Here is a 130,106-nt window from a genome sequence, read left to right as displayed (position 1 = left end):
GAGCCGCATCAAAAGCTATTTGATGTCACAGTTTATAAAGTTTGATATAACGGTGAAGAATGAACTGTTCCTACTGTATCAGATTGCCCTCAGTGCGAAGGTGTTTACTACCACTGCTCGCTACTTGGCAATGCAAAGTGGATTTAAAATTCCACTCAAGAACATTGCATGGTGCCAGATCACACTGCAGCAGTGTTAGAATACGAAAGATTTTAATTTCAATTCCAAGAAATCATGGGATGTAACGTCAGTAAAGAGCAAGGTCATGTTTACCGGCCCCACCTTTTTAGAAGTTCAGCGTTCTCTGGATGTGTGTTTGTCAGAGTGGTTCGAGACCACTGAATAGTGACCGTATACCTGACAGGAAAATTACATTTTAATTTTGACTGTAATTACATACAAATGTTGGCCTCCTTTTTTCCCCTGGTGTAATGTGGGGACATTTGGCCTACGGTCTCACAGGGCAGCAATAAACTGTCCAAAATCAGACCTTATTCACCACCTGATGCCACATGGAAATAGTGAATGAGTAAACAAGGATCTATTTCTATACATACATACACACATATATATATATATATATATATATATATATATATATATATATATATATATATATATATATATATATATATATATATATATATATATATATATATATATATATATATATATGTATATGAAATGGTACATATGCAAAAACAGCCAGGTCAGATGAGATTGGCGGGGAATATCCTGTAAGAGCATAAACCAGAGCAAATGTACAGTGCAGAAACAAACGAATACAATAAGTGCAACAAACGAATACAATAAGTGCCAAGTGGAAGGCTCAGGGTAGGCCTTCTTGAAGAGGTGAGTTTTCAACTTGCGCTGAAAGATGGGCAGCGACTCCGCTGTCCTGACGTCAGTGGGGAGTTCATTCCACCACTGTGGGGCCAGGACAGAAAACAGCCGTGACCGGGTCGATCGGCCGCAGGGATCTCTGAACGACGGGGTAACCAATCGCCCCGAGGCAGCAGAGCGAAGTGGTCGGGCGGGGGTGTAGGGCTTGACCATGGCCTGGAGATAGGAAGGAGCTGTACCTTTCACTGCCCTGTAGACTAGCACCAGAGTCTAACCTGGATGCGAGCTCTTACAGGTAGCCAGTGTAGAGAACGGAGAAGGGAAGTTGTGTGGGAGAACTTGGGGCGATTGAACACCAGGCGAGCTGCAGCTTTCTGGACAAGCTCCAGCGGTCTGATGGCCGACGCCGGGGCTCCGGCAAGTAGAGAGTTGCAGTAGTCAAGGTGGGAGATGACAAGAGTCTGGATCAGCACGTGCGCCGTCTCCTCAGTGAGGAAAGGACGAATCCTCCTGATGTTGTAGAGCAGGAATCTGCAGGAAGTGTGTAACCGATGAGATGTTTGGTGAGAATGACAGTTGGTCATCCAGGGTCACGCCCAGGTTCCTCGCAGTCCGAGTTGGCATCACCACGGTATCGTCAATTGTGATGGTGACAGGTCACGGTGCGTATTTATAACTATATATCCATTTCTCAGACATGTGCTTCATGTCCCTCACTCCTGTAACTGTCCGTGCTGGATCTGTCCCCGTTGTTTTAAAAAGCTTAATAAGTTATTAGCCAAACCTGTCTGGTGTAGCCTACAGCTAGTAGAGAAGCTTCACATGTTCTGCTTCCCTTTCCCGATAGTCTGCTGTCTGATTGAGGTCAGGTTGATCTAATATCAGCTCTTTCACCTGCAGTTTCTCCTCTCAAACGGGTTTTGGAGGAGCAGTGCTCGCGCTGGCACTCGCGCTCCCCTGTAGAAACTAGTCCGGACGGGAACGCGCAGCTTGAAGCTGAATCTATTCGAGGACGCCGATTGGCTCAATTGTATGTCACTCATTTCAATCTTTAATCAGCATTAAAGCATCATTGGCTAAACTGCTTCATAGACCCGCCTCTTTGGGGCAGTTTCTCCGGCGCCCCAGCCAGCTGAGACACGCACACGCAGAGAGGACGTGCAGGAAAAGCATATATTTACCGCAGATATCATATTTTACACATATTACTGGGTGGAATATGTGTAAAATATGATATATAGAATTGGTATGATATATAGAATATAAATATATATATGATATTTCAAAAACACCAATATTGACAATTTGTATAGTTTATCTTTTTTATTTGTTTTATTTGTAGCTCAAGGGGGCCCGAGCGCCCTCTATTGACCAGCCGCCACTGCATGTGGGGTATGTTGTACATGTTTTGCAGTATAATTTTCCATCCAACTCAAAGATGTTGGAATACTTTCCCTCCTAAGAATTTGTTTGTCATGTTGACGGATTAGAAAAACGTTTCACCCCACAGTCAAAAGATATTATTTGCGGCAACCTCCGGTTCTGCCGAGTGAAGCCAATTCAGAAGTGTCTTAATTAAAATGTGCATTCTCTCTACTGGCTATCAGGGGGCGTCTCCTCTGGTTGTATAGAAGTCTATGAGAAAATGACTCTACTTCTCTTGATTTATTACCTCAGTAAACATTGTAAACATGAGTTTATGGTCTCAATCTCTAGTTTCAAGTCTTCTTCAATCCAGCATGATGTTCATTTAGTAAATTATGGTCCATTTAGAGTCAAACAGACCATAAAGCAGAGTATGCTTTAGGGCGGGACTACACAGTGATTGACAGGTCTCTACCAGAGAGGTATACGGTGTCTCTGTACGTCACTCCTTCTCATTCCAAATATGGTCACTTCCTGTTCACTGGTTGCAAAAGAAAAATGGCTTCAAAACCAGATATGTCCCATTTTTATCAACTGGTATCTGGCACCTAGCCACCGGCTACATGTTGTAAAGACAATATGTTCCGTATTGAGCACCTTTGAGGAAGTGCATTGGATTTCCTCAAAGAAAAATCGACAGATGTTTTCTACTAGATGGTAATTAGTCTGAAGAGAGAGCATTTTTTCCATGGGCACCTTGAGCCAAAAGTTCAAACTTAGATGGAAAACACATGTGCTTAGATTTATGGTACACAGAAGATACATTAACACATTCATTTTGAGGTGACATGATTCTGCAGCCAGAACAGTCACAATAATTCCATCCACACACACTTGTTTATTTTTGAACTTTGTTTACATTTGCAGACAGCTTGTGGGCGGAGCCTGAACTAGAAAGCCTTCCAGAACTTTAAAGCCACGGAATGCGATGATGTCATCAAAGGATCAGAACTTCAAAGGCACAGATCGTAGGGATGTCTGTCTGTGTCATTACATTTTCACACATATCGACACAATGGCAGAATCCGCTCCAAAAGACCTTTCCACACATCGAATCGACACAATGGCAAAATTTGATCGAAAAGACATTTCCACATATGGAATCGACGCAATGATAGACTTTGATCACAAAAACGTTTATACACATCGAATGCACAAAATTCCAGCGGATTTGACCAAAATTGAAAAGGAAATAGATGAACGGGTCAGAAATGGCAACGACATCAAGTTACAGCTAAAAGTAAGAACTCAGAAGGCTGAAATCCGGGACCTCAAGGAACAGTTGAGAGTGGCCAATGAGGAGAACGTGGAATTAATCAAAAAATCCAAAATCCTCCAAGACGACAACAATGGCAAGGAGGCTCAGATTAACAGTTTCTGGAAAGTAAAACTAGATATGGATAAAAGGCTACTCATGATGTGTCCGACAACAGAGATGGCAAATCAGGTTCAGAAATATGAGAAAATGCAGAAAAAAAACGTTGCTCGCCTAACACGAAATGAAACTAAAGTGTTAGAGATCACAGCTGACTTCGATCAGAGAATTGAAGTGATGAAGCGGAGCCACCGAAAGCAGATAAAAGAGATAGTTTCCACTCACAAAGATGAAATACAACAACATGTGACTAAACTGCACGCTGTAGAGGTGGACAACAAAAAGAACACTTTAGAACTACAGCAGACGATGAGGTTAGAAGAAGTCAAATTCAAAACTGTCATCAGGGATTTCGCGGATCGTTACAAAATGTTGCTAAACGACTACCATGAACTGGAAGTTAAGTATGATCTCATGAGTGAGAAAATTAGCGACCTGATTGAGATGGAAGCTCTCAAAGAGGCGAATAAGAATCTACACCTTTCTAACGCAAGAAAAGAGATATCTATTCGTGCTAAAAAGAAAGAGTTGTCGGATTTAAAAAAGGCTCACCAAAAAGTCCAATTCTGTCTTCAGGAGGAGAAAAATGCGTACACCATTTTAAAAACAAAACTCGAAATAGACCACGATCAGGACAAACTTCAAGAGCAAAAATTGAAACGGGCAATAGACGACTTAGGAAAAACGAAACGCATCGTGAGTGACACACTAAAAGAAAAAAGTGATCTGATGATAACCATCAACAATCTGAGGGAGAGACTGAAGAATACTGAGCCAGCGAAGAGAGACTTAATGGAGCAGTGCAAAAGATACCAGACCCATCAGCTGCGCTTCAAAGAGGGTCTGCAAAATTGCTTTGATAACATTGGCGACAAAAAGGAATTCAAAAAACGATTCTTAGCGCTTAAAAGACGCTTCGTGGACAAAGAATCTGCGGAGGCGCTAGAGTTATACATTGAAACAAATCAAGAGGAAGAGGCCGACTCATCAAAATTCATGGGAAAGGCGAAAAAAGTTGTGAAAGGTCTGTACAGTTGGAAAAATGGCCTCAAAGACAGCTTGATATCCAAGGAAATAAACTATACAAAGCAGGTGATTGCAGCCCAATCAACACAGTCTGGGTACATCAACATATCGAACAATCAGACAATGCAAATAAAGAAACTGAGAGATGAACTGAACGATGAACGGACAGCTAGGCTGGAAATGGCGCAAAACAATGGAGAAATCCAAGATGCAGAATCCAACATAATGAACGATCAGACATTATCGTTGGAAATGGAAATGGCGCCAAATGCAAAATCCGGGATGAAGGAAGGTATCTTGAGGATTCCCAAAGTGGATGCAGCCCTTAAATCAGCTGACGTGCATTCTCCTTGTTCAGAACAATACCCGTCGACATCAAGGCAGCCACCCAAGCCATGCAAGGATGCCATCACCATACATGTGAAGCCGTACATCCCACCACCCTAACCCTCAACACCACCCCCCCCAAACCTCTCCCTTAACGCTGTAAAATCTTCCTTGACAGCTGTCGATGACGGCCGAGTGCGGTGATCGCACTCGGCCGTCATCGACGGACACTCAGTGCGGTGATCGCCTGAGCGTCGATGACGGCTGAGTGCGGTGATCGCACTCAGCCGTCATCGACGGACACTCAGTGCGGTGATCGCCTGAGCGTCGATGACGGCTGAGCGCGGTGATCGCACTCAGCTGTCATCGACGGACACTCAGTGCGGTGATGGCACGATACCCGTCGACATCAAGGCAGCCACCCAAGCCATGCAAGGATGCCATCACCATACATGTGAAGCCGTACATCCCACCACCCTAACCCTCAACACCACCCCCCCCAAACCTCTCCCTTAACGCTGTAAAATCTTCCTTGACAGCTGTCGATGACGGCCGAGTGCGGTGATCGCACTCGGCCGTCATCGACGGACACTCAGTGCGTTGATCGCCTGAGCGTCGATGACGGCTGAGTGCGGTGATCGCACTCAGCCGTCATCGACGGACACTCAGTGCGGTGATCGCCTGAGCGTCGATGACGGCTGAGCGCGGTGATCGCACTCAGCCGTCATCGACGGACACTCAGTGCGGTGATGGCACGATACCCGTCGACATCAAGGCAGCCACCCAAGCCATGCAAGAGCACCATCACCATACATGTGAAGCCGTACATCCCACCACCCTAACCCTCAACACCACCCCCCCCAAACCTCTCCCTTATTAACGCTGTAACATCTTCCTTGACAGCTGTCGATGACGGCCGAGTGCAGTGATCGCACTCAGCCGTCATCGACGGACACAGTGCGGTGATGGCACGATACCCGTCGACATCAAGGCAGCCACCCAAGCCATGCAAGAGCACCATCACCATACATGTGAAGCCGTACATCCCACCACCCTAACCCTCAACACCACCCCCCCCCAAACCTCTCCCTTATTAACGCTGTAACATCTTCCTTGACAGCTGTCGATGACGGCCGAGTGCAGTGACCGCACTCAGCCGTCATCGACGGACACTCAGTGCGGTGATCGCCTAGCATCGATGACAGCTGAGCGCGGTGATCGCACTCAGCTGTCATCGACGGACACTCCTGTGGGAGAATGTCCTGATGTCTGTCTGTGTCATTACATTTTCACACATATCGACACAATGGCAGAATCCGCTCCAAAAGACCTTTCCACACATCGAATCGACACAATGGCAAAATTTGATCGAAAAGACATTTCCACATATGGAATCGACGCAATGATAGACTTTGATCACGAAAACGTTTATACACATCGAATGCACAAAATTCCAGCGGATTTGACCAAAATTGAAAAGGAAATAGATGAACGGGTCAGAAATGGCAACGACATCAAGTTACAGCTAAAAGTAAGAACTCAGAAGGCTGAAATCCGGGACCTCAAGGAACAGTTGAGAGTGGCCAATGAGGAGAACGTGGAATTAATCAAAAAATCCAAAATCCTCCAAGACGACAACAATGGCAAGGAGGCTCAGATTAACAGTTTCTGGAAAGTAAAACTAGATATGGATAAAAGGCTACTCATGATGTGTCCGGCAACAGAGATGGCAAATCAGGTTCAGAAATATGAGAAAATGCAGAAAAAAAACATTGCTCAACAAACACGAAATAAAACTAATGTGTTAGAAATCACAGCTGACTTCAATCAGAGAATTGAAGTGATGAAGCGGAGCCACCGAAATCACCGTGCGTGATTGTGAGTGAAGGTGAACAGCGGCAATCACAAATTACAAAATAAATTTTAAAAAACATCTATGTCGTGCGTGCAATACAACTGTGCTGCTTTTATTTTGAAAAGTGTTATTTATGGACGTATGTCCGTGCGTAACCTGTGAGTGAAGGTGCACAGCGACAAGTGATCCCGGGTTACCCCCGAGATGTCCGCTCACGCTAAAAAAAGAAAAGATAATGACGAATGCCGTGTTTTCAACAAGACATGGACTGCCAAGTATTTCTTTACAGAAATGAAAGGTAAAGCCGTGTGCTTAATTTGTGGTACACAGGTTGCTGTGTTTAAAGATTATAATTTGAATCGCCACTACACAACGAAGCACGAGGATAAATACCGGAATCTGTCTGATGAAGAGCACGCAAGGGAGGCTGATGCGTTGATGGTAAAACTGCAAACCCAACAAGGACTTTTTACCAAACTTCACACCCCCAGAGATAAAATAATATTAAAAATAAATTAATATTAATATTAATAAAAAAATAAAAATAAATTGCAGTGATTCAATGATTGTTTTTGTTTTCTTATTTCAATTTCACATAGCCTAATATAAATATTTAAGGATTAAGAGTTTAAATAAAACCATCAAAAGCAATCTGCTTTTGTATAAAGTCAAGTTAGGTTAAATGAAATTATTATTACGGTATATCAAAAATAATATTGAGCAAAATTTAATTTAAATATTATCGATGTGGCCCTCCAGCAGTGCTCGGGTTGCTCATGCGGCCCCCGGTAAAAATTAATTGCCCACCCCTGCTCTACCCCTACCCCACATCCCTTCAACCCTCTACCTCTTCCGCTTCCTCATCCAACAATCATTCCGTTATGCAATAAACCTCTCGAAACTCATACAGTTATGTGCGTGGTCCTTGTTAGTGAAATAGTAATTTAATAAAAAGATAGCAGATACAACTGCAACCACGAAGGTAAACAATGCAAACTGATGCACTCAATTGCAACCTAATGTTTTACAAATGCAATCTGAAATACACCATGCATGGTAATGTTCTCGAGATCAGAGTCTACGTGCAATTTCACTCACAGATCCGACCTGGCCGGGTTGCTGAAAAACGAATATTGCCATGAACTGAAGCTTTCTCTCTAAAACATTCTTTTTATGTTCTTTGATGGTCGGAAAGCGTCCGAAACCTGTCGCAAAACATAAAGGCCGTCACCCGGGGTCAGTGATTGGTTTCCGATTGATCTGACCCCTCCTTCATCGATCCGCTGCTCATCTCAGTGGCTGGGCTCCTTGTGACATCACCTCTGACATCACCTCTGACCTGCGACCGCATGGTCCTACCCAGGAGTCCTCTCCTGTTGTCTTACGGCAGTCTGCTTCGCATCAGTTGTCTCAGCTTCTCCTCCCCTGTCTCTGAAAAGCCTCGCCTTGAATTCCCTAACTTTCCCTGATGGCTATTCTTTACAGTGTTTAAATCCTCCAGTGATTATGCTTTCATGATTTCAATACATTCAATGTGTCAATATACTGTAACCTATAATATCCTTCATGTAAACATATTACAAACATATAATTCATTCTTCAGTAAATATTTTGTGACTCTTACATATTTTATATTTACATCTGATGTATCCTTCGCGGCCCAGCACATCCCGAGATGCATTGCGTGCCGGTGAAGATTTTATTTGAACAAACATGGCGGCGACTGATGCGAGAGCTGGAGACGCGGCAGTATTCACTTTTAAATGTAAGTATTGGGTTTCAACTCACTCGAATGTCACCGATACTAATGTTGAAGCAAAATAAGAGATCGTATAACATCACATGTGTGTTAAAATGTTCCGTTAAGTTACGTGACGTTGGTAACTGACAAGCTAACTAACGTTAGCCGCTGCGCTATTACCGGCAGCTCGGCTGCCTGCATCCGACCGTAGTTAAGCCTTAAAGTAACTTTTAATAACTTTACTTTCAAACCTCAGAGGTTGAATAATATCTTACTGAGGTTGTGATGATTTTACAGATGATTCATACTTCATATCATGAACATAAACGGACCAACGTGAGCTCAGGTAGATAGGTAGTGAACCTGAAATATCACCTTAAGTCCGGTAACGTTAAGATTAATTACACGAATACACTGAAGTTGAGTATTTAGTTGATTCTGTTCTTGTTGTGTTACAGAGAGCAGGAGCTGAGGGGAGAACAATGGACAAACATTCAGCAACCGTAGCTTTGAATTAAGACATTAGTCCATTTGTAATATCTGCATTTGACCATCCTGTACTTCAGGTTACAGTTACATTAGCTCATCATTATAAAGCTTCACTAATAACACAACCAGTAGATCCTCCTCATGTGTTCATGTTGCTGTCACAGAGATGGCAGTTGTGATGTCACCTTTTTATTTTATTAATTGAAATTGAAATAAGACATCCATATAAAGGATTTCTGTGTGAATGTGTGTATATTCTGCTGTGTAAATTATAAAAAGTATGTGTTACTGCAAGTTAATAAACATGTTTGCTGACATTTGTTTTGCTGCTGTTAATGTTAACTGTCTTGATTGATTTCCTCTGCCTTAGGATTGCTATGTATGTGTGAATGAAATGAAATGAAATAAAGTAACAGATAAATACATTTAATTACAAGAACTATAACTGATTGAAAATAAGTTATTTAACATAGTAACTGATTTCATTAACTGATTAATTTAGAAAAACAATATTATGAAAAAGATCTATGAATTAATTATTGAATAACTGATTAAACACTAAACTAAAACCTTGGAGGCTGCATATATACTGAAAAGGTGTTTAGTTTAATGTATATATATTTATAATCCTGCTGAGCAGGGATTATATATAGATATATATATACACACACTATAAATGTATATATACTATAAATATATACACACACTATAAATGTGTATATATATACTATAAATATATATATAATCCTGTTGAGCAGGGATTTTAGGCGACAGGAGCAGCAAGAGGGGGCGGGAACAGCTGTTGACGCAAACAGGAAGTCCTCTGTAGCGTAGGCCGTCTCATTTCGTAGACTGCACGGTCTAGCCTACGCGGTCCTCAAAGGACGCAGCCCACGTGGACCGCGAAGGCTGGGTCCTCGAAGGATGCAGCCCCTGAATTGGGACATAGCTACAGTCTGGGTACATCAACATAGCGAACAATCAGACAATGCAAATAAAGCAACTGAGAGATGAACTGAACGATGAACGGACAGCTAGGCTGGAAATGGCACCAAACAATGGAGAAATCCAAAATGCAGAATCCAACATAATGAACGATTAGACAATGCAAATAAAAGAACTGAGAGATGAACTGAAAGCTAGGCTGGAAATGGCGCCAAATGCAAAATCCGGGATGAAGGAAGGTATCTTGAGGATTCCCAAAGTGGATGCAGCCCTTAAACCAGCTGACGTGCATTCTCCTTGCCGCATCTCCTTGTGATGCGGCAAAGTGATTGAAACCTTGCTTCCTGGTGGTTTGTGGCTCCAGTTTGAACGATAAATCTGTAACAACTATTCTCCATTCACACATGAAACAAGACATCCCAAAGCTACAAGTGAGTACTTGTTACGGACCAGCAGAGGGAGACACAGTTCAACACTGATGCATCAAGAGAAAGCACATTTGACTCATTGTGTTTTAACTCTTTGGTTTATTGGTTTAATGAACAAAAAGAAAACATGATAATACAAAGACAAAAAGTATTGTTTACAGATTATATATAACACTAAGAGGAAGGATAAACATATCTGGATCACACTGGTGGGTCAGACGGAAACATGGAATCACACCCAGATGGTCGGGGGGAACAAGCAGGCCTATCCATTGACATGCCCCCCCCCCCCCTCAAAGCTGGTAAATGTTGTCAAGGCTCCACAATGTGCTGCGTAGGCAGTGGGCAGGTACGATCGCTCTGATCAGTGTGATTGACTCTGCAGCTGTGGCGGGCAAGCGACCCTTTCACAACAACTGAAACCTACGCTGTGCGACTTGAGATGAATCACGTCGACACCGAGAATCTCAAGTGTCGCCAATGGATTCGCGAGCTTCAGTGAATGAGCTGCCCAGCCAGTGCAGTGGCTCAGATCCTTTTGGTTGCAGCAGCCTGCAAAGGCCTTCAGTACTTTTCCATGGGGGTGGGCGAGAGGGTAGATTATTCATGTTGGTGTGTGTGTCTCGGTCGGAGCATATGCTGCCAATCATTGTACACACAGCGTAAGACAAAAATGTAATATACTGTAAATGTCACATTTGAATAATGGTCTTATTAAAGATCCTTCTGTCAAATTCAACAGTTGACAGAAGGCCTAGCGTGGGTGTCAAGAAATGTTTACACATTTTTCTAATCTGGCTGCAGATATACAGGCTATGAATTTGATGAAGTACTTTTAAAAGGTATGGTCTGACAAATACTCTCATCTATATATATATATATATATATATACACACACACACACACATTCTGCACAGCTTAGTTTGTAATATTCAGTATAGTATAGTAGTATATTGACCATTGATTCTCCATAGACAGACCTTATACTCATGCTATGGGCCCCCGATGCCAACTCGTGTTGCTGACCCACATTTGCACAGCAGAGAGAAGGGGTCAAGCGAGGTTGGGTACATGTGACGCTGAGTAAATGATCACTGGTGCTTTGTCCCTTCACAATGACGGCGATGCATCTTGCACAAGGTCATGTGCTTCTGCCATTAACCTAGAGTAACCACGGGGCCCAGTTCAATTGTTTGTGCGTGAATGACGCGACCGTATAACTGGTAAAACCTTTATGCAAATCAACATGTTGTACACCATTACTGGTCTCAAATCATGCACTAGGAGCACAAATGTCCCACACAAGTGCCACAATCTTCAGTTCCTCAGAATCTCATTTGTACTGCTGACAAACGGGAGGCTCTCACAAAACCCACCATGGAGACGCCTCCGTTGAAGACAGCGAGAGAAATGCCACACAAACTCTGCAGGTTCGCACCACAAGCAGATGAAGTGCTTATATAAACAGTTACGGCAGAGGCTGTGCACAAACCGCTACCTATATGCATTCTTACCTGACTGTTTCGAAACAGCCCTGTAGGAACAGATGGGGATCAATAAAATATGAAAACTTAAATTATACAAAAAAATAATGCCAAGAGCAGAAATTGAATCGGACTCAGCTGGAAATGTGGAAGTGATTGCCAAAGTGAGTTTGTTTGCTTAACTAATTCATAGAAAATAACACGACGGCTATAAAGTTGTTCTACAGTGAACGTTTGTGGCTTCTGTGATGTCAAGCTGAAGATTCTTTTGTCATACTAGCCACGAGGACGCATGACAAACGCATTGTTTTGCAGATCTATTTGTCCCAGTTTAGAAAGCCCGCATTGTGCCACTGTTGCCTGCCCACTCCTGGCTTGGTCACGGCTCCAGAATACACACAGCAACGTTCTGTGACTGAACTAAACCAGTCTGACTTTGAGCAAATTGCACTCAAGTCTTCAAATGTAAAATATGGTTAAGGTTTTTATTGTCTAATAGACAAGACAGTTTCCTTCAACAGGAGGTTCAAGTGGTATTTCATAAAAACCTCAAATTATAAGCTGGACCTCCGGTAATTTCTTTGCACATCCAAGTCAACAAGTTCCATAAAAATCAAACAAGCCTTTACATTTGTGTGAACCATCTTTTTAATATTGTATAAAGGCTCTCCATTGAAAGTAAGTCTCAGGGGAGGGGGTATAAAAATACAATAAAACATTTACATTCATACACACAGCTCCGAGTGAAAAGAAAAGAACATTTCTATGACATTTAAGGCATCCACATTCCCCTACAGTGTGAGGAGCATACACCACGACAGCAGCAAATACAGCATTACACAACAAGCTACATATGCCCCCCCCCCCCAAAAAAAAGATTTCCGTCTCGTATTCAAGCCCAGGTGCGTTTCCTGCTGCTGAACACATTCAATGCATCTGTAACGCACAGACGCATCAACAAAGTGGCTAGTGTCGTTAACTAAAGTGTACCCACATGTATGTCCCTCTCAAACGCGTCGATGTGCACATGGTTTTACATTCATCTACAAAATGTACAATTTAAAAATGGGGTGTGAGCAACAAACGCTCTGGTTAGAAAACCAAAAACCATCCAGAATATTACAATTGTGCCAATAAAAAATAAAAAAAAAATAGGACTTAGAAACACTGAAGCCAGACCCAGAACTAGCAGGCAGTATGCATATACGTTTTTTTTGTTGTTGTTTTTTTTAACTTTACATTCCAAGTTCCCAACTGGCTACTTGTAGTTAATCCGACAAATATGTATTGTACAAAAAAAAAAAAAACACTGTAGAAAATATGACACCGCCAGAGTGTCATTTACATTTGGGCAGAGGTGCGTTTCCCTACAGGAAACCTGATCCCCCCCCTCTCTCCCTCTCTCCCTCTCTCTCTCCCCCCCTCCCATAGTTCAGCACTCCTCTACCACGGTACCAGCCGAGGAAGAGTACAGTTTTTTCTTGACCAGCCGGAAGCCCGGACTCAGTTTAAGTGCGTGCCTGAAAGTCGGGGCAAAGCAGGTCCCCATAAACAGGAAGTCCCGTAGGCTGGGCCAGGCGGTGCCGTCCTGCTTGAACACAAGAGTCAGCTCAAACGTGGGCACCACGGTGGCATCGTACACGATGCGCTCCAGCCGCTTGCAGCCCTTGTCCAGCTCCAGGTCCACGTAGAGGACACAGCCGCGCAGGCCGCAGGGCTCGCCGGACGCCAGCCGCAGCACCTCGCGGGCTATCCTCCGCGTGAGCTTCTCCGGTACCAGCACAGAGGAGCAGTGGAGCGTCGTCTTCTTGGCCCGAGACAGGCAGTTTTCAAACATCTTGGCCAGCTGCTGACAGCTCCGGTCTTCGGTGACATCGGCATTCCTCTGGGGTTCAGCCAAGCAGTGGTCCCAGAAATCCAGCTCTGGGAAAACAATGCAAGCTTAACATTTGGGGACCAATGCAGCATTTAAAAACGTACCAAGAGCCTGTCAAAAAAGGGCCCTTTCACGATGCCAACATGCATAAATCACATAAGGTTTTTATTTAAAATCCTAAAATACAAATAAGTGATGGGGGATGAGGGATTTGATCTGCTTTTACATCCCCTCTGGTTGCAGTGTGTGGATTCTGAGTCAGCACAAGAGGAAAAAGAAGGATCTACATCACAGAGGGAGTGCTAAACAGTCTGAAACCTGAAGATATGAATCAAACCAATCCCAATGAGAGTTTCACAACACAATAAATCAGCTTTGGACAGAAATAAATGAGTTTAGACTGGCTATTACACACAGGTTGCTGTTGTGAAACTGGCTGAAGGGATGACTTCATCCTGTGTTGACTTCCCTCCCTCCCTCTCCCCTCTCCCTCTCCCTCTCCCCCCTCCCCTCCACTCCACTCCACTGCTGCAGCCATGCACCACACAGGGATAAACAACAACTGGAAGTATCCAGAAACTACCATGCTATTTATACAGACAAAAACAAACACAGAAAAAGCTCGCGCGCCTACCTTTCTCAATGCAAGCCTGGTCATATCTTCGGTCGACCAGCTCGGAAATGCATTCGCCGCTTTTGGTCTTTAACGTGCTGGTGGCGACCATGCTGACAGTCTTGGCGTCTCCAGGAGCGGGCTGTTGTCCTGTGGTTTGAGCAAAAGCAGCCTGAAAAAGCGACGTAAAAAAGGAGCAGCGTCAGTGCGACAGTCGAAGCAGGTTGTTTTTACTTCATTAAGATGTGAACATAGCCACGAAGAAGACAACGTAACCGCCCCCCCCCACTAAACAAACGTAACTATTTTAGCAGTCCATTTCAAGCTAGCAGCCATTTGTTCCGAATACTAAATGACTTACCTTAAATATTATTTAGTGCAACGATAATTTAGTTTAGACGTTTTCTCATAAATAAATTCATACACTGTTTTTCTCCCACACAGACACACACACACACACACTCAGACACACAAACACTGCATCTGACAAAAGTTCTGAGCAATATTTATACCTTGCTCAACTCAGCTGAGCCGAGGGTTTGACCAATCAGAGAGCGCCTCTCTAGCCCTTCCCTGATTGGCCGCGAAAGAGCGCTTGAAATAAATAATTGACCGATACTTGGGGGGAATATTTGTGTTGCTACGTGGACGAGGTAACGTTACAGATGAAGGTTGGTCAGTGAAGTTTTGTATTTGCTTTGAAATCCGGATTTCTCTGAGTTGCCTCAACCCTGCTTTTTATTTCCAAACAGCTTTTGGATTTTTAATACTGACACAATAAAAAGTGACTGAAACTTTCATACTTTCATACTGAACTACAGAATGACAACCAATCTCTTTGTGATTGTATCACATAGGTTTGAATGAAAAGTCTTTGTGTCAGTATTCCTTGTCAATATTCAACATGGTGCATTTAGACACAAGTGACATCACCTTAGACTTTATTTCAGCCACAATTAACCTACATATTTTGGGGATTTTGTGGAATGATGGCCAAAGAAACATTTGAATCTTGTGTTGTTGGTTTGAGTAAAGTTTGGAAGTACAACCATGCAGACATAATAATACAGATGCACAAACAAGAATTCACATTCTTTGAACACAAGAATAATAAAATAGTGGTGTTGTCAAATGTCAAAAAAGGAAATAATACATTTTGTTAAAAAGATGAGTTATTTCTTACTACCAAGTATTGTAGTAGATACTTATTGTGTTTTATCATAGACAGAACAAAAATCTACAGCATTATTTAGCATTACGGCACATTCAAATACGGTTCTGGTGTTGAAATAAGAGGCCGAAGCATAAACATGGAGTTTGACCTCAAGCTTAGAAACCCTCACACTCCAATCCAAAAGGGGCCGGCAGCAAGCTGAAGCATTATTAGTGGTTGCCATGTGAAAAACTACCCCAAAAGTAGAGAAGCCCAGACACTGAAATCTACACTTTGCTTTCACATCAGACAGGCACGTAATTATGTGCAAAATAAGCAAAAAAATTTTCCCAAATGAATGTCTGAAAACAAATCAGGACGGCTATGTAGCCTGTTTCACATAAGGAAGGAGGAAGCAGCTGCTTGACCAGCTTCACTTACTGTATGTGTATGTGTATGCGTTGGTACATTTGGCAGGTAAACACCGAGCGCAGTTGTTCACCTCGTCAGCAGATTACCCCTCATCACACACTGTCTCAACAGACGTTTTTCTCCCAGTAACTGGATCTGCCCCTCTCACCCCCAGCAGCTCTGCTGGCCAAAGGGTAATGGAATCCAGTGGACGAGGGAGAGAGAGAGCGAGAGAGAGAGAAAGAGAGAGTGCTTTCCTCCAGTCACATGGTGGAGAACTAGATATGCTTCAGAGAAAAGAGTCACATGCTTTAGCTAGTGTTACTGCCTTTGTGGATGCAGGCGTATACTGTGTAAAGGGGCTGGTTGAGCAAGGCTTTTGTTTAAGTTATGTGCAAAAGGCTTTGATATTAGTTTGACACATTTTATATTGGAGTGGGAATCTGATCAATGTATTTCTTTATCTTAACAGTTTATTTGGGACAAAGGTTTAAAATATGAAATGTGAGAAAGGTTTGTTGAGGTATACTGGAAGATGTTGTTATTAGACTGTGTTGAAATATGTGTTCATACTAAAATATAGTGAAACGCTGAAAGAATCAATGAAACAATATTGGCTACTTGATTATCCATCAGCCGCAAGAAAGGACATGCTCCTGAATCAGGCGTTGAGACCAAAGTTCAAAAGTGCAGAGCACCAGCTCTCAGTATCACGTGGTTTTAATGAGGTTTTGACCTAAATTCACGCTGAACGTAGAAGGTCACTACAGTTGCTGAGAGCGGCTATCACTCGGGCCCAGTAGCCCACATTTTGCACTGTACCATAACAAGCAGAAACAGACTTGTTCACTGTTGAAGATAACATGTATTCAGGTCAGTGAACTAAAAATAATACCAGATTCAATATTTTCCATGTCCTGTAAAATCCAGAATCTTGAGAGGGAGCTTCACTGAAACATTTAAGAAGAGGAAAATACTTCAGACTTCCGACCTGTCTCTATAGTGTCCAACACGTATCTGCAGATGCTCCCATAACTTGCAACAATGTGGGTTAACTGAATGAAAATATAGTCCTGCATTAACTACAGCAATGTCTGCAGCAGATGCATATCAATTATACATAAAGCAGTAAATTCAGGGCAACGAAAATGTTCATATTTAGAGCAACTTTACTCCCCAATGTGAAGAAGTGAAAGACTGCAGCAGATTCACGCAACAGGAAAATCATTTGGGAGCAGCGGGTCAACACGATATCTCGAGCATACGGCGATCAAAGCCATAAGTGTGCAGTAGTGCGAGAAAGATATAGAGTTCAGATAGAACGCAGCTCAGTGAAGTCTGAGGTCCCAAATGTGCGAGTGAAAGTGAGCCTCAGTGATCTCTGAACTGTGCACCTAAAAGCTCAGGAGACCTGCGGCGTTAACAGCAACTGTCGCCTCTCTGGAAGATCAATCCATTTGTTGTTGCCAGCGCTTAAGACGTTTCCCATTCCTCTGTATTACATTCTGCCTCGATTCTAACTTTGCTTTTTCCACGTGCACCCTGTGCTCCAGTCACACCTGGCAAAGAACGCGTGGCCTCAGTTGGATTTCAATTGTTAATAAAAGTGCAATAAATCGTTAACACGGCGATACAATATAGTGTAAAAGAGCAAAGGCCAGGCCAGGCGAGGTAACGTGAAGCACCTCTGCTTTTGACCTTCACTCCCGCATTGTTCAGGCGAGTCAGCCGAAATCTGCTCGTGAATTTCTTCCACGTGCCAACTCCAGTTTCCCCTGTTGAGGCAGAAGATAAAAGGTGTTGTGTTTCAGGTTTACGAATCCATCCGTGAACCTTCTGTCAGCCCCCATCAAGAGCGCCCCGGCATGCCCGGTCTGACACCACTCCCTGCTCAGTGAAACGTGCTCCTTGCTGCGTCCTCCTCCCTGGCCCATGAAATTTAACAACAGGGGCCTTTTTTGCCGAGTTGCACTTCTCGACCACAGAGCTGGTTGCCCGTGCAGGAGTATTCTCTGTGCATATCATCATTTTTCATAATGCAAGTTAAATTGTGGAAGAGGAGCATCTGCTGCTACTTGATTGTGCATCGATGTCCTCAAAGCCCCTGCTAGTGTTAACGGTTTGCTTTCACAGTTAATTTGTTGAAGCAGCTGGTTTTAATGGAGTGTTGGTGTAATGATATCTTGGAATCATTTGATTTAGACATTCCTACATGTCACTACTAGTTGAGAAAGCTGTTTAGTTTTGGCACAAATGAGCAGCCAGCATAAATCAGAATAAACCCAAGGCCATCTGAAGCCAATAGATATTTTCTCTGCTATGCATCAGCAACACCAACATATACAGTGTAAGCCTTCATTTGGTCCTATTGTTGTGTCTCTTCTGAATATAAAGATAAACCGAGGATAATCCAGAGAAACACTCTTAATGTTCTCATCTGTAATGTTCGCCGTGCTGCAAGTATTGCAGATCAAGAGATTGAATATGTGGAAATTAATTCTCCAGAGCATACAGTTTGAAATCAATAAGATTGCTGCCTCACAAAGGCAATATCCAGCAGTGAAGGCACTCGATTGGAAGGATTTCAAACATTGATTTTTCATTGTCAGACACTTTAGAGATCCACTTTAAGATTGAAAGAGAAAATGAAGATGTTATCGGGCCTAAACAGGGAGACTGGCCTGGCAGTCCTGAATGTAACTCAGTCCATGCCACAGCTGGCATTATAGTTGTGTGTGGTGTGGTGTGTGTGTGTGTGGTGGGCCTTCTGCCCATCTGCTCACTGTCTCTTTGAGGGAAATGTGCCCACAGTCGAAGCCGTTGCCCAGTCTCATCTTACAAGGGCCGCGGATAGAGCCGGCGCTTATAACCCTGGTGTGAATCCAATTAAAAAATGGAGGTCATGACTACAAAAGCCGCCTGAATTGATAAGCTACTATGACATTTAATCAGTTCCATGGAAATCACGACGTAAAGAGCTTGGTGGTGATGAGCGTATCCGTGCTGCACTGTATGAGCGCCCTGTGTTATGAAGATCAAGCGGAGTGTGATTTTTACACCGGTTGCCTATGTCTCACTTCTCTGTCAACAGCCTCGTGAAATCTCTCCGCAGTAAACACCAGTTTATGAACTGGGGCAGAACCGCAGTCGCTTTCTTCGTGTTGTGTTGACCGTCTGCTCCCTCTAGTGGCAAATCACTGAACCGACACTGTTGGTGGTTGAGTATCAGAATCAGAATGAGCTTTATTGGCCATGTATGCCACTCCGCTCTCAATGTACATAGACTGTTTTACAAGAAACAAGAAAAAAATATATAAAGAATAAAAAAGGGCAGCAAGAAAGTAGAACATATGTAGGTATAAACATTTATATAAATATATATCACAAAATGTGTGTATATATATATATATATATATATACACTACCGTTCAAAAGTTTGGGGTCACTTAGAAATGTCCTTATTTCTCAAAGAAAAGCACTGTTTCTTTCAATGAAGATAACATTAAATTAATCAGAAATACACTCTATACATGGTTAATGTGGTTAATGACTATTCTAGGTGGAAACGTCTGGTTTTTAATGAAATATCTACATAGGTGTATAGAGGCCCATTTCCAGCAACTATCACTCCAGTGTTCTCATGGTACATTGTGTTTGCTAATCGCCTTAGTAGACTAATGGATGATTAGAAAACCCTTGAAAACAGTTATGCTGGTGAGAGAAGCTATAAAACTGGCCTTCCTTTGAGCTAGTTGAGTATCTGGAGCATCACATTTGTGGGTTGGATTATACTCTCAACATGGCCAGAAAAAGAGAACTTTCATGTGAAACTCGCCAGTCTATTCTTGTTCTTAGAAATGAAAGCTATTCCATGCGAGAAATTGCGAAGAAACAAAAAATTGACACGAAATTGTCTGGGTGACCCCAAACTTTTGAACGGTAGTGTACATAATTTTCCTGACTCTAGAGGTGTACAAGTCCAGGCTGGAACCAACGATCCTCTCTGCAGACCTGACAATCCGTTGTAGTCTGTTCCTGTCCTGTTTGGTGGCCGATCCAAACCACACAGTGATCGAGGAGCAGAGAACAGACTGGATGACGGCCGAGTAAAACAGGATCAGCAGCTCCTGAGGCAGGTTGTACTTCCTGAGCTGGCGCAGGAAGTACAACCTCTGCTGGGCCTTTTTCCTGATGGTGTTGATGTTGGGGGCCCACTTCAGGTCCTGGGAGATTGTGGATCCCAGAAACTTGAAGGTCTCCACAGCGGACACAGTGTTGTTGAGTCACCGTACTGTCATAGTACGTTAAACCTCATTTACAAGCAGAACAGATAACATCACTCAGTCTAATCTGGCAGAATTACTGAATTCAATAAATTCCCATAAGAAAAGCTATTAATTATTTTAGAAATATAAGGCTGAAAATTACTTTTGATGATTCTGAAGAGCAAGGGTGAAGCAATGCTTTCAAACATGTCATTTAACATAATGTGATATTAAACCAAATAACCGAAAGTAAGTTCAAGAGCTGATTTAAAGAACTGAATCTGCACAACCCAACTGTTTCCTCGTGATTTATTGAGAAAGAATTGAGCTTAAGAGCAACAAAATCCAGCCATAAAGCAGTTACAGAGTCTTTAAATACAATCCAGTGCATCTGCTTCACTTATTTCTTGCGCTTGAACATTTACTGGGGGAAAACAAATGGTGAATGTACAGCACTGACTTGCAAAGAAAGGTTGTCGGCTTGAAACACGTTTGCAGTGGAGAAGCATGGTAGAATATTTAACAACTTATTAAGAAATACTTCACTGAGACACATGAAAAGTAAAAATTAGCACACCTCAAAAGAGCCAGTTCCAATGCCATCCTTTGGGGAAATTAAATGACACATAAAAAAAAAAAACCAACAACCCCAAAAACATCACAATCTGCACAACAGTTCAAGGCACAAACATGATGAAACAACACAAGCAAAAGACAATTATAAAACGATGATTCATTACATCAAACATGTGATAGATCTGAGGTCAGTGCACTATGCAGAAGATATGTTTTGTGGTCCATCATGTAGACAGAAATAAGTTGTATTTAGGTTTGTCTTTGTCAACAGAATACTGATACAAAGGGTGCAGATTAAGTGAATTTACTCAATTCCATAAAGTCTTGAGCCTGTACTTTCAATTCTAAGACATATTGTGGTTGAAACTAAATTCACTTACTCTGACATCTATTATCACAGTCACAAACAGAACTGCTCTCAACACACAGAATCATGCATACTTCTAAACGGTTCCTCCATCAGTGTGTGGGCGACAGGTGTGACTCATCAACTGGCCGATCTTGATGTTGCTGCCCTTCTTTTTTGTTCTTCTTTTTTTTTTTTTATCTCGCAGAAGCTGAAACATACACAACAACAGAGGAAAGTGATAAAATCACACAGGAATGAAACCACATCTGTGTGATCAAATAGTGAGAGCTTCATCCAATCCGAAAAACGGTAACAAATGAAGCTCTTAATTGTGTTTCGAGAAGACCATTTGTGCCTTTTAGTCAAGGCAACGCAAGACGGCAGTGCTGCACTGACTACAGTACAGGACATTATGTCACCAGGGTTAGGAAGTGGTGCCTACATTTTCAAAAAGTTGATCTGGAAGCAGTTTTACATTTTTTACTGAAGACTCACTGCCTGTACATTCATTAAATCATTATCCTACATTGAATTTAGGACTGTTAGGGACGGGGGGCTTTTTTATGGTGATGCCTGCTGGAAAAAGTTAATTTAAGTAGTGATTATAGTAAAGGTCAATGAAATAATTTGCTATAAATTATATAATTATGGAATCACACAGTCTCATTTGAGCCACTAAAACTAACAAAAATCTAGATTTATTAGGACTAAGACAGTCGTTTAAAACCATAACTTGAAAATGTGTTTTAGAAAGTATTTAGGTTGAACGGTTTCCAAGAAGAATACAAAGAGTTTCAACAGCATTTAAGAGTTCAAATGGCAGCAAGCGTTATGCTTAATTGGTACTGGGATGAAGAGGGGATCCTTGGAATTCTTTCTCCAAGAGGTCCCAGGCCTACAAAAAGGGTGAGAAGTCATGTGTAGGATTTGGCGACCTCTAGCGGCGAGGTTGCAGATTGCAACCAACTGAAACTTCTGTGTGCCAAGCGTGTAGGAGAACTACGGAGGCTGACGCGAAAACGTGAAAAACAGGAATGGCCCAATCTAGAGCATGTGTTTGGTTTGTCCAGTCTCCGTATGTAGATACACAAAACTCCTTCTAAGTTAATGAAAACTCACTAATTCTTATTTTCAGGTGATTATACACGAAAGAAAACATACTTACTAATATTATATTCCATCTCTGCCAATAAATCCCCCCTAAATGCAACACACTGACCCTTAAAGCAAGTCAAAAACAGGTTTTGTTATTGAGATTTGAGCGTGGGATTAAAAGGTTTAATGTGCGGTATGTTGCAGTCAGATAAGAATTAATAACGCGACAATCCAAAGACGTGACAACATAAACACGTTCTTCCTCAGCGAAAATTCCTGAAGCATGACTCCGTTTCCCCTCTGAAGCTCGCGGCCAAGTCGTGTAGGGCGGATTGTGTTCGGGAAGGAAGGTAGGACATTCAGTGCCGCCCATAATTCTTATTTTTTTTTTTTGGTCATGGGTGGGGTGAAGGGGTACTGAGTCCGTGTACAAGCCCCATATGACACAGGCTCCCCCCCCGTAAGTGTGCACGTGCATTCACCCCCACCAACAAACGTGCACACGCCTGTCAGCATCTGGGCCGCACTGACATTTACTGAGCACACAATAGCTCCTGTCCAAAATAATCTGTGTTTATGTTAGGAAGTCCCTATCTTTCTAGCCCTGCTGCTTGTTGGAGGGGGGGGGGGGGGGGCAAAATCACAGGAAACACCTTCTGTTGAGCAGCAAAGCCCCAAAAGCCCGTACAGTACAATGAGATATTAAAAGCCTGTAACTTCCCTGGAATCACTGCGAGTCTGTGTCTGGAGAAACAGCTCTACCGAGTGATGGAAGAATGAAGAAACAGAACGCACTCGGGAGCAACTCTCGCAGGGAACAGACAGAAGGAAGCTCACCGTTTTCTTCTCCGACCGATGACTTCACCCCGAGGAGCATGACTCCATCTTTGGTGCTCTCGGGCCTGCTCTGGAAAGATGCGCTGCAGAGAGAGAGAGAGAGAGAGAGAGAGAGAGAGAGAAAGAGAGAGAGAGAGACAAAGGAATGGATGATTAAGTGGTTTGCACGCTTTTCAAATTACAGTCCATGACGACAAAAGCTCAAACTTACTTCTCAGTTCCAGTATCAATGGTTTCTGTCGAAGGGAGGACAAGAGACAACTCATTCAATGTCAAAAATCAAACTATACTCCACCTCAGAGTTGACAGTATAGATGCACTGTTATGGTACACGTGAGTACATTGCGCAGCCTACTTTTACACGTACCCGAGTGGTCGTGGATCTTCTTGCATTTGAATTTGAGGACAATGGCGGCGGCAGCTCCAACCAGGAGGACGGGCAGCACAATCCACCACAGCCTTTTGTCTGAAGGGGGGGACATTTTGACAGACGAGCATCTCCATGAATCTACTCTGACTGGCCTTCTGAAAGATTAACGTCCAACCAAATGTCGGACGACTGTTGATGTAGCAGCTACAGCACCTCAAAGGTCACCTTAAATGGCCATTGCACAATCAAGTCAAATGACTGTGAAAAGTCCATATTGTAGTGCCAAAACCATCCCTATATGAAAAGTTGTCAATAGCGTGCTTTAAATCACCAAGAAGTGTTTGTGGGGCACGAGTTTACCTGATTTGGAGGGTACTTTTTCATTGCCAGTATGGGAACCTTTCAAAACAAAGTGTTTTATGATTAAAAATGGTTATGATTTCATTTAATCATGACTTCATATGCGGACTAACCAAATTCATGATGGTGGTGCAGTGTGACTTACCTGGATCTTTCTCTATATCCTTTTTCGGGTGTCGTGGCGTCGCTGGAGGTGCACCGGTTTGATGTGCTGCTACGATATTGAAGTTAATGAATTACTTAATGAATTTAATTGTAAATCTGACGTTTTTACTATCCAACGACTATCCACACAGATATTTAAACCATATTTAAACCACACTTTAAATGTACATTTTCATGGAAGTGTGAAGCTGTTTGACTGAAAGTATCCACCTCACAGACAGTGTATCAGCTAAAGAGAATATGTACGTCATATTATGTTGGCATTACATTTTTATTTATGAATGTAAATAAAGAAATATAAAGAATATAATAAGAAGAAAGAAAAGTGCTTGTTCTGTACATGGCAACGCATGTAAAACACGATATACAGTACCTGGGGCAGGAGAAGCTGTACCTGCAGAAAATAAAGATATTTGGAGTCAAACTTGGAGTACTATTTACATTTCATTTCTCAAAAACAACTTTTTGAATGACTCGACTTGGTTTAGATATGGCTTTAAATACATCAGAAAAATACATCATGTATCAAGTTTTACAAACTGTAATCATCTGTAATGATGAAAAGAAGCTGATGATGCACTACCTGCACCAAATCTCTTCTTACCTCGAGTCTCAGTTTTCCCGACCTCAGAGTGGTTTCCTGGGTGAGGAAAAAATAAATCTCATGTAAATACAACAAATCTCATTAGTTTTTTGTTGTAATTTTGGACAGTATTATATGACATAATATCTATTATTCAATCTATTCTCTGGGTATAAGTCGCAATTCTTATATGTAACAGATGTTGGATGAACACATTTCCCAAACGTGGACCCAGTGGTGCAACAAAGCACCACCATCAGGCCAACCTAAAGTTGAGTTCATCCAATTGTTCTGCCCCTTTTCATAGTCCTTGAGTCTCTTGGCAGCTGTTTTGCATCTTTTTGTAGTCTTTTTTGTGTGTCTTTGTAGTCATTTTACGTTTCTTCGCAGTCATTTTCAGTCTCTTCCGGGTTGTTAGTATCTTTTTGAGTGAAATGTTGTAGGTGAAGGCTGTGTATCATCCCCAAACCAACACATTCAAAAGAAAATCTAACTTTTATTGTCTGCCTGGGCAACAACGTCAGCTGTAGCCGCCACAGTCTTGTGGTCCACAGATGCGGTGGTGGGTGAAGTCGCAGCCGTCTTAGGTTCTTTAGTTCCCGCCTCAGTTTCTAGAAATAAAAGGGAAATAAAAACTTTTTTCAGGAACATGGCCAAACAGGCTTACAAGGAGCATCATATCTATCTATCTTCAGTCTCACTGTTCTCAGGAGTTTTGCTGGTGGCAACACGAGGAGCAGTGGGAGATGCAGGGGGTGGTGTTGCCGCTGCTGTTGTTGGGCTTCCTTTTGGGGTTGCTTTTTGGGTTGCTTTTGTTGCTGCTGTTGGTGTCATTGCAGTTGAGTTTGTTGCTGGTGTTTCCGCTGCTGTAGAAACACAAAAATGCGAGAAATTGACATATAAATGGTTTCTTAAGATCTGTAGCCAAGCCAGCTGTCCCCCTTGTTTCCAGACCTTGTGCTAAGCTAAGTGGCTAAGCTAAGTGGCTGCTGACTGTAGCCTTACACTCGCATATGAGAGTGGTGTTGATCTTCTCATCTTGCTCTCCACCAGAGAGCAAATAAATGTATTTCCCAAATGTAACTATTGCATTCATGCTATACTTGCTTTTTGGTGTCGTTTTTGCTGGTGATGCTGTTGACGTTTGTTGTTGCGTTTGTTGTTGCGTCGTTGTTGTGACGTTACCAGTCACCGATTCATCTGATGAAACTGTAAAGCAGAAACACAACCATTTTATTTTTGCGACAAGTGAAATCACTATCCAGAAGTTATTGTCCAGTAATCAGTAAACCACCATGCTGGCTCTTCTGCTTTATACCATCACTGTCTGAGGTCAGAATGCCTCCATTGCAAAAACACCAGACGCAGTTTGTCTGTGTAAAACATTTTCTCAGACAGATTCTCTATTTTAGGTTCTCACATGCATAATTGCATCGTTCCTGTTTGGCACGGCTTTAAAGCCCAGCAACCCGAGACAAAGGAGTGCCCCCGGCTCGAAGTGTCAGACGAGGGATGAGAAGTCAAGATAGTGGTGGAGGTCGCGGCGTGTTGAGGTGGATATCCTCCGCTTGAAGCGCTTCAGCAGTGTGAAGCTGCATCCTGCCCACAGACACACTATTGTTGTCCCTTTGACCTTAGCAAGCCAAGCGTCCTGTCTTCCATCGCCTTCAGTTAGGATTTCATTCAACATATTTCCCACCAGACCGGTCGCTGAAGCACCGGCGGCATGCTGCTCTGTCTGGGTTCACGAGTCTCATCGGGAAAGGCCGCTCTTCTCGCCAAAGCCGTTTTCTCAGACTTGTGTGCGCAAGTCCGAGTCAAGTCTCGAGTATTTTGGAGCGGGGTCGAAAGTCAAGTCGAAAGTCCTTAAACCTCACTGTTATTCCAGTGTTTTGTCCAAGTTCATCTGAAGTCCTTTGAGTCATTCAAATCAAGGCTGGTTTCACGTAGAGAAGCCTCGAGTCAGGTCTCAAGTACTTTCATACATTTTGAGACAAATCCACATCAAACCTCAAGTAGGCCTATTTTGGATTGTGTGTTAAATAAAGTCTGGGGTCCTAAGTCATTGCAGACAAGTTAAGACCAAGTCCTTAATATGACAGATCAAGTCTCAATTCCTTTAAGTCATTCGAGACCAACTCCAAGTCAGGTCTCCGGTACTTTGGTTCAGATCTTGAGACAAGTCTTCAAGCCAAGCCTCAAGTATTTCGGAACAAGTCACAAGTCAAGTCCTTTAAGAGATTTCATGGTGAAGCCTTAAAGCAAGTCTCAAGTCAGTAACAGGTCCTATGAGTCATTTGAGAAAAGTTCAAGTTAACATGCGTAAATAAAAGTCTTACGTTCTTTAAGTAAAGCCTCGAGTCATGTCTGCTATCCTTTGGGGCAAGTCAACGTTAAGTCGTATGTTTTTCAAGTCAATTTCAAGTCAGTGTTGAAAGGTCAGAAGTCGTTCATTTTCTTTACGTGCTGTGGAAAGAGAAGCTCACAAGGTTGAGTAATGCCTCTGCCGGGTGAGCAGTAGCCGGGCCGAGGGTGTTTCCTCCAGATGTTTACTCTTAAACGCTGGAAGTAGATTGGTGGCCAGTTGGGACATTTTGGTCTCAGGACAAAGATCTGTTGCATCTGTGAGAGAGGGGGCAGTTTGGTTCCCACTGGCTATCTGCTGTGCGATCACCTATCTGCACAGCGCAGAACAGATACAAGTCCGTTGGGCTCCGCACAAGGAAAACAAACAAATCGAGAGCCACCCCCTTTTTTTTTTCTTTCTTTCCTTCAACCAAGAGCCACTCATTTTTTTTTTTTTTTTTTTTTTTTTATTCTTGAGGTTTTGATTTGTGCTTGGTATTTGAAGCTCATATAAAAATATATTCTACCTTCATTTTGACTTAATATGCCAAATAACAAACTACTTTTTGTACCAAGGACAACCAAAAGGCACGCATACGGACACGCACACACACACACACACGCACAGCTTATCTCTGCTTCAATTAACGGAAATACGCTCTTTGAGTGGATGTCTCAAGAGGTACCGTTCAAAGTGTGAGTGTCTTTTGAAGAACACTGTGATCTTTTATCTTTGCACGTACCAAAACAAAATGACATCACGATATAACACGAGTAAAACATTTTCCATCAGAACAACTGCTGCTGCACGACGCGACAAAATACACGTTCTTAAGTTCTCACAATGGGGCCAATCGACTCGATAGGAAACCCTGACTGTGGAAATGTTTTGACACAACTTTAAATTTGTTTCACACATCAGCCAAAAAAGGCTATTTTCTTTATCATCCCCACACGGACAATGCACAGAAACGAGCCTGAAACGAACTCCTCTTGGTTAATAAAGAGAGCTGAAGATGTTTAAGGGTCCCCTCAACCCCTGATTCTGAGAAAATCCAATGCATGTATATCAGCAGAAAGCAGTTTGATTGGTTCCCTTACCTGGTGTGAAGACATGGACGGACCCTAGCAGGAAGAGGACAAGAACACTGGTGGTCTTCATGGTGATTCTGCGGCCGTGAACTCGTCCGACTTCTTCCTCGGACACCAACTCAGTGGACAGTGGGGAAGGTGCTCGGGCGCTCCGCTGCCGATGCTTATTTTGGCACTTCCTTTAGATAAAGAAGGGGAGGAAATACACTGGCTTCCCTTCCTGACGTAAAAGTGGGTGGTTGTGGAGACCAGAACAAGGCGGTCAGTGGGTGCAGACCTACAGTATGTCCGTTCAACAGGAGTCTCAGTTTTGAGTAATGCGTTTGAATGCATCGCCGACTCCCATCACTTGTTTTTGTATTTATTTCCCCTGCTCTGACAGCACTTGACCAGTTGGGAGGACACAGGGACTTATTGGGAGTAAAAACTATTTAATTTGCGTCACATCACTCAGGTAAAGGATGTCGACCAAGTGTGAAATAAACAACCTGGTATCCAAGAACTGTACGTGATATAATTATATATATATGAGAAGAAAAACAAAGGACTTTGGGACCACTTGTACACACACTGACGAACATTTCAGATACAAACAAATACAGACACAAACAAAATAAAACTGTTCTAAAATGGCAATTTGTTTTTGATAAATGATTGAAAAGCACGACAAAGAGGCAAGTCTCCTGGGGAGCTGCTCAAATACCAGCCGTGACGTCTTTACTATTCTTCATTGTTTATGTAACGGTGCCTCCAGAATCATGGCGATGACCTCAGATGGGTCACGATAAAGACTATTGCTCTGACCATTCGGAAAATCTCGTCTCTCCCAGTGAGATGAGCGGATAGTTAAGACTCCCAGACATTAGCCGTCCACTACCAATCTTACGTTACCGTCATTTCCCCTTTGACAACTTCTACGTCTTGTTGGTTTTCAGATTGTCCCCCCCCCGAAGGCCACAAATTCCGGCTCCTGTGTTTTGGCCCTCCCGAAAAAAACAGGATGCCAGAGTTTACTTCCTTTCAATTGAGCATTGTGTTTGATTTCAGCTGAAGAGACCAAAGAGAGACACTTGGGAAACCAAGGACAAACAATATTTAGGCTGCTTGGCTAAATTGAGCTGGTTTACGTTGGAGTATTTTATACATTGAGACAACTGCGTAAGAAAAATAGGTTGGATTTTTCTGGTAGCTTGATTGATCTTTAAGTGTTCTCATGTGCCTGAGGGTTGGAGGTTTAGTTTCTAACATACCATTGCTATGAGGCAGAGATGCCCTGAAATAAAAAACAAATATGGCTGAGGAGGAAGCCTGCAGATCTCTGTTTCCTGTGTACACAGGTACGCTCGAGCAATCTTGGCTTCGTCTTCGCAGCTTAATCAAAGAAGTCACCGAGGTGGACGAGGAGGAAACGCGGATCTACAGAATCTTGAAAATCACCGGAACCAGCAGAGCAAAAACCTCAAACACTATTTTACAGACACTCAACTTGCAGCAGCGTTAAGACGATGGCTCCATGTGGAATAGAGCATGTGTAGCGTGTGTGTGTGTGTGTGTGTTTTCCTTGCAGGTTTGAATTATTCCCGTAATCTCGCATCCAGCTTCATTCACTTGCGATGCAAAGAACGCCCGCAGGACTATGTGTCTTCTGTATCTTTATTTTTATTTTACACGGTTGCATATTCATTGGTGGAGAACCGACAGCCGGAGTCAGTCACACACGCACGCACACACACACACACGCACACGCACACGCACACACACACGCACGCACACACACACGCACACACACAGGAGAGGCGGTTTCGTTTCAAGTTGAAATTCATGCACATTTTTATTGAACAGTTATATAAAATACTTTTCATAGTTGCAAGTGCATGCCTCATCTGCCAAACAGTTTTGAAGTTAAATTACAAAAGCAAGGCTTCATGTCGTGTAGTGAATTACTTGGGCACTTAAGCAGTTCTTAAAAAAGATCGAAGTTATTTTTTTTTCCGTTTCATCTTAAAGTATTGAGCAGTATCAAACCTGTAACTGATATACAAAGCAGAGTTCCAAATAATAATAAGAATAGTAATAATAATAATAATCAAATTACACTTTCTGTGGCACATTTACAAAACAGAACAAAACCGATTTTACCTGTTATATGACACAAACAGCTAATCATGCATTTTTGAGTTACACATGTAACCACACACCTCACAAGAATTGTCAAACATGCTTAATTGGACTGTGTGCACTTACACGCGCAGGTTAAAAATATGATTTCTCATCCATCTTAGATAATGAAATGCTTCAATTACAAAAGAAGTTGAAGGCATAGAGCATCATGGTGTTAATTGAAAGTATGCAGGTATATACGTTTCCAGTATATGTTCACTAAAGCGCAGTATATTTCAAAACAGGCCTCCGCAGCCACGGTATTCAGATTTTCTATTTCCTTTGTTTGATTTTTATAAAACATGCATAGGCAGACACTTTTAAGTTTATTGTATTCTTTTTTTTTACACAATATAGGTTCTCTATTTTTACTTTGTTCGCAATACTTAAAAAGAGAAAAATGAACACTCAATTCCAGCAAGCCACAATAAATCTACCCCCCAACCCCTTCCAAAAGAGACAAAAAATAGACATATTTGCAAATGATAGATAGGTAAATGTAAATTCCAGTTATGAAACTCAAGAAAATAGGTATTCATTACAGAGTTATTTAGCCATTATACAGAAAAATCAGGTCAGAGCACACACCAAAAGAACCTGAGGTAAGCATAATATGTACAAAACCATAAAACGTTCCATTATTTGGCATTTCGACAACATTGCAACATTCTTTTTAAGACTGCCTAATTAATTTCAGAGCTATTTTATAAGAGTAGCAAAAAAAAAATTTATCAATAAATAGTCCTTATTTAGTTTGTACACCCTTATATGTTAAAAACATGATCTCATGTCCTGTCCTTTTTAGTGCTGTATTTTTGTAAACGTACAATAGTTAGTAAGAAGTTACACGACTTTCCATTTTCGGTGTAAATGAGCGAGGGTCTTTCAAGACATAAAAGAAAAGAAAAATCACCTTTAAGATCTCTCCGTCCCTCCTTCTCGCTGACATATGGCGGAGAATCAAGCACAACAGAGGCCCGACCGGTCAGAAATGTGATTCGGCAATAACTTAGCAGATTTGACTATGAACTAATATTTTGAAGGCATATCCAAAGACTAGAAAGTGAGATGTCCCCCCCCCCCCCCCGCCCCGAGCTTGAGTCATAGATGCCTCCCCCCCCCCCCTCCTTTCTACACCTTCACCCGTTGCCCCTTTTCTGCGGTGGCGGGCGGTGATGACAGGGCAGCCCCGTCGGCCAAGGTGGCGCCTGCCGCCGGCCTTCACTGGATGTTGTCTCCGCTGCTGGTGCTGCCTTTGGCGTCCGTGCCGTTGGTCTCCGAGGACAGGGCCTTGTTGAGGGAGTTGAGGCTGGCGTCGGAGGGCAAGCCGTCTCGCCGCGGCGGCATCCTCTCGTTGATGCGATCCAGACCCTTCGCCTCGGCGAAGCTGTTGATCTTGTGCTGGGGCGAGAAGCCCTTGATGGCTGTTGGGGGGGGATGCAAGAAAAAGGAAAAGAGGGGGGGGGGGGGGAGAGATCAGGAGCGATTTTAGGGGGGAGGGATTCAATGATGAAGAGAATGGGGGTGTCACTTGCTCGCATTCACTCACACATCACCAGATTTGGCTTATCTTTGGTTTGGTCTTGGACCATGGGATTGTTGTAACAAAAAAAAAGACGTGTTGAACTGAGAAGACGACAACATACAGACGGCATCTGAGGAGCTGTTGGCTAATAAGTGCCAGTCAACCATGAAAAATGAGTAACTGATGTGAATAAGCACATTTTCCCAAAACGTACACCTATTCCTATATGTTCTATATAGTGCTATATGTGTGATGCAACACAAGTCTATTCATAAGGCTGAAGTAACATTGTACAGCATCTTTACTTATTCATCGTTTAGAGTGTTTAGTAGTTTTAATAACAGAACAATTAATATAAAAAGGGTATAACTCATTTTCATGAAATGACAACACATTAACACCATTTATCAGAGTTTGAAAAATGATATAACTGCACAGACAAAAAAGGATTAAACAATCCTTCTAAATCTATAGAGGGCACTCCTGGAATCAGGGTCAACAGGTTTTCACTGTGCCATCAATCCACGCTTTTATAATCAGTATCTGTGAAAAGACTCCGACAGTAACCGGACCATCTAATGACCATCTTGTACATGCCGTTTTTGGAAATCTTAAAACATTGCTAAAATATGGCATATATAATTGGGCACATTCCAGAACACCTGAGGACCCCAAACATCCAGATTGCCCCGTCACGTCACAGATTAAAAAAAAAAAAAAACGACAAAAAAAGGGAAGAAGGAGAATGATCCAAAAAAAAAAAAAAAAAAGAACGAGGGGAGGACAATAATAATAAAAAAAACACTAGAGTGGAGCCCACTGAGACATTCACTTCCACAAAATAGAACCACGTTGAGACGGAGCTCACGTACAAAGACACTACAGAGGTACTCGGGGTGCTAACGACTTGTTACGTCTGCTTGGAGCATGCAGCAATTTAAGGGTTCACTGGAGGTTACGAGGGGTGGAGGTCACAATAGCGTTTAGACTGGAGGTCAATGACAAAACAAGATTCAATTGAACTGAATAATGGGGAGAGAATAGCAGCTGGTTTATAAAAGTACCACTGCGTTGAATAAACCCAGTCCGACACAGATGCATCATGACATTTGTCAACTCAAAATAGTTTTATTCAATGGAATGGGATTGTAAGTATTGCCTTATTAGTCCATTATTCAGCTTGATCAAGTTTCATTTCAGCCCATCTTAACGCCAAAAAGTTTTAATTGTGTTACTTCCACCTCTCATAAAGGCCGGGGGCGGGGGGGGGGGGGGGGTCTTAATAGTAAATTATAATTGCAAAGACCCTTTATCAGAATGAGGAAGGGAAGGGGGCATCATTTTAGACAACAAATTGGGGAGCGTGGAGCAGGGCATGATGGGTAGTGTGGTTGTGTTGCTGCATAGCACAGGTCAGACACAGGTTATTAGCAGCTCACAGGAAAGAACACGACACAGCAGGGCCACAGAGGATCCACGTGGAGAGAGAGAAGCAGAGGAGTGTCTCCACACCACAGTGGACTGTCCTCTGTGGGGCTAAAGAGGAAGTACTGGACAACGCCAACGTAAATAGCAGCTGGCAAACTGCTATTTAGCCCGCAGTTGAGGTTGCTCTTGCGCCAGAGGCGATGTGAATAAAAATGTTTTTTTTCGGGAGAATCCAATTTGGATTTCAAAAGCCTCCTGTGGAGCGTTTTAACTCGATTAAAATCAGATTGAGCTCGAAAGAAGACTGCGGTATTATTATATTAAACTCAACAGCAACAACAATGCACAACTGCTTCAGTCGTTTCAAAGGGGAAATAATATTAGAAAGCTTTCATAGCAAGATTTAACTGTATTGCGTGAGGGCAGAGCAGTTGGTACGCCATCTAGCACGGTGCTATTACCATGCTATTACCATGCTATTACCACGCTGAGTGATTTAAATCTCCAGAACTTTAACAGCTTTAGATAAAGAAAACAAGACTTTATTAACATAGTTTACACAAATTCTGTCTGTGTAAGCATTCTACACAGGATCAAAAATATGTTGAGAAAAGATCTACAAAGCACTGTATGGGTTGAGGTGCTAGTGCTCTAGCGCTACTGGATACAGTATGGTAGCCAGCCGGTGCCTCTGCTATCTGGTAAAAGCTCCTTAGGAATGCCAGAGGACCTGATGATGCCCATTTATTTACACCTCCCACGTTATGCGAGTGTGAACGTGCATTTCCTTAAAAAAAGGCAACCTCTATCCTGAACCTGGATGGTCCGATACTCGTCAGTGAAAGATTACATAAACGGTGATATTTTAACTTCTGAAATGAAAAGCAAAGTATTGCTATGATGGTGTTATAGCACGTTTAGAACTTACTTAGTACTTGCTTTGCACTCACTCAAAATCAGTGTGACTTTGAAAACTATGAAATCCATTCCCCTTTAAAACATCGTGTGACCACAGGATTCCCTAAACGACTTACTTCTTTTTCCTCTGTTAATACTAGGACACATTTTGTTAGCCCAAACACCCAACACACTCTATTCAAGCACCAGCGAGATGAATGAAAACCCGGCGGAGCCCCCCGTCTTATTGCCGTGAAAAGCAACAGAAGAGGGCGGCCAGACCCATTTACCTTCGTCAGCCTCAATAGCTTCAATAGTAGCTGAAGAGAAGAAGAGGGGGGTTGCAAAACGAATGAGAGAAGTGAGCAGAGGAGTTCATTTGGTCCTAGGTACAAGTCAATGAGCAGCAAAGACAGCCAATGCCGACAACAAAAGGTTAACGTCATCTCCACATTTCTTTTCTTTTTTGGTTTTATGACAAAAAAGGACACATGGATGTTAGCAGAGAGGAGAGAGGAAGAGGGATGAGCCTTAGCTTTAAGATGAGTTCCAGATCTGTAAAAAGGGAAGGTGACACATGTGACCCCGTGGAGAGGATTTTGAGGTACTTTGAAAAGTCTGACAAGGTCGGACAAAACGAATCAATGCGGTGACGGGAAAAAGGAAAAATGAATACGGCAGGGACGAACATTGATAGCGAATACGACAGGTTAAAGCAGGAAATAGATTAGTTCTTAACCATTGCGCAAATCAGGCCATACATTGTGAAAGGAGTGTTGAAATAGGACGAATGGAAAACAAGAACAAGGGTTTTTTTTAAGTGCATGTGTGACTGTGGGGGGGGGGGGGGGCATGGCTGTGGCTTGGTCGTCAATGTGAAATCGAAGCGCCGTAGACACATGGAGGCAGCGTTACTTGTGGTGTTGTGCGCGACATGAAGCAGCATCTGCAACTGCAGGATTAGCATCTTTTGATATGAAATATCAAAAATGCTGGCTTACTGTTGTGAGGTGTGATGGGGGGGGGGGGGGGGGGGGGGGGGGGGGGGCAGGTGGGCGGGGGGGAGGAGAGAAAACCTTTTGGCGTTTTAACCACTTACCAATTCCTTACGGTCGTCCTTGAGATTATAAATTTACATACAGTACAACGTTGTGAATCAGCTTCACACAAAGACAGGGATGAAGGCAAGAAGGTGAAAGTAACTTAACGGCTATACAGTACTGACGACTACGGGACATACTACCATGAGGATGAGGTTACAGAAAGGGCGCGAGAGGCCACAGAGTGTCAACGGAATGGCTGATGGAGTCAACATTACAGTAGAAGCACACTGGCGTCTGCTTAAAAAGGAGGGGAGCAATGTGATTCTACCAATGTTGCAACAGGAATCTCTGAACATCACTCTACCTTCACTGGGGTTCTCTTTAGTGTCAGCTGCTTCACAAATACTCTCAAACTTCCATAATCGTATGTTAAATCCTTAGGACCGCCACTGTTAAAACAGGTCATCAGCGGAAAACACAATCTCTCGAGATGCGAGTGTGTTTAGTGGTTTCAAAGTTCTGATGAAACTCTAAAATAAAACAGGTCATATTGGGTTAAAAGCCATCTATTAGAGACGCTGTTTGTGTACACAGTGGCATAGGATATGTTCCATTACTATGAATTTAGAGCTTTGTTTATGACTTAAATCGACATCCGTAGAGGAGAGCATCCCGTCCTCCCTAATTGAGATACGCAGGATTGCCAATTTTGTCCGGATGTTATGTCAAATTTGATCACTTCTCCTCCCACAGAAGGTCACAATGCAATTCGAAGCGGGCCCAGCTCAGAATCTATGCTCCGTGTGTACTTTGTGTTCCGTGATTTGTGGAAACAACAAGAACTTCTTCTGCTGTTTGCAGCCAAGAATTCCCCATCAATCTATCTGCTACGTGCATCTTCCAAACTGTTAATCTGAGTGCTAATGTTCTTTAATTAAAGCGAAACTATGGAACTTTAGATGTAAAAAATAAAAGACACATTCTTTCAAAAGCGATAAAACAAACCTAACTTGGTTTTCTAGTGTACACCCTGCTGTAGTGCTAGCTGATGTGTGAGAACCTGTGAGAGGAGAGGGAAGTTGTCTGGATTTCTGCTTCGTTTTTTGTAAAGGAAAGGCAGACAGCGGTTATCCCCCTTTCATTCACAGTCGCTTGTGTCAATTCCAATTCATCCTTTGGATCACAGAGAGTCCCGTGTCTATCCCGACGGAGCCCTGCTGGGATCCACAACTATAGCGCTCAAATTTGGGCAATAAAGTGACCATTTCTGTCAGGAGTTCCAAGTAAATTTGGAGTGTTTGTAAAGGCGTTTCCAGAAAGGCCTTTACTTCCTTTGCTGCAGCAGCTTGTCAAACTCATTTAGGGAGTGTTTGGAATTCAACATAAGAGGGTGGACTGAACTCTAAACTTGTCTCACAAAAGAAATAAAAAAATTAAAAAAAAAAGCGAAAAGAAAAACAACACAACAGAATACTTGCACAACCGATTATACCTGCGGTTTCTAGAAAGAAAGGAGAAAGAAAAAGATACAGGTAATATTTGAGATAAAACCAGTGGAATATAGAAAGAGACGGGGAGACAGGGTATTAATGCGAGACACACTAGAGAAGACAAAGGGGACAAAGAAAGTCTGCTGAACGTATGTGGCCCTGAAGAGGAGCCTATCGACAGGAAATGTAACTTGATAGGCTATCGTCATTTATACATCAAAGCTTCATAGAGCAGCCGTTATCGCTTAGAAGTATTTAACTAAAACATGCAGTATAGAAAGGATGCTACCGAGTCAAGCTGCCAGAAACATTTGACTTAATTTACTTGGGGGGGGGGGGGGGGGGGGAAGGGAAGGAGTCTATATACACAGTATTCCCTAAACACTGAGCTAGCACTTTATTCAGGGCATTGCTGCGTAAGGGGAATTCATGTGTGAGAGAGAATCCTTTCTGGGGGGGGCCGAAGCTGGGGGTCTCGGGGTACTTGGTGACAGTCTTACCATTCTGCAGCTTCTCTTTGCCACCGGACAACACTCCGCTTGGTAGCATGCCTGTCGGGGTCAGTCCCTTCAGCGTCAGCACGCTCTCACTCTCCTCTCTGAAATAGCAACACAGAAATGCACACATTTACTCCAGTACGTACTACTTCCTGTAGGATATTTTTTTTAATATATATAAATAACAAAAGTGGGTTTATCTGAGCCTGAGAGCATTCAGTAAAGTTGGGGCTGAAAAACCAAAACAATGAGCTGAAAGACACTGAAACCATCCGTGGAGCTGAGGTGCAACTACAACGGTAGAACGTACAGGACACAAGGGAGTTCTTTTTAAAGTTTGCATACCTGAGCACAGAAAATACCCTGGCCATCTTGCCAATGGCACGAATCTTGTTGCGGATGACCTCTTTACGGGCAGAAGCTGTGGCACCTGGAGGGGTCAGAGGTCAGACACAGTCACACAAGCTGTGACTCATGCATACTAAAACCACGTCCTGTGGAAGTGTAACACAGACTTCCCTGTCTGATGTTCTGTGTGTCGTTTACGTTTAGTAAATGTGGTCGGACGCAGCGAGTATTTTGGACTATTAATTTGATCCAGAAGTGCGTCAGACGGACACGATGCACACATGTAGGTTACTGAAGTTCAGCTGATACCAAATACGTTTAGATCCACCCACACATCACGACAACTGAGTGATTCTCAGCATTCAGTGCACTCATGCCACCTGTCTGTACTGTACCATCAGTGGTGTTCAGTTGAAGTCCCTTTCACTCCTACACACTATTTTGGCCAGGCAGTACTTGGTACCACTGAACATGGTTAAAACATCTGTACATGGCCTTTGGTCCTTGTCCAAACATGTCTTATCAGCACTTTTAGATGAGCACACTCTATATATGAATTTTCCTGTGCTGTGTTTTGGTTGCGGAGACTCAAACAGGAATTTTCCTGGACTGGAAAACAAAACTTTGTTTAAAGAGACCGCTTTTTTTTTTTTTTTTTCTTTCTTTACAGAATAACAGTTTGTCAAGGCCCCAGGGAGCCAGCTTGGAAAATGCGTGAAGTATGAAGGATGGAAATGAAGCCGATGTGTGGTGAAAGGCTGGTTAAAGGAAAGAGCTGCCCGGCTCATGTTAATCTCATCCACTGTTGAATAAACCATGACTACTTTGAAATATCGCCACAGGATCGATCGCCTGTAGTAACACTGCTTACTTCAATGTGTAAAGCAAATATATTACTTCAGCTAATGCGAATTAGCTTCCTGTAAATGTTTTTACTTGGCTTTACCCCGAAGCAGGAGCCTGTAACTGTGACTTTACCGACACGTCTTTGTGGTAAACAATTAAAGAGAGATCAATAGAAAGACTCTGTAGTAGAGTTAGTAGGTGTTTTAAACAGTGCTGTTAGTTGACAGCAGAGAGCAAGCACTGGACAAAAGTCTATCTATCTACCTCGGCACACACCGCTACGGCTAATGTTTGTACCTTTTTTGGGGGGATATATTAGCTGTCCTTCTCATGAAACACCCCCAGAAGAGAAGACAAGAGAAAGGACAGAGAGATCAGTGGATGGCCGTAGAATGAAAGATGAGGTGGTGGAGAGGGCGCAGGCGGCGAAATAAAATAAAAAAGAGGCAAGAAAGCACAACAAGTGTAAAGTCAAGCGCTGCCTTGAACATAAAAACTCTGGAAAACATAGAAAAGAGAGATTAGATGAGGTAAAACAAAGTAGTGACAACATCACAGCATGAGACAGAGAAAGGAGGAGAATGCAAAGAAAATGTGTGATAAAGTAGAGAGGTTGGAAGTATCAACATGGAGGCAACTGGAAACCATGGAAACAATAGTAGATAGAGAGCAGTGCGGGCACAGAAAACAAGATCATGAGTGAAAAGACAAAAAGGAAAGAACGATGGTGAACAATATACAAGAGATCTGAAAAAAGAAATGAGCTGAAGACGAAACAGAAAGGTGAAAGTGAGGGCAGAGTGGATCAACTCGAAAGCTCCGAGTGAATACGATTAGACGTTCAACGGCGGCTAATTGTTTGTTGTGCCGCAGTCCAAACCCACGGGAGCGTATTGCTGCCATGCCAGAGAAAGAAAAATGGATCAGCATCAACCTTACAATGTGAAAAGTGACGTCGTAATCGCGTGAGAAACAACGTTTTCATGCTCCAAATGCGATGCGGATCTTTTTCTGGCGTGGCGGCGCACCACGCTGTGTGCAAATATTAACATAGATTTGAGTTGAACTCTTTTCATTATGCTACCCAGTTATATAGTCCACGATTATTTGTGAGCTTTGATCATATGAGCTTAGCTTCAAATCAGCTGAAGGAACCGGCAGCATTTGCGTTTTCAAAAGTCTAATACGCTGCACCCCTGGGTGCTGTTTACAGAGTCATACTGTGTGCATCAGTAAACACAAAGAGAGAGAGAGAGAGAGAGGGAGGGAGAGGGAGGTGGTGGGAGGACTGGTGAGATCATTTCCTGTTTGGCAGTAAGGGGTGGGGCAGGCAGAGGGCAGCTCATTGTAGATAAGCTGTGACCAAACAGATTTCCAGAACTTGCCACTATTATGTGATTATAAAAAGCACGATTACTGTATGACTAACTGTGCCGTTTGAACCCAAGAGGACTTGCACCGCAGAGTTATGTAGCAGAACAAAACACCTCCAACAACTCTATTTAAGGCATAGCCACACTTTCAAGGCCTTACATTTGGATTTTTTTTTTTCTATTCAGACTTTCTAAGGATTCGCTGGGTAGTTAAACGAAGCATGTTCAAGGCAACACCAGAACGGTTTATTGATTCGACTGTGTCATGTGTCAATCAGAGACGGTCACTCTGTTGGTGAGATGTGGAAGAACGTTGTGGAGAGTCAATATATTTAAACTGAATGCTCTGAGAAGCAGCCATGGTATGCGTAAAAAAAAACTGTGTGATTGTGCATTCGTATGAAGTTTTGAGTGTGTGTCTGGTGCTCCTGTTGGCAGAGAACTCCCTCTAGTGGAGCTAAGGCAAACTGAAGAGGGGGGGGGGGAGAACTGTTGAGGTCGCCATTTTTCTGCCGTGCTTACCGTCCAGCTCCTCGTCAGTCGTCAGCTCATCATTGGAGCAGATGCTCAATACGTTCACAAGCATCTCAGTCACTGTAAAGAAATCAGAAAAGATATTTTACAACATGAATCCTATTTCTTTTTTTTTTTTTAAACACACCACCTCATACGTCAAATTTGTGCATGATTTCCACCTGGTAAGTGTGTGTGAAGGAAGGTTTTCCAGCCAAGCGGCGCTAGATACACGGACAAAGACTCACCCCTCCACACACACACACACACACACACACACACGGCGAGCAGTGTCCATCGGTGACCTTGCACACATTGCTAGGAATGGCCCTGTGCGGAAGGGTCGCACCCAAAATAGGCTTCCTGGGGTGAGCGAGTCAGTCATAGTTACGTGTGATCCGCTGACACAGACGTGTCACAGATCTGACAGGGGGGGGGGGGGGCGCTCTAAAAACCAAACGCCTGGAACAATCTTCAAGGCCGTGAGAGAACTCAACCGCTCCGCTCGTGTTTAAAGCCATTTCTAAACTTTCACTGACTTCTTGCTGATTTGCAGGATTTCGCTTTGTGCGTTTCTGGTTCATAAATCATGCGAATAAGTATTGTATTTATGAACTATAAAGTGTCTGAGCTACATTCCTTGAAGTCGGCCCATTTTCAAGTACCGACTCAATGTGCAATGCAACTCAATGACGCATTTGGTCGAAACTGCTTGTACTCAATGTCCTCATTTGATTGTGTATTACACCAAAGGGCGTACTCAGAATGTGTGCGTGCTCACCTTTCTCCCCGACGAAGGGCAGGGACCAGGTGAAGACGTCCATGAAGTTGGGCAGCCAGTAAGGGTGAGGTGAGCAGTTGAACTGTCGGATGTTCATTACGTTGTTCTCGTACTTCAGCACTGCCGCTGGGGGAGGGGGAGAAAAGACGGGGGAAGGTAGATGTTAACATACGCCCAAATGTGTAATAATCACAAAACCTAGGATGTGTCCGTCAACATCCACATGGCCCACGGTCTGATTATTTTAACACGTGCGCCGTGCGCGTGTTGAAGCTTACGCCATCGCCCTTTCCTGCTTCTATAGTCCTCGATAGTGCACAGCGGTCTGAAATCCATACTTGACTCCATACTTCAACAAAACCAAGAGAAAGCATCAGATCGGATTAAGGTCCAGGTCCATTACCGGCCGCCATCCTGCTCCCAACCACCACTTAGAAGCAGTGTGTGGTCTCGGCAGCTTCACATATCGAGGTACGGACCGCCCAACATGTTATTAGCCAGGAGAGAGTTACCCACAAAGCACTCTGCTTTAAAGTGCCAAGGAACAAGATGGCTGTTGGAAAATATCAGCATCTGAGGAGCTAACAGGATGGACATCAAAACGTATCCACAGCATGGTTCGATGGATTGTTTTGGACATCAAATTTGAACAAAAAGAAGACCAAAATATTCTCTACTTGTAAATATTATTTTTAACTGTAATTTTTGTGGCCTATTAAGCCAATCCCCGAGGGGACTCAAGCATTTCTTCTTTAATCATTAAAAAAAAAACAATGCCACAAAAACTTCACTTTAGGAATACTTTGAGTTTGAATGTGAAAGGTTCTTGGCTGTTTTTGTTAGTCATTTGGGACTAAAGACAATCTTCGCTACAGAGCTCCAATTGGCTACAAAACAATGGAGAAATAGTGTAAAGTGGCCAAAACGCTGTCATCAACACCACAACACCAAGCCTGGATGTAACTCAAGATGCTGTCAGATGCTGTCAGTCAAACCTCTGGGTGATGACAGTGAATAAAAGGATCCGGTATCAAACTACCTACACACAAAGACATTGTAAGGTGATTTATTAACGCTCGCGTTTGTCAGTCTCTCGCTTTGACAGAAGAGCTGATACATCTGCATAATTGAAGACTGAGATGTGAAAACTGCACAAGCATCAAGATGAAGGTAACCAGGGTTTGGGGGGGAATCAATCCCCGTTTTTCCCCGCTTTGGAACATTTCCTCTGTGTATTGATTACCGCCCCCAGTTGGTGAAGCGTGTCTGTCATTCCCAGGATTGGATGCGTGAATAACATCCCAGAAACACACGGCTCAGCATTTAGGCTCTGTAGGCTGAGCACTTTTCATTAGTTAACAGAAAACCATCAATTCCTGGTCGAGGAAGAAGGAGGGAGGGGGGGGGGGGGATAGCCAGAGGCAGCAGGGATAATAGTTATGGACACTGTAAGGTAAATTTTCCAGATTATCTGACATTGACATGAAACCACGAGATGCTAAACTGCTTACTTCCACCCACCTGCTTCTGCCATGAAAGTGTTCCTTTGTACGCTGCTAAAATACATCAAAGTCTATGTGCTGCATCGTTTCAAGAATTTATATGACTAAGTGTGCTTTGAGGAATTAGTCCAACAGCTGGGAAATGCGCTTATTTGCTTTATTGTCGAGAATTCTTTTTTTTCCTTTTCTACAAGCTAAAATGGATCCCATCAGAACAATTAAAATACTACAATCATAAAAACTAAAAAAATGATATACACATAGTGGCTTTAAATTATTCAAGCAGTTATATTGATCACGTCTCAGTGGGTGTGGTTGGGTTGTTCGGGTTAGCGGAATAAAAGCAGCAAAAGCTTAAATTTGCCTGCTGACTTTAAATGAGACGGGACGCATACTGAGTATTTCTCTGTGTGCCGTATTCAGTGTATATTTAGAGAAAGCCTTATCATAATCACATGGTCTCTGTGCCCCGCTGACATAGAAACCACCTCCCAAACACTGACCACAGAACGCCCCGTGTGACCTCACCCATGATTAAGGCCCGGTGTGAACGTGGGTGCTGAGGAAAAAACATGAGAGCCGCCCGTCACAAATATATCGGCGCTGAATATATATATATATATATATATATATAGAAGCCCCAGCCTCTTGCATACACAAGGCCAGTCTGGTGGCCCAGATCTGGGGAAAGCGGACACCATGGCTGGGTCACCGTGGGGGACTTTCCTGCCTCGGTCTCTCCCTCCCTCCCTCCCTCCCTCTCTCTCTCCGGTCGGGAATAGCTCATCCAACCTGGCATCCCAAGCAGCTAGAACCTCGGTCGTAACACAAATGGGGTCAGAAAACATCCTGCTAGGCTGAAGTTTGCCCCAGTGTGTGTGTGTGTGTGCGCGCGTGCGTGCGCGTGTGGAATCAATGAGGCATGGTAATGCATATAGTGCAGTAACTATGCAATCAAAGTGGTCCCTTAAGTATTGCAAAGCATTTACATTCCACTGCAGTCACCTCTTTATCCCAGGCTGCACAGATGAACATGAACACACACACACACACACACACACACCTCCTGCACGGGAACATCCAAGTACTGTATAATTATTCTACCATTATCATCGATAGCGGCAAAACCCGACAACTCAGTCCAATCAGAAAAGCATTGCATTACCGTGACACACACACAGACGCACACACACACACACACACACGGGGGGGGGCAGTGGGTGCGTGTGCGTCGGCGTGCATGACAGCAGTTGCGCGCGTGGGCAGGCCTTGCATAAACATCACATACTCCATAAACATGGTCGAAGCACTTGATTGAATGCAGCCACGAAAAAAGAAAGAGAAAAAAGGCAGAGCGGGGGAGAAGGTCAGCTCCCCCGCCGTCCCTCCTATCGAATCGGATTCCCTTTAAAAAAGGAACAAGACACACCCGACAACCTCCCCCGTGCAAAACAAACATCTTGGTCGAGCTCCGGGTGAGAGCAGGTCAAGGCCCACGTTTGTTTCTTTTCTTTTGAGATTCCGTTTAACGCGCAGATATAATGGCGACAAAAACAACACGTCGCCGCGTCCCCATTATCCACACATGCTGCACAACAAATGCTTAGGAGTTATTTCCCAGGCAGCAGGAGGGCACTGCCTTTGTGGCGAACCAGCCGGGGAGCTCCGTGTTCAACACTGCACGTCGGCCACTAGATGTCTCTGCTGCTCCGGCGGCGGGGCTGAAAGCCCGGGTGGCTGAGGCCAAGCCTGCTGCCACGGTAACACAGATATTGCGAGCCGGCGCCCCGCTCATTACTTATTCAAAAGGGAGTGCCTCGAGCCGGTTTCCCCGGGTAACGAGGACTGTTAAGTCTGCTTTGAGAAGAGGGGGAGATTCCCGCCGTCCTGCCCCCCGACGCTTTAATGCTGACTGCATAGCTGTCTCTAAGGCCTCTTGTATCAAGTTCCACTGGATTAGTATCGCAGGCCAGCCGCTTCAGACCTTCTTGGTCCATTACATTCGGCGGCTCTCCTCCATTTCATGTCAGACACATGGGATGGCAGGGACTGAATGTAGTCTGTGTACAGTTGAACAATGCATGAATGCTTTCTAATTCATAAATCAATGAAACAAGTTGTAGTAGAGAGTAGAGTAGAGTAGAGAGTAGTATTGGGTTGGGACAAGACACCTCGTCGTGTTTGACAAATGACAACAGGTGGATGATGATTTCAGAATCTCATGGTCTTTCCTCCAGTTTGCTCAGTTGTCGTGGATTTACCATACTTACTCAAAAATATGACGATAACGGGAACAATGAGTCGAGCAAATAAGCTCAATTTGAATCAGAAGTGATGAAACTGCAACAATACCCAGAACTACACGCTACACTCACCAATGACCCATAACTGGGCATACATGACACGGTAATGACTTTAAGATCCCGCTTTGTGTGGACCGAGTAGCACCTGTCCGGCATTACGTCGTTATTATTTCTTGGTTGATGCCGCATGTTTACAGGAAACTGAAGGGAAGCCCAGTAATGACCAGAGTGATAACAGATGGGCGGTTCATCTGTGCCAGGGATACTCTTCTCGCTGGCACCCGTGACGAGGGGGGGGGGGGGGGGGGGGGGGGGGGGAGTGAATTCCCTGCTGCGCTGGCGTCAGCACTGCCATAGCTTTCCATCCTGCCGTTCATTCCAGTGGCAGGGCCAGGAGCCAATCACGCCACTCCATTTCCTTCCTCTTCAAATCACCCGTCCCCCAGTCAACCTGCCAATCGGCACCTGACCCGCAGCGCCTCCTCATCAAACAACGGCACAAGGGAGGAGCAAGACATTTCATTGGGTTCTATATGGTTCAACAGGTGCGGGATGAATCCAACCCAACCAATCCTTCCGTGTCTCAGGAGTGAGATTTAATACAAATTAGCGTCAACGGCGTTGCCAACATCTCGGTCATTTAGCTTTTATTCCATCAAAGCACCATAGCCATTAGGACTCAGTAGTTGGCTTTCGGGGGCCAGTCAATAATGATGCAGCAGAAAACATTCCATTAATACAAAACCGCAAGCAATCTCCAAAGTGTGCAACTGCCAACTACACCCCACCCACCACCCCCCCTTCCTCCTCCTCTTCCTCCTCCTCCTCCTCCTCCTCCTCCTCCTCCTCCTCTCCCTCCACTGCAGTCCCTTCAGAACTCGAAGCTCAAACAGTGAAAACTGCTAAATCACTGCTGCTGTGTTTTCATTTAACACAGCTCCCCCCGCCAGCGCTGGAGTGCAGGGGTGCGGTGTGCGGGGGTCAGCGCTGCGATGGACAGCCGGTCAGCGGCCTGACACTTACTGCAAAGCCAACAGTTTGACTCAAACGACAAAAGGATTGATGGGTGGCATCCCTGAAGCAGGACTTCATATCTTTACAGAGTCACATCCTGAGCATCATTCACGCGCTGATCGATCCGACTCAGCCACACAAGTCCGCTTTACGTCTTGTGGAAGAGTTGTTGTCCGTTTGTGGTGCCTCACAGATATCCTCCGCCGAGGAGGAGGAGGAGGAGGCGACACCGCACTTCGTGGAGACGTCTCATTGGTTAATCTGGCCAACTCCCTGCACTGTATTGATGGGACCCGCTGGTGCCTCCTCCCTCCCCCCTTTTTTAGGAGTTATGTGCCCACTCGATTGGTCATCAATCACGGTACATGCTCAGTGGGCTTCCAGCTCTGCCGAGAAGCTAAGAGTCGACCAATTCATTACAGAGGCTTTGGTTCTACCAGTGAACCCCGCCCACATGACTGATTAGAAGAGCATCAACAGGACTGATAGGACTGTATTGGCTAGCTGTGCCTGTTCCGTGGTCCTGTATACATCAAGCAGATGGTTATTAAAGTGGATTGGGAACCAAGTAATTACATAACCGCAACTTGTTGACGTTTTAAGAGCTTTGACATGAAATCTCTGACTAGACATTTAGCTTAAGGGATGTTTATTTGCTCTTGCTCCTGTGTTTGCCTTTTTAAGCCAAAAGACCTCGCCACTTTACGACGGCAGATTCAGCCGAAGAGCAAAAGAGCGACTCGTATTCACGCAGACGGTGAACGACGAGGGAAACGAAGAACCCGTAGCGCTGCCGCTGAGGATGCGGCCGCGTGCCTGATTGAAGTCAGTCCTAAAATCAAAACGGAGAGTAATCTTTTTCTTTCCGATAACCACTCTTGCTCCGGCAGGCATTTTATCAAGCGAAGGTCAGCCAGTCGCAGCTCAGAACAGGGTGCAGACCAAATCATTTTCCATGTAGCATATTGAGCTCGAGAGGCGTAAATGATTTGCCCGGCAATTGGCTGCCAAAACTAAAAACAACATGCGCTTGAGATCGCTTTGTTTTTGTTTGTTCGTATCGCGTTGACCATGAGCCCCCTCCGGAAGATTAGTTGGCATGGTACGAATGGGGTCCTAATAATAAACAACAATACAGGCAGGCAAACTGCGGTTGTTTCACTATCCTTGTTGTGCAGTGAGGAGGCACAGAGGCACCTCATGGGGGGAAAAAGCAGACAAATGTGACCTAATCTTCGATCAACCAAATGCACCTGCAAATGGGGCAAAAGAAAATAGAAAAGGCCAGCCCTCACTCCCCGCCTGTGATGTATTCAAACCAAAAGGCGCTGCATTATAAAGCTCCGTTATGGCATTTCATCACGAGAGGCATTGCAAAAAACAGCGTGCACCAGCACCATCACTCTTTCCTTCCCATTTCCATTTCCTGTGGTTCGCCCATCCAAACATGCCCCCACAGCCAAAGCAATATACTGTCTGTTCTCTGGGGGGAAAAGTGCTGACTCACAGCGCAGAGGCAAGCCTGGTCTTGCTGCGTCGGCACCGTAGCACAGCGCAGGGCGCCACCAGGTGCCAAGTCAACCGGCACCGGGCCATTCCATTTCTCGCCGGCTCTGTCCCTGAACTGACCTGATCAAAATCGGCGGCGCAGAGATTATTGTCATTGGACAAGTGCAATATTGTCATCAAAATGTTGTGTACGACAGGGTGTAAAATGCATGCACTGGAGAAGTGAAACTTTAGATTCATGAAGACCTTTTTGATGCCGTATCAGGGTAATTGGAAATATGGCGTTTTTCAAAGTTTCTCAAAGGACAGCAAAAGACGATATCATTTATTTTCTACCTAACTGTAAATGTGCCAGTGTTAGGCTAATTTTCAACTGTTTGGACCGACAGTAAAACAAGATTCTCCTATAATCTAAGAAGGTTGTTAGTACCAATCCCACTCAGAATGAACACAGTCTGCAGCTCTGTGCAGCTCGTGGTCGAGTCCCAGAATGCACCTAAACATAAAAGCCTGGTTAACGATTCCAAAATACTCATTTGTGTGCTGCTTGCCCATTGCAAAATGGTGAAGAGACAAAGCATACGAGTGAAGACGGTGTAAACCGAGCAAGAAAAAAAAGGAAAGCCAGACACACTTTTCTCAGGAGTAAGACGACTAAACCAGAGATGAAACTTGCTTGTGAGCCTCAGTAAGCAATGTCAGCTGGCATGTTCTTAATTAGCCACTGAAGATTGACAAAGATATAAGCCGTACCTTTGTTGTTGTAGACATCTAGGTAGTTGGGTGCAGAGAAGATGGTGATAAGGGATGGGAAGCCAGTGGTCTGACTCTTTCTGTACATGCGGTATCTGGTGAAACATCCAAAAAGGAGAGGTAAGCATTAGTAAACATTACAACCGTGTACTCCTGGATTAATCATTGGTGTTCAACCCTCGGGATATGATTAGCGGCGACAGCTTTCGTGGCCTCTTGTTTTCTCCGCGGCTGCGTGTTTGTCTTGTACGCTGACGCGTCAGCAATGGGGGGGGGGGGGGGCCAAACATCGGCGGAGCCTTACGAGAGTAAATCCCCCGGGTTACAGGTTAAACATGCCCTTAAGTAGTCATCATCACGCTTCAACCAGCTCAGCATTCAAACCCACCTACTCGGATCTCCCAGGAACGTCTGTGCTGCGTTTGGTGGTTTCGGATACTTGGAACAGAATCAAGCTTTAGGTAAACAGAGCGCTAACTCAGAGGATATGTTTGCTGCACCACACCTCGCAGCAACTATTTACGGAGATCAAAAAAAAGAAAAAAAAAAGAAAGAAGGTGCAAACAAAACATGTATGGAACTCAATAACATTACGACATGTGTGGTTTGAATTGGCTTGGGGCTGCAGCCTCATCGGAGACGCGTCCAGGCGTCCCGTGTGACCACGCTGCGGGAGGGAATGGTAAACAACAGTGTGCTGTGAATCCCACCGCCTTAACCTCGCTTAAAAAAAAAAAGGGAGATCAGCTCGACACATCCACCCACCTGCCCGTTTGAAAATCCTCCCAGGCTTTCCAGTGCGTTGTTAGAAATGTGTGTTTTTGACTAGGTCTGCATGAATCACAGTGGTCCCATCACATCTGGCCGACTTAACTCCTCCTGCTGCTGGAGTCATTTTCATTTCTTGGATTAACACGACTTCTCTCAAAGTTCAGACTGTGCACCGAAACCGGCTCTCTCCAGACGGGCTCGAGTAAGACCACCCCCCCCCCCCCCCCCCCAGAGCACCGGGGTAGCTTTTCACTTAATACCCTGGTCTGACTCACTCTGACAGTGTGAGGGGAGACGACGAAATGCCACAACACTCACCCAGCATCCTGCGCTTCATGGGCCCGGATGACAGATAATAAGTTATTGTGTTGTAGAAAGTCACAGACTGCAGGGTAGCTGTTGAATAAAAGAGACACACATTTGGTTTAGTCATACATCAAGACAAATCCCAGTAAGATCAAGAAGAACAATCAATAGAAATAATGAAATAAGTCCGAGGTATTATTGATTGTGCTCAGAGAAACTGTGGATATAATACAACTCTGAGTTCAAGCTGAATTTCTTCTAAAGCCATGTGGCTTATAAAGTGCTATATTGCCTTGAAAGGTTGCCTGTAAGTGACGGCTTTTATATCAGTTTTTAAGTTTGCCTTGAATTCAAAACAAGCCCTTTAAATGTGTCTAAAACACGTTTGCCAGCAAAAGGTATCATGATCTACATAATAACCCGTAATATGCTTTAATTTTAAACACGCTTTCACACTGTAAGCGGAGTAGGTGTGATCTTTTTTTGGGTCACATGTCGCATGATTCGCAGCAGACTTCGGTTTCTTCGAGAAAAAAAAGAGTTGATCGCTTGGGAGTGTTAAAGCATGTTTCATGCTCCCGCTGATCGATTCAGCCTGTGAGCAGGGAGACCGAAAAAAGCCGTACTGCCAACTATCAGACTACAGTGTGGTTTCTGGGTTTTCCATGCTACAACCTTTCGTTTCTCAGCACCAGCTTCCACTGGAAATTTCCTATGCTCGCAATGGGAAAGGCAGAAGACAAGTCACTGGCAGAGAGCATTTGTTATGTAATATCTCTTGACCTGAAAATAGGTTAAAGAGTTATGTTAAGTTAAGTAAAGCTGCACTGCCACGATACTTTTTGTGCGTCGCTTCTAGCAAACATGGTTAAAACAACAGTGGACGCCAGGATGCGTGAATTCGTGGGATGCTGTGAGTGACAGCTCACAGTGAATGAGTGACACCTTCACGTTATATCAGAACCACTATACAATAATAGGGGCTAAATTAAAGTTGTTTTTTTGTGGTTTTATCTCTAGAATTTTTGGCTGATTGTTACAAAAGTCACTTCACAGCATTTCTGGCAACCGGGGTGGAATTTTAGAGCGTCTCCATTACAATGTGTGATGTGAAACTTTTGTGATTACTTGGATCAGTAGTAATTCTAATGCATAAAAAACACTGGAAATAAACAAACAGTTCATAAACAATCTCAAAAACACCCCATCCTTTGTTGTTCAGTGAAGAAGTATATTGTGTTTGTTCATAAACAGGTTATGACTTTGTATTAAGTTCTGTAATCCTAGCTCAACGCCCCTGCAGAATCACAGCACAGCAATGAACAACGCCCACATAAAGTAATCAAAACCAAACTATACATTTTGGCTTCCGACCTCTCGAGAAAAGTACCAAGAGATCTTTTTCTTTTTCTTTAGCAAATGCTGCACAACAAATGGAGTTTTAGTCGAGTTTGACTGACAGACTAATACTATTATGGCAGCTTTATTGCATCTCTTAATGTAAAGTCCTTTGAGGCAGGGTTGTAAAAAAGTGTTCTATAAGTAAATTAACTTTAATTTGGGTGGCTTGGTTTTCATTTCATTGCATGCTTGGTGCAGAGGTAAAATATTCTAAATTTAAAATTGTGCGAAAACACCATTATGGGAGACTGAAATTGAAGGAGTTCGGAAAGGTTCACGAACAATCTTGGTTCATGTAGACGTGAGAACGCATGCATTCCTGACACTCACAACAAACATCTGCTGGGGGGGGATGTGAAAAGGAGGGAGCAGTTGCCGAAAGGGAATTAAAAAACGTAATGAGTTTTGCGGGGAGGGGGGGGTGGGGGAGAAATTAGGAATAAATGTTTTATTTCTCACTCGATTTCCTGCATCAGATGTAGATACATGCCATATGGAGCCGTTCAGACAAGATACATTTTAGCCTAGTGTTTCTTTTTTTTTGCTTTTTGAGTTCCGAGCGTCTCCCATCTGTCCAACAACAGGGCACAGATGTTAATGAGCTCCTTGGACAACATGAGGAGCTGTGCAAGAACTTCACCGCGTGCAATATTAGTATCGCTTTGCATGTTCGCGACGTTCAAATTAAAGCTTTTATATTTGGTTTTAAGGCTGATACATTTGTGCTGCTGAGTGGCGGCTAAAATGAAAGCGGCCGCATTCAAAACATGTGCAATTTCATGCCTGAATTGCAATTGTAAAAGGAGTTACGAGCGTGCCTACGGGGGGGGGGGGGGGGATTATTGGTCACTGCAAGACAGAAGCAACAAAGAAGCTCAATGTTTTTCTGTGGAGGGGTGCTGAGGAATGGCTCCCTCTCAGTCTGGCTTAAACTGTCTCATAAATCCTGAATGCCAGCGTGATGCCAATTAGCGAGCGTGCCCTGGGCAGATGACGTGAGGGACACTGATGAAAACAAGACCGCAGAGGAATTTTCGACCGAAAGGCAGCGGGCTGACAAGGGTGCTGGTAAAACACACACACAAAAAAAAGGCCATACACCTAACATTACATCACGTTTCTGTCGGGTCTCTCTTCAGTAAAGCGAGGACATTAGCGGGCAAAAGGACCTGTTGTGGATCTGCAGTGTAATGGCTCACATAAAGATGGTCGGACCATCAGGCAAAACGTGTCCTCACAAATCCACAACAAGACCAGCACTGGGACATTAAAATACTATTAAGTCAGTGGTTATGAAACACCTGTTATTAAGAAAGAGAAAAATGCAAATCAGGAGCCTGAGGACATTTCAGAGTACTTCTGCCAGCTTCGCCCCAGGCTCGCCGGGGCCAAGCAAGCATTGCGGAGGCAATAATGAGTGGAACAGCACTGTGCCTTGCGGTAATGCGCTAGTTCATTACATCTTGTGACAGTGGGAGCTGCCCTGCTCCGTGCATTTCCTCGGTTTGTTCAGTCGCTCTGCTCATTTGAAGGTAATGCGAGTTACATAAACACCGGCGACTGTCTGAGGAGGAGACTTTGGGACTTCTCTGATGCACGCCACGTTCTGACCAATGGCGGTCTCCCACGCCACGGTTGAGGAATAGCAGGGCGGAGAAAACGAGCGGATGAGAAATGGAAATTTGGAAGCCGGGTGTCTTTTTTTCCCCCCATTTTTGTTTTAAAACATTTGTTTAAGACGACTAGAGTCCTTCAGCAACTTCCGTACTTGTCTTTAAGTTCAAGTACTCTGTCTTGGAACATTTTTATTGTATTGTCTTTGGCAGTACGGTATTTACAGATAGCACAGCCAAAACTAATGAGTAGATGATTTATTTTTCCTAAAATTAGTCAGAACACACACACAAAAAAAAAGAAGCTTTTTGATTACGGTTACTGAGATCATGTTTTTAATTCCACCGTCCAATATAAAACAAAGTGTTGGCTTAATAAGAGTCCTATTGACTGAACATTGCGGACGCTATTTAATGCTAGTAGAGAATCAAAGCTGCTATCTATCCGGCTGTTGGCTGGAATCCTTTATCCTTTAATTTTCCAATGTAGTAAAAAAAAAAAGAAAAAAAGACCCAACACAGAAATGTTATAAAATGACTCTCTTGCTGTAAGAGACAGAACACTCACCTGTAGAAGTAGGAACAGCCTCGCACTGTGTTGTGTGTGAAATGCTCTTGGCTCTTCTCATTCCCAAAGTCCTCCAGGGGGTCGGACCACAGCAGATCGCACATTGGTCCGTATGCTGGGGGCTCTTTGAATCTGTCTAACTGTGGAAGAAAAATTGGGACTCGTGTCAGCCGTGTTTGACTGCAAAGATGCACATGGAGTGTGCGTTCTGCTGCAGAGAAGAAGAAAAATACTTTTGCCGTCTCTGCTGCCGTGATTATGATTCAATCGTGACTCTGACTGACGCGTTTGCTGAAGTGATTTTCACATTCTATTCAGGGTAGAAAGGAGTGGAATATTTCGGATATACGGTGCGGGTGACGTATTCAAAAGACAGCGCTCACCTCTTAGCACCTAGAAGGCTTTTCTTTTGTTTTTTTTGGAAATAAATGAAAAAAAACTCGATGGCAGCCATTCTTTTGGTGCAATGAACATAAATGACTTTGCTTTCAGCCAAGGATAGCTCTTTCTCGAACAAAAAGCTTGTGGATTACTGGATGGGTAGCATGATGGACACTTCAATAGTGCAATTTCTATTATGCATGCCCTCTGATTGCAGCCATAAAATCCATTTGGAATTATTGAATTAGTTTGAAAGCAGGATCCGACTCTTCAACATTTTTTGTTTTTTTTGTTTTGAAATCCGACTTTACATTCCCTCGTGTCTCAAGTCCTGAGCAGTACTTGAGACACATCTGAGTGAATCACTTCATGCATTGCAACTACGGTTGTTATTTTCACAGCCCATCGTGCTAAAACAAATACAGTTATCTCCTCATTAACTTTGAATGAATGCAGAAAGCACATGAGGCGTACAGGAAGCGTCCAATTGTATTTTTAAAGCCATTAACAGACACCTGCTGTTAAAAACACACACACACACACACTCGCGCGCACACACGCACACACTGTAGCTTTATGAAATGATCGAGAAAATGGCCTCGAATCAGACACATACTTTCCTGATGTCGTCAAGATTTGTGATTTCTGGAGACAGTCCTCCGTGTACACACAGGAACTGCTGGTTCATAAGGGCAGCCAGGGGAAGGCAGTCGAAGGCGTCCATACATGCGTCATACACCCTCTCTGAATACTTAATTCTACCTGTCATGGGGGGGAGGGGAGGGGGGAGGAGGGGGAGACAGGGCAGGGAAAGGTAAGCATGCCAAGTCAAACAACACAGCTCTCATACACTGGGGCTCACAGTGTGCTAGACTGGGACGGAAAGGCTCTCCAAAGTGCCATAAAACACATTTTTAAAAACCGCACAATTTCACAGCTCTTTTGTATTTTACTACTTTTTTTTCTTCTTCCCCCCCCCCCCCCCCCCCCCCCCCGTTCTCTGTCAGAGTCCAACAGAAATAGTTCTGACTTGTGTAAATAACGAGAAGGGCAACATATCGGAGCGAATCCTGCACCATCTAGAGGGCACTTTTAAGTGAGCGTTTGAGGTCGATGGATGCATGATAAACAGCTTCTTAGAAAGAATAACTCAGGCCTCCTTCCACTCTGTACAGAGAGTCACAGACCAGACTAAACTCAATCTAGATCAAAAAAGGTAGACAAAAAAATAAATAGAAGTGTCAAAGCATTACTTACATTCCTGCTTAAATGTGAAATACTCTGTTAAATGTCTACATTCATGATTCCCACGCAGCAAAAACAGTGTTTTTGGGTAAAGGATCTTTAAGGCCCACAAGTACAGCACACACTGAAACAAAGAAGCACAGAAGAAAGGGTTGGGGAACAGTTAGCGTGTCATCTTTAAATAACACTGGAAACATGAACCGTCAAGTCAGACTTTGTCACTATCACGGAGTGGCATAATACAAGCAATTCTGCTTATAATGAAACATTCATGCGGTACATTTTGTGGCAGAGTTCAGGCTCGAGGGAGGAGATGACAATCCTTCAGAGGAGCCATCAGAGGACAGGCACGGCACACTCCATTACAATATATTGTATTAATGAAAGTAGAACGTTTCAGGCGATGAGATGGCAGGAAATACAGATCTAAGTTAATTCCAATCTGCAAGTCGCAGATTAAAGACGTGCATTTTGCTTCATATTAAAAATCTCTCCCCACATAACATACGCAGTGACATTTGCTATCCGGGCTATATTTGAAGTTATTACAAAAAGGCCCACCACCGCTCCAATATCTGCAGCCTGATTTGATCCGCGCTCCAAAGAAAGCTATTAATAAACACAGCGTGTCACACTTGATTAGGCCCTCGTGAGGACAAAAACAAAAAACACACAGACTTACTTCAATACTGAAATACCCTCTGTCAACGTAGTCCCCCAGGAAAAGGTAGCGCGTGGATGCTGGTGATCCTCCGACTTCAAACAGCTTCATCAGGTCAAAGAACTGCCCGTGGATGTCTCCGCACACTGGAGTAAGGCAGAAAGAGGAACAAAGGCACATCAGGATAACTGCTATTTTTACAGCTGAGGAACAGATGAAAGCCTCTATAACACCGTGCGAGGCTATTTGCTTATTTCCATAATTTTCTGTCAGATGCGAGGAGCTCAGACCGCGTATGCCATCCCGCAGAAGACGTCCTATACGTGTAGCATCCTGGATCAACCTACTTCGGTGGCTTTTCATAGTTATAGCGACAAACATTCCATCTGGCAGTTCATTATAGCGTTTTTTTTCCCATCAGTTTGCTTTGTCAAACGATGTGAAATGTTGTTATTAACATAAACTGCTCACTTGTAACTGAAATAAGGGCATCGTTACACATGGACCACTGTCAGCTCTGCAGCCCACGCTCACTGCAGGAAATGATGCAAAGAATAAAACCAAAAAAACGACATAAAAACAATACTGGCTACTATAACGGGAGCTTTTAATGTTCATTAAAATGAGGCTTGTAATCTGAATCCATTCCATTCAGAAAAAAAAAACAAAAACATGAGCATAATTGCAAATCAGTCTGCACGAGGAATTTAGATTTGACTATCAATGGCAGCAGACGCGCGTTAGTATCGTTAGATGGTCATGAATCACATCGCGAACAAGATCCGTCAAACTTGTTGTTAAGAGTCTTATTGCCATCTTTCCTACAGGCTCCACTCTCACAAAAGAAGTCAATACTTCAGCGCACACCATCTTCATTACTGCTAGTAGCGGTCCAGTGTGGAAAGGAATCACAAGAACTGGCTGCAGTGAGCTTTTCCACCGCATCCTCTTTCGGCCTCTCGTGTAACCTTGTGGTGTTTTTAACTGGCTCGTGATTGTGAACACATCCTCGCCAAATACACTAAAAGTTCACTGGCTGAAACGACTGGAAAAGCTCGCAGTCGTCTCCATTTCTTAACGCGTATTGTTAGCCGGGGATGTGATATAGTGTGTTCAGCACCGCGGGTAACTCCGCGACATCGCCTGCGTCGCATCCTTTCCGCACAGCTACCAACGGCACGGCAGGCAGGTCGTTAAACGGCGTCAGCAGAGTGTCCTGACAAACCCGTCCGCGTCCGAAATCAGGGACAGCAAATCACTCAGCATGGATTGGTATACGCGACTCTATACTCTATTACTCTCGAGGGAGAAGAGGGGAGCAGAGGCCACAGAAAAGATTTGCTGCTTATTTGCCATTGACTGACGGGGGTGCATGTGAGGTCGTCTGATTTAAGGGCCGTAGGTCGATTTTTGAGCTCCTCTAAAAAGGTTGGTTCAACGGGGTCGTTACGCCGGAAATTATTATTTATCATCGATACATTTCATCGGTGGGCTCCACATGGTCCACAGTCCCGTTTTCGGACCGTAGGTAATAAATAAAAAAAACACAATTTGAGTATATAAGCACAGGATATAACAAAGGCTTGACGGAGCTCAAGCCTTGCATATAAAAAGCCGCAGTCATTTTCATCAAGTGGCTTTGCTCTTATTTGGCATTAGCCTTTGTTTGGGGAAACGCGAACCACCACCTGAAAGGCTCAACCGCGGATCCTGAGCAGTAGTTAACCGCACAGCAGGCCTGTAAGCTGCCAGCTGAAACCTGCAGCTGGAAAGTAGATCCAGTTAAATCACCATGAATACGCGGCGGCTTTAATGAGGCTTGTAGAAGGTGTCTTTGTTTCAGTACATAGTCTTCAGTACACAGGTACACACAGGTACACGAGAACACACGGGCGTTATGTCGGCAGGTAGTTTTTCCGGGAAATGGCAGCGGATTTTAGGCAAATTCCTGGCATTCAACCGTGCTGTCGAGGTCTTTCCCTCAGGAGAAGCTAGACACAATTGACACAGAATATAGTCAAAATCGGTTTTACTGACAGTGAACACAAAAGAAGAAGAACAAAAATGTATCGTTCAGTGAAGTACTGGGTTAAAACTGGGCTTGAAAACAACTTTTATTCTCTTTAATCATTCTCCGCTCCGTTTATCGAGCCAATTAGTCGTCACTACTATTGCAATATGCTTTCACTGCTTTGCTATTTTCTTGATGCAGCGCTTCGCATTTCATCTGAAAGGCAGTCAAGTGGCGTCCACCCGTGACCCCTGTGATGTCATGTGAAAATATTACAAGACATTTGAATCACAGATGTGAATCTATACCGGCTGGTGTGATCAAAACAGCAATTAACACGGACTTAAAGCCTGTCCGCTTCAGCCAACAAGGTGGAAAAGTCACCTTCTTCGCCTGAGAGCGGCGATAAACAAAGCGCACAAAAGGCAGCAATCAGTGATATCGAATGTGAGCAGCACGGCAGCGGCGGCAACGATACGCACGGCATCCGCGGTTTGACGGCAAAGTGCCGCAATTCATCTTTTCTTCAAGGTAGTTGAGCGATTAACAAAAGGGTGAATAGACTGAAATCTAATTTGAAAAGGACACCGGCTTTCTTTTTTTCGCGAGGCTGTTTATCGCTGTATGAACTGTATCTCGCAGGAAGAATTACAATCGGAGTCAGTGCAAAAGTCTTTCAGGAGAGATACCCAATTAGTGGGAGCTGGAGGACAACGTTGGAGAGCAATTATCTAAAGTTACGAGCCTCGTGAGACGGCTCTGAGAATCAGCTCTCCTTGACTGTATCGTAAAGCTCTGCTTAACCAGTGGTCTTTTATTAAAACCCACACTGTGTAACGGTTTAAATCCACAGTGGTGCACCGACTCTAAAAAAAAAAAAAAGGAGCCTCGTTATTTATGTCCAATTTCTGAAGATGCCCCTCTTGCAAATCAAGCCAACACTACTAAAGTGCAAACATGTAGCGCAGGTTTGTTTTTAGATCGGTTGCTCGGTTCCTGGAAGATTGAGTAACTGGAACAATAATGGCAAAAAAACAATGATTGAATGAAGGGAACTTAAATTGCTAGCTATTTTATTAATGTTTCTATTTATTTGCATTCAGGTATTTTTGTCAAAACGTGGCTTTTTCTAGCGTCTTGGGCTTCCGTTCGCACACAAACGGCGTTTCAGCTCAATGACTACGGAGCTTTTGTGAAACGTGGACGTGGCCAATTAACGCTAACAGGACGTTTTACATGTTTACACAGTGACATCAGAATGCGCTGCAGAGGTTACTGCTTCTTATCAAACACTCCCACGACACATACTCTGCCGCAACGCCACCGCTGTGTGTGTGTGTGTGTGGCCCGACCTGCTCACTGGCCTCGACAGTGCCTCAATTGTGTTTTTGCATTTTCATCTGGACGGAGATTTTTTTTTTTTAGAGAGACATTTTCTTTGATCCTGAAAAAATGTAAAAGGCACCCTTTGCAGGTATTTTTTGTCATATCTTTTTTGCATCCTGGCCACCAGTAAGGCTTCGCTTTAAGGGCTGAAGTACTACTTAACGTCGAGATGAAATAAAACGAGGCAATCAACTCGATTCATCTGGTTTTATCCAGAGAGTGTGTGATGCTATGGGTGGTTATTGCTATGGAAACGAATCCTCAAACAAATCTAAGCTGCTGCCGACCAGATAAAGGACCGCCACGAGTACCACCGATGGAAACAATGCAATCCATCCACTGTGTGGAAACACAGAGATGGATGCAACAGGCAGCCATCCCTTCTGTAAAGTCCTTGTTCTGAAAACACTCATTTCACCGTGCCCCTAGAGTACAATTCTGTCTAAAGGAATGGCCACCAAGAGAGCAATTATTGTGAAAATGTAGTGCTCACAGGGAAATTAACAATATTTTCATGTTTTCAGAAGTCAGCTCTGCAGGAGGGAGTCTGTTGGTGAGGGAATAGAGAGGCTGCAATTTCACCTGAAGCACACTGTGTGTGTGGGAGGACCGTACCTCCAGCTGACCTTTTGGAAAGCTGTCGCTTGCCAGGCGAAGAGAACAGCGGGGAGACACGGCGACGGGCGAGAGTTTAATCGCTGGCGAAAAGAGGACCAAATGTGACGGTCGCTGTGAATTGTAGTCGCCTCATCTGGGCGAGCGTGGACGAGGCTGTTCGACGAGAAAAAAAAACAAAAAAAACAAAACGCCACAATAGCTCACTCCTCCAGCTCGGGGGCCCTGCTTCATCACAGCGAACACGCAATCCATCCAATCGCTCTCCGCTCCAGTACACCTACAGACACGCTTTGCCTGCCTTCCCTCCCCGCTTGTCACACAAACGCGCACAAAAAAACCCCCCAAAAAAACGAGGTGGGAACCAGAGCCCACATAAGAAGAGCAGGTGGGAGTACATTATCTGGAGTGAGAAACAATTCGTTCTGGCCATCTCCTGCTTGTGCACTGGAGTGATCTCCCTGAGTAGCAGCAGCTACTGAGTGGGCGGCAGGCATTACACAACCTGGCTTCAGAACCTACACGGGGCCACTCCACAAGGCCGGTGAGCGAGCCGAATCCACGGCGAGGCAGACTGTGCCAGATCGTGTTTTGATTGAGACTGGATGATAACAATACCCCCCCGGTTTTTTATGATGGCACTCTGTGAGAGCGTACATCCTTCAGAGTATGCATTTATGCAAAGGGAGGGGGGGGGGGGGGGGGGGGGGGGGGGGGCGCTTTGCAGATGTGTTATGAACATCGTACTGTATGCGATTCTTAACAAGCTGCTGTCTCCAGCACAGCAGCAGCAGCGATACATGTTACAACGTCTGATTTAGAGTTGGACATTGACGAGCTCAGCGCACTTCAAATGACTGTGTTGGTGTGAACCACTGGTTCATCTTTTGAGAGGCGTGAAGAGGCAACACTTTCCTGTATTTTGCTTTAAAAAAAAAAATATTTGAGAAAAGACAAAAGATATGATTATTCTCATCTATCGTTTCATCAGGTTTGGAACCAGAGGTGTAAACCAAGGTGGGAATATACATTTTAGCCTGACGGATACTGGATTTGTAAGGCTCGATCTCAATCGATATTTGAGAGTGTAAAAAAAAAAAGAAAAGATAAGCTAAGTTTGCTTAGCAAATACAGGAAAGGTTTAACGGCCTTGAAATGCTTCACAGAGCAACACAATTCACTTTCAGCTCATAAAATGATGATGCTGATCAAGGTCTTGTGTCCAGAGGATATTTCACAACCGAGTTCTTAACATTTCCTCACTCAGAATGAATCACAATTTCATAAGAAATGTCTCTAAGAAACAGCTACTTGTAGCTCGAGTAAAACATGTTTCACAGTGTTGTAGTCGAGCACCCGCACTGCAAACAGGTGTATGAACCGTGTAAAAGCTCGCTGTCGCCTGGTGATGTGGCTGTAGGGTGGGGGGGGTCGATCGATGGGTGTGCGAAGGCCATGGGAGCAGCTTGTACTCGGTGGCCTAAGCCAGTTCAGTCGTCACACGCACCCCCCCCCCCCCACGAAAACCCCACCTGCCATCTGGCCCGACCAGGAAGTGACTGTGCGAATGTGAGAAGCGGAGCGAGGGGAAGAGATGGCCGGATAGCGTCGACGATAAATATTTACTCACTAATTTGCTGACCGCGTGTCACGTTGGGAGAGGGAGACAGAGGGGAGGGAAGCGGCCTCTGAGCAATGACACGGGGGGATAAAACATGGCAGACAAGAGGGAAACAGGAGACAAACAAAAGAAATGTTTATAGAGAGCCGTGTGTGAGTTTCGGGAGCACGCATGAGAGGGAAACACAGCGGGATCGCGAGCACGCGCAACGGAGAAATCCTTGTTGAAAAGGACTCGTGCGTGGGAGAGGGGTTGAGACAGGGGTGTCGAGTGGGAGGGAAAGAAGCGCTTCATTGCCGCGCTCGTGTACACAAGTGCACGCACACAAACACACACACACACATACAGAGAGCTCCTCAGGATCCACGGCTTGCACACAGAACAGGAGCTGTCCACCGTTTCTATGTAACACAACAAAAGGAAGGAGGTTTGCTGGCCGAAACCGTCGTCTTTTGAGCAGCTCTCAGATCTGAAAACAACACGTGTTAGCGTGCGACGGCGCTCGTAAGAATTGAAATGACAACCTCACCCGAAAGGTCAGAGTTAGAGCTCTGTTTACACATAAGAAACCAGATTGCCATCAGGTTAAGGCAGAAGATCATAACACACGCTTACATGTCGGATTAACGCCCTCGTTTTACGTCACGCCGACTGTCGGATTTCGAATCCGGCACGAACACATTTTAAGTGTATTTAAATGAACGTCTTATATAATAAACGCTGTCCCTTTAAGAGATTTCTCTATTTGCTCTGAGCCATAGTGAGAGGACAAGGCTCTGAGAAAGATCACAGCTTTGCCTTATTGTGCACACGTGTTTAAGTTGGATAAATAGCACACAGTTTCACTGTGGAAATGGATTTATTTAGTAGCGTTTACTTTAAACTGGGGAGGTCAATACAATTTGGTTCAGTGCGAGTTAGAATTGAATTTGTTGAGATACACTTTCCTTTCACCCGTCTACATTGGGTCCACGGTGGTACTTTGTCACGCACACGAATTACTCAAAAATCCAGTTACGCTTATACATGGCTAAAACAAAAATAATCTGAAATCTAGTTATGTTTAACAGGATTTCTCCTAATCCCTCGCTTGTGTGCCTGCAAATATGAAGACCGAGGCAGCAAATACGGCTTTTGTCCAAACCTGTTTGCATCTTTTTGTTAAGCTTCATTCTCTTTAACAGCCCAGACAAAATATTCTATTATTATAATGGCCTCAGTAAACATACGAGACCCACACTTTTGTTCAAAAAGGGCTGTGCATTCATGAATTTAAGTAAGCGCGATGCCTGCCAAATATGAGCACACTGGCCACTCCGGACTGTATTTTGAGAACCATCTCGTATTTGGAAATGATGATGCGTTGCCATAGATCCTTTGAGTAGGTCTGTGCCTCTGATTACAACAGCATCAAAGAAGCCTCATCAGAAAGTCTAATGGAGGGAACAGGGCACTTGACCAGGAAGAAAGACAACAATGGACGCACTGCTTCTGTGCATATGCATCAGCGAGACGGTCCTTCTACGGTACGTTCTTTTCAGCGAGGCAGGCGCCAATGAGTTGGACTTCAGCTCCGGGGCGCTTTTCAGACTGAATAAGAGCTCAACTGTGAAATAAATAAATATTGTGGGGAAAATTAGGAGCCACAAATGACAGAAAATGTTCAGCTTGTCGTGCTGCGTTTATACTTTTGCCACACTGGTTAGCAACTCTGTTAAAAACAGAGAAATAGTCATATTATCTTTTTTTTTAAATGCATCAAGCAGTCAACTGAGCGAGTGTCACCGAGCTTGTTCGTTTTGGCAAATTTGGATGAACTAAACCTGTGTCTACTAAAGTAAAAACACACTGCTATGGCTGGACACATGGCCCACACGTGGCCCGGAGACACAGTGACTCACTTAACTTTAAAAAAAAAAAACATGAAGCTTTCATGCGACTGTTAGCATGCAGTCCTCTCTTAAAATAACCCAGAGTGTGAGTTTCAAATCTAAAACGTGTCTAGTTCGCATAAAACTAACGGTTCTGGCCTGCACAAGTTATTTTAGCTTAATATAGTAAATGTATTAAATTAAACCTAAAACATAGGGCAATTTTGAATGGGATTTGGAGTCCTGTATCGTCGTCGTGGCAGACTTAATAATGACAGTGATGAAAACACAGTGACAAACAAGGCTGGATAGCAGGGAGTCGGAAAATAATTAGCTTCTTCTGCCACGTCTGCATGCAAACACTATTTTCATCTTTTAAAGTGGATCCTCACGCGCATTTGTTAAGTCATAAAAAAACAAGCACAAATGCAGGTCAAGGATTTTTTTTCCCCTCAGAGCTCTTAAGCTGTCCTGAAATTTGACAAATATTTTCATTATCTATGAAATAAAATGTTCTGTCAAGCACAAGCAGACGTCTTCGAATGTCTTGTTCTTGACCAACCGTAAATAAGTATAAAAGCAGATCATATTCAGTGTGCTAGCAGTAAATCCTCACAACGCAGAGGGCGGAACCAGTACAGAATCAGTATTCTCACTAGAAATAACGAATCAAATGAATAACTGACGATCAAAATATTTGCAGATGCATTTTAAGTCAATCGTCTAATCGATTAAATGTATAAGCTCACCTCTGGACACAATGTGCTAAAATCGGACCACTGACCTGTCACGGGGGCCTCGATGTCCAGCAGGTTCTTCTCCGCGCGCAAGATGGAGGCGCCCTCTCCGATGAGCCTCAGGGCCACCGCTTCCTCCACGCGGCCTTCCTTGGTTAGGTGGGCTTTCAGCACGTCCACTTTGGGCTTCCCATCGCTGTCAAACACCTCTTTAGCTGTCAGCCGGTGACTGGGGGGGAACGGGACAGCTGCGAGGGTAGAAGAAAAGAAAAGAATAAGCAGCATTATGGCTGCTTTCACAGCATACTTACAGTGCTTTAATATACCCGTCATTGACAAAAGGCTTATGGAGGATATGCAGCTAATTCCACATCGCTGAGCAAAAGGTGTTTACGCTGTTTGATTAGCAGGTACTCTGTACCTTCCAGGGGATCTAGTCCCTACCGGAGAGGGAGAGGGAGTCGGTGTTCACTCCCATGCTTCCAGCCCTCCCTCTGAGACAATTTACCAGATTGCTGCTATGATCTGTGAGTCATTCAATTTCCAATATTTATAACAGGCCGACACAGTTTCTAGTTTGCTTGGCAATATTCAAAGCAGAAGAAATCACATTTTGGAAATGAAGCACAGAATACAAATGTTTTTTAGCCTTTCATGCGAGTGTTGAATATGGAACCATTTCTATTTTTAAACATGCTCACTTTTGATTGGAAGAGAGACATAATCTTCATCTGACATGCATTTACTTTTTTGTCAGTTACAATTATTTAAAAAAGGGTAAAATGATGCTTATTCATGAGCGTCTTGAACACATCATGGAAATTAGACTAACCAAATCCACAACAAATCTCCGTTACCGTCAATCTAAAAGGTAAGATGAGTATTTCGGGAAAAAAACAACCCAATGTATAGATTCACACATAAAAACCCCCGTCAATCATCGTGTAGGACCCAGTAGAAGTGAGTGGCGGTGTCTGTATCTGCAGAGAACCTGTCCTCGGCCTGGATTTCCCCTTTTCTTTGCATTTCGCTGCCTTTCCAGCTCTCAATCCTCGGCCTGCCTCCCCCCCCCCCTCCACTCAATTCTCCTGTCTAAAACACAAATACTACGCCCATTAGCTCGCTGGACTGAATATCGCTAAACCGGCTGCTAACGATGCACAGATCCCAACCTGGTCAATACCGAGTACCAGTGTTTAATTATAGGATATCAGTGTTATTAAAACTAAGTATATAGTTTATAAGCATATGGTTCAATTCAATAGATTTGCCTCATACTCCCGGATACTCTATTTGAGTCAGTATCGGCCCGATACCAGTATTGGTGCATCCCCATTGGCTAGAGCGATGAGCCGGTGGAGGAGGGGCCCACTTTGAATGTTGCGTTTGCAAACCCGCAAGAGACAAATGCTCCTCGCCCTGCCTTTAATTAGTGGCTCATAAAGGATGGCTTTTCACACCGTTTCAATGCGCTCTCGCAATTTTGCATATAACAGACTCATTCAAAAGCCTGAATCCATGTTTGCATCCATTTTAATTCAGAAGTGAACCTTCCAATCTAATCACAGCACTAAAAAAAAAATAATAATACATGAAGCACAATTTCTATGCAAATAGCCCAGTGTGTCTTTAGACGGACTGTAAATGGAAAGCGTGGTCTTTTAACAAAAGAACAAGAAAAACACAATTCTTTAAAATGGACCTGACTTCAAACGGGTAAAAAGAAACTGAAGGTAATAAAACCATTATTTAAACGTGCTTTAAGTGGCCAACACAAAAGCGTAGTCTGTTAATATTTCATTTATTACAACCCCCTGATGAGGAGCGTATTACTTACTGACAGGTACAAAAAGGACAGAATGAAAGACCGCATCCTGTGAACTTTTAAACTCGAGCCGCTGAAAAATAAGACGTGCTCTTAATTAACGTCCACTTGCCGAATTTGCACACAGCATTCGGGTGTGACTAATGCACTAAGCCAGTGGCAAATACTGTTGAGTTGGTGGTTGTGTGTGTGTGTGTGTGTGTGTGTGTGTGTGTGAACATCCACCCTTCCCAAAAGTGACATCAGCGGTAATCAGACCTGCATCTTATCTGTGTCACTCTGTGCTCAGTGACAGACCATATGTGGGACCTCAACTGCAGCATTTAAAGTTGACTAACAGGTGTATGATGAAATTGCATATTTACAGGACTTGCATATTTGTACAGTGAATGTTTTCAGCATTACTATGCCTTAAACAGTCAAAATCATCAAGCTACAAGATGATAACTTTTACATTTCTCTGCATATACGCATAAAACTGGATCAACTTAAAAAACTCGCCTAAAGCCAACAAATGAAGTGAGAATCTATTTCAGAAATCTGAGAGTCTACATTGAGATGGTGAGATGCTGTTTCTCTTCTTTCCAGCAACCACCATCTGCATACTTAAGACCAAAATGTTCTGATACAGGCTCTAAAACACACACACACACATTGTTCCAGCCAAATAAATACTCAATGTGCTTCAAACAATCTCTTAAAAACGATATCAGCCCAACGTCTCCGGTAGTTATCTGGAGCATTCAGAAATAGAGAGATAGAATTACCCAATACCCCAGGTTGGCCTCCAGTGAACACCTGCCGTGCAACTCTAGCCCCAAGGCCAGGGCCTCGGGGCTTTTGGCGACACCGAAAAGATGACACCAGATCGGTCCCCGAGATGTCGGGGGACATAAAGCGTGAACATTCGCGTGAGCTGTAACGGACACGTTTGGAGGCGTTTTCTTTCCTGAAGAGAACGACATGACAAGCAAGGTCGAGAAGCTGCAACGTTATACGCGCGCAAATATCCCCCCGGAGGAATGGGAGGTCTGGTATGAACGGGATAACCGTCAAAGACAGGGGCAGAGGGTGCGAACGTTACAGTATTTTCCTGAGCCCACATTGTTAGCCAATTAAGAATTACTGCAGTGACAGGTGAACTCCCGAGGCGGTGTACCGCAACCACGCTGTTCTTGAATCTCAACTTTATGAGACGAAACCTAAACTTTATGACATGAAACCAAGTTATTTCCAGCTCTCGCTGCAAAAGAAACAAACAGCTATATTGTGCCTGGATGGAGAGGTAGCTGGTAACAACATTGAGTTTTATGAGGAAGATGCACGGGAACACCACGTATCCAATGGTTGCAGCGGTTATTTGATTTTGCTTCTCGTAAAAAATAAACTATCTCCATCACTCAAACGGTTATTAAAATATCTCCACAGCGAGACTGAAAATGCACATCTGTAAGTGATGCGACACAACGTCAGCCTCCGAGTTGAGACGAGCTGGTGCTCTCGGATACAGTTTAGCCGTTAACCATCGGAGTAGCTGTGGATGTCGACCGCATCTGAAGTGACAAAACATCCTAAAAACTCTGAAGAATAACATTATTCTTTAATAGAAATAACCCGCGTGAAAGCTGTGGTCGTTGGCGCACCTTCCACTTCCCACACTCGTGACAATGGAGCCACTGTGAACTCCCCCCCCCCCCCCCCCCCCCCCCCCCACCTCCGTGGAATTTCTAACAACCCTCTTATTACAAAAAGTAACACCCACCTCTGCCAAAACATTACACATTGTAATGGTAGGTTCTACGCTGCAAAGTGAAAGGCGTTACCCTCATGACCAAAAGCACTGAGCTAAAGAAAAGCCACTATGTGGATTAATAAATCATTCAAGCCTGACAAAAAAAAAATCAATCAATCATCAAAATAAATGGTGATGTCGAAGATGGCTTGAAAATATGGGCAGTTATTAACCATTCAAATATGAGCTATCGACGTGTCAAAACAACAGCGTCTGAACATCCCCACACAGCAATTGTTGTTTATAGCTGGGAGAGCAGAAGCTGACTGAAGTCAGTGTGAAGTGCCGGAGTATGACTCAAAAATGGTCTCCATTAGCCGGTCCCTTTTTGCCTTCATTAATTTTGCCATTTCCCTGTTCCTCTCTGTTATGCAACCGCCGAAAAGTACACTGCAGCCTCCAATCTCGAAAAGAGAGTGGAAGTGACGAGAGAGAGAGAGAGAGCGAGAGAGAGGGTCAGCGAGGATGAAAAAAACAAATCTGCAGTCTGATTTAACGTTCCCTGGTAATTTGTCTCAGATTAGCATTGTAATTTGCCAAAGATACAAATCAAAGCCGTCCATCCGCCATTAGGTTTGAAGACTACTAGACCACTAAACCTCTGAATAGCTTAACAGTGCGCTAAATAAACTTCAAAGTTCATCTAATAAAAGTATATACCATCTCGTGTTGGTCAGCAAGGTATGTAGCAACATTTAATGATTTCCCCTTTTCAGTGGATTAGGGCCGAGGCGGAGGTCTCGAACTAACAAAGCCTCAAGATCTTCACCCGCAGCAGTCGCCGTGTTCAAGCAACATCCGTGAGTAGAATAATTATCCCCGAGTACAGCAGACATTCGGGTGTGATTCTTGAGCAATCTGAATCACATCGAGACTGCTGTGAAGCAGTGGGAAAACGGCAGCTTGAAATGTTCAGGTTGGTGTAGTTCAGAGCTAATGCGATTCCCTCAGAGGAATGAAACAGCGGGAGGTGAGCAGTCATATGGTGCCGGACAGATCAGCTTAATTGGAGAAAGTGAGACAGACTGTTGCGGAGCTCAGCAAGCAGCGTCTGGCTTCTTTTAGTGAAGAACATGGAGCGCAACCGGGATTTGCCTGAGCTGGCAGCCCAGATGTCTACAATTCCTGAATATCGTCTTCCTTCCTGGTACTTGTCAGCCGTCTGAAAAAGGTGAGTGTGCGCCGCACCTTCACGTTACGAACACAGAACATAACAGTACTGTCACATTCAGTGGTTTTCAGGAGATTTCCCCAGAATTCAGAAGACAGCTACTGAGCAAAAAATGACTTCCGAAAAACAACAAAATGCCTGTAATTTGTGCATTATAGCATCAGAAAAATCTCTCGCACAATATGGTCAGTCAATCAATATCTAACTAGTGCCACTACAGGCAGCCACAGCGCCAGTTGATTTTCATCGACTGCACAGCAATACCTATGGCAAACACTGACTGTGCCCCAGACGGCCATGAAGAGCAAGCTATCTGCCTCTGTGTTAAGTCAGCATTGCCCAAGCTGTGTTGGGATTGTGGCCAATGAGTGGGCATAGATAGAACAAATGAATTCCTAACGTACAGATAGAGCAGACTGCTTGGCGAGAAAACTAACAACTTATGATACATTGTTATTCCAGGGCCAGAAACCTAAATGCTGCGATGCGCAGCATCTTTCCATCAGATGCCGAATTGCCCCCCCCCCCCCGAAGTAATTGCTGACGGTGCGTGATGCAGCGGGAGCCCTCACAGAGCGTGGGCGAGACCCGGGGTTGTCACTGCCCGCGTCAAACCAGCCGCCCCCTTCCACCAGACAAGCCACCGCACCAGCAATTTTCCTCCCCCTAAGACTCTGCGTGACCAGTGGAAATCTCAGCAGGACCAACGGGGAGCAGAACAAAGGCTCCAGAACTATGTGCGAGTGCAACAAAGGTCACTTCATACAAAGCATAGAATACCAGAAGTAATTTGACTGCGTGAAACAAACGCTATTATGCAAAAGGCGGTGCGGCGTCCGATCGAAATCGTGACGCCGATCTGTCGAACTTCACTTCCTTACTTGCACACAGTCACTATTCACCTGATCCATTTGCCTGTTTTTCGAACGACGGCGCTGTGCTCTTCCTCGTCATGCAAGAACTGCAAGAACTCTGTGTAATAGATAAAGTGGAAACTCACTCTCTGATCAAATGGTATGTAGATACCTATGCCAGGTAAGACGGATTTTCATTTCCCAGACACGTAAAGGCCCCCCACAATTCACAATTGTCCCTTTGTGGTCATTCTGTGACTCTTTGTGGTCCTTTTGAGTGTCTTTGAAGATGTTTTGTGTCCCTTTGTGGTCATTCTGTGACTCTTTGTGGTCCTTTTGAGTCTCTTTGTGGGACGTTTTGCAGGTGAAGACTAGGGGCCCCTGAGCTGGTCGTCTCTTTTAGTATTCCGTCGAGAGGTAAGACAGCACAACCACAGTGCAAAAGGCAACACACCCATCAGCACATCGACAAATGTGGGATTATGCTTTCGGAATAAGAGTATAATGGAGCTGCGCTGCATGCAATGAGATGAATCTGCTATTGACAAGAGCAGAAATGAAAGAAAAAAAATCAATCACAGATCTCAAGACTTTTTTCCAGCTGGAAGCCTTTAAGTGATGAAGCCTTCGCTGCGCGTGGTGGAGGCACAGAGAGACGACTGCCAAGTGTTGAATGGGGCAGCGAGAGCGTGCAAGTCACTCTCCGCTCATAGCCGGGAGTTCGTTAATTAAATCACGCCCCAGCATTCAATTAGAGCGAGATATGTTTAGGAGTCCAGGATGCAAAGAATGCATGAGCTTCTGTGGGCGGCAGGAAACAAAAAAAAGGACATACGGTACATCAGGAAGCGCCTCAACTTCAAATGTCATCTGGCAGCAGTGGCACCGCTTCATTAGGGCCCGAGCACCGACAACGTCGGGTCCGCGAGGTCCCTATTGTATCTGTAGGAATTATTAGGGCCCGAGCACCGACGTAGTCGGAGCGGAGGACCTATTGTAATCGTAATGTTTATTAGGGCCCGAGCACCGACGTAGTCGGAGCGGAGGACCTATTGTAATCGTAATGTTTATTATTATTATTATTATTATTATTTTTACTCTTTTGTCGCAAAAAGGAGGTGCTTGGGATTCTGGCAACATTTTGAAATTTTGCACGCAAGCCAGAATTTGTGAAAATTGCAGTCTGATTGGGGTGTCCAGCTGCGTTATGAAATATTGGCTCGCTAGCGCCCCCTATTGAGTAGCCCCAACATTGGGTTTCACCTAGCTGTATGAAATTTGGTAGGTATGTGGAACGTGATGGGGCGTACAAAAAATCCTCTTGGAATTTTCCACTAAACCAAACAGGAAGTCGGCCATTTTGAAGTGTATGACGTTTTTGGACCGTTTCAAGGCATCATACTTTAACGAACTCCTCCTAGAGATTGAACCCGATCGACTTCAGACTTGGTCAGTATGCTCTTGAGACCTTGGCAGTGAAATGTTACTCAAAGATCAAAAAGTTATCGTACTATGTATCCGTGGCGTGGCGTCAAAAAAAACACCATTCGCCATGAAAAAGGAAGTAGTTGTAACTCGGCCGTACATTGTCTAATCTGCTCCAAATCTCTCATATGTCATATCATCCCGACTCAGAACACATCTATATGAAAATTTTGAATCATAGTAAGAGCGCCACCTATTGGCAACTGGAAGTTGTACGTTTTGTACATTGACATCCTGCTCCTCACAGATTAATCAGATCCCTCTCAAATGTTGCCAGGAAAGCCTTAAGACCTTGATCATGCTTCATTGTGAAGATTGTAAGAAGTTGTCGAAGGGCGGCGACGTAGCGGCTCGGCGAATTTCGATCCTTCGCCATGAACGAATAAACTGATGTAACTCGACTCCACATCATCAGATCTTAACCAGATTTCACATGTTTGATTAGACTCCAGGCCTGAAGACATCTGCAGGCCAATTTTTAATCATAGTCATAGCGCCACCTACTGGTAACAGTAAGTTAAAGACTTTATACTTTGCCTTGTTTCTCTTAGTAGGTAAATCAGATCAACATCAAACTACTTCCACACAAATGTAAGAAGTTCATAATGCCAGTTCATGAAGCTTTTGATGTTTCGTCAAACGCCGTTGCCGTGGCGACGCAGTCTTCGCCGTGAAAAACGAAGGTCGTTTTGAGAGGCTTAAAAAGCTCGAAACATAAGCAAACTCTGCACGCAGATTACAAGCCCAAAATGTAGTTATATAATATGATTTTATTCATTCAGAGTGGCAAATCGGCTCAATAGCGCCCCCTACAACATTTCGACGAAGCAGCCCTCGCACTACGTTTCACATAGACTTACACAATTTGGTGGGCACATGTATAACATGTGGACTTAAATAAAAGTCTCTTGGGACCATGCTCTAAACCCAACCGGAAGTCACCCATTTTGAATTTATTTTGAATTTCTAGTGTCGTTTTTGTCATTTCCAGGCGCTGCACTTTAACGAACTCCTCCTAGGGAAATAATCGAATCAACTTCAAAATTGGTCAGTACAATCTAAAGACCTTTGTGATGAAAAGTTACTCAAAGCTTGTAGTTTCGTGAAAAGCTGTTGCCATGGCAACGCATTCTTCGCCATGAAAATTGAAGGTGTTTTTGAGGGGCTAAAACTGCTCAAAACATAACAAAACTTGTCAAACACATTTAAAATCATGAATGTAGTTATCTGATGTGACTTTAATGTGTCAGAGTGGCAAGTCGGCTCAATAGCGCCCCCTACAATATTTCGCCGATGCAGCCCTCGCAGTACGTCTCACCTAGATGTATACAAATTGGGAAGCAGGTGTATCTCATATAGACTTAAAAAAAGGTCTTAGGGGTCTAAGCTCTAAACCCAACCAGAAGTCAGCCATTTTGAATTTTGTATGAATTTATAGCGTCGTTTGTGCAATTTCCAGGCGCTCTACTTTAACGAACTCCTCCTAGGGAATTAATCAGATCAACTTAGAATTTGGTCGGAACAATCTCAAGACCTTAGTTATTAAAAGTTACTAAAAGCTTTAGGTTTCATCAAACGACGTGGATTTGGTGTGGCAGCCATTTTACATGGTTCACCATCATCCATCAAGCTGTTGTAACTCTACTGTACTTTGTCAAAACTGTCCCAAACTTGACATGGTTGTTGACTGTCATGACTTTAGGACTTCTGCATGCCAATATTAACTCATAGTCATAGCGCCACCTACTGATAAGCACGGACGTAAGCAGGATTCTATAATTACAGCGGACCAAACACTGAACTTATTAAAAGGGTTTGTGGGCACACCATGAGAAAAAGACTTCTCTGATCTAAATATGTGCAAACTAAGATGCTTGGAGAGCAAAAGTTAGATAACAGTGGGTTTTCAAACCATGTCAGTCGACATTAGTATAAATGATCTGTCCAGAGCTTCTACTTGAGAATCAGGTTAAATGTCACAATGAATGCTTCACAAAACAGTCTAAAGTTACAGAAGAGCTTAAAAAGAAAACGGTGTTAAATTAAAGTGTTCAAGTAAAAGCAAATGATACTACTGTTTTCTTAACTTTCATGTAAGTCCAAATAAAATCAGAACACTGCAGGGAGTTGAACCCCATCCCAGTAAACTGACAGTCTGTTATGTTACTAACCCTGAAGCGCATTCACGCACATTCATTTTCTTGATGATCTTAACAGGCTTTCATTTATGATTGTATTGGAGGTACCCTCAACACATTTGAGGCTTAAGACCTGTCAACGCGATCTTGTTACGCTGCTGGTCGACGCAGGAAATATCATCTAACTCATGCACGCAGTGTTTGATGGTCACAGAAACGCACGGCAGCGTCCTCCAGAGTCCTGCCAGTACCCTCGACGTGCGTGAATGTGCGAGGGCCCGGTCAATGCTGCTTGCAGCTTTAATTAGGGCCCGAGCACCGACAACGTCGGGTCCGCGAGGTCCCTATTGTATCTGTAGGAATTATTATTATTATTATTCTTCCCTATGATGAAAATGCGTTTAAGGGTATCTGACATGTCCCCAACCTCCCCATATTTGGCGAGCATATCAGGACTGCGGGAAATTTTGATATTTTATGGGTCCAATGCTCGAGCATGACAAAATGACTCGCTAGCGCCCCCTAGAAGTTGGAAAGGCAAGCCCCGACAGCCCGTATGTCCAAATTACTTAAGATTTTACAGACATGAGCAACTGAATGAGTTCTACAAAAAATCCTCTTGGGACCCTAAGCTCCGCCTACCAAAATCTTCCGCCATTTTGAATTTTGTAAAAAAAAAAAAAAAATCACTTCTCCTAGACCCCGTGTCTGATTGGTACCAAACTTGCTGTGAATCATTATTGGATATCTATCATCAACAGTTATGAAAAGTTTGTTGATATCTTATTGCATTAAGAATATATGGACCAATGAATTTCATGAGGAATTGGCCTTCTACAGCAATATATATAACTTCAAAACCATGTGGCTTATCACCACGAAATCTGTAGCATATGTTCACATTGTGTCCTGTAACATACCCTCAAATTTTTATTCCATACAACCTCTAGGGGGCGATGCAGTAATACTCCCATTTCTTTGCATTTTGAGGCATTTTTCATTGTTTTCAGGCATTGTACTTTAACGAACTCCTCCCACAGAATTTATACAATCAACTTCAAATTTGGTCAAGATGATCTAAAGACATTCATGATGAAAAGTTACTGAAATGGTGTACTGACATTGAACGACCTTTGTTTTATGTGGCGCCCATGTCAGGCACATTTCGTGCCGTTCGCCATGAAAGAGGAAGTTGTTGTAACTACAAGGTACTTTATTCAATCTGCCCCAAACTTGTTTTGCATGATGCTGGTCCAAGCCTGAACACATTTCCATGCCAACATTTTTACAAAGTCATAGCGCCACCTACTGGCACAAGAAAATGACAAGTTTTATACTTTGATGTACTTCGACTAGGAAGTTGCCCAAACCGCTCTCAAATATGGTAAGGTAATTTGTAAGACAATGATGATGCTTCATCATGAATATTGTGTGTTGTCGTTAAACGCTGTTGCCGTGGCAACATGTCATTTGCCATGAAAAATGAAGCTTATTTTTCTGTGGCTTAGGATGCTCAACAAGCCTTGGAACTTTGCACAGGTGTCATAGGTGATGGAAATAAATATTTCATATGGCTTTTTGGCTTGACCCTTTCAAATTGCCTCGATAGCGCCCCCTACAAATATTCAAAAATGCAGCCCCAGCGCTACGTTTGACCTACATGTATGCAATTTGGTAGCCACGTGTATCATATGAAGACTTAAAAAAAAGTGTCTTGGGACCATGCTCTAAAATTAACGGAAAGTCGGCCATTTTGATTTTTGTGTGAATTTCCCCATGCTTTCTAGTCGCTATACTTTAACAAACTCCTCCTAGGGACTTTGTCAGATCCACTTCAAATTTGGTCAGTATAATCTAAAGACTGTTGCAATTAAAAGTTACTAAAATTTTTACGTTTGCTGGAATGGCGTAGCCGTGGCATGGCGGCCATTTTAAGTGATTCGCCGTTAAACAAGCTGATGTAACTCCACTGGAATTGCTCAAATCTGTCCCAAACTTGCCATACTTGATAATAGTCATGGCCTGAGGATGTCTATGAGCCAATTTCCACTTAAAGTCATAGTGCCACCTACTGACAACAGGAAGACAGCGTTATGTGACACTGAATTGGATATACATGATGTGGTCTATATTTGATATAGAGCAACATAATGCATGTTTGCGCGTGTTCTCTAGCGCCACATAGTGGATACAGGAACTGGTGAAATATTTGCACTCCATAATTTCCAGTGTCACACAGTCCAATCATTAAAAATACGTCTAACTTGTGGGCTCGCTGTCTGATGGTCGCAGATGTTTATGGCCGCTTCTGCCGGCATTCTGCCAGTACCTCCGACGTGCGGGAGGATGCGAGGGCCCGTACATCGCTGCTTGCAGCTTTAATTAGGGCCCGAGCACCGACGTAGTCGGAGCGGAGGACCTATTGTAATCGTAATTAGGGCCCGAGCACCGACGTAGTCGGAGCGGAGGACCTATTGTAATCGTAATGTTTATTATTATTATTATTATTATTATTATTATTTTTACTCTTTTGTCGCAAAAAGGAGGTGCTTGGGATTCTGGCAACATTTTGAAATTTTGCACGCAAGCCAGAATTTGTGAAAATTGCAGTCTGATTGGGGTGTCCAGCTGCGTTATGAAATATTGGCTCGCTAGCGCCCCCTATTGAGTAGCCCCAACATTGGGTTTCACCGAGCTGTATGAAACTTGGTAGGTATGTGGAACGTGATGGGGCGTACAAAAAATCCTCTTGGAATTTTTCACTAAACCAAACAGGAAGTCGGCCATTTTGAAGTATATGAGGTTTTTGGACCGTTTCAAGGCATCATACTTTAACGAACTCCTCCTAGAGATTGAACCCGATCGACTTCAGACTTGGTCAGTATGCTCTTGAGACCTTGGCAGTGAAATGTTACTCAAAGATCAAAAAGTTATCGTACTATGTATCCGTGGCGTGGCGTTAAAAAAACACCATTCGCCATGAAAAAGGAAGTTGTTGTAACTCGGCCGTACATTGTCTAATCTGCTCCAAATCTCTCATATGTCATATCATCCTGACTCAGAGCACATCTATATGAAAATTTTGAATCATAGTAAGAGCGCCACCTATTGGCAACTGGAAGTTGTACGTTTTGTACTTTGACATCCTGCTCCTCACAGATTAATCAGATCCCTCTCAAATGTTGCCAGGAAAGCCTTAAGACCTTGATCATGCTTCACTGTGAAGATTGTAAGAAGTTGTCGAAGGGCGGCGACGTGGCGGCTCGGCGAATTTCGATCCTTCGCCATGAACGAATAAACTGATGTAACTCGAATCCACATCATCAGATCTTTACCAGGTTTCACATGTTTGATTAGACTCCAGGCCTGAAGACATCTGCAGGCCAATTTTTAATCATAGTCATAGCGCCACCTACTGGTAACAGTAAGTTAAAGTCTTTATACTTTGCCTTGTTTCTCTTAGTAGGTAAATCAGATCAACATCAAACTACTTCCACACAAATATAAGAAGTTCATAATGCCAGTTCATGAAGCTTTTGATGTTTCGTCAAACGCCGTTGCCGTGGCAACGCAGTCTTCGCCGTGAAAAACGAAGCTCATTTTGAGAGGCTAAAAAAGCTCGAAACATAAGCAAATTCTGTACGCAGATTACAAGCCCAAAATGTAGTTATATAATATGCTTTTATTCGTTCAGAGTGGCAAATCGGCTCAATAGCGCCCCCTACAACATTTCGCCGAAGCAGCCCTCGCACTACGTTTCACATAGATTTCCAAAATTTGGTGGGCACATGTGTCACATGTGGACTTAAATAAAAGTCTCTTGGGACCATGCTCTAAACCCAACCGGAAGTCACCCATTTTCAATTTATTTTGAATTTCTAGTGTCGTTTTTGTCATTTCCAGGCGCTGCACTTTAACGAACTCCTCCTAGGGAAATAATCGAATCAACTTTAAAATTGGTCAGTACAATCTAAAGACCTTTGTGATGAAAAATTACTCAAAACTTGTTGTTTCGTGAAAAGCTGTTGCCGTGGCAACGCATTCTTCGCCATGAAAAATGAAGGTGTTTTTGAGGGGCCAAAAATGCTCAAAACATAACGAAACTTGTCACACACATTTAAAAGCGTGAATGTAGTGATCTGATGTGATTTTAATGCTTCAGAGAGGCAAGTCGGCTCGATGGCGCCCCCTACAATATGTAGACGATTCAGCCCTCGCAGTACGTCACACCTAGATGTATAAAATTTGGGAAGTAGGTGTATCACATATAGACTTAAAAAAAGGTCTTAGGGGTCTAAGCTCTAAACCCAACCAGAAGTCAGCCATTTTGAATTTTGTATGAATTTATAGTGTCGTTTTTTTACAAGTTACAGAAGAGCTTAAAAAGAAAACGGTGTTAAATTAAAGTGTTCAAGTAAAAGCAAATGATACTACTGTTTTCTTAACTTTCATGTAAGTCCAAATAAAATCAGGACATTGCAGGGAGTTGAACCCCATCCCAGTAAACTGACAGTCTGTTATGTTATTAACCCTGAAGCGCATTCACGCACATTCATTTTCTTGATGATCTTAACAGGCTTTCATTTATGATTGTATTGGAGGTACCCTCAACACATTTGAGGCTTAAGACCTGTCAACGCGATCTTGTTACGCTGCTGGTCGACGCAGGAAATATCATCTAACTCATGCACGCAGTGTTTGATGGTCACAGAAACGCACGGCAGCGTCCTCCAGAGTCCTGCCAGAACCCTCGACGTGCGTGAATGTGCGAGGGCCCGGTCAATGCTGCTTGCAGCTTTAATTATTAGGGCCCGAGCACCGACGTAGTCGGAGCGGAGGACCTATTGTAATCGTAATGTTTATTATTATTATTATTATTATTATTATTATTTTTACTCTTTTGTCGCAAAAAGGAGGTGCTTGGGATTCTGGCAACATTTTGAAATTTTGCACGCAAGCCAGAATTTGTGAAAATTGCAGTCTGATTGGGGTGTCCAGCTGCGTTATGAAATATTGGCTCGCTAGCGCCCCCTATTGAGTAGCCCCAACATTGGGTTTCACCGAGCTGTATGAAACTTGGTAGGTATGTGGAACGTGATGGGGCGTACAAAAAATCCTCTTGGAATTTTTCACTAAACCAAACAGGAAGTCGGCCATTTTGAAGTATATGACGTTTTTGGACCGTTTCAAGGCATCATACTTTAACGAACTCCTCCTAGAGATTGAACCCGATCGACTTCAGACTTGGTCAGTATGCTCTTGAGACCTTGGCAGTGAAATGTTACTCAAAGATCAAAAAGTTATCGTACTATGTATCCGTGGCGTGGCGTTAAAAAAACACCATTCGCCATGAAAAAGGAAGTTGTTGTAACTCGGCCGTACATTGTCTAATCTGCTCCAAATCTCTCATATGTCATATCATCCTGACTCAGAGCACATCTATATGAAAATTTTGAATCATAGTAAGAGCGCCACCTATTGGCAACTGGAAGTTGTACGTTTTGTACTTTGACATCCTGCTCCTCACAGATTAATCAGATCCCTCTCAAATGTTGCCAGGAAAGCCTTAAGACCTTGATCATGCTTCATTGTGAAGATTGTAAGAAGTTGTCGAAGGGCGGCGACGTGGCGGCTCGGCGAATTTCGATCCTTCGCCATGAACGAATAAACTGATGTAACTCGAATCCACATCATCAGATCTTTACCAGGTTTCACATGTTTGATTAGACTCCAGGCCTGAAGACATCTGCAGGCCAATTTTTAATCATAGTCATAGCGCCACCTACTGGTAACAGTAAGTTAAAGTCTTTATACTTTGCCTTGTTTCTCTTAGTAGGTAAATCAGATCAACATCAAACTACTTCCACACAAATATAAGAAGTTCATAATGCCAGTTCATGAAGCTTTTGATGTTTCGTCAAACGCCGTTGCCGTGGCAACGCAGTCTTCGCCGTGAAAAACGAAGCTCATTTTGAGAGGCTAAAAAAGCTCGAAACATAAGGAAATTCTGTACGCAGATTACAAGCCCAAAATGTAGTTATATAATATGCTTTTATTCGTTCAGAGTGGCAAATCGGCTCAATAGCGCCCCCTACAACATTTCGCCGAAGCAGCCCTCGCACTACGTTTCACATAGATTTCCAAAATTTGGTGGGCACATGTGTCACATGTGGACTTAAATAAAAGTCTCTTGGGACCATGCTCTAAACCCAACCGGAAGTCACCCATTTTGAATTTATTTTGAATTTCTAGTGTCGTTTTTGTCATTTCCAGGCGCTGCACTTTAACGAACTCCTCCTAGGGAACTAATCGAATCAACTTCAAAATTGGTCAGTACAATCTAAAGACCTTTGTGATGAAAAATTACTCAAAACTTGTTGTTTCGTGAAAAGCTGTTGCCGTGGCAACGCATTCTTCGCCATGAAAAATTAAGGTGTTTTTGAGGGGCCAAAAATGCTCAAAACATAACAAAACTTGTCACACACATTTAAAAGCGTGAATGTAGTGATCTGATGTGATTTTAATGCTTCAGAGAGGCAAGTCGGCTCGATGGCGCCCCCTACAATATTTAGACGATTCAGCCCTCGCAGTACGTCACACCTAGATGTATAAAATTTGGGAAGTAGGTGTATCACATATAGACTTAAAAAAAGGTCTTAGGGGTCTAAGCTCTAAACCCAACCAGAAGTCAGCCATTTTGAATTTTGTATGAATTTATAGTGTCGTTTTTTTACAAGTTACAGAAGAGCTTAAAAAGAAAACGGTGTTAAATTAAAGTGTTCAAGTAAAAGCAAATGATACTACTGTTTTCTTAACTTTCATGTAAGTCCAAATAAAATCAGGACATTGCAGGGAGTTGAACCCCATCCCAGTAAACTGACAGTCTGTTATGTTATTAACCCTGAAGCGCATTCACGCACATTCATTTTCTTGATGATCTTAACAGGCTTTCATTTATGATTGTATCGGAGGTACCCTCAACACATTTGAGGCTTAAGACCTGTCAACGCGATCTTGTTACGCTGCTGGTCGACGCAGGAAATATCATCTAACTCATGCACGCAGTGTTTGATGGTCACAGAAACGCACGGCAGCGTCCTCCAGAGTCCTGCCAGTACCCTCGACGTGCGTGAATGTGCGAGGGCCCGGTCAATGCTGCTTGCAGCTTTAATTATTATTATTATTATTATTATTATTATTTTTACTCTTTTGTCGCAAAAAGCAGGTGCTTGGGATTCTGGCAACATTTTGAAATTTTGCACGCAAGCCAGAATTTGTGAAAATTGCAGTCTGATTGGGGTGTCCAGCTGCGTTATGAAATATTGGCTCGCTAGCGCCCCCTATTGAGTAGCCCCAACATTGGGTTTCACCGAGCTGTATGAAACTTGGTAGGTATGTGGAACGTGATGGGGCGTACAAAAAATCCTCTTGGAATTTTTCACTAAACCAAACAGGAAGTCGGCCATTTTGAAGTATATGACGTTTTTGGACCGTTTCAAGGCATCATACTTTAACGAACTCCTCCTAGAGATTGAACCCGATCGACTTCAGACTTGGTCAGTATGCTCTTGAGACCTTGGCAGTGAAATGTTACTCAAAGATCAAAAAGTTATCGTACTATGTATCCGTGGCGTGGCGTTAAAAAAACACCATTCGCCATGAAAAAGGAAGTTGTTGTAACTCGGCCGTACATTGTCTAATCTGCTCCAAATCTCTCATATGTCATATCATCCTGACTCAGAGCACATCTATATGAAAATGTAGAATCATAGTTAGAGCGCCACCTATTGGCAACTGGAAGTTGTACGTTTTGTACTTTGACATCCTGCTCCTCACAGATTAATCAGATCCCTCTCAAATGTTGCCAGGAAAGCCTTAAGACCTTGATCATGCTTCATTGTGAAGATTGTAAGAAGTTGTCGAAGGGCGGCGACGTAGCGGCTCGGCGAATTTCGATCCTTCGCCATGAACGAATAAACTGATGTAACTCGACTCCACATCATCAGATCTTTACCAGATTTCACATGTTTGATTAGACTCCAGGCCTGAAGACATCTGCAGGCCAATTTGTAATCATAGTCATAGCGCCACCTACTGGTAACAGTAAGTTAAAGACTTTATACTTTGCCTTGTTTCTCTTAGTAGGTAAATCAGATCAACATCAAACTACTTCCACACAAATGTAAGAAGTTCATAATGCCAGTTCATGAAGCTTTTGATGTTTCGTCAAACGCCGTTGCCGTGGCGACGCAGTCTTCGCCGTGAAAAACGAAGGTCGTTTTGAGAGGCTTAAAAAGCTCGAAACATAAGCAAACTCTGCACGCAGATTACAAGCCCATAATGTAGTTATATAATATGATTTTATTCATTCAGAGTGGCAAATCGGCTCAATAGCGCCCCCTACAACATTTCGACGAAGCAGCCCTCGCACTACGTTTCACATAGACTTACAAAATTTGGTGGGCACATGTATAACATGTGGACTTAAATAAAAGTCTCTTGGGACCATGCTCTAAACCCAACCGGAAGTCACCCATTTTGAATTTATTTTGAATTTCTAGTGTCGTTTTTGTCATTTCCAGGCGCTGCACTTTAACGAACTCCTCCTAGGGAAATAATCGAATCAACTTCAAAATTGGTCAGAACAATCTAAAGACCTTTGTGATGAAAAGTTACTCAAAGCTTGTTGTTTCGTGAAAAGCTGTTGCCGTGGCGACGCATTCTTCGCCATGAAAAATGAAGGTGTTTTTGAGGGGCTAAAAATGCTCAAAACATAACAAAACTTGTCAAACACATTTAAAATCCTGAATGTAGTTATCTGATGTGACTTTAATGTGTCAGAGTGGCAAGTCGGCTCAATAGCGCCCCCTACAATATTTCGCCGATGCAGCCCTCGCAGTACGTCTCACCTAGATGGATATAAATTGGGAAGTAGGTGTATTACATATAGACTTAAAAAAAGGTCTTAGGGCTCTAAGCTCTAAACCCAACCAGAAGTCAGCCATTTTGAATTTTGTATGAATTTATAGTGTCGTTTGTGAAATTTCCAGGCGCTCTACTTTAACGAACTCCTCCTAGGGAATTAATCAGATCAACTTAGAATTTGGTCAGAACAATCTCAAGACCTTCGTGATTGAAAGTTACTAAAAGCTTTAGGTGTCATCAAACGACGTGGATTTGGTGTGGCAGCCATTTTACATGGTTCACCATCATCCATCAAGCTGTTGTAACTCTACTGTACTTTGTCAAAACTGTCCCAAACTTGACATGGTTGTTGACTGTCATGACTTTAGGACTTCTGCATGCCAATATTAACTCATAGTCATAGCGCCACCTACTGATAAGCACGGACGTAAGCAGGATTCTATAACTACAGCGGCCCAAACACTGAACTTATTAAAAGGGTTTGTGGGCACACCATGAGAAAAAGACTTCTCTGATCTAAATATGTGCAAGCTAAGATGCTTGGAGAGCAAAAGTTAGATAACAGTAGGTTTTCCAAACCATGTCAGTCGACATTAGTATAAATGATCTGTCCAGAGCTTCTACACGAGAATCAGGTTAAATGTCACAATGAATGCTTCACAAAACAGTCTAAAGTTACAGAAGAGCTTAAAAAGAAAACGGTGTTAAATTAAAGTGTTCAAGTAAAAGCAAATGATACTACTGTTTTCTTAACTTTCATGTAAGTCCAAATAAAATCAGGACACTGCAGGGAGTTGAACCCCATCCCAGTAAACTGACTGTCTGTTATGTTACTAACCCTGAAGCGCATTCACGCACATTCATTTTCTTGATGATCTTAACAGGCTTTCATTTATGATTGTATCGGAGGTACCCTCAACACATTTGAGGCTTAAGACCTGTCAACGCGATCTTGTTACGCTGCTGGTCGACGCAGGAAATATCATCTAACTCATGCACGGAGTGTTTGATGGTCAAAGAAACGCACGGCAGCGTCCTCCAGAGTCCTGCCAGTACCCTCGACGTGCGTGAATGTGCGAGGGCCCGGTCAATGCTGCTTGCAGCTTTAATGTTTATTATTATTATTATTATTATTATTTTTACTCTTTTGTCGCAAAAAGGAGGTGCTTGGGATTCTGGCAACATTGTGAAATTTTGCACGCAAGCCAGAATTTGTGAAAATTGCAGTCTGATTGGGGTGTCCAGCTGCGTAATGAAATATTGGCTCGCTAGCGCCCCCTATTGAGTAGCCCCAACATTGGGTTTCACCGAGCTGTATGAAATTTGGTAGGTATGTGGAACGTGATGGGGCGTACAAAAAATCCTCTTGGAATTTTTCACTAAACCAAACAGGAAGTCGGCCATTTTGAAGTGTATGACGTTTTTGGACCGTTTCAAGGCATCATACTTTAACGAACTCCTCCTAGAGATTGAACCCGATCGACTTCAGACTTGGTCAGTATGCTCTTGAGACCTTGGCAGTGAAATGTTACTCAAAGATCAAAAAGTTATCGTACTATGTATCCGTGGCGTAGCGTTAAAAAAACACCATTCGCCATGAAAAAGGAAGTTGTTGTAACTCGGCCGTACATTGTCTAATCTGCTCCAAATCTCTCATATGTCATATCATCCTGACTCAGAGCACATCTATATGAAAATTTAGAATCATAGTAAGAGCGCCACCTATTGGCAACTGGAAGTTGTACGTTTTGTACTTTGACATCCTGCTCCTCACAGATTAATCAGATCCCTCTCAAATGTTGCCAGGAAAGCCTTAAGACCTTGATCATGCTTCATTGTGAAGATTGTAAGAAGTTGTCGAAGGGCGGCGACGTGGCGGCTCGGCGAATTTCGATCCTTCGCCATGAACGAATAAACTGATGTAACTTGACTCCACATCATCAGATCTTTACCAGGTTTCACATGTTTGATTAGACTCCAGGCCTGAAGACATCTGCAGCCCAATTTTTAATCATAGTCATAGCGCCACCTACTGGTAACAGTAAGTTAAAGTCTTTATACTTTGCCTTGTTTCTCTTAGTAGGTAAATCAGATCAACATCAAACTACTTCCACACAAATATAAGAAGTTCATAATGCCAGTTCATGAAGCTTTTGATGTTTCGTCAAACGCCGTTGCCGTGGCAACGCAGTCTTCGCCGTGAAAAACGAAGCTCATTTTGAGAGGCTAAAAAAGCTCGAAACATAAGCAAGCTCTGTACGCAGATTACAATCCCAAAATGTAGTTATATAATATGCTTTTATTCGTTCAGAGTGGCAAATCGGCTCAATAGCGCCCCCTACAACATTTCGCCGAAGCAGCCCTCGCACTACGTTTCACATAGATTTACAAAATTTGGTGGGCACATGTATCACATGTGGACTTAAATAAAAGTCTCTTGGGACCATGCTCTAAACCCAACCGGAAGTCACCCATTTTGAATTTATTTTGAATTTCTAGTGTCGTTTTTGTCATTTCCAGGCGCTGCACTTTAACGAACTCCTCCTAGGGAAATAATCGAATCAACTTTAAAATTGGTCAGTACAATCTAAAGACCTTTGTGATGAAAAGTTACTCAAAGCTTGTTGTTTCGTGAAAAGCTGTTGCCGTGGCGACGCATTCTTCGCCATGAAAAATGAAGGTGTTTTTGAGGGGCCAAAAATGCTCAAAACATAACGAAACTCGTCACACACATTTAAAACCGTGGATGTAGTTATCTGATGTGATTTAAATGCTTCAGAGAGGCAAGTCGGCTCGATAGCGCCCCCTACAAAACTTCGACGATGCAGCCCTCGCAGTACGTCTCACCTAGATGTATACAAATTGGGAAGCAGGTGTATCACATACAGACTTAAAAAAAGGTCTTAGGGGTCTAAGCTCTAAACCCAACCAGAAGTCAGCCATTTTGAATTTTGTATGAATTTATAGCGTCGTTTGTGCAATTTCCAGGCGCTCTACTTTAACAAACTCCTCCTAGGGAATTAATCAGATCAACTTAGAATTTGGTCGGAACAATCTCAAGACCTTAGTGATTAAAAGTTACTAAAAGCTTTAGGTTTCATCAAACGACGTGGATTTGGTGTGGCAGCCATTTTACATGGTTCACCATCATCCATCAAGCTGTTGTAACTCAACTGTACTTTGTCAAAACTGTCCCAAACTTGACATGCTTGTTGACGGTCATGACTTTAGGACTTCTGCATGCCAATATTAACTCATAGTCATAGCGCCACCTACTGATAAGCACGGACGTAAGCAGGATTCTATAATTACAGCGGCCCAAACACTGAACTTATTAAAAGGGTTTGTGGGCACACCATGAGAAAAAGACTTCTCTGATCTAAATATGATCAAACTAAGATGCCTGGAGAGCAAAAGTTAAACAGTGGATTCTCAAACCATGTCAGTAGGCATTAGTATAAATGATCTGTCCAGAGCGTCTACCTGAGAATCAGGTTAAATGTCACAATGAATGCTTCACAAAACAGTCTAAAGTTACAGAAGAGCTTAAAAAGAAAACGGTGTTAAATTAAAGTGTTCAAGTAAAAGCAAATGATACTACTGTTTTCTTAACTTTCATGTAAGTCCAAATAAAATCAGGACACTGCAGGGAGTTGAACCCCATCCCAGTAAACTGACAGTCTGTTATGTTACTAACCCTGAAGCGCATTCACACACATTCATTTTCTTGATGATCTTAACAGGCTTTCATTTATGATTGTATTGGAGGTACCCTCAACACATTTGAGGCTTAAGACCTGTCAACGCAATCTTGCTACGCTGCTGGTCGACGCAGGAAATATCATCTAACTCATGCACGCAGTGTTTGATGGTCACAGAAACGCACGGCAGCGTCCTCCAGAGTCCTGCCAGTACCCTCGACGTGCGTGAATGTGCGAGGGCCCGGTCAATGCTGCTTGCAGCTTTAATTATTATTATTCTTCTTATTTTTCAGGTTTCCTCGTAAAAAGGAGGTGCTTGGGATACTGGAATGTTTTCGAGATTTGGCACGCAAGCCAGAATTTGTGAAAATTGCAGTCTGATTGGGGTGTCCAGCTGCGTTATGAAATATTGGCTCGCTAGCGCCCCCTATTGAGTAGCCCCAACATTGGGTTTCACCGAGCTGTATGAAATTTGGTAGGTATGTGGAACGTGATGGGGCGTACAAAAAATCCTCTTGGAATTTTTCACTAAACCAAACAGGAAGTCGGCCATTTTGAAGTGTATGACGTTTTTGGACCGTTTCAAGGCATCATACTTTAACAAACTCCTCCTAGAGATTGAACCCGATCGACTTCAGACTTGGTCAGTATGCTCTTGAGACCTTGGCAGTGAAATGATACTCAAAGATCAAAAAGTTATCGTACTATGTATCCGTGGCGTGGCGTCAAAAAAACACCATTCGCCATGAAAAAGGAAGTTGTTGTAACTCGGCCGTACATTGTCTAATCTGCTCCAAATCTCTCATATGTCATATCATCCTGACTCAGAACACATCTATATGAAAATTTTGAATCATAGTAAGAGCGCCACCTATTGGCAACTGGAAGTTGTACGTTTTGTACTTTGACATCCTGCTCCTCACAGATTAATCAGATTCCTCTCAAATGTTGCCAGGAAAGCCTTAAGACCTTGATCATGCTTCATTGTGAAGATTGTAAGAAGTTGTCGAAGGGCGGCGACGTAGCGGCTCGGCGAATTTCGATCCTTCGCCATGAACGAATAAACTGATGTAACTCGACTCCACATCATCAGATCTTTACCAGATTTCACATGTTTGATTAGACTCCAGGCCTGAAGACATCTGCAGGCCAATTTTTAATCATAGTCATAGCGCCACCTACTGGTAACAGTAAGTTAAAGACTTTATACTTTGCCTTGTTTCTCTTAGTAGGTAAATCAGATCAACATCAAACTACTTCCACACAAATGTAAGAAGTTCATAATGCCAGTTCATGAAGCTTTTGATGTTTCGTCAAACGCCGTTGCCGTGGCGACGCAGTCTTCGCCGTGAAAAACGAAGGTCGTTTTGAGAGGCTTAAAAAGCTCGAAACATAAGCAAACTCGGCACGCAGATTACAAGCCCAAAATGTAGTTATATAATATGATTTTATTCATTCAGAGTGGCAAATCGGCTCAATAGCGCCCCCTACAACATTTCGACGAAGCAGCCCTCGCACTACGTTTCACATAGACTTACAAAATTTGGTGGGCACATGTATAACATGTGGACTTAAATAAAAGTCTCTTGGGACCATGCTCTAAACCCAACCGGAAGTCACCCATTTCGAATTTATTTTGAATTTCTAGTGTCGTTTTTGTCATTTCCAGGCGCTGCACTTTAACGAACTCCTCCTAGGGAAATAATCGAATCAACTTCAAAATTGGTCAGTACAATCTAAAGACCTTTGTGATGAAAAGTTACTCAAAACTTGTTGTTTCGTGAAAAGCTGTTGCCGTGGCAACGCATTCTTCGCCATGAAAAATGAAGGTGTTTTTGAGGGGCTAAAAATGATCAAAACATAACAAAACTTGTCAAACACATTTAAAATCATGAATGTAGTTATCTGATGTGACTTTAATGTGTCAGAGTGGCAAGTCGGCTCAATAGCGCCCCCTACAATATTTCGCCGATGCAGCCCTCGCAGTACGTCTCACCTAGATGTATAAAATTTGGGAAGTAGGTGTATCACATATAGACTTAAAAAAAGGTCTTAGGGGTCTAAGCTCTAAACCCAACCAGAAGTCAGCCATTTTGAATTTTGTATGAATTTATAGTGTCGTTTGTGCAATTTCCAGGCGCTCTACTTTAACGAACTCCTCCTAGGGAATTAATCAGATCAACTTAGAATTTGGTCAGAACTATCTCAAGACCTTAGTGATTAAAAGTTACTAAAACCTTTAGGTTTCATCAAACGACGTGGATTTGGTGTGGCAGCCATTTTACATGGTTCACCATTATCCATCAAGCTGTTGTAACTGGACTGTACTTTGTCAAAACTGTCCCAAACTTGACATGCTTGATGACTGTCATGACTCTAGGACTTCTGCATTTCAATATTAACTCATAGTCATAGCGCCCCCTACTGATAAGCACGGACGTAAGCTGGATTCTATAACTACAGCGGCCCAAACACTGAACTTATTAAAAGGGTTTGTGGGCACACCATGAGAAAAAGACTTCTCTGATCTAAATATGTGCAAACTAAGATGCTTGGAGAGCAAAAGTTAGATAACAGTGGGTTTTCAAACCATGTCAGTCGACATTAGTATAAATGATCTGTCCAGAGCTTCTACTTGAGAATCAGGTTAAATGTCAGAGTGAATGCTTCAGACTACAATCTTATGTTGCAGAAGAGCTTAAAATGAAAACAGTGTTAAATTAATGTGTTCATGTAATAGCACATGATTCTACTGTTTTGTTAACTTTCATCTAAGTCCAAATCCAATCAGCAGGACACTGCAGGGAGTTGAACCCCATCCCAGTAAACTGACAGTCTGTTATGTTACTAACCCTGAAGCGCATTCACGCACATTCATTTTCTTGATGATCTTAACAGGCTTTCATTTATGATTGTATTGGAGGTACCCTCAACACATTTGAGGCTTAACACCTGTCAACGCGATCTTGTTACGCTGCTGGTCGACGCAGGAAATATCAGCTAACTCATGCACGCAGTGTTTGATGGTCACAGAAACGCACGGCAGCGTCCTCCAGAGTCCTGCCAGTACCCTCGACGTGCGTGAATGTGCGAGGGCCCGGTCAATGCTGCTTGCAGCTTTAATTATTATTATTATTCTTCCCTATGATGAAAATGCGTTTAAGGGTATCTGACATGTCCCCAACCTCCCCATATTTGGCGAGCATATCAGGACTGCGGGAAATTTTGATATTTTATGGGTCCAATGCTCGAGCATGACAAAATGACTCGCTAGCGCCCCCTAGAAGTTGGAAAGGCAAGCCCCGACAGCCCGTATGTCCAAATTACTTAAGATTTTACAGACATGAGCAACTGAATGAGTTCTACAAAAAATCCTCTTGGGACCCTAAGCTCCGCCTACCAAAATCTTCCGCCATTTTGAATTTTGTAAAAAAAAAAAAAAAATCACTTCTCCTAGACCCCGTGTCTGATTGGTACCAAACTTGCTGTGAATCATTATTGGATATCTATCATCAACAGTTATGAAAAGTTTGTTGATATCTTATTGCATTAAGAATATATGGACCAATGAATTTCATGAGGAATTGGCCTTCTACAGCAATATATATAACTTCAAAACCATGTGGCTTATCACCACGAAATCTGTAGCATATGTTCACATTGTGTCCTGTAACATACCCTCAAATTTTTATTCCATACAACCTCTAGGGGGCGATGCAGTAATACTCCCATTTCTTTGCATTTTGAGGCATTTTTCATTGTTTTCAGGCATTGTACTTTAACGAACTCCTCCCACAGAATTTATACAATCAACTTCAAATTTGGTCAAGATGATCTAAAGACATTCATGATGAAAAGTTACTGAAATGGTGTACTGACATTGAACGACCTTTGTTTTATGTGGCGCCCATGTCAGGCACATTTCGTGCCGTTCGCCATGAAAGAGGAAGTTGTTGTAACTACAAGGTACTTTATTCAATCTGCCCCAAACTTGTTTTGCATGATGCTGGTCCAAGCCTGAACACATTTCCATGCCAACATTTTTACAAAGTCATAGCGCCACCTACTGGCACAAGAAAATGACAAGTTTTATACTTTGATGTACTTCGACTAGGAAGTTGCCCAAACCGCTCTCAAATATGGTAAGGTAATTTGTAAGACAATGATGATGCTTCATCATGAATATTGTGTGTTGTCGTTAAACGCTGTTGCCGTGGCAACATGTCATTTGCCATGAAAAATGAAGCTTATTTTTCTGTGGCTTAGGATGCTCAACAAGCCTTGGAACTTTGCACAGGTGTCATAGGTGATGGAAATAAATATTTCATATGGCTTTTTGGCTTGACCCTTTCAAATTGCCTCGATAGCGCCCCCTACAAATATTCAAAAATGCAGCCCCAGCGCTACGTTTGACCTACATGTATGCAATTTGGTAGCCACGTGTATCATATGAAGACTTAAAAAAAAGTGTCTTGGGACCATGCTCTAAAATTAACGGAAAGTCGGCCATTTTGATTTTTGTGTGAATTTCCCCATGCTTTCTAGTCGCTATACTTTAACAAACTCCTCCTAGGGACTTTGTCAGATCCACTTCAAATTTGGTCAGTATAATCTAAAGACTGTTGCAATTAAAAGTTACTAAAAGTTTTACGTTTGCTGGAATGGCGTAGCCGTGGCATGGCGGCCATTTTAAGTGATTCGCCGTTAAACAAGCTGATGTAACTCCACTGGAATTGCTCAAATCTGTCCCAAACTTGCCATACTTGATAATAGTCATGGCCTGAGGATGTCTATGAGCCAATTTCCACTTAAAGTCATAGTGCCACCTACTGACAACAGGAAGACAGCGTTATGTGACACTGAATTGGATATACATGATGTGGTCTATATTTGATATAGAGCAACATAATGCATGTTTGCGCGTGTTCTCTAGCGCCACATAGTGGATACAGGAACTGGTGAAATATTTGCACTCCATAATTTCCAGTGTCACACAGTCCAATCATTAAAAATACGTCTAACTTGTGGGCTCGCTGTCTGATGGTCGCAGATGTTTATGGCCGCTTCTGCCGGCATTCTGCCAGTACCTCCGACGTGCGGGAGGATGCGAGGGCCCGTACATCGCTGCTTGCAGCTTTAATTATTATTACACCACCACAGAGTCCATTCAGAAGCTGATTATCTAACATGCATAATGCAAAAGACGGGGATACAAAGAACCTGCAGTAGCTGAACCATATAACGCATTATAGTCGCAAGGTGATCAATTATTTGCAATATGGTCTCCGTCACAAACCGGAGCGACCAGCGTGACGGCGAGATGTCAGCTTCTGAAAACGGCACCTCGCGTTTTTCTACAACTCTCCAGAAAAGCACGGTCAATCAATAATTCATAAGTCCCGAGAAATAATGCATTCCTTCAACGCAATTAACACAATATAAATTCCAGTTGCAGAATGACACCCACAGTCCACAGTAGAAATGGCGGAGCGAATAAATCATAACGACTGATAGCTTATTCTAACAAAAACAACCTGCTTCTACTGCTGTGAATAAAACTACATTATTCTACACAGTTACTAGGATTCAGAAAAGCAATATTGTGTGCCTTAATGGATAGAAAGAGGATTGCACTTTAAGACGACAATGAAATTCAGTCTTTCAGGTACCCTTTTTAATATTTATCCTCAACTGGATGAGCAGCTGTCTGCATGAAACAGACCGGATTCCATCACCGCGCCGATGCAGAGTCCAAACACCAGAGTATTTGCAATGTGACTCAGTACAGCAAAGATACATTATGTTATATGAAGACGTATTGAAAATTTAAGTCAAACTATAAAACATATAAGCCTCCCATCTGGCCACCGGCGACAGAGCAGAGATTTAGAAAGGCCGGCAGGAATTAGGGCTAACGGAGAAAAAAGGTCAGCTATGAATTGGCGCAGACCTCTTTACCATGCATTAGTAGGGATAGAAGCCGGCCCTGAGCGGAACGCTTAGCAGAGCGCAGCTTTGAAGCTCAGTGCTTTTGAGTCTGCCGAATACCTCTGTGTGCGGTGCGGGGTTGGACTTGTTACGTCTGTGGTTGAGGCAGGAAAGGAGAGCAGAGCCAATGGCGCTCATCTTTCCCAGGGATGGAGAGACAGAAGGAGAGGGAAAAAAAGGAATAAAAAAGGAAGGGAAGAGAACCCACGGCAGCGTCAAGAGGAAATAAAAGGGGGGACTGAGCAGAACAGTCAACAAAGACTCAGGGGGGCTCGTATCAGAGATGTAATGCTACAGAGACCAGCAGGTATTAATCAAGTGTGCACATAAAATTATCAATCGTTCCCTCGGATTAATAATTCAATCTTGCACTATTTCATTTGCCTCCTGTAATTATTAATTCATGGCCTAAAATTACAAAATTGAGCCTTCAGATTACTCGATTAATTCCCTCAAATTCATGGAGCACTCTGCTTGTACGGCCGTGGAGCTCCTTTGGATGGTGTTTCAGCACTGCTTGTCCGCTTTGGTTACATGGAGCACAAATGCCGCCGCTGTGTAAAATAAACGGTATGCATAGGCCAATCGGGTTAAATAGTATTATTCAGATTTTAAGGAAATATATTTCCGTTTTTTTTGACATTATATTGTTGATCCGTAAATTCATGTTCACAAATCTCATGCGCACATTATCTACAGTTTACCGCTGAAACTTCTAATGATATTCAAAATCACATTCCCCTAGATTATTTCACAAATAAGAAACACGACAAATATTTGTTTGTGCATGGCATGTACACATTGCAAGATTTGCAAACATACTGTATATAAAACTTCTCTAACGGCTCATTTTCACGACTTTAGGCAACACCCTGCGTACAGTACGACTAATTGCAGCTCTAACGAGCATTGCTTTCATTTAACGCTGCCGGCGGACCATTACTGTACTTGAAAGAGTTGCTGACCGTCATCCGCTGCAGCGGTATCAGCTTTTACATCGCATCAACAAACAGGAGAGATATTAGATACAAGTGAGTAAAAAAGGGGGGTTGCCAGGGAAACAGCGCTGTAGAGTCTCAGTCTTAATCTTTCATCCATCAAAATATTGGCTTAAAAAATGAATAGCCGGCAGCATGTTGGATTCTGCACCGACGTGATCATCCAAGGCTTGGAAATGCGAGCGGGGGAGCCTTATTGTGAATATTCCGCTGTTACATGCTTAATAGATTAGACTCGAGCAGAATGCGGTGAACAAAAAAAGGAGTGTGATGGTGCATCTGACACCACAGCTGTTCGCTGCAATAACATGCGTGTCCGTCTCCACAGAGGCACCACATCAATGACGGGTATCTGGGGATCCTCATTATTGAGATAGACATGGTTGTACACGAAACAAACCAACGCTATATATATATATATATATATATATATATATATATACACCCAAGACCTGCATCCACTCTGAACATGGCAGTCAGGGTTATCAAAGACCATCCGAGCTCTGACAGAGAAGAGCCCGCAGCAGAGTTTTAGACACCGGTTTAGAGACGCGATGCGAGAGTGAGTGACAAGCAAGCGTTAATCCCGCTGCTGGCTCAACAGATTTTAGATGAGAGATGTAGGAAGCAGTAAGCAGCAGCAGGTGATCAAAATGCACCGCTGCTCAGACAGCACTCTGACTAAGTCCCTGATTAATTAGTGAGGTTAGGGGCTGAAGCGTGGGAGGCTTGGCGTGGGTGAACGGAGGGATGGATGGATGGATGGATGGATGGATGGGAGTAGGCGGCGGATGCTGTGGTGGTGGTGGTGGGGGAGGGGTGGACGGGCCTTTTTCTAAAGGGATGTCCCTGCACTGGTTTTCTGGGGGTGGTGGGGCATGTGGCGAGCCATCGATGTAGCAGCCGATCGATGACACAGTGAAAGGTCGGCAGGGACCTGGATCGCGGCGGGCAAATGACTACAGTGATTCGGAGCCGGAGTGGGGGGTGGTGCATGAGTCAGGGAGAGGGAAAAAGATCAGTCAGTGAAATACAAATGCATCAAATGGTCAAGATGAAAACATTTTTTTTTTTTTTTAAAGTGTGCTGGGGAAAGGGCACCAGTCAATCTCTCAAAAAAACAATCCACCCGCCTACTGATGGGATGTCCCAACAGATTAACCATTTACACACAATTTCTACGCTCCAGAAATGTACGACGGGCAGTCAAGTCAGTCCACTGTCGAGAAAGCCATTTTAAAACATCAACACCAGTAAGGACCTATAATTTATTCTCCACACAATAAAGGGGGCAGTATTAAAGTACAACAGCTCTTACACTCCTTGGATGGAATCTACCGAGTCGACTTTTTAACCGATCAAGGCCCTGTAAGATTCAACTGGTAAGTATGGGAAAATGTAGAAAAACTATGGACATTTTGGAGCGTGTTATCATATTGCCTCAGTGATTCTTTCTGCCTCAGTGCGTTTTGAATTTACATAATCAAAAGCCATGTTCAGATATGTGTTGGTGTTGATACCGGCCTTCTTACCTTACATTAAAATGATTTATTTTGTTGCACAAATGTCATATTTGGGGAAAAAAAAGAGAGTAGTAGTATCAGCTAGGTATACCTGGTATTGACAGATGCCCCGAGTTGAGGTATCGACATTGATATTGGGAAAGAAAGTTGGATTAATGTATCCTTAAAAGCTGCCACACAAAACTCTAGCTCAGGATGACGAACTACGCGAATAAATCCACCAGTGAGGTATCAGATGTGTCAATTCCATCTAAGAAGCTCTGAAGAACGGCTGGACTGAACACGGTTAAGATCTTGCAGGCCCCTATAGAAGTTGGGTCTGTGCTGTGTGTAAGGTGTTAAGGGCCAACAGACGAGGGCAAAAAAAAGGAACGCTCAATCTCAATGTAAAACACTGTAGATTTCCATGTTTGCGGAGACGTTAACACTCTCTGGCATTTCCTCTGACAGGCCCTGAAGAAGACATTCCCTGCTAGCTTTGCCCCCCCCCCCCCCCCCCCCCCCCCCCCCTCCCTCCACTTCCTCCACAATGCCGTGACACAGGATTAGCTTTCATTAAGGAAGGCGCTGTAATCAGCTTTGGAGCATAGCGGAGACGGAACAATGGAGGAGGCTGAAAGGATCTGGAAGACGGGGTGCTTTGGGTGCATGTTCGGCGGTGTGCAAGCTATTCCCACAAACGGAACCTGTGGCACATAACAGCCAGACAGTTTCACAGCCACACTTATCCGCATCGTCCCCAGCGTTATGTACTGCGCTTAAAAAAAAAGGCTGCTACCGCGACAAACGCGGCATAAACGCAACATGCTAATTGCCTCACTTAGGGCCCCTGACACAACAAGCAGACAGTCAACTATAAGCCACGCGATAGCTTTTGCAGTCACACTGTGTTAGCGTGATCATTATCTTACGGCAGACATTGCGAGAGAAAGATAGATGGCTGGCTGTTCGGACCAGTGATTTCACCTATTTAGTCTGGTTTATCCTTCACTGCTGCCGTTCAAGCAAAGGCCGTGAGCTCACACCGATGCAAAGAAATGTGCAGAACTTATGCTCACTGGGTCAAATGGCTGTCGGCTTTAGTTTTGTTCCCTGTTGAATTGCACAGAGTGAAATCAGGATTTTCTTTCTCTGCCAATGAAAAAACACACAAGAGGCAAAAATCCAATATTCTCATATCGCAAATATGACAACCGATCACAACTCTAACTTGCCATTCATAGAGCAAATGAAAGTAAATCAGGCCTCCCATAAGGTCCGCGCTATCAAGTGTCTACAATTTCAAGCTTTTCCTCAGACAGTAAAGAGAAAGGTCAGGCGGCTAAGAAGGGATTGGTGGGTGTGTGCGGAATCCAGTCGGGACCAAAAAAAACCCTGGCCCTACATGTGCACAGAACCACCTTTGTGAGAGTCCTTCGCCGCTCTCCATCGTCAACCCGACGACACGGGTCTATCGAGAACATACGTCCCCCGCTAACCCTGAAAAAAGCTTCTCCAGAGCCCCGGCAGCCACTTTACAAAGCGCTCTTGTTGGTTGCTTGTTTCTAGGAGTGTGTAGTGACATGCAGACGAGTTACTGGACGCGATACAGATCCGCCGTGTGCAGCTCAGCTAAGGGTTTGCGGTGGTTATCCCAAAACCAAAAAGATTTGACATCAAAAGCTTCACCGCCAAGTTAAACATCTGAAACTCAATATCATGATGCCATGAGAGAGAGGTAAAAATATATTGCTGCCACACTTTTGAGCAACTTTTGCATAAGTGCTTTAAAATATTGGTTAATCATAAAATTGTAAGCATAGTAAGTGAATTACTGGGATATGTTTTTTTATGTCTTCATCCTTTTCACTGCCTGCTACGGTCGACTGTAAATAGCCATATTGAAGCTTCTTCTTTTCCAGCCCCTTTTAAATATTTCAAGCGACACATGTACACCCTCTGGAGAGAACACTGAAAAGGAATTTCAGCTGGCAGAACACATTTGCCGCAAGCATCGAGACGTCTCATGTCTCGTTTCGTGGAGTACAAAAAAAAAAAAACTCCGGGGTGGCATCCGCATACGATGCCTTGAACATTTTTCAATATCTGGCCGGCACCTGTGGGAGGTCAGGTACTGACTCAAGTTGTACGACCACATCTAAAACTCACCAATAAAAAAAATTAAAAAAAATCTAGACTGACGATAACTACGGGACTCCCGACGCAATCGGATTCAATCCTATATTATCGAATACAACAATGTGGCATGCAAATGAATAGAGAAATGTGGCCACGTTGCAGAAACTCCGAGCGACTTCAGTGTTTTCTGTACTCATTCTCAGCTTGCCTCTGAGATAATATGCCTCAACAGGCGTGATCACACCTCCCAAGGAGGGCTCGTTGGCAGCCGAGATGTTGGCATTTCTAGAATGCAATTACTAGACGCATACAGAGGGGATGAGGCCAGTCTATATTTGCAGCCACACTTGGTAAACGGAGCATACGAGGCTGGAGGCCGACCCAAATAAAAAACACGGCCTGAACTGTAGATAACGTTCCTCATCATTAATTAACTCACCTCGGGCACTCCTCTCAGCTGGCGGGGGGGGGGGTTTACCTGCTCGACTTGGAAGGGAATACCTCCCTGCCACTATCGCAACGACCTGTGAACTGGGACAAACCCGTACCAACCGTACGAGAATAGCCCCGTCACATATGTGAAACGGCATTCCTCCACGATGTGTCCAAGGGACAAGGGAGGGTCAGGAAAGGCAAGCACAGATCCAATAACTATACATAAATAAAGCAAAAATACAGGATTTTAAAGGGTACTCGGGGATTGGGATTCAATTATAATAAAGACATCCACTATTGTAACAAGCCTCTTTGTGGCATCAAATGCTTGTGTCCAAGAGATCCATGGTTGAGTTTTCATTTCTGGCAGGCTGACTGTGGTTTTGCTGATGAACAGGTGGTGAGGCAATGGGATGGCGCAGCCAGCCACCTCCTCCCACCTCTTGCCAAGACAACAAGGCCCACTAAGAGCCCCCTTCCTTCGTGATCGCTTCCTTCTCCCTCCCTCCCCCCCTAATGCCCACGCCCAACTCTCAAGCCCATCTCTGAATCTAGGCCATGACTGTGCGGGTGTGGTGGGTTCTCCTGCCAGCAGGGGCACCTGACTGCCAAGAAAGAAAAATCAAAAAACGACATAGGAGGGAGGGAAACAAAGGAATTACTGCCCTAAAAGACCAAAGGAATTCTGAGTCAGCAAGGGATATAATTCCACACAAACCCCCCCCCCCCCCCCCCACACACACACACGCACACACCTTGTCTCGCCATTCCCAGCCCCCTTGAGGAGCTCTATATATCAGGAGAAGCTGTGACGGAGCCCCTGAAGTAGCTGCTATTATGCAACCCTTCTGGGTTTAAAGTGACTGTAAAGTAAATCATCCTTCTCTGCTGCCAGCCTGACCTCTATAACTGCAGGGAAAGCACTTTCAAAATTCACTAGCGGAGTATTACGCTGAAGGCACCATCTGTGCAGGCTTTACTAGGAGCCGCGAGATTAAAAGGCAGTTAAAGCATCACATTCAAAAGCCGTCTCTGCAGCCGGCGGCCAATCAAAAGGGCGAGATGTGTAAGTGAGGGCCGGGGCCTCTATAAAACTCCGGGCCCTGCCGGGTAGTGGGGGGTCAAGCAGTAGCAGGCTGCCTAGGTCGGGCCCTCGATCCCTTCGGGGCAAGCGGGCCTGCTGCAAGGTCCACGTGTCCTTGAGGATCCGGTCAGCGAGTAAGTTCAGGACTCGGAAAGGGCCACTTGACAGCTTGACTGCCTGAAGGGAGTCTCGACTCCCAGACTCCTCTCTGCTGTGGTCAAAGGCCTGCTGCATTGCCTTCGCTGCACATCTCGATACATTTACAGACCAGATACTGTAGCTGAGATGATTTTTTTTTCCCTGTAAACTTTCAAAGACATTCCTACATGCCATGTTCCTCCGCAGAGCTATGCTCAGCATCAGCTGGTGCCTCTCAGTTATTAACATTATACACTAGAGTCACTATTACACTGCCGTTCAGTTCGGGATCGCCCTGCCACAAAAGCTTGATTCAGACATTTGTTTCATGCTTTGAGGTCGAAGAAAGTCCTCTTTACAAATAGATGTTATTTTGTATAATGCAGGGTTTTGCATAAAAAAAACACGTTTTGTACATGGAAAGCAAAACGCTGTACAAGGGTTCAACCAGAGTGTTAATTGAAAGAGACAAAGATCCCACTGAGCAACAGTTGAATAGAAATAGAAGAAATCACCAGTCGTCGGTTGGTGCATAATAAAGCCTGTAACGAGCTGGAATATGCAGGTGTGTTGATGAAGCAAATCTATTCACAACATACAATAGAAATGCCGTCTTAGCACTTACAGGTAAAAAGGAAGGAAATTTAGTCGAATTATAATATTTTTTAAATCACATTCCTCGAGTACAAGAGTTCAAACAGACATCTGTAGAACAGGACACGAGTTCGTCACAATACATTTGAGAACATGGCTGCGACAAATACCACTGATAAAAGCAAATCATTTAAATCAGGAGATACTTTAAATAATATTAAAAAAAGGAAGGCTGTCTTATGAAAGTATGTCAGAGGGGATAACTTCAAATACAACTCATTTACACATGCCTAAAAACCAGGAAGAGATCTACCTTGGTGGAAATAATATTTTGTTTTTCCCATATGTGGTGCATCAGTATTTGAGGTCCATATTTTCAGTCTCAAACATAGCTTGACCATATCATGTGATATGCTACGTCAGTCCACTCTCGGATCAAATATTACTGTGACCGGAGAATTGCAGATGAACCTTTAATATGCAGGGATTCACATTACTACCACTGCCACTGACGACCCCTGGAACAACAGCTATCTAACAATTTTTCTTCGCTAAAACACAAACAGAGACACGAGAACACACGCTGCCACACACATCCTGGCAGTTTGCGGATTCTAAAACGCACACTATATTTACTTTAAAAAAAAAACAAGCAAATAGGCTTTATAAAAGACATCCCATGCAGGGCTGCAGGCTGATACCACTCGAGCGCATAGCTCTGTACTATATACCATCTGTTGGACTGAAAAGAAGTCCCTGCCTTCTTAAACTGCCGTCTACAAAACAGACGGCACACAACAACGGTTTAATTCAGCTTTAAACTAGTCTGCCAGATTACATGATGATTTGAATGTAAAGTGTCTTTGAGAATTATGAAAAGCGCTCGAGAAATAAAATGTATTATTATTATTAATGTCACTCTCATGAAATGATTGAGATTGATAAAAAATAAAATTTTAAAAAAGGAATTTGGGCTGGTTTAGGGGGGGAATGCTAAATTGATTTGACTCTTGCCAATCGCTGTCGAAGTGCTGGCTTCAGAATCAGTCGGAGATACACTATCTGCCGGCTGACCGGCAGATTTGTACCTCGATTTGGCCGTCCCCAAGGCGTGCCACATTCCTCCAGGGGGATCGGATTACGTTCTATACAGGGAGACGGGCCCGAAGCATTATGGGTGTTTTGGTCTTTACAACGCGGGTCTGGCACAGTCGAGCAGCAGCGTGAGCAAGCGAGTGTGCAGAAGGAGGAACGAAAAAAAAAGAGAAAAACGCCGAAATGAATGGCAGACGGTGGCCTAGAGAGGAAGCATTGAAGTCCTGGCTGAAAGCAGGGATGGCATAACCGCAGCGAAAACTAAATAGAGGGAAAAAAAAGACAAGAAATACATTGTTGGAGGGTAACTGGGATACATGACAGAGAGGCAGGAAACAGTTGAGCCTGTGAAAAAAAGAAATAATAAAAAATCTGCCTCCGTACAGTATGTCTCACATTTTTACAAGACAGTGCTGACTGTAAGTAACTGTCGGGGCCCCGGCAGAAAAGCTGTCAAAGACGTTGTACTCTTTAGTCTTCTTGAGACTGTGTGTCATGGACTGGTGCTCACAGCAGTGACTGTGCGCCAGCGAGCTTGTGTGTCACTCCTCAACCTCGCCAGTTTCTGTGGGGGCTGGGCCACTATTAAAGGCTTGCATGATATAGCGAAGCAACAGACAAGCTGCCAAAAAAAAAAAAAAAGATTACAGCTAGCGAGTGCGCATGAGTGTGCAGGACTGGGGTGTGACAACGGCATTAATTACCAACAATAGGGCCACATCTTGGGGCTCAGGAGTTAACACGGAGTCAATATTAGCTTGTTGAAACAACACGTCTCCCACAGTTTCATGATTCAGTATTTTTTCCAGAAGCTTCACACAAACAAAAAGTAACATCAGTGGAATGGGAGGCTCCTACTACTTCCTTTGAGTTTGACATTCTTCCGAGTTATCACACACACACACACACACACACACACACACACACACACACACACACACACACACGTATGAAAGCACACGGGCGAATGTATGAACATGCCCAACAATGGCAGCTAACGAGCTCAGTCCATACGGAGAAACAGGATCTCTCTGCGTGTGGTCAATAAAAGCAAAACGCTGCAGCTCGTAGGGCCCCACCGGACAGCGAAGAGATGCGAGCGGAGTCCACGAAGCCCTCCCTCCGCACCCCCCTAATGGTCCGATAGGGAGCGGGACGCCATTAAAGCTCAAATGATTGGTCATTGTAATGCATGGCTCCCCGGCGTGGTTTGGACAGGCACAAAATCAATCGGAGCCCTGGGACACACTAACCTCTCTGCAATCTGGCTAACAGAGGCCCGCTGTGGGCGTCAGACTGATGAGATATCAGTTTGCACCATCACCGCGCTCCCCTTGGCCCCCCGGAAAACTGCGGGGGCGAACTCCGAGTCGGCTTTACTTCCAGGGTGTGTGTGTGGGGGGGGGGGGGGGCAGTGTCTGTCACCGGCCTTTGCCGTTGCTGAGATACAGTCCGTCGAGGACAAACCGATGTAAATGAAATCTAACTTTAACCAAGATGAATTTACCCTTCGCAATTACTAGCAGACTATTCCCAGAAGAGGAGGAGTTGTTGAGGGGGGGGGGTCTAACCGCCGCCAGTAATGAAATGTCACCCGGTGGTCCGTTTTTTTAATTGACCCTGGGGCCTGATTCAACAGACAAAACAGCAAGGGGCATGGTAACAAATATAGGTCCACCAGTCACGACTCTGGCTCGAGTCGGCCTCTGTGGAGTGTTTGGAGTGAGTCCTCTTCCCTCTCCTCCCCACGTGGGCGGGAGTGACTGAGCGGCCTGCCATCATCAGAACTGGGCCAAACCTAACCCCTGCTTGATTCATGCAAAATTCACTTTAATTGGGGGGGGGAATAAATACATAAATATGTAGATCAGAAGATTGTTAGTCAACATCAAGAAGTACCGTCCAGGTACACAAGTGCCGATCTCACAATGCAACATCCTGTCAGGTCAATTATAGAACAAGCTGACATCCAATGAAAGACTCTTTTTTTTTTTTTTTTTTCTATGGTAGACTAAGACCAGCAGACACCAACCCAATTCACCCCCACATGGACTAAGGGGGTTCATTTTCAGCCAGGTGGTCTATAATTAACGCGTGTGAATGAGTGTAAATAAACCTTGGGGCCTGGACTCACCTCCAGCTGTATTTGTATAGCTGGAGTTTCTCTCTCGTCCACACACTGGGTGCTTTAGCTAGTTGGGCTAACAACACCTGAAAGAAGGGAAAAGTTACCCCCGAGGTTGTCTTTCCACAGATCAGCAGTGAATGAACGGAGGAAAAACAATGTGGCACATGATGGCTTATTTAGCCATCTGTAATTAGGGTTTTCCTAAGAAATAATAAAAAAGGGTCCATGCAGAACCTGAGAATAGTTCTTTTAGTCTAAATATCCTAAAAATACTCAATCACATTGTACAAGTCAACCAGAAAAGTGGATCTATCGCTCTCAATCTTGCAGCCTCTGTTACTGGAGGCTTTAAGGCGTGTATCAATAATACTTGATTAAAAGTATTGATTGGTCTGATGACTAAAAGGAACTGGATACACCCAACATGATCTCCTTGTCTGACAAAAATCTGTCCGGCAAAAAGGATTCATTTCTCGAAGGCGCAGTTGGAATGACGACGATGATGAAAAGTGGTAAATAAACCGGCGAGGAAGTGGGATCAACCCTCCGCTGAGTTCTTTTATAGAGCAGCAAACAGCCGGCAAACCGGTCCACATGACATTGACTGTAAATCCCCCACACGCACTTCACTCCGAAGGGTCTCCTGGTTTATTGTCAAAAGCCGCCGGTGCTGAAATATGCCGTTAAAAATGTCAGACTGCATGTGAAAGCCAGAAATCACAGGGCAAATTGTCTGAATGCACCGCTCTGATGCCACGTTGGCTGATGCTGCTCTCCGTGCCTCTATGCTTCAGCGATCAGCAGAACCAACCCCCCCCCCCCAGACTTGGGCCCGACTGGTCGTCATTCCCAGGATGTGCTCCAATGGGTGCAATGGCTTCGAAGCTAAATTCTGGAGTCCAGAGTCTACGGTCCGTGTTTTGGGTGTAGTAACACAAAAAAAAGGTCATCATAACAAACTCCCTCATAGCTGAGGTTAGACTTCACCTGTCCGGCCATGATGCCGGATAAAGCGTTCCAGGTTGTATATTGCCTGCTGCGTTTCATGCATGTCACCTCACGCACACGCCCACGTACTGAAAAAGGAAAGAAATCTGCATAATCATCAGTTCCTTCATAGGGAACAGGTTTTCATTTACATCGGCTTTAATTTATGTGTGGTGTGTGTCAACAAGTAGCGAGGCCTACGAGACAGCAGAGAAGAGACAATCTCGCACTGACAGTTACCATGAGATACTGCACACCCCTTCCCATGTCATTCCCCGCGACACGGGGAGTCAACGAGCCCACACAAGAGCTACGACATCCCCCCCCCCCCCCCGCCCCCCGCCCCCCGCTGCGGTGACTTTTCTCTGCTTGCTAATCTAACATTTACAGGCAGGCCCGCAGACGGCTTTACTCATTTTACCCACATTTAAATACAAAACCGGTTGGCTGCCACAACACAGGAGCGTGCGCCTATGTTTGCATCTGTCCCACGGCAGCATGCCAGGGCTTGTTCCCGATCAAAGAAGACAAGTCTCCCATTTAGCATACAGGTTTGGTTGTTTGTTTTTTTTGTCACCACAAGGAACCTCCTCCTGGTAATGGAGACAAGTACGGCGGGAGAAACGAGGCCTAAATACAGCGCGGGTGTTCAAACTGAAGAGGTTTGTCCTCAATAAATAAAAATACCTGCGTTTTATTCTGAGGTGCAAAATGGTTTCTCATTTAGCATGCGGCTTGAGGTGACTGTGTGTGTGTGTGTGTGTGTGTGTGCATACCTGTGGGCTGGAGTTAAATAAATATTCAGGCGTTTTTAAAATGTAAACAGTCTGCAATTCTCTGCTAATGATACAGCCAGGGGTGTAAGGATTCATTCATTACACGGATGCGTTGATTCAATGCAGATGTCGCTGCAACAAAATAATAACACAATGTGGCTTCAGCAACGATACCTTTACTCCTACCAACGTGTTGCCGAAATTGTTCAGAAACTACCGACACTATATTTCACAAACAAGCACTGCGGACAAACAAGAGATCCATAAAGTTAGAGATCCCTACACCTTCCTGTTCCTGAAATAAATGGGCCAGGAACGGTAAAATACTGTAAACTTGCAAACACTTAAACTAATTACTAACTGCTACTCATCATTTCATAAGGCATTTTTTTTTGAATACGGTATAATTAGTTGTTTGTTTACTTTATGTAATACAGTTCAAAAGAAAGCAAGCCTTTAGATATTGATGTCTAAAAGTTTCAGCTTGAGTGTTTTGAAGTATAAAGTCCAATCTTCAGTGTCTTTGGAACTGAAACACCTTTTTATCACATACAGAACAGTGTTGTTAAGTGTAATTATGCCATCTTGTTCCGATTCACCATGCAAAACTGAAACGACAGCCTCACTTGTTTTACTACACATTTGTTTCGGCTGATTTTGGCCAACAGTTACCAAATCTGACTGTAATTTACTAAATCAAATTATACACGCACACACACACACACACACACACAAAAATTCGCTCCTGAACCAAAATAAACATCCGCAGAGTTGTTAATTGAATGAGTCTCTGTGACGCTAATGAGTCACAGCCCTTGACAAGGCATTTGCTCTCAATTTTTTGCTAAACAGCATTTGGCAACAGTCCCGCGACAGATGGGTTTTTTTCTACATCTGAATCCTAAAATCAACTAAAAGTGACCCATGCTGTGTCCCGTGTGCATGCATGTATGTAAGTAGGTATACATGTGTGTGTGTACACTCTACTCCCTCAAAATCCAACTGCTTTGGGACTTGAGGTGAGAAAGCCGATTGACTACTCCGGATTTGGCCCATCCTTCCCCGCGCTCACTGTACTGGGTGCCCAACATGTAGTTACATGTGTTGTAGACACTGTATTGATTGCTCTGTTACCAGCTCCAGAGAGGGATCTAATGACACACGACTCCTGTCCCGTTCCAAAAAAAAAAATGCTTTTGTTCGCCGCTGCAGCCGACAAAAGGCCCGTGTGCCAGAAATGAAATGGGAAATGCTGAGTGTTTGTTTATACGGAGGCGGATTTTTTTACCAAATACGATAGCGCAACGTCATGATGCATGGCTCACGGACGCCAAATGTGTGTGCAAGCAATCGAGAGAGGAATAATTTGTTTGTTTGCTCCTCAACGAAATGGCACTTTGCTGGTTGAAGAGGAGAATGTAGCGCATGTATGGGGAAATGTGATGAGCCGCAATGGCAAAAAGCTGCAGTGAAACTCTTGTCCAGTGAAAACGCCAAAAGGTAGGTCAACAGTTTTTCTCCCCCTATTGCTTTATCGAGACCCAACATCCATTTGTTCACATGAATTAGCAAGAGCAGCGGCTTTAATGCATGGAGTCAGATTACAACCTCTGAGCAGAACCGCCTTTATCCCCCTATATGGAGCATAATCTGTCAAAATCCGCCGCTTTGCCGTGCCCTAAATCCACAACAGAGCCTAATTCCTCTTTAATCTAATGAGCGGTAAAGGTGCACTTACTCAGGTTCAGAATACCGCGCACGGTGTATCCGAGCGTCACGTCGCAACAGAGGTAGTTCCAAGTCTCCCCGACTAAAACGCAATACACGGTTATCAAAGAGAGAAAGAAGCCACAAAATCATCTTCTACTTGACAGCAGACTAGGCGAGCAGATTCACGAGAGGTTTCAGGTCGCTTCATGGTTATCGTCTTGTCACACAGTTTCTGCTGTAGGAGACATTTCCAGGTCGAGCTGTTTGAGTGGACCGCTGTCAAAAGATGCTGAGGAGGTGGACGCCCCCCCCCCCCCCTTCCTCAGCCACCAGGTCCCAGGCTTCTTCACATGCCAAGGAGACATGACAGCAAGCACGGAGGGGGCATCCCTGAAGACTATAAAACCGATTAACTTTTTCCTTATTTACAAAAAGAGCTTCAAACCAACCAGAGAGCAACGGCATCGCACATCCACCCGAAATCTTTCGGGCCTTTTGTTCATGACAAGGTTGAAGCCTGGAGAGAAAACACTGAGAACATCAGCTGACAGCTGGACCAATCAGCAAACCATGTTGCACAAATAATAATAATTGTGATCATGATTTATTCTATTGACAGTTTGCTATTTCAGCTCCTGCTCTCGTGCAGCAGATCAAGCGCTCCCTGCTCGCAGGCAAACCGTCCAACCACAGGCTCTAATTAACCACTCTGCTTCTTAAACACAGAAGCGGCTGCCAGCCGGATTACTTTCACCTGTGTGTGCCGTGTGGAGGGCTAAATCCTTTGTATTAAGCTGCAATGCTATGGTGGTATAGTAGTAATATTCATAAGCAGTATTAGTATTTTAAAGTGCTGCAACCTTTTTAAATTACTGACGGTAAACTAAATTGTTATGGATACATTTCCTGTCGATTTCAGCGCTCGTATGATGTTCTGGTAAAAACAAAAACATTGAGAATTGGAATATAAATTAAAACAATAATCCTAAACTGTGTTTGCCGTAATCACACTAAACAAAAGAGGTTCGATCGGTGCCTCTTTTTTCCCTCATTCACACTTTCTCGTTAGTCAAGAAATGCTGAGCAACTACCATGAGTGAATCAAATTCTTAGGCACCTCTCACAGAGGGAATCAATTCAATCCATTAGAGGAGAGGCAGCCTAATAGAATTAATATATATATATATTTATCTCGCTGCAGCGATCAGTGTCTTTCAATCTGCACAATAAACGCTTACATTTTTTGGGCAGCCAGTCAAAAAAAACAATGCAACCACCCTCGAGAATTGGAAAGCCGAAAGGAATAAAGGCAACTTGATGTCTGCGGCAACACGAATGTCGTTATTCACTCTGGATTCAAATTGACGGTCTTGCAGAATAATAATTTATGCGGCAAAAAAAAAAGAAAACAGGATGTAGTTACTGATAATTTGATTCGCCCACGATTAACGTCAAACAACTTCTGACTCGACCAAAATATTGCGGACCTTTTCTGCTGAAATTTTAACTTTTCAAATTACTGACTGGCACAGTATAATAAATAAATAAATGTAATAAAAAGCCGCAGCAGTGATTATAAATCGCTTAACTTTCCCACAGCGAACTTATTGCCATGCAAATAAAGCTAATGGCGAAGTTTATGAATGCTAATGAGGAAATATTACTCAGAATGGCGGCACCCAGAGGGGAAATCCAGACAAATGATGAATTAATACCTCTGTATTACACCGTGCTTGTACCTGGTGAGAAAGAAAACCCAACAGAATGATGGCGCACACATGCCGGCTTATGAAAATTAAGCAGAACCGTATGCAGGTGTTCACATGTAAGGCAAGGATCAAGTATGTGGCATTACTTAATGTTCTGTTCTATAAATGACTCGGCTATCCAGCTGGGATCAGTGGCTGGCATTGCGCCGCTGTCACCACCGCCATTTCGCCAGCCCACGCATGTCTGAGCACGGGGGCCTCTCCTCAAAAGTCAAATGTCAGATGTTATCCATCCCCGCTCGCAGAGAAGGACCCACCATCGGGGGCTCGGAGGCCCTGCTTCTGGGCTGGCGACGGAAAAACACCATTACTGAGCTTGTTGTGCTTCGGAGCGCGGTGGTCGTAATGTTCGCACCGTGACGACCATATTACCAACGGTTTGTTTGTTTGATATCTAACCGAGGGTCGCTCGGGTGCAAACTTTCATTCGGTACACAAATGCAGAGCACACTTTTGTTTCCACATTCAAAAATCGTAGCTAATTAGCAATAATTATGCATAAAAAATAAAAAAAAAAGAACTGTAGTCGCTGCAAATGCTGAAGTTGATTATAAAAAAGTTCAATGAATGGTGCGTGATGATGGTTGATTTGGGTTGAAAGGTAAAAGTGCCAAAAGATTCCTTGGTTTCAGGTTCTCTAAGGGCTGGGCAATATGTAGAAAATCTAATATCACGATATTTTGGACCAGATATTGATATTCTGCCGATATTGTGGGGTTGACCATTGGTGCTTCCATAAAATGTTTACGCGATGGGATTTTTGATAATTAAAGAACAGTCTGGTAAGTTCAGAAATGTAAATCATTATACTGTAATGCAGCATTTAAAACCAGGAAGAAAAGAAAACATACCATATCGATATATTGCTCATTTAAGTATATAAACTTGGGTTGTGGAAAATTCTGATTCTTGAACCAACGAGCACGAATTCTATACTAACAACAATATCAAACAACTGACTAACTTGGAAGCATTGGCGCTCATTAAAACGTAACGGTGGAAAGATTGCTCCTATAATTCAGGTTCTTCCGGTCTGGGACGAAAACACGGCACAAATTACGCAACTTCTTCTGCTTCAGTTGATTAAACTCTGATGAGTAATTACTATGCATGCGGCAGCGGCTCTCAGGAGCATTATGATAATGCGTTTTGGAAAACAGGTGGATGCAAAGCACTTATGATAAGTTGGACTGACACCTCGTAGCGGGGCAAACCAAGGCAGCTGAAAACAAATTACTTCACACCTATAGCCTGCAGTTATTTTGGAGAGGTGCTTTGTACACAGCCAGCGTCAGTGTTGTCATAATACTGATGCATTACCAAAACACGGACTTCTCCAAACTTGGATGAATAATGAGCGGAATTACTTTGCCGACGATCTGGTTGAAGAGTGAGCCGAAGGAAACCGGGGCTCTCAGATTCCCTGACAGCCCCTCCAAAAAAAAAAGACCAATCAATGGCTTTTAACCCGATTAAAGACCAAAGCAGACCTTTTGCCAAGCAGAGAAGGGAAAACACCGTGTTGAGACGTTGCTATACGTTGGCATCTCCTCAGCGAAAAGGAGCTTCAGATCTGCGTAACGCGACCAGGCCAAGTATCCCCAATGATCGTGTTAAATCTCTTAAAAAAAAAGGCCCCGTACTTGTTGTATCTATTTTTCATTAGCCTTCAAGTTGGTGGAGACTGGTAGGGGGGGGGGGGGGGGGATGATCTCTTGAAATATTCATCACAAAAAGCACCCAAGACATGCCGTGACTCCCTTTTAACGTTCAACCCCATTTTCTGAGCGGGGAACGTAGCCAAAAACACGACGGGTTATCTCTCTGTACCGAAAAGACCTCGTTGCAGTCATCACTTCGCTTAACTTTTTCTAAATGGCACAAAGCTCAGCCTAAAGGAAGCAATCAAGTGGAACTATATTTGCTAAGGGAGCTCAGGCTCGTCTTTTAATATAGTCAATGACTCCAGTCATGGTCTTTTGAACACTGTAGCGTCGCCTTTCCATCCTTTCTCAGCAGATAAATCTTTGAACGTGTAATGCTCACCGATGATCCGATCATTTCAAGCGGTTGAACCCTTGAAAAAAAAGAAAAAAAAGAAAAGAAAATGACTTAACGCGTCCCGACTGTGCACACGCCTGTTGTGATGTGCTGGAAGCTGGAGAGGATAATGGTCGCAACTAGTGCTGGAGCACAACCAGCACGGCCACGAATAAAACACATTCTGTCATCTCGATGCTGAGGGGGAGAAAGGGAGCGTTTTTTTGGCGTTGGTCTTCCAATGAGAGAAATCCCACTTCCAACGACACTAGGCGCTCATATTCTCACAGAAATTGGCAATTTTAAGGGGAGTGCTGCTGCCTTTAAGTCAACACAAGATGTCAACTGACATGAAACTGGGCAGGCAGCATTGCTCCAAGGAGGTGGTAGGTTGACTTGATAGTGATCTTTATTGCATTCTTATGGTAGACTGCAAAGGTGGAATGTCAGACCTGTAAAAAATGCACAGAAGGCAGGGAAGCACCTCCCCATATGGCATGAACACTAACGGCACACGATGGACACCCTCAACACGGGGAGATCACAAAACACAGGCGACATCAAGTAGTATTATGCAATGGTGAAGAAGAAGAAAAATAGAGCCTTGGTGAGACTATGCTTGGTGGTGCATGCAAAATTAGGGAAAATCGCCCTCGGGTAGAATGCACTGGTTGTGCAATATCTGCATGCATACTGTAAAGCTGTGCACTGTGTATATGAAGCGAGTGGTCATGCATCTGGCACAGCTGCTGCTAATGCAAACAGTGCATGTACAGACTAATGGGACAACATTTCTGGGGAGAATTCGCCGCTCTGGTCTGCACACTGGAGTTGCCCTCACTTCCTAGTTTACTGCTGCTGTCATAGCTCGGCTAACACCCTTCTTCCTCCATAGCACAGCAAACAATTTTTTTGCTGCTGTTGCTGCTGCTGCTGGTGCTGCTGCGACCGTGAATTCTTCCAAGTCTGCCACCGCTGGTCAGAGAGCCAGAGCCGTGGGCAGCGTCTCGTTTTCAGCGTGGCATGAAGAAAATACACTTACATTTCACCACCCTGTCCGTCGTAGATAACTTCGGTTCATCATTCGGCTTGTTTTCGGACATTTCCAGTGTGGTATAATATTGAGATATAGCAGAAATGAGACTGGGAGAAGAAGAAGAAGAAGAAGAAAAAAGGTCCCTGCGTTGCTCTTTTGCCGAACAACTCTCGAGTCTATCCGAGAAAAGGAGACCGCAGTGATCTCACTCGGTCCTATCAGCGGCCAAAAATACTTGCAACAGGGTTACAATTTCACTGCTGGTGCTGGAGGAGCTGCTCCGTCTGATTTACTGTTACTCTGTATCAAGTTGTATGAGCGCAGTGCGCAGTCTAAAGTGCTAACCCACAGGACCCGCCCCCCGACTCACAGCGACTCCTGCTATTGGTGGAGAGCGGGAGGCTGCCACTCTTCATGTCCATTCACTTTTATTATTAAAGGACTGTTTCTGTGTCAATCTGGTCTGGTATGAATAACTGGTATGCATTACTTATGATACACATTTGTGGCTGGCTGTGCACAATAAATACTCTGATGAACAGATAAAAAAAAAATAGTTCACAAAAGGCAGATAATATATTAGATGTAGCACAACATTGTGCATGGTCTTTATTGTATTTGTAAAGATAACATAGATTAATCAACATTTCTATAAATGTGCCAGTGTTAATCCACTGGTTAATTTTCAACTGCAGTTTTTTGAAGGTTGATAGTCTTGACTTGCTAAGTCAAGTTAATAAGGTATACAGACAAAAGTATGAGATAGTAAGGCCACAAAGTACGAGACAAAAGTCAGTCAAGATAGTGAGTGAAAGATTATGAGCTGAAAAGTCAAAATTATGAGATAATAAGTTAAAAAATCCTTCGATAAAAAGTTTAAATTATGAGAAGGTAAGTCAAACATTATGAGTTGGTAAGTGAAGGTTTTGAGATAAACTGTAAAAATGATGAGATGGTGAGTAAAGTTGTATTTATTTTTATTTTCATCTTTCTTTTTTTCATTTACTGGCTATGGGCCACTCAAAAACTAATCTCATCTGCATCATTTTAATTTTGCCCCACATTTAGTCAACGACAATAACATTAGAAAGATATCTGGAACACTAAATAAAGGCCAGACTTCGATGGAGTTTGCTCTTTTCATAGTTCCCTGAGGATGAACCCCGATAGCTTTAGTGAAATGCTGATCTTTCTATTTTGGATGCTTGAATACTTTTCCTCCAGTGCCACCCTCAGGATAAGAGCTGCAGCTTCACTTCTTGTTTGTTTACAGTGACAATAACATATCTCTTTGAGGTCACGGTTAACCTGGCATTTACTTATTTGTCGACATGTTTCCATACAAAAGTAGCTGACCTTAATGTCTGCTACAGGGGACGTGTTCTGCTCAGTCGAACTCACTACAGATCCTGTCTTTGTGGTTAGATCATGGTAGGCATACAGAAAATGTGAGCGAGTTAGAAGTGTGTGGATGTGCATGGAACAGAACGATCTTTCATTGGTGAGTCATCAGCTATGCACGGCACCGGCGATTTGCCTGAAGGAGACCTCAGCACTCACCTGCTCATTTTCTCAGCAGTTGTGGATTTCAGTTACCCCACTGCTGCCCGAAGGGAATACATGGTGGCAAACTGCTATTAGTGAGACACTGGTGTAGTATGAGTCAGTTGTTTGGCAGGTGAAGGCAATTAATGAAGCCATGAGCTTAACATTTCTCTCAATGATGGACTGTGTGTGTGTGTGTGTGCATAGGTCAGAACATCCCACTGCCTTTTTATTTCTGCCTGTAGTGGAGACATTCACACCAGATCATTAATTTTAACACGCGTCATGGCTCTAGTGCTCTGCTTTGCACCCATGGCTCTGTAGACTTAATTAAACGCCGGTCAGGTCGGAGACTCAAGTTTTTCTCTTTCTGATTACCTAGTTGTCAGCTTGGCAGCGACCTTTTCTGTTTATTATTTGCTATTTGCTGCTCATAGTTGTGCTCTGTCCTTTTAATGGCCTTTCATTGAATAGAACGTTATGGCTTTCTTTAGTTTGTGTGCTTTTGTTTTTTGTATTTCAGTTTAGACTACTTCCACTGTTGGTTTGTGTAGTTTTTATTCCATGATGATATATATATAAAAAAAAAAAATCCCAATTCTTGACTTCTTACGACTACACATTTTGTGTATTGGGTTTGGTTGTGCCACAGTTACATGTTGACAGCAAAAAAACAAACTTGTATGACAAGGCATTTAATGTCCAAACCACATAATCAATTTTTCCATCACATGGTGTCACGATCTTGGTTTTGATTTAGTTTGTTTCCAGTTTTATCTTGAATTTCCCTGCCTCACCTCATGTGTCCCCGTGTCCACTTCACTTCCTGCCTTTGTATGTTTTCTCGCCTTTGTAATTGTCTGCCACCGCCCGTGACTGAACCCTCCTGTGCCTAATCACCTACACACCTCCCCAGTGTCTTTAAGCCCTGTGTTCCCCTGTGTCTGTGTTGGTTCGTCTGCTAGGGCTTCCTGGTACGTTCCCTGCTATGCTTCATGCTTTGTTCCCGGCAGTGTTCCTGCTAATATCGCTTGTGCACATGTCTGAATTACATGATCCTGTTTTGAGTTGTTTTGCCCGTTCTTGTTTGCGTTGGGTTTTTAGTTACACAATTTAGGACTCCCCCGCTATAAATTTTGTTTTGGACATTTTTTATTTATTAAAGTCACCGTTTCATCATCCCTCTGTTCCCCCGGGTCTATCTGCATTTGGGTCCATCCCCTGTTGCCTCTTTGCCCCCACGTGACACATGGATGACGTACATTTAATTCTACTGGTTAAATTACTTAATTACTTGGAATTGCTGCCATGGAGCTAGTGCTGTAGTAAATCAAATGGAGCAAATTCCAGAGACTTAAAAAAATGGTCTCATTTCTTTGTCCATGTTGGTGTAGCAGGAAACTCCCTCTTATCTGAGCTCTTCCTGATAACAGCGGTGCTGTTTTCCATGTCACTGTGAAGTTGAACCTGCAGACAAACGGACCTGTAGCCATGAGCCGGACAGGTAAGCAGTCCCATTGCGTTGGTTATTTATTCACTCATTACATTTTTACTGGGGTAACGAAAACCAGTCATCGCTTTTAATATACGAGTCTTGCTGATTCATGACTATTTGCAATGCTCGGAGCAACAATATTGGCACAAAATATCTCGAAACATTAATGAAGTGTTGGTTGTTTTTGTATTGGACAATGTAAACATCAACAGTAAGATTTATGATCACTGTTAGGCCATTTCAATGCATCCTCTACAAACGTGTACGTTACTTTTCAATATGCTAGACAGAGTAAATGCAAAGATATTTTTCCCCTATTTGGGTCAGTTGCAGAAATATTTGGAGACTCTTTTACTACAGATATAGCTGATGCAGCCTAAATGCGTATATAAGGTAGGGGGAATGTTTGATTCCATAGAATACTTAAACACGTTCTCTTGTAGCTGAGCAGCTGTTAATCATCTATGAGCCGGAGGCAGAGCAATGGGCATCTTATCTGCATTCAGTCTTCACCGGTCCAATCTCAGAGGCTGGGATCTGCTGCTATGACATCGCTGCGGTGTCCAGTCGGCGGGACGACTTCCTCAGGCTGGTCCAGTACACCTGCAAGCTCCTGGTCCTCTCCAAGGGAATGCTGGAGGGTCTGTGCCAGAAGCGGCGCTTCTTCCTGGCCCGTGTGTTGAGTCCTGCGGCTCATGTGGTGGTGCTGCTGTGTGGGGTGGAGAGTCTGACCCCACTGCTGGAGCTGGTGCCCCTGAACGGCGACGAGTGCCTGCAGATCTCCAGTGAACAAGATCCTCATGAGTACCTGACCATTGTGACTGATATTGTGGGAAAAGGTAGGGAATTTGCACCAAAAGTTGTTTTTTTTCGTGAAACCTCAAATATCACTGACCACCTGTTGAGCCCCATGTGAGAAGATTCTGGCTTTAGATATGATTTTAATATTTGCTGCACTACAGAAAGGAAGGTCAAAGTGCAAAATACATGCTCTTTCACAATATTCCACCTCTAAAGAATTCTGCAGAATTGATTAATAGTGAAATCAAAGTATTTGTATAATTTACTGGGGACCTGAGGATGAAATCAAAGACCCCTGGAAGTCCCTGACCTTCTTTCAGAAGCCAGTGAGGTATCCAATCCCACCTCAGTTTCCTCACAAAAATGTCTTGTGCTTATAGTTAATATATCTCAACCTAAGAAGTGTCACTCCAATTCGGATGCTGCAGTTTTCAAAATCACGGAAACTCGAATATATATAATATAATGATCATTTATAGTAATATGAATCAATGAATAGTGGCCAGAAATATCTTAATGCGTCAAAGCGTGCATCCCAGTCTGCAAACCCGGAACACAATCACCCTCTTCAGAATGCCCTTCCTTCAGGAAAAGAAAATCACATGGCCTCGCCGTCCCCCTGCCTTAAATGCGAGGGGGAAAGAATGCTCATTATTTGTGAGAATGGCTGAGCAGCAGCTCGGAAACCTGTTTACTGACTTTTTTTTTCTCATTCCTGTGAATTGTGTGCTAAAGATTGACATCCATTGTTTTTTTAAGGCACCAGACTTCTTTTGTGACTCTGTGTGTGTCTCTAGCGTGTCCTCATCTGCCGTGTCAATTATCCTCCGTCTCCTTCCTTGTTTTTCCTAATTGCAATATTTGTATAAAATCATAAAGCGGAGGATGGGGCTTGTATTTCGACAGGTGTGTGCGCATCATATGATGCAAATAGTCTTTCCTCTTCGGCTACACTGACTATACTCTTTGTGAGCAATGCAAATTCAAGTGCACTCTGCATCACTTCATTGCACTGATACAGTGAAGGGCTTCAGGCCAGGATCACACAAATGGTTATATTTTAACCCAGGAGTACCTTCCCTATTCATACAGGACGATGCTGTTTGTTTGTTAGCACATGCAAAAGATATCTGGGCGTTTGACAAGTTCCAGTGTAAACTGGTGAATAAAGGGCACTTCATGACTGGTTTCTATGATCACGGCCTGAAAAGCTAAATCAACAGAGTTGGAAATTACGAGACCTTTCCCATTTCTATTTGCATGATTTAAAATGTCACTTTTAATCATATATACCAGAGATTTTTCGATTTAGTGTAATTTAACCTAGTTCGATTGTAAGTAACAAGACAAATATTCTACACAGCCATGTTAGTGGCTCTGTTAATCACAAAGTACAATGGAGGCTGATGGGAATATCATTAGTTTTGCAGGTATTTAGCCGATAATGGAGCTAGATTGCTAGGTAATTGCCAAGTGATTATATTATAACGATAACCCCGCGGTGGGGCCAAAGGAAACGTCAGGATCACCAAAGTCGGTACAGGATTCATCCTCTGCAGATCATAAATGTCAAATTTCATGGCAACGCATCTTTTAATTGGGAAGATAGTTCAGTTTGGCCAACATTGCCATCCCTATAACCACGTTACTTGCATGGCTAAAAACACTCCTGGATAGCTTATGGTGTCTGGAACACATTTAGTAGACATCACTGTGATGTTGCAGTAAATGTCCCATCTTTTGTAGGTGTGTTAGCGGCGGCAAACGTCAACCCCTTGACACGTCAACAGTTCGGATCAGAGCAAAAGGCGGAACAAATGCAGTCAAGCGTCAAATCCAACATTGTGGTCGTTCCCTCCAGAGTTCCATGCAGGGTGAGACACTCAGCCAGTGTTTGTTTTTCATAAAGAGTCCTTAACATTTACTGCATTGCAGTTCGCTGTACTGTCTCTTTGGCAGAGCTCTACGGAAGTGTTCATTCTGTTGAAAAATGAGTCGGCTGGCAGCGACGCAGAGGTGGAGTTCACTGGTGAGAATCAGACGCTGAGGGTGAAGCCCGCGTGCTGGAATGAGCGGATCCTGTGCGTCAATGCACCAGGTGAACAAAATAACAATGAGCGTGTGATTAAAATACTATACAATGAGAGATTAAGTTCAGCCCAGCCCGTGTACAGTATCTGTATGTTTTTTCTATTGCAGATTTTCCAGCAGGAAATGTAAGAGTGACCGTGTATAGCAGTGGGGTGCCACTGAGCAAGGCACAGCTGCAGTACTACAGCAACATGGAGGAAATAACCTCCCTTCTGGCGAGGGCAGCAGACCCTGTAGATTTCATGTGTCAGGTAAAGTCATTAAAGGGCCGTTTCAAATGTGGGCATTTACCAGGCGGGCTAACAAATATTGAGTTGCACTATGGGAAATGTAGGATGGTGTTTTTCGAGTTTGACCCCATGCCAGGGACAAAAAGTCAGCTCATCAGGTCTTTTGATTTTGATCACTCTTCAGTGTGTTTGCCAGTCCCACTACTTCTTTATGGCAGTGCAGTACTAAAATGGAGTAGCACTTTAATAGAAGGTTTTTTTCTGTGTATGAAATCATAGTCTGGAGAAGAGCCAACTGCAGTCGGCAACACGGCCAAACCTTTCAATGGCAATGCTGTAATGAAGATGAACATTAAGTATTTCGAAACTTTGTTTGCATGTTACTTTCTGTAAAAAAAAAAGTCAACTTAATATTACACTATACTCAGTTTGTCCAAGCAGTGGGCATACCTCAAACGTTAAACCTCCAACACTTGCAAATATATTCAAATAACTCCATCAATCATTGATTTAGGAAGCGCATTGGAATGCTGTTCTATTCTCTCCCCCCCTTAATAAAAGTACATTTTCCAAGGCATTGTGAATGTTACTTAGTGACTCATCGTTATGCAACGCAGTTACAGGACATTAGTCAATCGCCGCCCCGAAAACACTGCTGATAATCGATCCCCTTCGAGTCGTTGGAAAGACGCAGAGAAACAGAAAATGAATTGAATCTACATATTTTCTGCTGATGTGTATGTGCGCCACAGTTTCCCTACTCCTCTCTGGAAATGAAGAGACAGCAGGTTTCGGCCTTCCCACTGCCATGAACACTTGATTCGATTAGGTCTCTTTTGCTGAAGAGGCAAACTTGAGCATTGCCAAAAGAAGAATTTGCCAAGAGAATTTCAAACAAAAAGTCTGGACCCACACAAATGGACTCTGATGCATTTGGTTATGTTCAACTTTGCCTCTATAGACTGTACGGCAACTTAAAAATCCATTGTTTTAAATGCTGCTTTTGATGGACTTTTAGTTGCTTATTTGCTTGTGCTGACTTGCCTGGCCTCAAATTATTTCAATATGTGTCCAGCTTGTGAACTTGTCTGTCTCTCTGGATTCCAGGCTCTTCAGGAGTCCTCTGTGGAGAAGCTGGACCAGAAGTTGTCCTCCATGTTGTTGGCGGGCATGCCCAGCGGAGGATTTCAGGGACTGCATTGTGAAAACACACCTGGAAGAGGTACAGCACTGTGGGATTGCTTACTCTTTATCACAAATAATTTGTTCTCTATGTATTCTGTATAATATTTAAATGCAGTGTTTGAAGATATACCCCCAAAACCCAGTAGTATACAGTTCATAATTGTGTCTAACACTTTTTCCACACATGCAGATTTATAAATATGTATCATGTCATGTTGAAACAAGAGATGATCAACTGATGTGCCCCATAGAAGACATTCGCAGCATTTATGCAAATGCTGTACCACATCACAATGTCAATTGGATTCACTCCTTTCCCTCCGAGCATGTTGTTTATGCAACAATGTGGGCTAAGCACAAGTTTCACAGTTAGAATGCGTTCCTGTTGCAAGATGCACATTATCCACCATGAAAAGGAAGCCTTCCATTACTTCTTGGCTCATTATGTGGCAGATTGATGGCTTCATCAGCCGCTAAGATTGATCCCAACTCTGCTAAAAAGTAATTTAAAAAAACAACCCAAAACGGGTCAATAAGTGCCTCCGAGCTGTCTTCTATTCGACTCTCCTGATTGTCTTAGATTGCACACATCGGGTCAAGTTATGGAAGGAAGTGGTGAGTGGGGATTTTCTTTTTTTTTTAAAATTATAATCAGAGCTCCACCATGCAGACGCCCCATCGCTCCTCCACTTCGCTGCCCGGTATGGATTCAAGAGCGTCTCCAGCCTGCTCCTGCTGTGTCCAGGTGCTGAGCGAGCGATGCACACAGCCAATCGCCATGGACAGACGCCCACTGAGATCGCCATGAGTCACGGCCATACAGAGCTTCACGTCTTATTGACGGAAACACTGGTAACTATTTCCATATGAACTATTCACAGCTCTCAAATAGGGTTTCATTCATTTTCTATGCTCCGGATAATTTTCGCCTCTGCTCCAGTTATGCGTCCTTGCAACATGCCAGTAAATATCATATTGGCTTTATTGACCCTGTATACAACAAACACATTTCTCAAAATGCCAATATCCGATGGCGGCTTCACACATTCAGTGCTCTGTGAGCTAATGAAATCCACCCGATGACATTATTCATCATCTATAGAGCTGGCTGGATGTGATGTCACCTAAAGTATTGGAATTGGAATTCTACGGTTTTCAGTTACCTGCTGACAGCTGAGCAAAACAACACATGCAGGAACACTCTTACTAACACAAATACAGCGTTAGGGCTACGAGTGAGTGGTTATCACTAATAAACAGAATGGAGAGGATAGAAAGGGGGAAAGCAGGGAGAGTGCAACCTCACTCCCTCCTATCTAGTGTCTTTACATCCAGCGCATGGCACAGTTGGTGCTCCATCTCATCCTGAATTTGTTTGGCCTGCGAGGTTCCTAATGGAACACCGCCACAGATAATCGAAAGGCTGCGTTTGTTCATGCATGCACAATGGCTCAGAGCGCAGGTCGTCTGCATACATTCAGACAATCAATGCAGCCACTAACTATTTTCTTGCGTAATGGCTGCCATTTCCCCGTGTTAAGAGGAAGAGCCTATTCCTTTTCAACCTCCCATCTCATTGTGTGGGGAGAAACATAAAAGCAGCAATCCAAATTTAATAGATCCTTTGCATGCATGCACATCCTTTTATTTGATAATTCTGAAGGACACTAGGATCATCATGTTTTTTTTGTTTTTTTTTCCCCAATGCTAATTTAATTAGGCAGTGAGGACATTATCATTAAAAGAAAGACATGATGTGCCCAGTGGTGTAACATTAGCAAAGACGGCAGGCTGAAAAAAAAAAAAAAATCTGGTGTGTCCTGCAAATATTACACTTGATGCAAGAAGCAAATTAACATTTTCACACAAACATGATTCACTTTTATGGAAAAAATAAAGAATACTTACAGTTCCTGCCTGTATGTTTTTGAAGAGAGTAAAAACAGCTAGCCTGGAACTATCCGAAGGTAAACACAAACAAAATCCATCAAGCATCACCTCTAATGCTCACTATTAAACTTAACATGTTTACATCTCATTTGTTTAATCCCTACAAAATCTGAAATATAAACGACTAGAGGTTGAGGTGTTATGGGAGGTTATGTGCCAGACTATTTCTTCGCCATGCAGGCGCAGTAACTTCCTTGAGTCTCATCATCGTGAGGTTGCCAAGCAATTCAACTCAATTTATTCTTGTATAGCCCAAAATTTGCCTCCAGGGCTTTACAATCTGTACACATGAGACATCCTCTGTCCCGGGACCCTCACATCAGAACAGGAAGCACCCCCCCCCCCCCCAACAAAAAACCTTTAATGGGGAGAAAAGAGGAGGAAACCTTAGTGAGAGGAGCAGCAGGAGGGATCCCTCTCCCAGGATGGACAGAAGTGCAGAAGATGTCACGTGTACACAATAGATGTCATGTGTACAGATTGTGTGAAGATTTTTGTTATCTTTGGACAGAAACAGGCTAGCAGTTTCCCCCTGTTTCCATGCTTTTGGCAAAGCTAAGCTAACTGGCTGGCTGCAGATGCAAACTTGCTAACATGAAAGCAGCATTTAAATGAATCAGGAAGTCAATGTGGAGCTATGTGGAGTTTCATCTAAAACACTGCGATGTATTTCTAAACCAATTGTTTTGTACATACAATCGTGTTCCTCTAACTATACTGTACCTGTTGTCATAAAAAAAGGTAGTGAATTTGAAATACTACACTTCAAATATTTCAAGTACAAGTAACTCAAATTGCACAACTTGAAACAAAATACTTGCGTCAAAAGCTTGCATCAGCAGTTGAATCAGATACTTGTCAATTGGTAACAGAAATCATGCTCATTCATTCATATGAAAATCCCTGCTACAGTCTTCCCTAATAACACTGACAACTTTTAACATTCTCTTATGTCGTGAATCAACCTAGAGTATCGCCCCTCGAGGGAAATTGAGACACTCCAACAGCTGTTGCAAATGTATTTATCCCCCTAGCAACGCTGCTAATTGAGAGTGACTGCAGATGGTGCGAGGTTTGATCAGATTGCTCTAGTGAGTCAAAGTGCTCGCAGTGAGTCGGCTGAGCTGACAGGGGAGTGGTAGAGTCAAACAGAGGTCTCCCCACAGGGACTTCAACAAGCCTATAGATGCAACATAACAGACAGATTAGACGTGCACAAGCAACTGACATTTGCGGTTTCCTTGGAGGGTAATTAAAATGCATCTTAACAGCAAACTACATGCATACTGTGCTCGTGTGCCGTGTCAGAGGAAGTATAAGAGGACGTATGTGTCGTGGTGTTTTGTTCTTGCCTCCTTTTTTTTTTTTTTTTGCACGGCAGTTTCATTAACTCATCTGCAGTGTTTCCCCCCACCTCCAATTAATCAAGCCACGCTGCATCAGTGGTTTGGGCATCGGTGTAGCAGAACTCTGTCAATAAAACCAGAGATGGATCGGTCCCCTGCTTCATACACAGGCTGAATCACTCACAGGCCCTGCATCAGATCCACGAGTCTGCCCTGGCACCACACTTCTTTGTTAATTAGCTGTGAACCGCTCCAGAGGGGAAAACTGAATTATTCAGGGGGAGCATAACTAGAATATAAATAAAGAAAATGCTATTATCTGCGATGTTTATGTCCACAGACTGCAATGTGCCCCGCTCATCGTAATTACTAACACAAACACACATTGTCCTTATTTAATATTTTAGTACTGGGTCACTTGGCATTTAGATGGACTCTGCGCTCCTAGATTCCACTGCGTGCTCTCACACAGAGCAGAGCAGGGCTCGATTAAATGCAAATCAGCTTGCAACTGTATGGTCCTCAAAAGAACTGTTTACGTGCTGCATGCCGTGTCTCTCTACTCAAATGCAGCATAGACAAATTAGGTGTCACACGCTAATCCAGGGATTTGCTGATTCCACCGACCCTATTTTGCATGTTTGTTCGGTCAGTGACAGCACATCACATTACAGGCAAACTTCACAGATTTGTTTATCATTTGAATCATACAGTCATCCCTTTTTCTAAAAAAGAAACAGTTTTCATCCCTCAAGCTATAGGTTGGACTGGGCTACAGGAAAAATAAACATTTATCCAACCACTTTGAGTCAGTCTTCAGCTATGCTAGCAGAGTTGCTTCATGAATGGCACTGTCGGTCCGCTAACATTTCTGGTCAATGGATTGTATCAAAATATTATAGACATTCATGGTTCCTAGATGATGAATCCTGAGTTTGGGGATCCCCTGACTTTTCCTTTAGTGCAACCATTAGGGTTGACATTCAATTTGTGGTTCAGCTGTGCTTTGAGTTCAGCGCTAACTAGCAAATATTAGCATGCTAAATAATAAGTCGGCATGGTAAACACCATACCTGCGAAACACCAGCATGTTAGCATTACCATTGTGAGCATATTGACATTTGGCTCATAGCATCACTGGGTTTAAGTACAGCCTCAAGGAGCTGCTAGCATGGCTGTAGTCTTGTTATATAGGCCGATATTAGCATGCTAAATAATAAGTCGGCATGGTTAACGCCATACCTGCTAAACACCAGCATGTTAGCATTACCATTGTGAGCATATTGACATTTGGCTCATAGCTTCACTGGGTTTAAGTACAGCCTCAAGGAGCTGCTAGCATGGCTGTAGTCTAGAAAACTAGAAATACAACACCTAGTTTGAGGTGTTTCTTTGCCTGTTGAGCTGACCACTTCTTATTTTCCCCTAGCCAAAAAAATAAGTTGTGCAGATTTTGTCTGCACGTCACTGAAGTGATGGGTTAAGTGTTACACTCTACTATCTGCCACAAACCCAACACTCTTATCCTGAAACCACGATGTCAAAAGACAACCAGCACGCTGGCACTGAGAGCCGAGACGAGCCAGCTTGTGAATTGACCATTTCAGCCGCCGAAAAACCGATTTACGCTCCTTATCTTACTCTAGATTCACTTGAGATTTGCTCTGCCTCTAACAAAATCATGCCTGCTGTTTTGTCTGAAGCACTGCTGCTTGGATTGCGGCGGTGAAAGTGAATTTGTCTGGAATGCCCCGGGGGCTCCTGCAGTTTCAGACATCTGTAAAATGATTCAGCATTCGTGGTTAGTAAATAAATTCCTCTCCCCTGTCCAGAAATTACCTCCGAAAATACCACATTGTGCTCACAGCATCTAACTATTAGAATTCAATGTTCACGCTGCGGTGGTAATTAACCCGTCCCTTCTACCTGTTGGGCTTGATATGAACCTCCACTGTTAAGTAATGTATTCATGGCAACCAATCAGTAATGATGCAGTAGTAGGAATGGTGTAATATTGTAATTGAGTCATGAGTGGCTGTGTTGCTTGGAAACTGCACAGAGAGCTTGGCGGGTTATACGGAGGACATCTTGATCAAAGTGAGCTGTATCTCATATGTTGTTATTTATATTACTGACTGAGATTGTTATTGAACTAGGAATATATCGTATAGGTTTACGTGCATATATTATGATAGAGTCTTTATTGTCTTCTGTTTTGAGGCAAATTCAACAATACAGCTGCTTTAGAGACACATAATGCTCATTTCCAGGACCTTGTATTTTGGGTCTGCTAGATCATGTTTACATACTTTAATGTTGAAAAAAAGAAAAATGTCTCATGCAGTCGCCTGAATATCCCGGTATATTCTAAATGAGTGCAAGTGGCATAGGAAGGGGAGCCAAATCCGAATGGCTTGTTGCAACAAGTTGTCAAATTGTTTCCGATCAAGGCAGTCCACAAAAGACTGAGTGGGTCGCCTTATTTCACAGTTTGTGTGATTGTAGGCACTCCAGATACCCAAATGTATGTGCACAAGCATTAAAAGTGAGTTTTTTCCCAATAGGTCCCCATTAATACATTGTAATTATAGTTAAGTGTACACTGTAGCGATTAGTCCAAAAAGTGTTGTGTTGTGAAATAGCATTTATTGCATTTCCTTAATGGTTCCGATGTCAAAAAAAAAACGACTTTTCAAAATGATGATGGAACTCTTCAGTTCTTCTCATTTCTATCAGAAGTTGAAATGCAGCAGTTAATTGATAGCCGTACCGCGATCTAATTACGGATGCAGTCTAAATATCGAGCCATGGGCCTTGAATTGCTCACTAAATGATATGTTTGGACTGAAAGGGGAAGATTTGTCTGATTTCATAATTACCCTGATCATAGCCCTGTCTGTCCCTCAGCATGCTATTAGCAGATAGGCCGACTCTGCAGCAGCGTCGCTGTCAGAGGGAACACTGCTCTCTGTTATCCAGCAGCAGGCGAGGTAACTTACAGCCACCTCTCTCCAATTCCAGCGATAGCTCTGAAATTGCTTTCGCCACAAGTTGATGTCCTAACAGATGCGGCGGGAAAAACCTCAATTAACAGTCTCGAGGTTTGTCACAAAATGACATGAGAAAACTGCGTAATAAAGCACGGCATGGAGGCAGATATCAGCCTATGGTGTGACGGAGCTTAATGGTTTTAGTATTGTGAAAAAAATGCAGCCTTACATAGCAAATGCCCAGCTCCAACGTAACCGATAAGACATGTCTTTCCCTGAAATGTAAATTGCCTCTATCGAGCCGCTTCTTTGTGATTTGGAAGAGGCATAAAACGCATCTCTTCATTCTCTGTTATTGCAGAATATGTTCGGCTCAGACGAGGACAATGGGGATGCCGGTTTGTACGAAAGGATGTGCGCTGCAGGTGAGTGAAGGACTGATGGGAAGTGGGAGGACAGAGGAAAGCTGGTAATGGTGTTTGTTCTATCCCATCACATCTGTATGCCGAGTTGCTGTTCATTTCCGAGCACTGAATATTCCCCCCCCCCCCCTTGCCGATGGGCACAGCGTGTAGCCTTGCCTCCGATGTAGCTGTAAACGGTAGCAAAATCAGCATGCAGAACTCCATCGTCACACTCGGGCAACAGTGCTGTAAACACTTTGTGCATTAGGGACTCCTTCCACCGCACACCCACAAAAAGAGCACGAAGAGGGGGAGGACGAGGACATCTACGCACCGCTGGGGGTGAGTGATGAATACGACACCATCCTGAACTCCACAAAAGCCGTGGACATTGCCAGACGCCCACCAGCGCCCACGCCTCGGCCCGAGATCACCCACGTGGAGGACAGCACCCCTTACATCATTAAAGGTAACTTATGAGTCTTGTGTTGCAATCCTTTTGCCCCCGTTTTCTTCCAAATCACAGGACATGATGGAGCTGATTTGGAGTAAAAAAAAAAAAAAACACTGAGTCATGCACAGTATGCGAGGGGGGAGTTTGGGAGAGCATGTGGGAGGGAGGAAGTGCCTGGAATGTGCATTGCCAGTAGAGATGCTTTCTTTTTTTTTTGCAACGTAGTTTGTTTTGATCCCATACACCACAACATAACCCCCCCGCCCCTCTCTCTGCAAAAGAAACCGTGAGGAAAGAGAAAGCCCACAGTCTCTAACTGTTCAATTTCAGCTGCGTGAATATTTCATGAAGATGAAACATCCAAACGTAACTGGTATTATTAAGGCTTATGAATCATTAAAACAGCTGCGATTTCTATCCCTCTCTTACATCTTGCAAACGCAAACGTACACACATGCTTTTCGACAATTAATTGTTATTCCCACAGATATTACACTCGTCCCCCGCTAACCATCCCTTGCATATTCAAAAACACACAAACACGATTTTAATGACGTAAGCGCCCTATCTCCATCATGCAGTTTGTGCTTCCCGATGGGGCCTACAAGGCAACAAACAAAAAAAAAGAACCAGTGCACCACTGAACTCCCTGCATCCCAACCATCCCCTCAGTAACAGAGAAGGAACTACCGTGCTGCCATCTGCAACCACTCTTGGTCAGACCGAGGCCAAGTCAGCCAGAATAAGTCATTACACATGTTTTCCATCGTCCTTGTCCCCAGAGTGCACGAGGGAGAGAGGAGAGGGATTTTGGGGTTTCCATCCATTGAGACAGCGGAGCTTCAGAAACTGCACAAGGATCACATTTTGCTCCTCACTCCCGCTGCCACACAGTGAGAGATGTGAGAGTGTAGAGATGAGGCTCGGTGGAGGATTAGGCGAGGAGCCAGTTATTGGAGACCACTGCGCAAGTGGAAATAATGAGGGGGGGGGGTTCTGTTGTGAGCAGCGTCTCCAGCTCAATGAGGCTAAAATGCTGAAATGTGAATCAAATTGTGGAATTACTCTGCTTGTAAACTACACTGAGAGTAATGTACACGCTACAGTCATGTGGATCTTGCCCCTCAGCTTCATTAGGAATTGAGCCACAAAGCCAGGCTTGTGTTGTGAGCAAGCCGCGCTCGAACATGAAGTGGAAAGGAGAGACGCCGTCATGGAGGAAATGGTCAGAGGTGGGGGATTATCTTTCAGGGTGTGGATGTTGAATTTTAATCCAGTGTTTGGTCACACAGCCGCAGCTCCTCCGCCCTCCTGACAGCTAAACAGTGTAGCCTTTCATAGTGAGCGCGCTCACAACCAAACCAGAAGCATCATTCAGGGGCGTTTAATTCAATCCAGAGCTGAATGCGTGTCTTTCTCCGAGAGAAACTAATTCAAGCTCTGGAAGGAAAAAACAAGGGTAAATGTAATTTCACATGCATTTAGATTAAATTGTATTGGTATATTTCGGAAACATTTAGATTGATGGGATGTTTGTTTTCTGCTGGCTGTTCAGATTTAGCAATCCACTCAATAGGTTGTAGGTTTAGGCTGTGGCGCCATCGTGTGGAGGAATTGTTCAAATGTAGGCACGCAGATCTTTTGTACAAATTTGTGAAATCAGCTCCGGCCTGAGCCTGGCAATGTATTCAGTGAGGGTGATGTCAAGAAGAAAATTCTCCGAATTGAAAGTTGAATGTCATGTTACATTTTAGTAATATTAATTATTGTATTGTGTTTTACAGTGTTCCAGCGGAAGACGACGCCGCAGAGCGACGCTGATCTGTATTCACTTCCCACTAAACAAGGTGAGCGTCAGGTGACACAGGGGGATACCATCAATCAAAGAGTCACTCCAGCAATGTAGTCTTGCACCTCCATAAAGTTGTGGAGCTCACAAGGGACAGATTACAAAAAGAATGTAGTCTAGATCACAACAGATGTCTCCTGACTTTTTTCTGACTTTTTAAAGATCATTTTTTGGCAATTATGTGATAAATACCTTTTATAAGACAGGGTATACAGTTGAGAGGTAGACTGAAACAGAGCAGTGTATCACAGCAGCAAAGGTGCACATTACGGTTTGTGTCTTAACCACTTGGAGTTTTAATCTGCATATTAATGCACAGACAGTTCAATCACCACTCTCTGGCTTTATCATTCACTACCATAAAGACAGTCGCAGCCATCATTTTGGATCAAATATACAAAAACCCTTCAGCTACAGTACAGTTGCCATGCATTTCTGTTTGCACTGTCTCCAAAAAATAATTAATTTCTCCCTTCTGGGCCGAATTTCTATTCTGACTTTGAGATGTGCAGATTGTAAATGTTATCCTCGTAACAGCAGGACTTTTACCCGGCCAATGAGTTTAGCCGGCTTCTCGCTTATGATTGACAACCTGGTGGATTTACCTGCCGGGTTCTGACATAATATGCATTTATGTATGTCCAAAATAAATACAAATCAAAGCGTAAATGAGCTGCTTCTGCTATTGCGCACCTACAGAGACACAAAGCCATTTTGAGTGACGGGTCCAAAGATCATCACAGTCACCCAGAACATTACCTGCCGTCGTCCTGACTCCCTGACATTACAGATGTGGAAGCTAAATCCCACTATCAGCAAGTCCCCGCTATGAAGGCCATCTGGAGTGGCTTTATGCCCTTGCTTGCCTTATTTCTGTCACACAAAAAAAAAAAACTGTTCAATTTCTGATGTTACATTTGAGATCTTGCTCGTTAACTTGTCCCCACTTGTGTGGCGATTACTTCGTGTTTTCCACCAGATATTTGACATTTCTTTTTATGCCATTTTTTTTTATTGAGTTGCTGCACGCGGGCGGGAGGACAGCGTCTCCTCCACCTACGACACCTTTGTGCCAAACCAGACAAACGGGCTGCAGCAGCAGCTCATCGAGCTCCAGCAGAGGGTGAAGGCCGGTTCACTCACTGTGGACGGGGCCCTGGAGCGCTTCAGCGAGTGGCAGCGGGCTCAGAAGGGCATGGACGCCGTCCAGCAGGTACGGTCACTATCGCACACTGTGATCGCACCCACACATGGACTTGGAATGAATGAGCAATAGCCGGAGCAAAACCCTAATAAAAACTATAACCATCTGTTGCTCATGCCCATGCCAAGCTGCAAAAAGCAATCTACTCACAGGAGAGCACGAGGGTACAAGCAAACGTCTACCTTATGAGGAAAGGAAAGGGCTGTTCATGGAAACATGCAGCGATGGCTCCACAGAGAGGAGAGAGGGTGATGGAGAGCCACTTACCGCTGGTTGTCTTGCACTCGGTACTTTCACAGTGCAAGAAGGGAACATGTGATTAAAGGCGTGGGCGGTGTGGCACTGTTTTGAGCTTCTGTTTGAAAGATTGAATCCAGTGGTTCCCAAATGTAGGGATTGGACCCTTCCTAAGAGTCATAAGATGAAGATATAAGATGATGAACGGGAGAGGACAGAAGAACAAATACATTTTTTTTCCACGCAAATGTAGGACTTTTAACTTTTGTCATTGCAGTGTTTGTGCAAATTGATTATCTAACCTCTTTGGGATTTAAAAAAGAAAACAAATGTGGGAAGTTACGAAGGGAAATGTCTCTTTATATCTAAATGCGACAATGTAAAATCTGAGTCTGATAAATCACCAGAGCTCTTGGTCTACTGTATATAAATAATATGTAAATGTTTGTGGAATTAAATGCACTCTTTCATGCTTCTGTGGTTGGTGCATTTTTAGACATTGATTGCAGTTTTCCAGCGCACCTCCAAAGATTTATGAGCAAACTGCAAAACTTTGATCGATTCCTTTTCTCAGCCAGTGGAAACACATCATCATATATGGAAATCTCATCATTTGAAATAAGTGGGCGTGTGTGTCTGTCTAATACTAAAGCACTGCTCTTTGTCTCTACGCAGGAGAAGTTTAGGGATCTGAGAGCCAGAATAGTCAACAGCAGAGAGGACGGCGACAGCGTCTATGGTAAATATTCCTCTTTCCTGGATGTGAGGGTTAAGCTGTGCTGTCATCACAGTGAGGCTCCACAGAGCTGCAGCTTTCCTGGAACTTCAACTTCAAAATAAATAACATGCAGCGCCGTTAAAGCTGGAACAAGTAGCCCCCTTACGGTATTAAACTGTATACTGTAAATGGCTCAGAAACTCTTCTCTCCCCACCAGATAAAATCAACATTGTTCATCACACGCCAAGTGAGTCTTTAAAACCGCATCTCTGTGTGCATGGAGGAAAAACCTGTGCTTGCATGTCTTTGTAGTTTCCCCAGTCCCTGTTGCAGTGGTGGGGAATTAATCCTCGGGGAAGTGTTATTTAATCAAATCCCAAGTGCCCTGTTTTGATCGAGTGAGTTTCACTTGCACTAAATGGGAGTTTTTTTTCCTTTTCTTTTACTGAACAATTCTCTGCTCAGCTGTGCATATTGGATCGTTTCCCTCCAGGTGTTACAGTGAGTCAGAGTCGAAGGGGAAGCCAAGCAGTGGAGTCTGAATGCTACAGCAAGCCACTTAAAGGACAGCTTGTGAGTTTGCTTCAGCTTGGCATACATGTGTTTGGTTTACATGATACTGAATGTTGTTGGAGTTGAACCGGTCAAAACAAACATTAATGCCGAACAAACCAGTAACAAGTGTCCATCTGAATTGTTCCGCAGCTGAGTTTGTTCTCGAAAGGTGATAAATGGTGAAGGTAAGACTGAAATCAATGAACCTAGTTTTCTATTTATAATTTCAGCTAAATTCAAGCTTCTTATAAATTGTCACATTTTTTCATATTTGCAGGCCCCGTCATCACTCTACAGCGACTCTATTCTCCCACCAGATGTTTCACCACGTATTTACGTTTCTCAAAGTAATAGGAGAGTAATGACAGATTTCATTTTATATATTTTCTACTGTTTGTTCATCAGTAATGTACAATATGTGTGACGTTACCTTTGTAAGCAAATGTACATCTTCAGGATCAATTTCTTAATTTTGTAAAATGTCTCATGAAATGTTTCCATGTCAACAACAATCTTGTTAATTTTGAAAGTTACACTTAATTAAACTAATTAGACTATTTATTACACGTTGAATTCAATGTCACCATATTGTCAATAATTCAGCGACTAATATTGTAATAACTTTTTGTTAATTTCTCACACAGTGAACAAGTAAATTAAATACAAATAAAAAAAAAAATGTTAAAAACAGCGTAAAAAGTGTAATATGTTTTCATGGGTCTGTGGATCAATATCCCAGCAAGCATTGGCCTAAAAAAGCCTTCAAACCTTTGCCTCTAGAGGGCGCTGTATCTTTAAATATATCCATCACACTCACTGTGTGAAGCAACCACAGACATCTGTCAGACCCAGAAGCACCTGCTGACCTCATGATGGCTTCCAGACAAGCTGTGGTTAAAAAAAAAAAAAAAACTATCCATACATGTTTATGAACGTAAACAGATCAGCAACAGATTGGTTCGCATCAGCCAAGACATGTCAAATCGAATCTGCTCATTAAATATAATTGAAATAAAATGAAAACTGTAAAACTGATACAACTCAGCTCACTGGGATGAACAGAAATATCCACAGAGGGGTGCTGTAACAGCAAGTGACTGTAAAATGAAAAGGTCAAAGGCTTAATTTTCCTGGGAAACTCATTCTGTTCAGCTGCCGTAGTGCAGGCATCTGTGTGTGACAAACGGCTTTAGAATAATCTATTTTAAAAAGCGCAAAGAGGCCTTTTTAAATCACATCCATTGAATTACTGAATAATAAACGCTTCCTGTATATACTTGTCAAAATTTGCTGTGAGTTACCAAACTATTCAGGCATTGGCACAAATGCACATAGTCTGACACACACACACACACACACACACACCAGTGTGTTGGTGCAGCCCAGCCTGTGCCTGAATGAATGAATAAGAGCTGCATGGGGAATTCAGTGAATGCATGGCTAAATCCAAGCTCAGTCTTGAAGCCCAGGCAGAGTATGTGCCAACAAAGCAGCTGGGTACACGCCGGGCACATTTTTCTGTTCAATCATGCTCTTTGTGAAT

At 43.5% G+C, this 130,106-nt stretch overlaps 4 protein-coding genes across 7 annotated transcripts; 1 reads left to right on the top strand and 3 right to left on the bottom strand.

The window, feature by feature from the left end:
• Positions 1 to 13,370: 13,370 nt before the first annotated feature.
• On the bottom strand, positions 13,371 to 14,897 carry LOC306714943 (DNA damage-inducible transcript 4-like protein; the record flags this gene model as incomplete). Its single annotated transcript, XM_079185137.1, has 3 exons — positions 14,789 to 14,897; positions 14,449 to 14,599; positions 13,371 to 13,861 (listed from the first exon to the last, which is right to left on the bottom strand). Exons 2-3 carry the CDS (start codon positions 14,537 to 14,539, stop codon positions 13,371 to 13,373), a joined length of 582 nt encoding a protein of 193 aa, XP_079041263.1. The 5' UTR covers positions 14,540 to 14,599; positions 14,789 to 14,897.
• Positions 14,898 to 20,562: 5,665 nt separating this feature from the next.
• On the bottom strand, positions 20,563 to 28,161 carry LOC306714348 (uncharacterized protein). Of its 2 annotated transcripts, none has more exons than XM_079184353.1 (12): positions 28,039 to 28,161; positions 25,699 to 25,800; positions 25,293 to 25,457; positions 25,086 to 25,202; positions 24,613 to 24,648; positions 24,382 to 24,402; positions 23,989 to 24,057; positions 23,844 to 23,882; positions 23,481 to 23,579; positions 23,325 to 23,349; positions 23,114 to 23,196; positions 20,563 to 21,389 (listed from the first exon to the last, which is right to left on the bottom strand). In XM_079184353.1, the coding sequence occupies exons 1-12, from the start codon at positions 28,097 to 28,099 to the stop codon at positions 21,376 to 21,378; spliced, it is 831 nt and encodes a 276-aa protein (XP_079040479.1). In that variant the 5' UTR covers positions 28,100 to 28,161; the 3' UTR covers positions 20,563 to 21,375. The 2 variants fall into 2 exon arrangements, with proteins under 2 accessions (XP_079040479.1, XP_079040480.1); XM_079184354.1 differs by having other exon boundaries at positions 23,989 to 24,054.
• Positions 28,162 to 31,325: 3,164 nt separating this feature from the next.
• LOC306714737 (protein phosphatase 3 catalytic subunit alpha) lies at positions 31,326 to 109,791 on the bottom strand. Of its 3 annotated transcripts, none has more exons than XM_079184857.1 (14): positions 109,515 to 109,791; positions 63,246 to 63,446; positions 54,979 to 55,103; positions 54,309 to 54,420; positions 53,668 to 53,813; positions 52,671 to 52,810; positions 49,101 to 49,178; positions 48,012 to 48,106; positions 40,931 to 41,056; positions 40,159 to 40,230; positions 38,561 to 38,587; positions 37,415 to 37,499; positions 37,073 to 37,170; positions 31,326 to 31,613 (listed from the first exon to the last, which is right to left on the bottom strand). In XM_079184857.1, the coding sequence occupies exons 1-14, from the start codon at positions 109,573 to 109,575 to the stop codon at positions 31,411 to 31,413; spliced, it is 1,569 nt and encodes a 522-aa protein (XP_079040983.1). In that variant the 5' UTR covers positions 109,576 to 109,791; the 3' UTR covers positions 31,326 to 31,410. The 3 variants fall into 3 exon arrangements, with proteins under 3 accessions (XP_079040983.1, XP_079040985.1, XP_079040984.1); XM_079184859.1 differs by lacking the exon at positions 38,561 to 38,587 and adding an exon at positions 34,330 to 34,359; XM_079184858.1 differs by lacking the exon at positions 38,561 to 38,587.
• Positions 109,792 to 112,534: 2,743 nt separating this feature from the next.
• On the top strand, positions 112,535 to 129,196 carry LOC306714654 (B-cell scaffold protein with ankyrin repeats-like). The gene is made up of 16 exons (XM_079184732.1): positions 112,535 to 112,557; positions 112,992 to 113,387; positions 115,096 to 115,223; positions 115,309 to 115,447; positions 115,549 to 115,691; positions 116,778 to 116,892; positions 117,511 to 117,707; positions 123,503 to 123,566; positions 123,814 to 124,014; positions 125,784 to 125,846; positions 126,868 to 127,061; positions 127,965 to 128,028; positions 128,226 to 128,255; positions 128,502 to 128,581; positions 128,714 to 128,748; positions 128,841 to 129,196. Exons 1-15 carry the CDS (start codon positions 112,545 to 112,547, stop codon positions 128,744 to 128,746), a joined length of 1,860 nt encoding a protein of 619 aa, XP_079040858.1. The 5' UTR covers positions 112,535 to 112,544; the 3' UTR covers positions 128,747 to 128,748; positions 128,841 to 129,196.
• The last annotated feature ends 910 nt before the right edge of the window (positions 129,197 to 130,106 follow it).

This window comes from Pholis gunnellus (genome assembly GCF_910591455.1).
Source record: "Pholis gunnellus genome assembly, chromosome: 23".
Classification (NCBI taxonomy): Eukaryota; Metazoa; Chordata; class Actinopteri; order Perciformes; family Pholidae; genus Pholis; species Pholis gunnellus.
This window is presented reverse-complemented; position numbering and strand designations above follow the sequence as displayed.

Bases quoted from the DNA above. Each gene is read 5' to 3' on its own strand.
- LOC306714348 (XM_079184353.1), bottom strand. From the start codon at position 28,099: ATGAAGACCACCAGTGTTCTTGTCCTCTTCCTGCTAGGGTCCGTCCAT. The intron at 25,458-25,698 runs GCAAGTATAGCA...GTGTTTCTACAG, and splicing joins AGCAAAAACGACACCAAAAA to CAGCGGAAACACCAGCAACA. The intron at 23,350-23,480 runs GTACGTGTAAAA...TCCCTTCGACAG, and splicing joins GAAGATCCACGACCACTCGG to AAACCATTGATACTGGAACT.
- LOC306714654 (XM_079184732.1), top strand. The intron at 115,448-115,548 runs GTGAACAAAATA...TTTCTATTGCAG, and splicing joins CCTGTGCGTCAATGCACCAG to ATTTTCCAGCAGGAAATGTA. The intron at 115,692-116,777 runs GTAAAGTCATTA...TCTGGATTCCAG, and splicing joins CTGTAGATTTCATGTGTCAG to GCTCTTCAGGAGTCCTCTGT.
- LOC306714737 (XM_079184859.1), bottom strand. From the start codon at position 109,575: ATGTCCGAAAACAAGCCGAATGATGAACCGAAGTTATCTACGACGGAC. The intron at 48,107-49,100 runs GTGAGTGTTGTG...ATGTTTCACCAG, and splicing joins CATGAAGCGCAGGATGCTGG to ATACCGCATGTACAGAAAGA. The intron at 31,614-34,329 runs GTAAATGGGTCT...CCCCCCCAACAG, and splicing joins AGCTATTGAGGCTGACGAAG to CCATCAAGGGCTTCTCGCCC.